Below are 144,179 nucleotides of genomic sequence, written 5' to 3'. Positions count from 1 at the left end.
TGCTTGAGGCTCCCTTTGAATGTCAGACACTGTTTTAAAACATTGTCCCTTCAGTTTCATTTTCAATTTGAGAAACAAAGTGAAATCACGGGAGGCTAAGCCAGCTGAATAGAGAGGATGGGGAATAATAACTGTGTTGCTGCTAGTCACAAACTCTGTGGTTTTCAGGGATGTGTGGGCAGGCACATTGTCATTGCGGAGCCAGTTGTGGTTGTGCCAAATTTCTGGTCTTTTTTTTTTGTTCCACATTTTTGCTCAAGCATCTCAAAATGTCACAGTAAAAGTCAGAGTTGACCATAGTGTTAGGAGGAACAAATTCATGGCGAACAATCCCCTTCATGGGGGGGGGACTGCCGCTTCTTTTTCTGCACTTGGTGATTGTGGGCTCTTCCAGCGCAATGATTGTTGCTTTGTTTCTGGATCATAAAAGTAAATCCAACTTTTGTCACACATTATGATTCTAGATATGAAAGTCTGGTCCTCATTAGCCTTCCCTCATATCTTGAGACACACATTTATGCGCTGCTGCTTTTGATCATCTGTCAAAAGTCAGGGACCAAACTTCGCAGCAATGCAGCATATGTTCAAGTTTTCTGTTAAGATCTCCTGGCAAACACCATAACTGAACCCAGTGGTGTTTGTGAGCTTATGGATTGTATGGTGGTGGTCTTCATGACGAGCTCTCAAATTTTTTCAACATTTTTTGTTAGGTTGCTGGTGCTTGGTTGCCATGAACGTTCGTCTTCAACTGACACTCGAGTGGCCTTGATACGCGAATGCCATTCAAAAACTGCTGTCCAGCCTAAAGATTGTTCTCCAAAAGCCTCACAAAGCATTTCAAGGGTTTCGGTAGTGGATTTACCGAGTTTCACACAAAACTTGATGCAGACACATTGCTCGATTTTGCCAGCCATTGCAGACAAAATAAATCACAAAGTCAAAAAAGCACTCATGTAAAAACAATGCGTTTTCACAGCGCGGTGTCAAGTGGCAGACTGATGAAATAGGCTTTTGGAAGTGTGACCTTGGCCTCCTCTCTCATCTTTCATTGAGGCTGTTACAACGATAACAGTCTGGAAACTTCCCGATATACGTACAAACCTGATTTAAAGTAGGCTAAACTCAATAAGGTTTTTTTCTTAACTACATTTGCATTCTGGAGACCATGGCTGATTGTTGATTATTAAAGCCTGAAAAGGTACTCATAGCATCATTTCTGTTCGAGCATCTCAAAAACTGTAAGACCTAAAGAAAGTGTATTTTGATATAACATATGCTTAATTTTCCCCTCCACTTTTTTACACATTTTTCTCTCTGATAAATATTAGTGAGATATGTGCAGGAAAGTATGCATGTCTTCATGCAAAGTGGTCATTAAAACTATCAGATGTAAATGGAATTTGAAATGGCTTCACAGCTTTTCATAAATTCTCCAATAGAATATTTAAATTAATTTCGTCTAGCAGTTCTCCAGCTATTTTATAGCTACAGAGAGACAGACAGACAGACAAAGAGAAAGACAGCAGACAGAAATATGACGTGAGTGAACTTACTAGGTGTTCCAGAGGCTTTTGAACATTCCTAACAAGAACATATATATAACCAATGCACTGCTCTGTATTACTTTTAAAGTAATCCTCAAATTTACCTTATCAGATGATGCACCAGCATCCCTCCTGGCAACAGGTTGGATTGGTTCTTCAGGCAGCGTTCGGTTTAGACCCTGAGGCCAGACTTTGTGTGTGGCCATGTGCTTCTTCACGTTAGATTTCTGTGAGAAGGCCCGCCCACATACAACACACTGAAAGGGTTTCTCGCCCGTGTGGCTTCGCAAGTGCTGCTGCAAGTCAAAATTCTTGGCAAACTGTTTGCTGCAGTACCTGCACCTCAACTGTGAACAAACCAGTTGACATGAAATTTGAAGGGAGACGCCTGTGGTTCTGTCTTGCTACAACTTACAGTGATGAAGGAGAAAACCTGGATTTCTTTTATTTATTTATGGTTTAGTTAGCAATCTGTTAATAGCTTAGAATATACATCACTGAATGGTGGGATGATTAGTGAATATGCACTGAAAATGACATGGAAGGAAGAGGTCCTAACCTGTGATATTATGACGATATTTGTATGGAGGTACTGAGGTAAACATGGAAAACCGGGGTAAGATTCCCACCAGGTCTCCAGGCTGAGATTTTCACTGGCGATGTTCCAAATATGAATAAAACTATATCAGTAGATACCTTGAGAGTTTTAGTTGTCTGTTGAATGTCAGTACTATCCTCCGCTTTTATTTGCTGTGGTTCCTGTGGCTCCACTATACTGTTGAGCAAAACTTCTCCATCACCAGTTGTAGGCTGGGACTGCTGTGCCACGATATCCTGCGTTGTGAATTCCACAGTACCTGTGGTGGTGTTTAGGAACTCCAGATTAGTTTCTGTATTGCTGGTATACTCCACGATCTTGCTGTTGCCATCACTCAGTTCTGCATCTGACTGCTGTTGCTGCTGGATGCCACCTGGAGCTATAAACGTCCCCTCGGTAAGAATGATTGGCTGGCCTTCAAGAGTTGTCACATTGAAGTTACCACTTGTCCCAACTCCAGACAGAGACTTAAGTGAACTGCTTGATTCTCCAGAGGTTAGAAATGTTCCAGTCTGTATTACATGTGACAGGGAAGGAAGAACCTGTTAAAACACATTTTTAATTGAAAATATAAGTGTCCGAAGGTGCATTACATTGCAGGAGGAAGAGCATGCTGAATATTTTAACAATATTTTTAAATTGGGAAAATGACAGGGAACAAGAACTTAAGGAAACATAATGATCGAGAAGTCAGAAACTTTCTAGTTTTTTACTATATGGAACAGAGGAGGAACATATTTTTAAATTGGGAAGTTAGGAATGCTCCAGCCTGTATTACTTAGGACATAAAAAAGAGTCAGTAAACATATGTTTAAATTCTGAAGTTCAAAATTTATTAGTCAAAAAAAACTAGCTGGTTTAATTTAAAAACTGGATACTTAATGAGATCTGGCAATGGGGAAAGCAATCCCACTTTGCAGACCTCATAATGACCTTACAGTTAGGTCAATTAATTCAACTTCTGACACTGCCAGCAATCATCTTAAAGTATGCAAGTCTGATAACCCTAAAACATCCTGCAAACATTCCTTCAATCTGTAGTATGTTTACAGTTATATAACACCAAGTGAGCAGATCATGTTCTCATCCCATCCTTACCTGAGGTCTGAGCCAGCATGATACTATACTTCCGTGATACAATGATCTGCTGTAGACTGTGCTATTACAGGGTAATTTCCTATTGCTATGAGCAACTGTACATAATATACTCATTATCATCATCTTTTATAGTCTTACCAAATAATTTCACAAACTACATTTTGAGCTATGCCATAAGCAACCCATGACTTTCCCCTCTCCATCTATCCAGAAGTTTTCACTTCTACTGCCTTCACCACACTGAGCAGCTTCTGTTCACTCATGTCTTAGTTCTCAAATCAGCAATAATGCAGATGTGCTGAAATGTCTGGTGAAGGTCAGCTTTCATCCCTCTAATAGGTGAGTGGTGTTTTCTAAAATTGGCTGGTGAGTTTTAAATTTCGTTTTAGGCCTAATCTGCTGCATCCATCTCCAGGCTATTCTTCAGATTGTTTCTGCTGACTGACCAAACAAATCCTCCACCATGGTGCTATCTAATATTTTGCTACATGTTTCATTATTACTCTTGTCAAATGGTATTCTCTTATTGGACCTAGCCTTGTGCTGTCTGCTGGCTATGTAAGCAAAGAAAAACTTCTTCAAAATTGATATACAAAACTGTAACTGTAAGAGCTTCCTGTGTATGCTAAGCGGCCTCCGTAGTCTAGGGGTAACGTTCCCACCTCATGACTCAAGGTACGCGGGTTCAAACCCAGTGGAGGTTGTGGAATTTTTGAGGGCGGAAAAATTCAGGGAACAAGTCCTCCAGGAGGGACTTTAAGCCGTGGGTCCCGTTTCGTTGGTTTTCGGCATGTAAAAGATCCTCATGTCTCTAGGAGACCTCTGAGCAAAATTAGGCAAAGTTTCCCACCCAAGTAGTTTCCAATGCCTCCAGTAGATGGGGGAAGTATCAGGTACCGAGGGCCGACATCGTTGGCTGAACGGGGCTGATAGCAAGCACCAGTACCGGTAGGGTATGGCGACTGGTAGAATATCAAAGGGGGACGTACAATAGACTATTAGTCACGGTGCATGGGGAATCCCACCCCCTCCAATAATAATAATAATAATAATAATAATAATAATAATAATAATAATAATAAATACTGTGTATGCTATGGGCCTTGTTCACTGTATGTACTTCATTTCTTTTAATACACTCCCACTTGGTATCAAGGCAGTTGGGTACACTGATTCATTGGCAATGTTTCTTTCACTGTGATAGTCTTGAATAGCAATTACATGTGCAAGAAAGGTGAGCAGTTAGAGGAGGTGGTGGCCTTCCCCTTTACTTACCACTCCTCCTTTTCTTTCATCTTCCCAATCTTCCCATTTCCCTTACACAAGATGAAACTTTCACCTACAGCTAGGTTCTGAATGTACCATACTTAATCTATTCACAGGTCTTCATTGCATACACATATGAATAATAAAATTCGTAGCAGGCAAGAATTCTATCTGAAAATACCAAAAGTTCTGTACAACAATCCCTTGTTAATGATGAGTTATGTTCATGAAAAAAATTGCAAATGGAAAAACTGCAGTCAGAAACACAAGTTCCTTATGGGAACTTAAAAGAGTTAGGTAATTGAGGCTGCTGTTAACACTCATATTCACTAACAATTTAGGGGTTTTTCACTAAAATTGGTCAAGTTCTCTCTGTGCAACTACATCTAATAAAACAATTCACATTCACTGGAAACCAAGGATCCACAATGCTACATTTGGTACCACTGTATGTTCTACATTTCTGTGCTTTTTCCTACCTCCTTTATTTCCTTCTTAGCAACAGAACATGTAATTGGTGCACACCTTAGCAACCAGTTCTGGGAGTAGACATTATAAGAATACATAACAGAAGACACTAAAAGCTGTACAATAATGCTAATTTGGAAAACTCCTCTTGGATTACAACCCTGCCACCAGCCAATCTAAACCTCTTGGTGTGAAAGCCACTAATTTTTTCAGTATGCACACAATTAAAAACTACAGATACATAAATCAGCTATGGTTAGCAGAACTGGACACAGCTGGAGAGCTGTGGTTACTTGCAATCCGCAGTTGACAAGGGAACGCTGCACTTGACATTATAACATAAATTGTACCTTTACTAAATGATGCGAGAAAATGCATGTATTGGGACATACTTCTACATCTTCCCAAGAATTTAGAGAATTATCTATCAAAAGAATAGTACGAGAATGGACAGACATGGGAATGTCAAACCACTTTTAACAAATATGTCATGCCATCCTGAAGATGTCAAATTGGCAAAAAGTCCTAAAGAAACATACAGGAAAGTAAATGTACTTAAAAGTTTTTTAAAATGTTCTTATCCACAGCCTTTCATCTCTCTGGTTCAGTACTTCTCCTTTCACAATGAAATATTTTGAGAAATGTGAACTTGCATGGGTTCCAGTGCTGATATTGAGGGCACCATGGTCAATGCTGAAACTCAGAATGTCTGAGTCACTCAAAATGACGGGCTGCCCCACTTCAGCCCCATCACGCTCCTGCAGGGTGTGCGCATAGGTGTTCCCACCTCGCTCATCTCCTTCTTGCTGACCTCCATCCAGAGAAAGTCTTAAATTACTTGGCACCAATGGCTTCAGCCGCGAACCTGTAAAATAAGCTCATATAATTATATGACAAGAAAAACATCAACATAAATGTCCTACATATTAAAAATTCATACCCAAATTGTAGTACCAAATATTCTAAGGATGAATACTGTCTTGAGTTACTGGAGATGTCCAGTCATAGTTCCATGAAATCCCAGAATGAACCAGCCATTCCTTCCAGCATAGCATGAGCCTGAATATGTCACTGTGTTAGAAGTCTGCATCAGTATTTCACAACCATGTATGCATGATTTACAAGACTGCCTCATCATTTTCATAATGCATGTACCTTATGTAGCCTAAAGGAGCCATCTGAACTATATAGAGAATGGAGAAGCACTGCTCAGCCAAACTTTTCTGCTCTCTCCAGTGTCAGGTATTCAGTTTGAGGATGTGCACTGATGTGTTGAAGAATGATATATCTTTTATTTGGGCACTTATCATGAAGTGCTTAAATGAAGAAAAACTGCACTCATACTTTCCCATCTGAACAGGAAATCAACCAGTATTCATCCCAGAGAACTTTTCCCATAATTTTTCCAGCTGAGGGTAGGGGTTTGGACTGCCTCTGTGGTCTAGTGGTCAGAGTTCCTGGTTACAGATCCAGAGGTCCCAGGTTCAATTCCCGGCACTACCAGATTTTCTGAGAAGTAGTGGGTCTGGAACGGGGTCCACTCAGCCTCATGAAAGGAAAAGTAATGGCTCTGGTCTAGAACACTGAGATTAATGACCATGGGGATCCACTGCGCTGACCACGTGACACCCTCTATCCACAAAAGTTGACACTAACTTCACTGACAAACTGTGGTTGCTTGGTCGGTAGTTAGCTTGCAGTCTAAAAGGCCATGGAGTGGGTAGGGGTTTCATCATCATTGTTGTTGTTGTTGTTGTTGTTGTCATCGTCATTATCGTCTTCCTCCTCCTCCTTTGAAAAAGCTGCGTGATGGCATCCCTTGCTCCACCATTTTGTTTTGAGGTCAAAACAGTGGAACCAGCTTCAATCACCAGGCATTATGTCAAGCAGGAAGTCATCACCACTGGTAGCATGTCACTGAATCAAATGTGACGACACATCTACGTGTGCCCTTTTGGGCTTGTCCATCAGCAGTCAAGGAAACCAATAACAAACTTTCCGATATCCCATTTCTTTATTATCTCCTTGTGTGCTTGAGGCTAAACTGTGCTATGACTTCCCTAACCAGCACTCTTCAGTCTTCTGTGATGAGCACATCAAACCTTCTGCTTCTTGCATTCCATGGTGATGGTTATTGGTTGATGGGTGTGAAGCAGATCAGTAATGTCTCTGTTGCCATCTCTGAAGTGTTTTACCCAACATCAACACACTGCCGACATTCATTAAGGAATCTCCACAGACATGACAAGGTCAATCAATGATGTTTGCAGCAGAACTGTTCTCCTTCATGACGAATTCAATCACAGCACACCGACGGAGCAATACACTATTTACAGCCATTCTGTTACAGTGGATTACAGATAAGTTACTGGTGTACATGCACTGGACCTGCATTTTATATTGCAGAAAACAGACACATCTATCAGCTGTATAAGCCCTAAGCTTGTTATGTTGAAGAAAGAACATACATAACTGATGCTGCTCATTACTTATCCATAGTACAAAAGAGAATTGTGTGTAAAAAAATGGGAAGAAAGGTTCCTTCAATTTCAGTCAGTGGTAAAAAAATGTACTTGCATATCTTGCTATAATATACCATATTTTCAGTGGGTGATGGCATCCCCCCCCCCATCACCACCACACCACCAATCTTCATTATCTCCTCCTCCTTTAGGTGTCTCCACTTCATGTGCATTGTCTAGCAACTAAGCTTCTCTTTTAATGAAGTAACCCCATCCCCCCCCCATTTCTTTACATGTCTCCACTTAAAGGTGGTCATCTAGCAATTAAGCCCTTCTTCAAACACAGTGCAAACATGATTTAAATATTCCATCCTAACCCATTTTCAAGGCATTTAACTACAGACTACCTGACTATATAATGACCACAATCTAAATCTTCAATGCTGTGAAAATCTCAAATACTGGGAAATACTGTATATGCACACCCCACCAAAAAATCCTGTGACTTACACAAAACGTCTTGGAAATATTCATAAAAGCATGTAGTACCTTTGGAGATTGTGGTACCTTTCAGAACAGCGCCCTTTGTGAAAACAAGAACTGGAGTATTGGACCCATAATCTAGTTCATTTTGTGTGATATCAATATTATATGTAAGCATCCTGTTGCACTCTATACGATAAATGACATAAACTCCGTCCCAAGTGCAAACAATATATTATATGTCCCTGATCTTGCTCTCCTTTACGCTACATGTTTCGGCCTCAAACGGCCATCATCAGGTGTATACACTCACGTTGCTGTTACACTGCACTTAGTTTAAAATTTAACATTTAAAAACACATTGTTCCTTTCCTTGATATCATTTCATTTCAGGGGTTTGGAAAGAAGTTTACTTTGATGATGTCTATAAGTAATACTGGTCTGATTCTTTGCATACTGTTTCAAACAGTTCATCATTATACATTATACCCATAACCTCCTCTCCCTTTTTTGTATGATTTCTTAAAAAGTATCCCTGTAACAGGCCATGGAGGCCCATAGGGCTGTGACATGTTGATACGCCCACATTTTGTCTTGACAATCGGCTCACAGATGGTGGTGGGGTTGTCAGCCTTACGCGCTGGCTGCCCTTTAGCTCCCAGGAATATTCCTGGTACTTATTTCTGTTAAGAGACTGAGTCAACCCCAGGGTCATACTGCAGCTGGAAGGATTAGGTCAACTGAAAAATATCCACCTCACTGGGATTCAATCCTATGACCTTCCAGCTTGTGGTATAGTGCCTCAACCAACTATGCTACCGCGTATTTCTTACCACAGTAAAAACAGGATTGCCTCAAAATAACTCCGAACTTGAAGAAATGCCAATATTTTACCAACTAATCTTGTTGCCATTACACTTGCTAGTGACTGTTGGTACACTAGGAAGACCGAATTTCTGGTACTTTTGAAAAGGACTCTGTTTTTCACAGTCTCTTACCAAACAGCCATTTTGTACATATATACATGCCTCACTTCATATCTACTGCAGTCAATCATACCTGAAAGTTGCTCTCCAGAGACAGCATGTTCTTTTTTATGGCTCATAAACAGACAGAAAGAAGTGAATTGCTTCTTGCACTTGCCACACTGAAATACATCTTCTTCATCCAAAGTTATTGCATCTAAAATATAAACATTGTACTATGAGGTTTTGTTAAAGTATCTATGTACTTGTGATTTATTAAATAACACTGTCAGGAGCTCAGAATATGTAGAGTCAAGTGATTCGTAAATAATAAATTGGGAAGGATGCGAAAGGAAACAGTTGTAACTTAATTTGAGTTACCATTTGATGTGGAAATACCAAATGATTTGGAAAGGATTTTGAAGGAAGCTGTCATGGCCTAATTATGGTACCATCCTAGAATTTGGTTGGAGGGAATGAGGAAAATTACAACAAATTCAGTCAGGATAGCCAGTATCCTGGCTGATATTCAGACTGTACACATCCAGATTACAAGTCATAAGAGTTACTGTCTTAGTCTGCTTACTAAGGCTTAAAGTACCAATTACACAGTGTAACTGATGATGTCAGATGAGTTTAATTTAATTCTTGTCTGTAAGTTTCTATGGCCAGTGCCTAAAACATGTTCAGCTTTTGGGTTTCAGCCATGTTTAGTTAAAATAACTGTTTCTCATCACATTTGTGATTTGTGCATCATGATGATGATGTGGGAACTGCTCACATTCAAGCAAACGTTACAATGACAATGCAAGTATCATTGCTTAGCAATGGCGAGTAAACAGCCATTGCCAAGCAAAGTGAGTAAACAGCTATTCCTAAGCAAAGCCTACAACAATACAGGCAGTGATGTGTTTTCCATGCTGTCCGGTGCAAGATATGGCAATATAGAGTGGTGTGGGTGTTGCAAGCAGTAATCTTGTTGGTACTATCCTATTAGTCTTCAATTCTTCAAGTTCGTTATTGTATACTGTGCAACTATAATAAATGTTATAGAACAGTTCAACAAGTGGTTGTCTCTTCACATAACGACATCCCACAATGTGTTTAGCACTATAATAAGTTATTTTTTTGTAGTTATTCAGCTACTATCTTTAAAGTTATAGAATGGTCACAAACCACAACACAAGCCTGTAACCATCGCCTATCATAAACCAGATAAAACAAACTGACATTATCACAACCAATTTCTGAAAGATACCTGACTATCAAGTTTCCTCTTCAGACCTAATGCTGTGTTTTTACTGGTTTACTGAACGATACCTTATAAAGTGCACAGGATATTTAGCTTTGTGCTTTGGATATACAATCTGAATTATCACAGCATCATGAAGCACATAAGAACCAACATATCTATTAATTTTATACTTCACTCTGTAACTATACATTACACATAATTTTCTGTTAAGTGGTCACATAAGAACATATAATGCTATGTTCTAACTATCAGCAATATTTCACTATGATGAGTTATTTGTGCGTCTTCTAAAACAACTGTACAGAAGTATCACTACAAACTGAGCAAAAATTATTATTATTATGAAAACAATGAATTCACACCTTGATAGTTAAGATGTTTTAATTATGCGTGTCAAACACACATCCCTCGAAACTCTCAATAAACTGAAGTGAAGGTACAACAAAACATCAAATTTTACTGTGTAACCAACAATGTTTGGCAAGGGTTCCAATCTCAGAGTGTGCATACCCTACTGAACTATTATGTCCATGAAAATGCCTACTTCTGGATATTACATGTCATTTATTTATAACAGCACGTACTATAACGGTAGCTTATAGGATTAACTAACCTATAAGAACTTTAGAAATGTCAACTATTCTCCAATGCCATTCTGCGAAACTACGATGTCTACATTCTGCAATCATGTCACATTACACATTCCTTCTCATCAGTAACACATGAATTACTGTTATACGCTCGTAAGTGCTTACTGCATTTTAATACTTACTTGGTGGGCGAGAGACAAGAACTGTCGCTCCTGGTAAATGTTCGCTAGACAAAGTCGGAGGATCTAGTACAGACTGAACTGTCAGAGCCGCTTGGCTGTCTACGGGCGCGCCTGGAACCCAAAGAGACGGGAATAAACTTACAATATACTTCATATATATCGTTCTCATATGCTCCTTCATGTCTGAATATGGTTTCTCACCACCCAATGTCTCAAACAACAGATGAGCCATTCCAGACCTCCATCGGATGCCATTAACTGACCAGAATTCACAGTCTATCGATTCCAGCTTCCGGTCGGACATACGCAACACACTCGAATCACTGAACTCTATCACGGTCTCACGGTCTACTCTCGCTACCTCGCTACCCTCGCTACTCTCGGTGCTCTCGGTCCTCACGATCGCTCACGATCCTCACGGCCCATGGGTCAAGTGCGTCAAGAGGGTCAAGAGCGTCAAGAGCGCCAAGAGACCCACTGTAGAAGTGTTGAATGCTGTTCGGGCAAATAAAAATGGATTTCCGTCACACAAACGTTTTTTATTTATAGGTTCATAATACTGTCACGTGATGGAGTGACTATAGACGAGGTTTGGATTAGTAATCGGGTTTATTGAACACATACAAAACGTAAATACACATAACTGATACAATGTCACCGAGTTACACAGTACACATAGTCTTCTCAGCCTTCCCTAGCCGTTGCTTGGTAGCGGCGGACGCTCCCCTTCCTTTTGGGTTCCCGAACAGTCCCCGGCCTCAGCTACCAGCTTCTAGCAGCAACAGTTCACAACTGAACTGCAACAGTCCTGTAATTTACTTTCAGTCCAGTCCAATAAATAGGAGCCGGGATAGCCTAGTCAGTATAGCGACTGACTATAGGCTGGACGACCGAGGGCCCGGAGTTCAAGTCTGGGTAGGGTCAAGAATTTTCTCCACGTCGTCAGACCGGCTCTGGGGTCCACCCCACCTCTTATCCAATGGGTACCAGGGGGCTCCTTTCCCCGGGGGTAAAAAGGCAGGGGCGTGAAGTTTACCACTCACCTCCAGCTGATGCCGAGGTCAAGAAAATGTGAATCTATACATTCACTCCCCCATACGCCTTCTTGGTGTAGTGTTTAATTAGTTAAGCACAGGGACAACTTTACTTTACCAGCCCAGTAAATTGTTTCTGGCCCTCACCAGCACAGTTGTTCTTGGTTTCGGCCCTCTTCAGGGCACATGGTCTTATTTTTGTTGTTTCCAAACTTTTACGTGTTTTAAAATGGGGATTCCTTTTTGAAGAGAGGAGTCTGGCTACTGTTGGCCATTCCTCCTCTACTGATGAGTGACTCTGCTGGTGTTCACTCTCACTCTCTCGCTCTCTCACTCCTTTTCTACTTTCACTAACTGTCCTGCTTATAATATCTCAGCAAGGATCACACAGAAGGCATTAGTCGCCATGAAGCACAGAGCCATGAACCAGTCAACAAAGTTAAAAATTCTTTGTAGAAGGGGAAAAACCACATCTTCTTAACAGGCAAATTGAAAATTAACTAACTTGGAAAACTGCATACAACCTGTGCCAAAAGGAAGTGCTTCTTGCCGCCTCCTTGCTTGGCTTACTATTTAATCCTGAAGATGGAGGCAGTACATTATTCTGAAACACCTAATTTCTACAAGCTGCATGATGTTATATCCCAGAAGATAGTACTATTTTTATGTGCAGCTTGTGAGTACTGTCTCTACTCAGTGAGCCTTTGTTGGCTGTGATAACATCTGTGGTTAGCAACATAGAAGTATTTCATAGAAACTCTTGAGGTCCATGCATGATCATTGCAGGCCAGTTGTGTTCTAGTCTCCCAGAGGGAGTTGGCTAGGTTTGAATAAGCCTGTACAGCTACCTTCCATTACAGATTAAAGGTTAATCTATTTTAATCTAATTTTGTGTGTTCTTTGTTCAAAATGCATAAAATGAACTCCATTGGATATTCCACATATGTCTGCTCAACCCCATTTTCATTTTTGAAACTCTTTAATGTGTTCTGAATAAATGTGGCATTCTGGTTATATGTTAAAAGTTGTGTGAAATAAATTTAATTTATATATAATGCCACAAAAATGTGACATTATAGATTTTCTGAAACAGGTCATTGTATGGACATTGTTGCATGACATAGGACAGATCTCATTAAGGTACACCGTTTTCACATGAAACAGTTTTCCAGTATTGTGAATAACAATGCACAAGAAAAAATTGTAGGCTGGTTTATTTACATTAGTATTTTTTAATAGTTGGAAGGGTTGTTCTACTTTATTTCCTAAAATATGTCAATATGACCCTTTTTTGTTTTTGGGTCTGGTTTAATTTGTTTCTTTATGTCCAACTAGTGTCATTCCCATCTCACAAGTTTTAACTCCACTGTATTACTGAATGTAGAAAATTAAAAGGTCTGGCAATAGGGTGGGCCTCAGTCACACAACGTTTATAACACATTTCATGAAAACAGTCAGCTGTTTCAAAAGTTGGAGGGAGTTGGGACCTACAGACAGAATAGCAATCTCAAGAGCCTACTTTTCTTACAGAAGAGATACAAGCCAAAAATTGTCTCATTTGAGAAGCAACATAAAACATAGCTGGATTTTAGGTCTGTGGTTATGAAGAGCACTGTCTTCCAGTATGCTCTCTTGTGTTACTGGGTAGACGTTTGTTGACATTTCAGAGGTACATACTGCCTTAATCTTCAGGGTTGAAGAGAAGTGGTACACTTCTACCAGACTACACTGTGTCACATCCCTAAAGATAGTATCCTGTATGAGACACATCCTGCCCTCTACAAATTAAACTACAGATTTCTGAAGAAATATATCATAACTTAAAGTAATTACTCTTTACTTGTAAATACCTGAAAATCCTTTTTTACCCTTTATTATATATTCCCAAAGAAAATGGTATGAACTTCATGAAAAGCATGTGAATCCTTCAAAGTAAGTTGAAATTTACCTGGGACTGTCTGCTATCTCTTGGCAACAGACAGAATGTAACAGGTTACATTTTATATGGGCACAGGAACACAGGGGTAGGAAGCCATGAACTTACCAATTTTTGGGCAAAGCAGCACTCTGAAATGCCATTCCTAGGACCAGACCCTGCCTGTGGCATCTCATGTGGAACTGTCAGGCAGAGTAAGGGAAGAGTCTGGAAGAGTAGAAGACACTGGAATATTGGAAGTCTGTAACTGTACATATCCATATGAAGCTTCTTATTTCTGGATCCACCATACATGAAACTTGGGAGCCATTGCAAAAAGGAATCAGCTGAAATCTGTAATAGGACTATTTGACAGGTCATCTATGGATTGGCATTGATAATCCCACTTAACAGCAGGTGTCAGGCATAACTGAACAGTACAGTGGACCCTCATTTAATTTCCCCACTTTGATGTTCAAATACTCTGCTCACCAAAAGAAACCTTCATTGTCCCTTGAGAGTATTTTATATGCTTCAAACTCTCATTTTGAGCATGTTTTCAGTCGCAGGCACTATTATAAGTTACCAGCCAGGTAAAGTTATCCTTGTAACACGCCGTGAAGGCCCATAGGGTTGTGAGATGTCGAGGCTCCCACATTTTCTCTAGACAGTCGGCTCACAGATGGTGGTAAGGTTGTCAACCCTATGCGCCGGCTGCCCTTTACCCCCCCCCAGGAAGAATCCTGGTACTCATTTTTGTTAGAGGCTGAGTTGACCCCTGGGCCATAGTGCAGATGGATTAGGTAAATTGAAAAAAATCCACCTCATTGGGACTCAAACCCGTGACCTTCTGGCTTGTATCATAGTGCCTCAACCAACTACACTACTGCATGCCCCTTCAGTTGGTAATAGTGATGAATAACAGATGAATGGTCACATTTCTGAGGGGACTCCTATAGTAACTGTAATAAGGTTAATGATTTTATTTTACACATAAGAATCTTACATTTTTCAGTTGACGTAATCTTTCCAGCTGCACTGTGGCCCTGGGGTCGACACAAACTTTAATGAAAATGAGTACCAGTAATCCTTCTAGGAGTAAAGGGCAACTCGTGCTTAAGGCTCATGTCACTGCCGTTTGTGGGCTGATTGTCTAGAAGTGTTTCTCAACCACTGGGCCGTGGCCCGGTACCAGGCCCTCGTCTTATAAAAAAAATTACCAGGCCGCAGTCTCACAATGGTTGAGAACCACTGGTCTAGAAATGTGGGAGCCTTGATGTCCAGCCCTGTGGGCCTCCATGGTCTGTTAAGACAATTTTTTATAAGAATCTTACAATTTTGTTGTTCATCTTGTGCAGATATAAAAATGTGTTGTGGGTATTGCATGGTTCTGGATGAGAGATGCATCTCTAGCTCATCATTACTTGTACAGAATAACATCAATACAATTATGATTCTTTATTAATATTCAATGAAATACATTTCTCATATGCAAAAATATGGAGAAGATGAAAATAGCAGATTTCTGTACTATCACAAAGAATGTACTGATTTAATATATTACCTTACATATGCAAAAATGAGAATCTGGCACACATTATATTAAATATTTTCATGTAGCCTATTAAAGCAGTTGCTTAGGAGTTGGCATGAAAGGTCTAGGCATCAGCAGATTACAATTACAAAGCCACAAAACATATCTCCAACTCTTCCACACTTAGTATCAACAAAGATCATTGTAGCTCTGCAAAGGACTAGTTCAGTGGTTCTCAAGCAAAACCTGCCACACTACAGTCAGGAACAAATTACAATGAGTGTACACATAAAGTAACAAAATTGTTTTATGAGTTCACACTTTATGTCAATGCTCCAAAAAATATGTTTCAATAACTCAGCATGTCATGAATATTTTAACAGCTGATGGAAACATTTCAAAACTGCTGTGGCTACACTAGTTTATTGTGAGTAAAGCAATACAGGCAAGCATTAAATGCATTTCTGTCTTACAGGATATTAAAAGTAGTCCCCATCTTCTCAAATTTCTATGAAATAAGGCAATAAAATGATTATAAATTGGAATTTTGCATGTTAAATATCCAGTAACTCATATTATTTAAACAAACAGAAGGGTTCATTATACATACACCAGTTAAGTTACCCAAGTAACTCCTAAACCATAATAAATGCTGACTGATTAGACTTTGATTAAGTATTTGCTTGGTAAACTTGGTAAACACAACATAACCCCCAGTCATCAACTCTAATTCTCTGTTGAGGACACAACTTCAAATTTTAAGCCATGCTTATCCAACTCCTCAAGGAGGGATGTCTTTGCAAATGCTGCCCCTGGAGGGTACACACCACCCCTGCAAAATAAACAATATATTACTTGTAAGATTTTAGGTTTTTACAGCAGTGACTATGACGAAAGCAGTCTTCTGGGATCAGTGGCACATCTGTCTTGAACATCCAGACAAGTCAGTTGTGGCTGAACACAGCACTGATTTGGGACACCGCATTCAACTTCAGAATACTTCCATCCTCACCACCAAGACCCGATATATGGATTGATGGACTGCATCATTAGGGAGGCCACTGAGATTGAACTCCATCCCGACAATATGAACAGAGAGGTGGGGTTTTGTCTCAGCAAGTCATGGAAGCCTCTCATCTGTTCCCTCAAGAAACCTCCAGGACATGACACCAGATCCACAAGGCCACGCAGGTCCATGCCTAACTCACTTCGCAACCCCAAAGCTTCAGGATTAATGCCTTCCAATTAGCCTTGCCTTCTCTCCCCCCAACACTATACTCTATACCTGCTCTGGCCTGCTACCTGCTGGCCCACCTCCCCAGACCCTTCCCCTCTCCTCTCTACTGATTTCCCATGTAGCCCCTCTCCCTTCTCTTCCTGCTCTTATACAGCTGGGTTCACTCGACTGGACTCACGCTGGTTCGCTCATGGATTTCTTCTTTTCGTCTACCCTGAAGATGGAGGTGATACGTTCCTCCGAACGTCTGTTAACACATTATCTACAAGGCGCCACATCCCAGAAGACTGCTTTCTTCAATATATTACTTTATCACATGATAATATATATTACATTAGAATGCATCATAAACATGCATGATTAACTTCATATTTTGCCTTCAATCTGTATATAAATTGATTTGCTCACATAGTCATACATTTTATGGTACCCTTTCAAATAAAATTACTATCTAAACTTTATANTATCACATGATAATATATATTACATTAGAATGCATCATAAACATGCTAGTCATACACAGGACATGCATGATTAACTTCATATTTTGCCTTCAATCTGTATATAATTTGATTTGCTCACATAGTCATACATTTTGTGGTACCATTTCAAATAAAATTACTATCTAAATTTTATGAACACAATTAACTGCACAAAATAATAATATCCAAATTCAACAGAATCAAGAAAGATCAAAATATTATGTTTCATACTTATGTCATTGCATCAAGTTTACTGCATTACAACCTTACATCTTTTTTTCTACAACCCATGGACCTACCATTATCCAATTAAATCAGGAAATCTGAAGCTCTGTAACTGATAACATTCCACACAGCATTATGTGAAAACAAAATGTCTATTAAGTTGTGTGCTGAAACTGATCAAATTTTGTGGAACACACTGCAGTAGCCAGACTATAAAGATGGTAAGTGTGATGTGCACCAAGTGCACTGACTGAACTGTGAAAACTGAAGTGATACACCATCATATTTCATAACAGTCTATTGATGTCTTCCTTTTTTCTTTTCTTATGCAACTCTTCCACCTTCTGAACTGCTCTGACTTTTTAAAGGCACTTCACAGAATATTCAACCTTTACTGTCTACATACCACATAATTGTGTCAGCAGTGGCAATCCACTTAACTTCTTAATGACAAACAGCAGCATATGTCATAGCTTAGGAGTTCTATCTTCTAAATATCCCCCAATACAAAAATTTAAGCCAATTGATGCCTAGGCTTATTACAGTATGCCACCCCTTTGCAATTCAACATAGATGGAAAGCGAGGCATCTTTGAGGCCAATGGAAATGTTGAAAAGAACACAAAAACATTTAGTGAGTAGCTCTCCCAACTGAAAACATGATACAGAACGATGTACCTCAAATGTAATTAAAAAATAAAGGATTATTGCGAAAACCCAAGTCAAGAGTTTTTTTTAGAAAGAGTGACATGATGTCCACCAAATGACCCTGAGAGTAACTGAAGCTAGTTGCTACATTATCAGGAGAAACCCTGGGGGCGTCCGCGTCTAGGGGTTGTCCGAAGGGAGGCATACTCTCGCCTCTGCTGTGGGGCCCGGTCCTCAACGATCTCCTGTGGGGACTTAATGATGATGGGCATTATACAGTAGGATATGCTCATGACATAGCAATCCTCATAAATGGAAAATTCCTTTCGACCGTATCAGGGCGTCTTCAAACAGCTCTGTACATGGTCCAACGATGGTGTGAAAGAACAAGTCTTTCCATCAATCCCAATAAGACGGTAATTATATCGTTTACTAGAAAGAGAAATATAAACGGCCCTAAGGAACCGACTCTCTTCAATAAGAAAATCCAGCTCTCCAGCGATGTCAAGTACCTTGGTCTAGAATTAGACAAGGGACAGACATGGAAAAAGTAGCTGGACAAGGTCATTAACAAAGCCTATAAGGCTTTTTGGACATGCAGAAGCATTTATATGTAATAATACAAATGCCATCATAAATGCAACAATTTATTTGGTTGTAGCTCTTTGTCTTTTCTTCCTCTACACTACACGTTTCAGGTGTAACTGGCCATCATCAGGTGTATTTTTTGCTACGTAGCTGTCACACGGCACACAATCCAAAATCTAAAACACCAGCCTGTCAGTTTTGTTTAAAATCTCTCACCATATGCCATTAAATTTTAAATTGGAATTCTAAAATCAAATTGATGAGCATATGGTGAGAGAAGCATGTTCGGTAAAACTTGGGGACTGCAGCCGCATCTTGTGCACTGGATATATACTGCGGTTGTAAGACCCATAATTACATATGGCGCCACAGAATGGTAGCCCAGAGTTAAACTCAAGACAAGCAAGGCAGAACTCAGCAAATTGCAAAGGTTGGCTTGCTTGGATATCACAGGAGCAATTCAAACATCTCCAACAGCTGCATAGGAGATACTCCTTGGACTCCCCCCACTGCATCTACAGTTGGAGGCAGAGGCCAGGGCAGGAATCTACCGTCTCCAGTGCAGTGAACAATTGAAACCTAGATCCGATGGTTTCGGCCATGCATACATAACTCAGGACATGAAAAAAGAACCCATATTACAAACTGGGTCTGACAAAATGATACTGAGACATGTATATGAAAAACCCTTCACAGTCAGATTTNTTAGATAGGAACTACAGAAATAGGAACATCTACATTCTATCTGACAGCCAAGCTGCACTTAAAGCGCTTGACAAACACCAGATCAATTCAAAATTTGTCTGGGATTGCCACCAAACCCTCATGGAACTGGTCAAACATAATGGTACAACTGATATGGGTGCTGGGGCATGAGGGTATTGCTGGCAATGAAACAGCACACCAATTAGCTAAGATTGGAGCTGAACATCCATTCACAGGACCTGAACCAGCCTGTGGTATCTCTATAGGAGTTGCCAGACAGGCAATCAGGGACTGAACAAACATGAAACACAAGAAACACTAGGGATTCTTAACTGGACTTAGGCAAGCAAAGGGACTCATACGAGGACCTTCTACTAAAAGAGCAAGAACTGTTGAAGTTAAACAGGAACCAGCTACGATGGGTGGTAGGACTACTTACAGGACACTGTCACCTCTAAGGACACCTGCTCAAACTGGGACTAAGTGATAGTCCCACTTGTGAGAGGTGTCAAGAAGAAAACGAAACAGCCACACATATCCTGTGTGAATGTGAGGCCTTAGCTTATTTAAGATGTCACTTGGGTCAATACTTTATGGAACCAAGTGACTATTTCGATGCCCCCATGTAGAGGGGATAATCAAAAGGGGAAGCACAATAGACCATTGTAGGTTGTGGTGCAAGGTCCAAGAAGGCCTACCCCTCATACATACATTCATTCATTCATTCATTCATTCAACTGAAGCTAGTGAGTGCAGAGCAAGATGGCATCTTCTGTAGCCAACACCAGTCAGGACAGTTACAATAGTGTCACAGCAGGGCAGCATAAATTATGACACAAACAAGATGAACTCTTAAAACCGATAAGAACACATATTTATTTAGTACTAAAATTCATGATATGTAGTTCTGAAATTATTAAAAGAGGTGGGAAAACTCATCTTCCATTTATGAAAATATTGTGACGTATTGCGCTATGGAGGACATCCCCTCCCCCACCAGCAGTGACATAACATCAGGCGCAGTCGCTACTGCAGTAACAGGCCAGTCAACACTCCGCCCGCCCCCCCTCCCCCATGGTGGCGTAGCAGGGTATGCCGCAGTTGCTATGCAGCAGTAAACAACCCCCGACAGTGTTGCCCAGCAACACCTGTAAACACAGTGACTAGGTAACAAGGAAGCGGGCGTCTTCCCGTTGTCTAGCTGAGGGTTTATAAGAGAATCACACTGCCTAAGGAGTTAGTAAAAGTGTAGCAGTCGCCGAAGACAGTTGGAATACAGCAGCAGTCTTGGGAAGAAGCCCCGAACGCGTGGTTGGATGATTTGATGTGATAATTTGTGATAGTGCTGATGGCAGTAATTGTAAGACTGTATAACTGTGAAGTGTATAAGTGTGATTGTAAGAGCGAATGTGCAATAAATTCACTTTATCAAATATGGCATGAAGTCACTTGTCACGTGACATATACCCAACACGTGACAATATGATGCCAATCCCTTCTGACATCAAATCCTGTTGTACAAAGTAAATACAGTTATCACTCACAAAATTCTTGAGGCTCAAAACTGGAAAATGAATGCTCAAATTGAGATCAAGAATCTTTTTTCTCAACTTGATCTTGAAAATTTGAGCCAAAGCTAAAGCATGAAAAATTGGCACACATGAAGGAATTAAAATGTAGAAAACTGAAGCAGTTAGCAAACTTCAGATTTTCATATAAAACATTCTAAAATTGGTAAAATCTTGTTCTGCAGCATTTGTTATATGCTTCTTAGGCAAGACTTTTTTAAACAAAAAAGTTATTAAACAGTGTCATGAGAGCCGAGCGTGGAGTTGGGGTCAATTCACCTGGCCTGTGCACTTCTCATCTGAGTGAAATATCAAGACACCTCTTCATGCCTTCTAGTACATTCTGGAAAACTACTCAGTGGATTTCGAAGTCCAGTTGCAGCACAGTGCAAACATATGTGCAGTAGCAGTCAAGAAGCACCAAGTACTTTGAATCATCAGCGAGTCAGTGCGGTCTGGTAATGAGTCATCAGGTCCAGGGGGGTGTTAAGTCAGTTGGCAGTTCAGTTGAGTACATGAGGTGAGAAGCCAGTCTACCACAGTGTGGAACCATCTGTGGCAGAGGAAGCACAGCACAGGTAATTAAATTCAGTGCACTGCAGAAGAAAGATGAAAGAAGAAGACGGTACAGTGACTGGGCAGTGACATTATGAGTGCACAAGGGCTGACTTCAACAGACAGTAGGACAATATCTGCTGCAAATATCAATAAACATTACAATATATATCCATAATTTGGGGACCAAATTATCTGACTGTTTATGGCAGGAAAACATTTTAAGAGGTTTTCTTCGCCATAATTTGGACGGGGAAAGTTTTTCTGTCTTAGCCCTTTAAATTTTCAGAATTTATTAACAACATGTAAAAATATATGACCGCTGATGTGCAGAATGTTGAGAACATTACTATGTCAGAAGTCCTATCCTAACATTTACACATCTGAAGAAAACCAAACGTTTCCTGTATGAAAGCCTGGGTATCATAAATGCAAATTAAACTTGCTATATGCTGCACTGACATGTTCTTTAATATTATCTACAAATGACTAAATATGAAGGAAATGTTATGTGATCTTATCTGCCAGGCATCTTATCATTCTTGTGATCCTACCTGCCAGGCATCTTATCATTCTCCTTCAAGATGGTGACTGCTGTAAGGAGCAGAATCACACCAGTCAATCCATAACCTGGATCCTTACCAGATACCTGAAAACAAAGCACTTTACGTGGGTGACTTTTATTTTTAGGTCTACACCAATAAAGCAATGTACTTGTATCTGCACTAAGAAAAAGACCCTTCTAAGTTGGTTGAAACATAAATTTAATTTTTCTCTACAACTACTATTCAAAAACTGTTCTCTAACAAATATTTAACACGATATGAGCAGGAAGACATAGGTAGTTATGTAAAGTGTCAACTGTTTTGTCTGATTTTAATAAAAATAGAAAGTGCTGACAAATTTGATTAAAACTCCCTAATATAATATTTCATAGAAATCTGTTCAGGGTTCTCCAATTGCTTCATGCTTACAGAGAAACTGATCGATCAATGGAAAAACTGATTTTAACAGGTGCTCTGCTAGGCTGCATATGTACCTAAAAATTCAAGACCATATCATGTCTACAAAAGGCACTGAAAGTTACAGACTCCTCACTGCATAAAATAGGAACTATATCTCTGCACACTTTGGGTAGTATTATTCTGCAATCTATGGCAAAAATGGACTAATAAACAAAGTCACCACTGTGTTGTAAAAGGGTCAGTTCCACTAGAACATTATATACAAGATTTATGCATTTACATTAGTTCTGAACACTGAAATGTCAACTGAAGCATCTACCTTGACAACAACATGTTTGTTGGGAGGCAAATTATGTTCATCTGTCGGTTCTGATAATCTCTCTTTCCAGCCTTCGCCAAACAGTGTTAGGCTGAAATATGAATTCTTCATGTTCTCTTCAGATGGTCCCTCATGAGATACTGCTCCAGCACTGAACAGCCTTGGATACTAGAAACACATTAACCACAAGGACTGTCTTACTGATTGGTTAATTCATTTTGTAACCCCACTCAACTCTCAATAAATCAAAGCAAGCACAAACTCTGGTTACAAAATCTAGAACTAGGCAGACCTACATTCTGATAATGGCATTTCATCTATACCATGCGCAGTGATTTTCATGAGTTCTGTCATTGTTCCTAAACCTTCTTCCTCTGGGGCTTGTGACTGGAGAAACCATCACAATTATTTGAAAATGAATGAATTACATTCCTCATATATATTTTGCCAATGCCAGGAAAAGAGGACAAGCATAAATATATCTGCCTTGTAAGTATAAGCCTGAGGATTTTTAAAATCTACTCCAGATTCAATCAGTGTTTTTCAAAGTTCAATCAATTAACCATGGAAAAATACAGGTATTAATAAATCTGATATTACTCTATCACTGTGATATAGCACAGCTCAATGTTTTTCCCTTTTTAGCCAGTATGGGTTGATATGCATACCAGCAAACAACTGATGTGCACTGATAACCTTGTCAAAAGTTGCACACCTGCCAGTGCATTGTATATTTTAACCTCAATGCTAAAAGTGATCATGTGACCACCAGCAAACAAGTTTTAGGGGAAAAAAGTGCTCCTTAAGATCACAGCATTACTGGTTTCAAATAATAAAAAAGACAACTGTGTATCTCTGCAGTGGTAATACATGTGACTTTCAAATACAAAGGTTTAAATTCATGCCAAGGACCACCCAAGCTATCTCAGTAAGAATTTTTATGGTTTCCCTCATTGGTGCAAGCAAACAGCATAGACTAGGATCAAATCTGCAGTCCTCTACTTTAAAGCAATCATGTTTAGTACTGAATCACTATGAACAAAATGCAAGTAGCTTTACCTCCAGCAAAAGCCTTCTTCCAAACTGGAATTTGGAAAGGAGTACAAAGATAAGTCCAAGAACACCAACAGCAAACAAAGTAAGAACTGACTGGATGATCATGTATGTTTGGACCTGGGCAGGTCGCAGTTTTTCTTGTTCAAAGAAGTACCTTTGTGAACGCAACATCACGGATCTGTCAGAGCCAGGGAATGGCACACACCATCCATCAATACGCTCATTCTTAAACAGCGTTCTGAAATGTCATCATAAACTGCAAATCAGGTTACTTTTATCTTTAAATCAAGGTTAAAGCTACTTGACACTGATGTGACAACATTTAAGGCTATTTGTTTCAACTTTGTCCATAGTCCTAATTCTTTTTATAAAAACCAATATGTTTTGGAAATGGGTTCTATTTCTGTCATCAAGTCAGTCAGAATATGGTGGAACTGCTACTCTGTTTGGACCCCTATGCAGAGACCAGAGTATGACAGTAACTATACTTCAGGGCCAAAAACAGATGGAACTTCTTCATACCTTTCCCATTCCAGATGGTAATAGAATCTGTTTTCTGAAATACTGTGGCTTTTATACACACAACTAGGATGATAAACAAAGTTAAAATAAATACTTGTTTAAAAATTGTACTGCATTTCTTTTCTAACCCAGTTCAGCAAGCAGGAAAATATTATTTGCATGAAACATGACTGAATTAATATTTACAAAGAAATTATACTTTTGTAAACTTACAGCCAAGGCATAAGGAAATTAATTTGTATTTCAGTCCCTTAAATCCTGCTGATTTGGCATGTGGAATGTTAGAAGCATGTATAGAACAGGTTCACTCAGGGCAGTGGCGGAAGAAATCTTAAAATACATAAGTTAGATTTAGCAGGAGTACAGGTGGTCAGATGGGACGAAGATGGCATCACACCAGCAGGTGAATATACATTTTTCTATGGAAAGGGGAATGAAAATCACGAATTAGGTCCAGGCTTTTCCGTACATAAGAGAATCATATCAACAGTTAAGAGGGCAGAGTTCATTAGTGATAGGATATCATGTATATAATACCAAAAGGTCGCTGGTGTGAAATCATCATTACGAATGTCCACCCCAACAGAAGATAAAATTGATGACATAAAGGACAGGTTCTATGAAGAACCAGACCATGTATTTGATAAATTCCCAAAGTACCCTACGAAAATTTTGTTAGATTTCAATGCCAAGGTAGGGAGGGAAGACATTTTCAAACCAATGACTGGGAATCAGAGTTTGCATGAAATTAGTAATGATAGTGGAGTTATAATACTAAACTTTGCCACATCAAAAAATCTTACTGTCAGAAGTACAATGTTCCTGCATCGTAACATCCATAAATTTACTTGGACATTTCCTGATGGGAAGATACACAATCACATCAACCATATTTTGATAGATAGGAGACAGCATTCAAGTATACTTGATGTCTAATCATGCAGGGCAGCAGACTGTGCTACTGACCACTACCTGGTGTTGGCAAGGGTTATGGAAAGACTGGAAGTGAGCAAACAAACAATGCAAAGAGTTCACGGCCTTGGAAAACTTGGACACTGAGGTGGATATTAATAAAACTTGGGAAACTAATAGAGAGAATATCAAAATTTCTGCCAAGGAGAGTCTAGGTTATTATGAACTGAAGAAGCATAAGCCATGGTTCAATGAAGGATGCTCAAAATTACTAGACCAAAGAAAACAAGCCAAATTGCAATGGTTACAGGATCCAAGCAAAATACATATGGATAATGTGAACAATATAAGATGTGAAACCAGCAGGCATTTCAGGAATAAAAAGAGGGAATATCTGAAAGACGAAACTGATGAGGTTGCAATGAACAGTAAGAACAAGAACATTAGAGAGCTGTATAGAGGAATAAATGACTTTAAGAGGGGTTACCAACTGATAAGTGACTTAGTGAAGGATGAGAATGGTGATCTGCTTGCAGAGGGATCTAGTCTCTAGGAAAATGATAACATTACCATACTAACATGGTGGGCCAATGCAGCAAACAGTAGAAGAAATTTGACGAAGCCTATGCGTGGTCCACTGAAGTAACACAAAACTACTTGCAGCTTATAACATTTTGAAAGATCATTCTTAAATATCAAATTGTGGACTTAGAATCACCTAATTATTAAATTAGGTTTAACCTATTGTTATGTATGACTTTATCACATATGATTTTTATTCTTATTTTATTGTATTTTATTGTTAATCTTAACCAAAGCCTAGTCTAAGTTGTGTCTAGTTTCTGAATTGAATAGAAACTAACTTGTGTGAACCATTTATAAGAATGGGAAAGTTAGCGTTGCAGTTCGGTAACAGTATGTGAGAAACTTGCAGCACCTGAAGATGCTGAAGGCCGAAACATGTAGCGCATGCTATATAAATAAATAATAAAGTATTGTTGTGTTGATGGTAAGAATTATACATATTCATAACTTGACAACCTGAGCTACAAGTATTTAAACAGCCTAGTATAATGCAAGATCAGAATACAGTGTATGAGTTGAGTTTGTTCATTTCACTTGTAGGTGGCTGAATATAATGCATTGTTGTGAACATGGTAAAATTAAATTTCAACAAGTACAGCCTAGGAGAAGACCAGTACAAATGATAACACTGCTGTGCCAAACTCTGACTTCAGTTATGGTATACTATGAATTTGGCATTCTTGATATTTACAGAAACTGAAAATTAACCAAATTAATCAATTAACTAGTCATAGACAAAACTACTTTGAATAGGTTTGTAGCACATTTAATTACTACGTAAAATTTATTTTATTTTTATATTGACATTATCACAGAATGTTTACTTAATAACCCTTATTCCCTGTATATCTTCAACATACTTTAAAACCACCACAGCTCCTTACTCTCTGCACTGGACATATGTTAATGGGACTTTCTTTCACTCAAAATAACTTGATGAATGTACCCACACAGTTACACAGAATCCTCCTTAATCACCCTTTGTGGTTGTTTCTTATAACTGGAGTGAGACTGAATCACTTGACACTGTACCTGCCCCAAAAGACATATGAGAGAATGGGGCATTTGAGGGAGAATGAATGAATGCATTAGGGGCAGGCCATAATAATCCAGCCCTTGCACTGCAACCTTCGATAATCTATTGTGCTTCCTACTTTTTGGTTAAGCCTTTATCAATCCCACATGTTTATCTGTCATTCCAAGTTTGAAAAGATGTCCTAGGTGATAGTAAATTGTTCTATCACCCACCTTAATTGGTCTCTATTTAAATGGAAAACCAAAGTACTTTGAGAAAACCTACCCTGGTGCCATTTTGTCCACCACAAATCCCACACAAAGACAAGACAACATCAGTAATATCACACATCTTCATTTCATATTTAACAATACCCAAATCAAAAGAACAATAAACATAAAAAAAAATTGAAAGTGTCTTCACCTTCGTTTTAACTTTGGGGTAAACTCTGGCAAACGTTCAGGGAACAATTTCTGACGAAGAGGTGACAGTTCACTGTAATGAGCCAAACCATAGACAGCTGACTCCCAGGTACCATAGTGTATGGATGCACCCTAAAAGAATTGTGATCACAGAAATATACATATCTTATAACATGGTACATACAAACATTAAATCTTTACTCAGAGGCCATTCATATTCAACATTTAAAGTTTATGTAGCATATACAACCTCTTTATTTGACCGTCAAAACACAGCAAATATAGAACTTCAAGGACAATGCTCAGTATAGTTCTGCTACATGTTTATGTAGCAATTCACCTGCACTGGTCCAGTAGCTCCAAATGTAAGGTAAGTCTCCACAGAGTTCAGATCTCCTGCAAAACAAAACACTAATTACTGATTTTAGGCACACATGATGGTTCACTGTTCATATTGGTTGTGTTTGGATTTTTGCACTGTGTGGATCTGGGCAGTGCTGCTGACATTTTGGAGGTACATGCTGCCTCCATCTTCAGGGCTGGAGTATGGTGAATGTCACCAACAATGTCCACATCCGTATGGTGCAAAGATTCAAGAGTAACTTACCAGTCCCAATGTATATGAATGTGACTGACTGACTAATATCATGTAGCAGAGCTGTTCTTATGAAGAAAAGTAAAACACAGAAGAGATATGAAATGCGTTCAAAATTTTGTAGTATAGAAAACCTGAAGGGACAAGAACACTTGGGAGACCTAAGTTTAGATGAAAGGAAATATTAAAATGGATCTTCAAGAAACAAAGTGTGATGATGTAAACTGGATTCACCTGACTCAGAATAAGGATTAGTGGCCAGTATTTGTGAATGCAGCAATGAACCTTCAGGTTCCATAAAAAAATCTTCATCAATTGAGAGACTATTAGTTCTAATGAGAGATTCTCTGAAAAATGAAGACCGTGAGTAAAAATGAATATCTAAGGAACAAAAGACAAACTGCTATATGGAGAGACTCAAAATGGTTTTACCACATGAAACAAAGAGAAAGAAACAGAGAATCTTGAATGGCAGTGGAGAAAATGAACACAACAAAGTCAGCATATGTGTTGAACACATGAAGTACAAAATTTGAACTTGTGAGTGGATACACAAGGTTAAAACCCTATTTCAAATTTAACACTCAAAGAGGACATGAGCTAAGAAACAAAGCAAGATGAAGTGAGCAGTTTCAATATACTTAATCTTTTCCTATTCTATTTTATCAAAGTGACTGAAATATGTTGTATCACATGGCCTTACTAAATTCATATATAAATAACATATAATAAAGATATTTTTAACCTTTACATCTGAGCACTGTACTACTGTGATGGTGAATATGAGGTCCTATTGTCGTATTGTTTTCAACATAAATACCACTACCTAAACTTAAAAACTGGCTACTGGTGCCCTAGTAGCAGGGGCTTTAATAATCCACTTCCAAACTATAAAGGTTAAAGACAAACCTTTAAATTTGTTCATCAAATATACTGTCCCAAGATCAGCTGGAATACTGTCAAACCCACAGGAGCTTATGGCATACACTCCTTTCTCTTCAGCGGCCTTGTGATATTCCAGCTGCATCTTCTCCATGTACTGTAACAAGTGCATCAAAATCATGGTATTACGATTACTGTGTCAATGTCCAGCTTTGGCTAGGCATAGAATAGAGATCTTCAGCACTGCATAGTCAGAGCTGACAGATAAATGGATGCCTCAATCAGCATGGTTCTGGCACTGGTAGTAGTCAGGGCCCTTCAAAGGGCCATAACAAGATCACACATTTGACACAACAGAGAAGTGAGTGCTTAGTACAACTGAAAGTTGTCCCCCGAAAGTCAATACTAATACCAATGGAATTAACAATAGTAACATGAGGATGTGCTATAGGATGACTTTTGCAGAAAGATTCATATGGTTTGCATCCAATGCCCAACATTATTCTTTCTTCTTCTTCCTCCTCCTCCTCCTCAGTCTTTTTCTTTCCTACTTAGTTTACTTGACCTGTCTGCCAGACTGTGGAGGGATTTACACCAAAGTCATGATTGAATTAAGCTGACTATACTTCTGTGACTGTAATAAAACTGTATTTAAGTTTTGTAGGCAAGTCCCATAATATCTGCAGGATATTACATTTGTAATTTAGCTTAATGTAATACTCTTGAGAGCACTCAGAACACAGACCCACATAAATACATCAAACACAACATAAATTTAATCTACTGCTTGGTTTCAATCAACTTCACCCCTCTCCCTTGCAATTTTAATTTATTTGTTTTGCATAAAACTTTGCATTTGCTATTATTAAGCATTCTTGGGTTTAACAGTTGATATTCATCTCCTAAAATTCATTACTGAAAAATAATTACACTTTCCAAAAATGTCTGAGATTTAAGATTTTCACGGTAGTGACTATGATGACAGCAATATTCTGGGATGTGACACCACACAGTCTGGCATAAGTTTACCTATAACAGATATTTCAAAAGAATGTAGATTTCAGGCATACATTTGGTCTTTAAGACTGGGGTTTCATCACAGACCTAGCAATTGTTTGGTTACAGACTAGGGAAGTTGGTTTAAGGTATAATCAAATCAGAAAACTTATTCAAAGAGTTTCTAAATCACAGTTACATGCAGTCCATGAGTCACACACAGTTCCCAAAGAGTTAAGGGATAAATAGGCACAAATCTAGGAAGAGATCTTTAAGATCAATAAAAGTTCGTATGCAGACTAATCATGATTTTACTGTACAAATATTAATAATCACTCACTTGAGGCTCACCGCTCACATCCACATGGTGAGTTCCACTTGCTATACAAGCACTCACAACGGCTTCTCCATATAATCTGTATGGTCCAACACAGTTAACAACAACATGGGCTTGAGAAGCCATATTCTGAAGAGATGATGCATCATTCACATCTGCCAGTACAATTCTGACTCCAGCAAGGTCTTCACCTATAAATCCACCCGGTTCCATGTTAATGGGTTTATATTATGTAAAGTTAAATTTATGCCACACTTGTTTAAAACTATTGTTTTGAACATGAATAGGAGAAGAAAGAAAGAAAACCCATTCTCTTAGGTCCCTATGTAGATCTATCAAACCATGGACCATGGAGGATTCTGATCTGGGAGCAGCTCTGCCTACAGACCCAAGAAAGCAGGTTTTCTTGCTTCTTATCCTGTTCATTTGGCAGGGGAAATACTATTTCTAAATATACCAGGGGCTTAAAAGAACCGAAACTATGGGCAAATTCTAAAAGAATTATCTCCAAAACACTGCATTCCAATACTGTCAAATCTTTAAACATAACTTAAGATTTTACCTGTTTTTTCTCCAACCTCCTTTAGTACATCCTCCAACTTATTCCTAGTTCTTCCGGAAATACCCCACTTGACACCCTTCTCCTTGGCTAACTTAACCATTTCATACACGACAACTTTTCCAGTGAACCCTGTTGCACCAAATATTATGATATCCAGCTTATCACCTTGACTCCCCATTGCTGATAATTCTGAAAACATGATTGTTCACAGCTCTTAACTAATGTATACTCTGTTATGTAAGCCTACTGAAATGAAGAGAATAAATGTATAATCAAAACTTATTTAATTTTTATTCACAAACTACAGAAGTACTTTATGGATTGCATCCTATGTTATGGCCATCAACATAAAACAAGCAGGAAACAATACGAAAACCCCCATACCCCTCCAGCACATTGACACACCACTGTGGAGGGTTTTGCACAACATCTAAGCACACCAACTAGCCAACATTCAAATTTATTGTGGAATCTTGACTTGATCCTGCTGTCTCATGTGTAGGAGCAAAGGGCTTTCATAAAGCTTCTCCAAAGACTTCTGTCCATTGCCAACCTCTTCATTTCCCTCCATGTCCTTCCTTCTCTCCATGCCTCTTCCACAACCGACCTCCTCCAGGTCTTCTTTGGTCTTCCACTCTTCCTTGTGCCCTGGGGGTTCCAATCCAACACAACTCTCTCAACTGCATTTTCGTCCTCCCTAATAGTGTGCCCTGTCCACTTCCATTTTTGTTTTTTAATCTGGAGTTCTATTGGTTTTTCTCCTGTTTTCTTCCATAGCATTATATACTAATTACATCTGGCCATCACACATTTAATATTCTTCGGAGACAATAAGTGAATGCAGCTTTTGCATGACTGAATTTGTTACCTTCCACGTTTCACAGCCATACAATAAAACTGATTTCACACCACTGTTAAAAATTTTTAACTTGGTTTTCATTCTTATATTCTTGTTTTTCCAAATCCTATACAGCTATACAAACATCACATTTACCTCCTTAATAGGACTGGTTATATCTTCATCTGCTCCACCACCTCCCATTACAATACTTCCCAGATAACTATATTCATTTACAACTTCTAATTCCTTTCCATTTACTTTTTGCTGGTTTTGATCATTACTTTTGTTTTAGTTTCATTTATTTTTAATCCTATTTTCTTTCCTATCTTTTCTACATCCTTCATCTTCTCTTGCATGACTAAAAGTCTATGTGACAAAAGACATACATCGTTTGTAAATACCAGCTCCTCAAATTGTTCATTCATTCTCCATATTATACCCCTTTTCTTTCCCTGTATACTTTTCCTCAACACTTCTTCTTTAAGCAGCAAAAAGACATTTGGGGAAAGCACACATACTTTTCACACTCCAGATTTAATTTCTATAGGCTCTGTCAATTTCCCTTCGTGTATAATTTGACAAGTATAATTCCTGTATGTTTCCTACTCAAATTTCAATATTTTTTGTGGTAGACCAAATCTTTCCATTATTTTCCATATCTTATCTCTACTCATTGACTCAAATGCCTTTCTGAAATCAATAAACACCAGATATAATGTTTCATTCCACTCATTGCTCTGTTCTATTATTATTCTTCCTAAATCCTGCTTGCTCTTTCATTTCATTTCATTTCATTTTTATTATCATTCAACAATCCATACATACAGGTATTACAACCATTTGGATAGGGAAATTGTCAGATTCTTGTGCGTATCTTTACAGAATACACTGTACCACCCTAATATAGGGGGTTTGTCATCTGAATAATATTATCTAGATCTAATTACCATTAATTTCATTGTCTTTACACAAAATACAACAAATTAATCAGCTACATATTACATTTACACACTTGATGAATCAAAAGACATAAATTCATCTACAGAATAAAAGGAATGTTTCAGCAAAAAAGACTTTAATTCCTTTTTAAATGAGTTAAAATTTTCCCTTTGTTTTATTTGATTGGGGGCCTTATTATACAAACTAATTCACATATTTATCACACTCCTCTTAAAAAGAGCTATATTACAGTGCTGTACATGAAATTTTTTTTTCTTCATGTGTTATAATTATGAATGTCTGAATTTATTGCCATAAAAGCCTTGTACTTTTTGATAAAGCATGTTACCTTTCTTTAATCTTTGATCAATTTCCTCTCTTATTCTATTCAATATAACTGTAGTCATAATTTTACAGGGTACTGACAAAAGCGTGATCATTGTGGAATCTCTACTTCTATATTTTTACATTTTTGTATTTTCATGTTCTTTAAATTTAAATTTTATTAGAATATTAGTATATAGATGCATGCTCACCTTATAAATATATATTCACTTGCAACAACATGCATCTCTTGCATAAATATGGAACCATATAATGGCTATTAATTTCAGTCACTTGAGTTATAGATAAAAATGAGGTGTCTGCTTATAACCTAAATTATAGGTTGAAACATGTAACATGATTTATGCTTACATTAAATGAGTAAGATATATACCAACATCTGTTGTCTTCACTGAAGATATTCCCATTTCATTTGTTGTGTTAACAGCTATAACATAGGATAAAATAAAGGAGTACTATCTACTTGTTATTGGGATAACATGTTCAGGGATTATTAAACACAATGTACTGTCATAAGGGAGGAAGGATCAGTGTCTCTTTCCTTCTAACTTGCCAGCAGCCCCTAACACAGCATACATTTGAAGATTTTCATAAAACAGACAACTGGGAACATAATGAGGAGAGAAAGGTAGAATGAAGCTTGGACCACATCTACCCACCACTCAGGGAGTCAATCATAAAGCTGGTCATACTTTGCACACATACTGAAAATTACACAACTCTAAGCTGCAGAATAATATGCAATTTCATCTCATATGGTATACCTTATGAATATCATCAGTTTTCACTCAGTATATGTCAGTCATGGTTCACACTACAAACACCATTTTCAAGTTTTTTATTTTCTATTTCCTTTCAAATAGAGCCAGACAGCTGTGTCAGTATAGTGATTATTTATTTTGTCTCTATAGATCATTGTTACATGATATAGGATAAGTCAGTTACTGTACATTGGCTGATTACAATAAGAGAATAAAGTTACAATACTTACAATTGTTTACAATAGATTACAATAGTTAAGATTTCCTATAGTGTGACGTGGAATCCATATTAGGTCCCCTCGGCACGTCGGCTTCCATATGTCCTATTGTACCTGTGCTGGTGACAATGCTTATGGAGAATTTGAATGAATTATGTCAAGGGCTGAACAAAAGAACCTATTCTATTCTCTACAACATTCAGATTGGCTCTGTGGACCATGCTGACTTCTATCCAGTGGTACTGGAAGCTTTCTCGCCAGGGGTAAAGCAACTGGGGCATGAAGCTGACCATTCACCTCCATCCAGTGCCAAGGTTATGAATGCACAGAGCTCCTCATATGTCTTCAGGGTGTGGTGCCTAATTAAGCATAGGCACTTTACCTTTATCTTTCTTTGCCTTTAGGGGAAAATAAACATACTTTTCAAAGCTACAAATCTCAACCTTCTGTTCCAACAGAAACCTTGAAAAGCTTGTATGTGACACCTATGGCACTTCTCCAGAGATATTCTCAAAAGTACCTCCAACTGGAGGATGTTTCACAGATATTCATAGGACAAAACAACAGAGGCTGTCAAACAAATCTAGTTTCTGGTTCCATTAAACACACCACAAATAAGTTATAAAGAAAAATGTGAGAGATTTATGAATGTCCAGACAAATATCTGATGTATTTTTAAGCTAGTTTATGGGATGGCAAACCATTCCTGTATGCAAACCCCTAATAACGTTTTAATAAGCTAACTAATTTTTATTAAACTCTGTACAGTGCTCATGGCAACAGATATTTGTATCAAAGTCAATTACTTTTAACTCCTTCACATGCATATTTGAAGTATATTAAATGCCAACAAAAACAATTTCAAAAGGACTCCTTACATAAGTACATAAACATAGCATGTTGCACAATAATGAATACCGCTCAGACAATCACTACCACTGCATTCTGATTTGGGAACAACACAACTTTTTCGACCTTAATGTGCCAAGATGTGAGAATCCTTAGTATCTGCCTTAGAAATGTACATAAGGAATTAATTGGAAGGCTTCAATATTATAAAAAATAATTAAATCTACGGAGCAAGTGGCATAATAGTTCATGCAAGTAACTTGATTTTCTTTGTACATGTACTTATTATTATTATTATTTATTATTTTAATTATATTCCATTAATCCATACAAGGTCAAAGACCTATAGGATATAGAAACTGTCATTATAAATATAAAACAATAAGTATAATAGTAAATCTAATATACATGTCATAAATCTTACAGTAGACATCTGAAACAATTTTACATAGAATTAATACAAATATGGTAATAAAAGTAAATTACAACTACAACATATGAGCATTCTTTTTATATTGTTGATGAGTTTCTTAAGTATAAAACTAGTTAACCACCTAGACAGCATAAATAACGTTATTATATTTTATGGTCATTTATTATCTTTTTCTTGTTCTATGACTGTTAATTATAAACTGGTAGTATTTTATGCTCACATAGTTTAGTGGTTGCTCCTCTATTAATTAGCACACTTTTATAAAATGATTGAACTTTCCATGACTTGAGTGCGGTAACAGATATGCTAATATGGTATTCATTTCATTTTATATAGTGGATAACTTTTTACGTACAAAGTTAGATAATTTGAATTGTTTTATCTGTTTATTAATTCAAAATATTATCTATATTTATAATTTTTTAAATTGTTACCTTGTAATATTTATATTTGCTTATTAATCCTATATTTAATTTTGACAATATCTTTTTATGATTGCATGTTCTTTGACTTCCTCTATATCCAACGGTTGTACCAGCCTGGATTAACAGAAATGAAATAAACGAACGAATGAACTAACCAAATAATGTACAGGTATTCATTGGGAAGTTGTTTTGTAAAATTAATCAGTGCTATAAAATGCATGTTCAGTGAGATAGCTTCTCAATAAAGATTTTAATTGCTTAATGTCTTTAGATAACAATTTAATATTCAAAGGTGATTATAAATCTTGCTTCCAGAGAACAGGACTCCTTTTTGTACTTTTGATAAATTTGTAGAGGGTAAGTATAAATTATAATTATAGCAGGTATTAATATCATGAATATCACTGTTAGATGTAAAGTGCCTTTTATTCTTAATAACGAAAGGAAGCAAGGAAAAAATATATCGGGGCTGGAGTGGCAATATTTGTAATTTTTTTAACAAATCCCGACATGAATCAAATTTGCTCGAACCGGACAAAACTCTTATGATTCATTTTAGAATTTTAAAGATACTCATACTAAGGGGGGCATTACCCCAAAAGATAATGCCATACTTCGGTATCGAATGTACATAACAGAATTCAATTCAATTCAATTTTATTTCATCCATGAATCATTAAACATGATATGGGACAAGTCAAAGATTAATATTAATACTAATACTAAATAGTAATAAGAATATAATAATACAGAAATAGTATGCCAAATTATAATAAATGATAATAATAATAATAATAATATAGTAATACAGAGATAATAATATGACAGTATAATTAGTCTTGAAAACAGTTTCTGTGGTTTCTGTAGTAATCATCTTTACTGAATCTTATGGCGAAGTGTTTAATGTAAACAATTCTAGCCTTGACTGTATGGGCATATTTCATACAAGTCACTTATTTTCTTCATACATGTATTTATAAAGTAGTGGATAATGTCCAATGCAAACAATTTCGGACTCGACTCTAATCACAAACGATTTTTTATTTCCCCTTATAATTGCAATTACACAGAATTTTACATACACTTGCTTGAGACGTTTATACGTGCCAACTGTAAACGCATTCTTACGAAAGCTTACGTTCTATCGGCAAAGTTTATGAAAACATGGATTTACATTTACAATCATCTTCCCTCGAGCTAGAATTTCTTAAGAACAGAGATTCCTCTACCGACAGCTTATAAATACATTGTGAACCTCACCTCAACCAAAAGTTCCACCGTTTATGCTGTCAAGTCCGTCAAGTCCACGAACTAACACATACGCACAAACATCTTAGTCATTCGCAGAGTTCGCACCGTTCGCACGGATCTGACATATCCGGCCCAACCCAATGTTGACGACGTTGGTCAAGACCGTGAAGATCGTCAAGATGAAAAGCTGATCGTGATGAACGATTATTCGACTACTCGTTTATTTTGACGACTTGGCTAATATCCGCTGAAACAAGGATGTTACAAAACTTGATTGTTAGATAATCATACACACACGTATCAGTACAGGTTTACTTCCAGGTTATCTGCTTCTTCAATGCGTATCATAATTTACAACTGTCGGAAATGCCATTCTTGACGTTCTTGACCACCTTACCCCCTGAACGTTAACTAGCGGTGCTGTAAGCATTTTGAGTACACGTATTTCCCATTTTATACGATAGTTGCTTTCCAAGGAAAACGTTGCAGTGGTGAAATTGCATAAATCGAACATCATTTTCCCGTTTCCCCTCCATTCCTCCTACCATCATCCACGACTGGTCAGTAGCAGATGACATCGACCGATGTGTCTAAATTAGCTAATTATTAAAATAATTCTGCAGTTTTCTAACTCGCATATAACGAGCAAGTGTATCCATTCCCATAATCGGATTAGCACTAGTCATTTCTATCTACAAGTAACACACCTATCCAAGGACTTAGGATCACCCACTTTCTTTGTTCGTGGTCATTTGTAGGCATAGATAATACTGTATGTTTTCCAGCAGTACATTTCGGTGTTATAAGCAAACCTTTTCATTTTTAAGCCCCTCCGTCCATGTGCAGAGAACTGCAGGCCGGATTTTCTTGAAATTTGATTGACTGATTGAATTTTAATAAGAAATCTTGACATCTTCCAATTTTCTTAAAATGGAGCACAAATAATGGACACCTTACTTAAGATGTATATGGATGCCTGTGAATATCTCGTAAAATATTTAATTGAACAAAAGTTGCCAGGCAAGTGAATCATTTTTATGTTCAAAACACATTTCCTTCCAGTTCCACCAGGTCTTGAATTAATAATAAATGTGATGCTATGCATAGATTTTCTAACTTGTATGTTCACCACTCGATAGTGGTCTTGAGAACATGGGAAAATTAATGAAGTATCAAAAATTATTTTCTGCACACACCTGAAAATTATAGATGACATAAAAGAATGTTCTTGTCTTTTTCTGCCTTGTACCCAGCCATGTGCTGGTTCAGAGAAGCCCCAATTTACAGGTAAAAATATGATAATATGCTGCTTGGTAGGGGCTAACGTACATGTGATGATATACCGTCTCCTTGGTACTTGAGTGTACTATGTCCATCAACACCAATTTTCAGGAAAGGGTTTGAAGACATTGCAGAGCACAAATTTTCATAATATTTCATCAGAATATTTGTGGAATTAGAAATAAAACAGATGAGATGATATTTTCTTTGCTTCCTAGGCTGCCTCAGGTATTGTGTATATCAGAACATCACCTTAAACAACTAGAACTAGAACAGATTAATCTTGAAGGTTATAAACTTGGTGCTGCATACTGCAGGAAATCTTTACTCAAGGGAGGGGTGTGTATTTTTGTACATAAAGACTACAATTACCTAACGTTGGATGTAAACAAACATTGTAATGAACAAGAGATCGAGGCTTGTGCACTAAAACTAAAACTATCCACAGTTAACATATATATAATCACAGTTTACAGAGCACCATGTGGCAACTTTATTTCATTTCTTAAAGGACTAGATAACATTATTAAGTCAATCTATAAAGCTGAAATGAATTTGGTTATATGTGGGGATATAAACACTGACTATCTCATAGTCAGTGATAGGAGAAGGCAATTAGATGCTCTATTATTATCATATAACCTAAGGGCAACAGTGAATTTCNTGTGCAGAAATGTGATAAATCTATTATATGTGTAGGCTATTCTTATTTTATTGTACCTATTTTATTGTTGACAAAGCTCTGTATAGGAACTGTTTTTTCTTTTATAATTAACTTTGACATGTTCTACATCCTGTGGCATGTTTGTCAATAACGATCTATGGAACAAATAAAAAAAGTGAAAGTGAAAGTGAAATCAAAAAGCATGGGGGCATTTTCATTGTCTTATTACTTCTGCCAGTATGTGGCATACCACTGAACAATGAAAGTAACATTTTAGTTTATCTTTCAAAGTGTCAGCTGGGCTAACATGGTTAAATGAATGCTCTGCCAAGAGTTTTAAGCTTGTCTGAACTGCAGTTTAAATGTGTCACATGCGCAGGTACATAAACTTATGGAAGCGGAGATGGTGAAACAGTAATGATCAGAAAAGTGCATTATCTTATTTTTACCAAAAGTGAGGATAGAACACTCCAATGCTCAGGCAACAAAATGAGTATGAAGAAATGCTAGCTTCTCTTTGCAAAGGCCTGGGTTTTATTCTGGTGACTTAATTTGGGATTTGTGGTGGACAAAGTAGCTATGGAGTAGGCTTTTCTGTGGGTTTCACCTACTAATCACTATATTAGCAGGTGAAAACCACAGAAAAGCCTACTCCATAGCTAATCATTATATTATATTAGCAGGTGGAAACCACAGAAAAGCCTACTCCATAGCTACTTTGTCCACCACAAATCCCAAATGAAGTCACCAGAATAAAACCCAGGCCTTTGCAAAGAGACGCCAGCATTTAACTACAAATGCTAAGACACAGCCATACCTAAATGTCTTATTCTCTGTAATAAATAAATAAAGCTACCTCCCACCTGTGTTTATGGTACATGGTAGCATAGTTTGTTGAGGCACTATGCTACAAGCCAGAATGTTGTGGTTTTGATTTGCAGTGTCATTGGATTTTTTAACTGACCTAATCCTTCCAGCCGCACTATGACCTGCGGTTGACTCAGCCTCTAACAGAGATGAGTACCATGAATCTTCATGAGGGTAATGGGTTCCATTATAACAACAAGCCAAATAGTTTGACTCTGTTTACAAAGGTTCCTCCTGTACTGCTTGTGGAGTACACAAATGTCAAAACAAATGCTAAGACACAGCCATACCTAAATGTCTTATTCTCTGTAATAAATAAATAAAGCTACCTCCCACCTGTGTTTATGGCACATGGTAGCATAGTTTGTTGAGGCACTATGCTACAAGCCAGAATGTTGTGGTTTTGATTTGCAGTGTCATTGGATTTTTTAACTGACCTAATCCTTCCAGCCGCACTATGACCTGCGGTTGACTCAGCCTCTAACAGAGATGAGTACCATGAATCTTCATGAGGGTAATGGGTTCCATTATAACAACAAGCCAAATAGTTTGACTCTGTTTACAAAGGTTCCTCCTGTACTGCTTGTGGAGTACACAAATGTCAAAACAAATGCTAAGACACAGCCATACCTAAATGTCTTATTCTCTGTAATAAATAAATAAAGCTACCTCCCACCTGTGTTTATGGCACATGGTAGCATAGTTTGTTGAGGCACTATGCTACAAGCCAGAATGTTGTGGTTTTGATTTGCAGTGTCATTGGATTTTTTAACTGACCTAATCCTTCCAGCCGCACTATGACCTGCGGTTGACTCAGCCTCTAACAGAGATGAGTACCATGAATCTTCATGAGGGTAATGGGTTCCATTATAACAACAAGCCAAATAGTTTGACTCTGTTTACAAAGGTTCCTCCTGTACTGCTTGTGGAGTACACAAATGTCAAAACCAAGCACGATAATTTGTGTGACTAGACATCCTGGACATATGTAAAATGTCCTTAAATAAGTTCTTGATATGACCACCTATGCAATATAGTAAATTATAACACTATCACAGTATGGTAACTTTATCCACAATACATGACCCACAACTTTTTTTTTTCATATCATAAAATACCCTGGGCCAGACCACTCCAGTCCATACCACCCCATCCGACCTCTCCAAGTTCCATTCTAGTATTAATCGTCATCCTATATCTTGGTCTTCCTAGTGGTCTCTTTCCTTCTGGTTTTCCCAATACCATATATGCATTCCTCTTATCCCCATTAATGCTACATGCCCTGCCCATCTCATCCTCCTTGACTTGTTCATTCTAATTGTAATTGGCAAAGTTCATTATGCAGTTTTCTCCACCCTCCTGTCACATCATCTCTCTTCAGTCCAAATATTCTACTCAGCACCCTGGTCTCAAACACCCTCAGTCTATGTTCCTCCCTTAATGTCGGAGACAAAGTTTCTATCTTGAACGCACAAACACACACACAGAGGAAACATTATAGTTTTGTATATTCTAATTTTTACCTTTTTAGACAGCAGATGAGAAGACAAAAGGTCTTGGACTGAATGGTAGCAAGCAGTAGCTGAATTTAGTCTCCCCTTAATTTCCTTCTGAATCAGATTTTGATTTGTTATAGTCATTCCCAAATATATGAATTATGCCACATTTTCAGAGAATGTGTTAGCTACCTTCATATCATGATTTTGCCCTGCATTCTGGTGATGAGACAGCAGCATATACTTAAGTTTTCTGTGTGTTTACTTCTAGTCAAACCTCTTTACTAGCATCAATTAAGATGTTTGTGTTTTTCTTTATGGTATCTATGTTATCTCCCAGTAGATTAACATCATCAGCATAGACCAGCAGCTGATGGGTCTCATTTAATTTCAGTCCCACCTGGTTTTCCTGGATCTTCCTAATGGCATATTATGTAACAAAGTTGAAACGCAATGGTGATAAGTATCTCCTTGAGACCACTGAGAACAGGAAAATTATCACACAAATATTTACGTATACAGACTCTATTACAGGTTTCATTTATACACATCAGCCCAACTAGTTGTATAGGTAATCCAAACTAATAAAATATTTGTACAATATTTCCCTCCTAACTGAATCATAGGTTTTCTTGAAGTCTATGAATAGCTGAAGTACTCCCATTTTTCTCCAGTACCTGGAAAATGCAGAGAATCCGATCAGTAGTTGATCTGTTGATCCCTAATAATTTCATCTATATATGGACTTAACCTTGAGAGAAGGATTAAATTTTTTTATGAAGTTGATAACAGTAATATCCCATGATAATTACTATAGAGTTTTATTGCCCTTCTTGTAAATTGGTACAACAGCAAACTCCTTCCACTGATCAGGCAATTCTTCCTTATTCCAAATAGAAGTAATGAGTGTATGGATCTCAGACCATGATGTTTCATCTCCTGCTTGAATTTGATCACTGCCTGGAGACTAATGCCTTTCCAGCATATTTCTATCTGTCTAACATCACTGACCCTATGCACATTTAATAACTGAGTGTAATTCTTTACCTATTCAAAATGTTGCAAGAATCTGCAAGCAGATCACCAATTCTCATCTTTCTTACTTCCAGGTTGGTAACATCTCTTAAATTAATTTATTCCTGTATACAGGTTTCTAGTGTTCTTGTTCTGACTGTTCTTTGCAAACTCATTTTGTCTTTCAGATATTCTCTTTTTATTCCTGAAGTGCCTGCTGGCTTCATCTCTTATAATGTTCAGATTGGACTCATTTCGCTTGGATCCTGTAATCCCTGTAACCACTGCAATTTGGTTTGCTTCCTTTGATTAATAATATTGAGCATCCTTAATTGAACCATAGTTTATGCTTCTTCAATTCATAGTAACCCAGACCCTCTTTGGCTAAAATTTTGATATTCTCTCTAATAGTTTCCCAAGCTATATTAATATCCACCTCAGTGTGTAGGTTTTCCAGAGCTGTAAACCTATTTGAGATTTCAGCAACATACTGCTCATTATACTGTACCTTGTTTAATTCCTTGAGAATGAACATCTCCATATGAAATCAGTGTGTTGTTAGTTTACTCACTACCAGTCTTTTCCTAAGTTCTGCCTCCACAAGAGAGTGGTCAGTATCACAATCTGCTACCCTGAGCAATCAAACAAGTACACTTGAATACCATCTCCCATCTATCAAAATATGGTAAATTTGATTGTGAGTCTTTCCAACAGGAGTTGCTCAAGTAAATTTATGAATGATACTATGGGAAAATTGTACGTTTTACAATAAGATTTTTGGACATGACAAAGTTACCTACTCTAACTCCACTGTCATTACTTACTTTGTGTAAACTCTCATTCCCAACTGTTGGTTTGAAAATGTCTTCCCCACCTACTTTGACAGTGAAATCTCCTACCAAAATTTTCAAGATATTTAGGTAATTTATTGAATACATGTTCCAGTTCCTTGTAGAAACTGGCCCTTATAGCAAATTCATCTTGTCAGGGTATGAACATTTGGAACAATATCACACCAGCGAGCTCTTAATATTATGTACAACATCCTATCACAAACTCTATCCTGTCAACGGCCAATGTGATTATCTTATGTACAAAAAGAAACCTGTACCTAATTCAAGATTCTCATTCCTCTTTCCATAGAAAAATGTATATTCTCCTGCTGGTTTGGTGTCATCTTGGCCCATATTACTTATAAATAAAATGCATTGATATTTAATACTTTAACATCTGACAAAATATTGTACATTATCCCACATTGGGCTAGTTTCCTAGATATCTAGGATCTACCTCCAAAACCTGGGAAACAGAATAAAAAACAAAATACTTTATGTCAAGCTCAGGAAGAGATGCCTCGTGGTACAATAAAACACAAGAAGAACTGAACTAATCTAAAATTATTTTTACCATCCATACGAGCTAGAGAAGGCTATCCTGTCCCTCCATCTGCATACAGGATAGTGTAATCATGTATGTGAAACACCATTTCTGTTGTGATAGATGTAATAGTTATGCCACATAATTCATGCAATAGACTACTGTTTATGAAAAAAACAACACTTAAAAGAAATATACTGCACTAGGATAGGCTTTCTAAAACAAACAATAAAGCAACTGGAGAACACCTTTAAATCTTTGGTTTTAAGGGGAAGCAAAGCAGTCCATTTGGATGGCTACCTACTCTAACAAGAGTATCAGAACTGGATAAAAACAGTTTACTTACAGTTTCGACAGATGTTATATTTCTGTACAGAAGTTCTATAATATTTAGATATTAATTTCAAGATATTTTAATAAAATTTGTATAGGTAGAGAGTACACAAACTTAAACAGTATGCTGATGGAGTTAAAGTACACTTACATTTAAAAATCTTATCTTTGTAACTATGTTAACAAGTCTTGCCAAAGGGAGCCACACAATTCACCATGTAGCATAACTTCTGATATACACTGCTGCATTCAGCCCTCAAGTTAATCACATCAGCAAGTGTGCAACTGATATACAAATCAGTACTTCTCACATGACAGCAAGCAAAATATTCACTCTAACACTTTCAATGCTCTATGACCTAATCATGAGGTCAATTACAAATGTTCTGTGGTATACGCTGAAGAATCTCTACAGTATTAGTGGCAGTTACCCTCAGCCCTTCTAGGCTAAAGCCAGACAGTTGCTTGAAATGGGTCATGACAGCCCTCTTTAAAATTTTTATTATTTGTAATCATTTTCAGATCTCTCTCAACATTATATAAGCTCTGCACCTGAAACAGTGTTTTTAAATAGTCTACGAATCATTCTCACCAAAACATATACAAAATTCATCATTTGTTCTTATCCCAAACTGTTCAGTATGGATCAAAATTAAACTCATCAACGAACTCAAATGCTGAATACCACATAAATATGTATTAAGGAAAAATGTGGTTTGCAAGTACAGATGTAAACAGCTACAATAATCAAATTTCCTCAAACTTTGAAATGTAGAGCACAAACGAACAGTTGAACTGTCTGAAATATAGACTATAAACACATCCATAGTTATAATCATTGTTAATAAATTGCAAATGACAAACATTTTCAATATCGCATTTAAGCATCCTGTTGCATTTCTATAACATTCACAGAAAGTATTTATATTAGAGTTCTGTCAACAATGCAACCACTTTATTCCTTAGAATTTTCACTTTTTACAACATGTTTCGGCCCCAACCAGCCATCATCAGGTACTTCAATTCGCCAAAACTGTTATCTGCATTGAATATCGGTCATACATTTCCGTGTAACTGCGTTGATCAGCAACATTAATATGGAACAACGCAGTTACACGTGAAATGTATGACCAATATTCAATGCAGGTAACAGTTTTGGAAAATTGAAGTACCTGATGATGGCCAGTTGGGGCCGAAACATGTTGTAAAAAGTGAAAATTCTAAGGAATAAAGTGGTTGCATTGTTGATGGAACTGTAACAAAAATATTCTATTTATTACAAATATTTTATTTGTTCCCTTTGTTTACTGTAAATTTCCTTCTTCTTGCTTCTGAAGTATACACTTGCAAGTTGGGAAGGTAAGTTTTATGTTATTACAATAAAGGTTTCCATGTGTATATTTAAAAAATAGTTACAGATCAGTCCTTGTTATCAGAAACCTTATCTGCTGCATAATTCAGTGTTATATTTAGGTCGTTCAAAAATGATTTGACACTCCCTCCATAATTCTGGAAAAGTAGCAGTGTCAAATGCAAGCCGGTGCATGTGGGAAGGCATACATACTATACTGCCGCCTATGGCCATGAGATGACGTTGCTACTGTGCACAGGTTAAACAGTGCTGCGTCATTCGTGGCAGTGTGCAGGTGCAGTCATGGACAATGCTCAGATAACATGGAAGCAGACAAACACGGGCAACGGTGGACTGTGTGGTTTCTCTGGAGGGAAGGACTGGCTGCTTCACACATTCACGTGAGGTTAGCAGCCACATGTGGGGAAGCAGCACCAAGTCATGCAGGGTAAGACGTTCACCTTCAATGACGAGCTTCAGGCAGTTTTCCAGCAGTGGTGCCGGGATACCCCCAAAGAATGGTTTGCTGTGCAAATACAGAAACTGCCAGAACGATGGCAAAGGTGCATAGACATTGGCGGGGAATACCTCTAATATAATCTGTATGTATTTTGTTCCAATAAATGGTTACTCTGAAGAAAAAACATTTAGTGTCAATCATTTTTGAACGTCCCTAGTATTTCAGAGATGTGTTTCCATTCTTTATTGACACGTTATTTTACAGTAATCCATACTCATTACATGTCAACTGTGCTACACACACATGAAAATATTCTAATTTTGTCTTATAAAATACAATAATATAAATCTCTCTGGGTTATACATAAGCATTATCAATGTATAGCTTATGATGACAAAGTTTGCTTATCCAGTTCTGTACAAGATTTGTAAAATGACTTGTATATGTTAACCTTCACTGTACAGTAAAAGAAAATTTTAAATCTCCCGTTACTGCAGGATGGTGGCTGGATTTTAACTCAGGAGTTAACAGTATTATGTAGTATAAAAAAAAATGCAATCCTCAACCAGCTGGACTCATGTGCTGTTACAACAGTGCAAGCACAGCCAATAATGGTTAAAAGAACTACTTAATCCAATGTGAGGGTATTACTGCACGTAACTCTGACTTAAGCTGCGGATTCTACGAGTCAATTACACACGATAACCAGCTTCATACAAAATTATGTCCATGACCAAATACAAGATTACAGAATTTCTGTTTAACAGTGCCAAATAGCATCTTCACCTTCTTATTTTACAACACTTATTGTAACAAGGTCACACTGGGTTTCAGCATACCAAAGATCAGATCAGAATCAAGTTGTGAGTACCATCAAATGAGGGTAACAAAGCATACATAACAAAATCCTGTTCTCTGGATGCAATTTATGTGAACTGTTTTTATGATACTTTAATGTGTAACTTATGTGGATACTGTCAGTCTCTTATCAATTTTGGAACATTTCTAAAACAGTAGTAATACACAGATGGAGAACTCCTGTGGCAAGACTAAAAAAAGGTGGGGGGACACATTGCACTTAGGCTTTGATAATGATATAAAAATATAGTAACTTCCTTTCGTGGCCACCTTTTGAAGAATTATCCAGTACTTAAAAAAATTACATAGTAAACACAGACATCCACTAAATGTGAAATGTAAGAAATGGTAGCAACAAAGACAATGTTATTTTTTTATGCTTTAGTCCTTAAAGGGGAAATGGAAGAGGTTCACACAGATTCTTTGATTGTGTCACATGAAAACTGAATACAATATTTTAAGCAGTTACAAAACTGAAGAATGATGTGCCAAACAGTGCTTCTGAAATATGTAACTAGGAAATAACTCAGTCACTTAACTAAAATGCTACTAGATATATTCATGTGGAGCTGATGGCCAGCCACCTCCAATGTGACTCATCTTTTACAAATATCCACACTTTTATTCTTGAATTTTTGCTACGTGCACAATTAAACTATTTCATACTTTTCAGTGAAGAAGTCAGTGTCCACAGAGAATTTCACTGGTGAATCATCATCCACCTGTAGCACTTCCGTTACCTGCGGTATATAACAAAAATACGCATGAAACATGTTTCACCCTATTCATCTAAGTAATGCCATGGGGCAATGGCCTTCCTGACAAGCTAATATTTGTTCAGCTGGTCCAGAAATTCTGTACGTTTTACAAATCGTAAGGCTAATCTAAAGATATACACAAAAGGAAAATGCTTACTATAAACGGAATATTTTTACTGTGTGGACTGGGTCCATGGCTCTGCACTTCACAGTGACCGGTGTGCTCTTTGCTGTGAAGCGCATATGAATTTTGCCGATGAATCAGCATGCCTGATGGCCGATAACATTTGGAATGAAGGAAAGTAATTAACTTGTGGACCTCCTGATGGCATTATGTTACACAGCTAGCAGTGCAGTTCATGTGTGGAAGTTTGTTTATGATTTGTCAGCAGTAGGCAGCAATTATCAGCTTCATTAGCCATTTGTTCTCAGTTTCAGCTAGTGAGCAGTGTGTTATGTCATGGTGTGGTATACTTGTATTTCTGTATGTCACCCATGTGAAATATGGATCTGCTAGAAAGTGCTTGTGAAAACTTCATGATGAAAGAGTTCCCAGTAGACAAACAATTCATAATTTTGTGAATAAACTTTGAACAATTGGGTTCTTAATAGATAAGAAAGAAAAACTTAAGTATCAAGTGCTTACTGAGGAGAAGTTAGTTGTCAAAGGGGCCAGACTTGAACATACACATAGAAAATCACTGAAATGGCTGCAAACTGTTTTATATATTGTCACACGTACGAGTGACTACAGAGAGAATTTGAATTAGATTTATTGACTACTTTTAACACACAACTCATGACTACACTTAAGTATAGCACCATTGCTGATCTCCACACTTTACACATACTTAAAGCACACGTTAAGTCTTTGCAGTCTGCTGTGTTTTTGACTGACTCTGTGGTCTAGTGGTAAGAGTTCCTGCCTACAAATCCAGAGGTCCCAGGTTCAATTCCCGGCACTACCAGATTTTCTGAGAAGTACTGGGTCTGGAATGGGGTCCACTCAGTCTTGCGAGGATAACTGAGGAGCTATTTCAAGGAAATAGCAGCTATGTTCTAGAAAACCAAGATTAACGGCTGTGGCGATCCGTTGCAAAGGTTGGCACTAACTTCACCGACAAGTGGTGGTCTCTCAGTCGGTATAGTTCACTTGTGGACTACAGGCCATGGAGTTTTTTTTTTTTTGTCTTTAGCAATTGTTCTCTGGTAATGGCTTCTAACAAAGGAGATTCTTCAGCTTCTGTTCTCACTTCATTGTTAACTGCACTGGCTAAGTCTTCTTTCTACAGATTCCCATACAACCCTGAACTCTTGCGCCAATTGCCCTCCTTGTATCATCTCGGCACAGACCACATAGAAAACACCATTCATTGTTGTACTCCAGTTGTTTCTGTGGGAACATGTCTGCCAAACCACTACTGGGCAACAGTTGCATATCTTTGCTTATTAAGAATCTGTTGCCTATCAGCGGATGTTGTTTCACTGGTTGTTTTGTAGTTGTTACCCAGTATCAGGTCTACACACTACATTGCTCCCAGCCTACAGGCATACCATCATATCTTCTTTTCTGTGCTTATAATGTCTGTGATCAATCTCATCTTGCTCCCCTGTGGCTCCGTTCTCACAGTGATTACTCTCCAACTGCTCCCTACTTAAGACTTCTTGTCCCAAGTGGCTTCCTGATAAGGTGTCAGTCGGTCCACGTGTATCACCACCATCTTCCTCCAGCTGGTGTGGGTAAAAGCTCCAAGAGTGATCAATGCTCCTATATCTATGGCTCTTCAGCTGTTAGTAGTAGTTCTTTTGTTTTGGAGGGGGATGACCCTTCCATAATGTCCTGATGCCCATTTTCTGCAGTCTAATGGAAAACTCGACTGCTTGCTTCACAATCTCCAGTCCAATTATTTGTCCAAGGGCCTTGCTGAATGCCCTCTGGCTTCCTAGACATAGCTGCCGTCTTGTGCCCCAGTCCTTTATTCCCTCGTTGCATTTTGGATGTGGCTGTCATCTCTCAAGCATCCATCCATTAGGGGCTCCTCTTGCAACACCATCCCTGCCTGGTCCCTGATGATTGTGTCCCTTGCGTGGTGCAGGAGCGGTATGGTGGGTCATCCATCCGCAGGCAGCAGCCAACTTCTTCCAGGGTCCACCATCATCCTGATGCTGGTCCCCCTACTGCTCCTTCAGCAATCCAAAACATTTCACTGCAACCTCTTCATGGGGGACTTCCTGATGCTCTGACTCAGACCCTATTTCTTCTGGATTCACCTCCAAATCCATGGCCTCTTGTCTTTTCTTGACAGGCCTCCACTTCCTCTAGCTGAGAGTCCATCCTGGCCATCACCCTTTCATGATGGGCATCTAACCTGGCCATCATTTTGTGATTGTTCTGGATCATGGCTTCCAGCCTTGCTATTATTTCTTCTTTAATTTCCTTTAGATCCTGTGTATAACAACAGTGTGCCACAAACACCTACAGGATGACACTAAAGAATCCTCTTCTCAAGAACTACAAGGCGGTACATGTTTGGCCCCCTTCATGAGAAGAAATAACAAGGACACAAACCAACTTGGTCTGCAATTTCCAACAAAAATAATTTAACATATTAAGACAGCCACTCTAGTTCTTAAAACATTTAATTTTATATCCATTTTATGTTATCAACATTATATGTATATAGTTTAGCATATTTTAACATTCAAAAACATTAATAGTGGCTTCCAATTGTATGGATGTCCCTCTGTGGATGGTCTGTAAAGGCCAAAACATGTAAGGGATGAAGGATTGAAATAAGAAAAATCTTTACTAGTCACATTGGACAGAACTGTTCAACCTCTTATGATCTGAGGGATTGTTCACATTGATTGGGTGCCTGAAGGTCAGACCATTAACCAGGTCTGCTATAAGGAGGTTTTGACAGTCCTTTGTGAATGGATGAGAAGAGAAAGACCTGAAATGTGGAAGGGCTCATGGATTTTTCACCATGACAACACACTGGCACACAACGCACTGTATGTCAAGATGTTTCTGGTGAAGCACAAGATCCCTGTGTTGGAACATCTGCCCTACTCACCTGATCTAGCCGTGTGACTTCTTTTTTATTTCCAAAGATTAAGTCTGCATTAAAAGAAACCCGCTTCGAGTCCACAGAAGGAAAAGGCGATGGAGGTAATGAAGAAAATGTTCTTCTCAGATTTAATAAAGATATTTAAATTAGATTTCCTTTACTTTTTCAACTACCCTCACACAAAAAGAAGGGGAAGTAACAAGCTCTCTTCAGAAGGTACTGTGAAAAGAAACTATCATCTTACCGTCAGATCGGCATATGATTTCTTTGAAACAAAACTGATCTGAAGAGGAAAGAAGTCACCAGGCAATGCTGTAGCACTGAACTCCAAGGAGCCAGATCTGTTGCTGATGTCAATAATAGGCAGTGTCCAAAGAAGAACGTTCTTTCGAGGATCATGTATGTATTCACCATCACATTCATTCACAACTGGGGAGATGCCAATACTGCAATCACAATAAAACAGTCTGAGAAGAAATATCATGAAAACAATTCGATTATTATATCATTAACCACCATCCTGAAATAGAGGTACAAAGTACTGGCTGGCTATCATATTTTAATTCAGGGGTAACAATTTATAGTCCAGGAATGAGAAATTTTAAATTTCCCATGTTTACAGTTGTGGTGGATGTATTTTAACTAAGGATCACAATATCAGAAATGAAAAAAATGCAATGTTTAGCCAGGTGAACCATGCAATGCAACACAGAGCTAATAAAGGTTATATTTATTAGAAATTATTCCTTTTGACTGCTTGTAAAACAAAATTTTTCAAAACAAGTATTCAGCTGAAAAATAAATAAATACTGCATATCCCTTTCTACTCTGATAATCTGAGATGTTCTCTTAGCAGAATCTTCATACTTCTTTTAGTGTGAAACATGGTATAATCAAAATACCTTTTATCCATTCTGTAAAAATACTTTCATAAAACTGGACTTCAAGCAGAATTATTGTTTTGAACAAAACATTCTACAGTTCATTCCATCCCAATAATTTCAAGTGAATGTCCTTCATACAGTATCTTACTTACGGTAGGGGAATGGTAATGCACACATCATTGAGTTCCAGCTTTTCATGTTCTAGTTCATACTCTATGTTAACATCACAGCCACCTTGACCATTTTCTGAGGGCCAGCAATTTACTAGAAACAGAATTAAAAAAGTAAACATTCAACATAAAAGAAGTAACTTCAAGCAGGAAATATTCTTGATAATATAAGTGTAATAAAGTGAAATCCAATGGGCACACAAGTTTATTAAAACATCACTTTCGTAGTAACGGAACAAATATCAGAAAATGTACTTACATTTAAGTACAGACTGCAGACTTCTGGGACATGGTGTCAGTCTGGTAGATGGTTACCCACATTTCCATGAAACAGCCTCCATGTTCAGGGTAATGTTAACCATTTATCAGATTACACAGTTTCACATGCCACAAGAGTGCAGTATTAATATTCACCACTGTGAGAACTTCAAATTTCAGGTACATGTATAATTTGCTAAAATCCGACATTGTTACCATTCTTGGTATCTCTAAAATTCAACTGCCTCATAAATGAAACTTATACATGGTGTGTTCCATATACAATGCCTCTTATTTTTTTGTGTTAATATGCAACGTCTGAGCTGGATGTTGGTGGTGTTGTAGTAAAGGTTGAACCTTCCCACCAATGTACTGTTAATTTGGTTGTCGTGCGACAGATAATGACAGCAGAGCAGTCTACCAAAATGGCGTCTGACATAGAAGTGCGTACGAAACAGAGATGTGTTATTGAATTTCTCACTGCCGAACAAATTGCAGCCACTAACATCCATCGACACTTGCTAAAGGTATACGGAGACGATACAGTTGATGTCAGCACAGTGAGGCAGTGGGTAGTGCGTTTCAACAGTGGTAAAAGTGAAGTGCACGACAACCCACGCCCTGGGCATCCCTGCTCAGCCGCTACTCCTCACAATGAACAGCGCCTCGATCAGCTCATCCGTTCAGATCAGCGGATAACGACCAGGGAACTGTGTGCACAGCTTAATATCAGCTGTAATGCATTGGAAACAATGTTGGGGAAGCTGGATTATCGCAAAGTTCGTTCCAGGTGGGTCCCGCAGATGCTTACACAGGACCACAAAACTCATCGAATGGAAGTCTGTCAGGACCTGTTGCACCAGTTTGAAGCTGAAGGTGACAAGTTTCTGGACAGCATTGTCACTGGAGATGAGACATGGTGTCACCACTACGAGCCGGAATTCAAAAGACAGTCCATGGAGTGGCAACATCCGGATTCCCCAAGAAAAAAGAAATTCAAGACACAACCATCAATAGGGAAAGTGATGTGATTGGTCTCTTGGGATAGGCGGGGTGTGATTTTTTTTTGGATTTCCTGGAGCCTGGTGAGTGTCAATTTTGAACGCTACAAAACGACGCTGACTAAGCTGAAAGCCCGTATTTCCCGAGTCAGGCCAGAGAAGCAGACAACCTTTCGCTTGCAACACAATAACGCTAGACCCCATACCAGTTTGGCGACCACCACGCACACTGCAAAGTTTGGCTGGACTGTCCAACCACATCCACCTTATAGCCCCGATTTAGCAACTTCAGACTTCCATATCTTTGGGCCTATGAAAGATGAACTACGTGGATAACATTTTCCAGACAACGATGCTGTCATTGCAGCTGTAAGAAAGTGGCTAGCCTCTGCTGGCACAGACTTTTACAGGCGCGGCATACAGGCTCTTGTTCATCGATGGCAAAAGTGCATAACAAATGGTGGTGATTATGTGGAAAAATAACTTAAGTAGCTGAAATCTTGCTCTATTTAACTGCGTTATTATGATTTCTGTATCTGTTGTAGTTTTCTTTAAAAAAGATAGGAGGCATTATATACGGAATGCCCTTAGTACTTCACATGCTCTGAAACTATGCACAATACAATGGTCATTAAACAGTACTGTCTACTGAATGTAGCCTCCTTCTCCATCATTCCCATGCATTTGCAATACTTACTTGACAGAGGAATACAACTCTCATCCTGGGTTTGAAATCTCCATTTTAGCACACCAACATCAGAGCGAAGGGGAAACGGTTTTGCAGAATTCTTCAACCCTACTTGTGATTTGGACTTAAATAATTCCTTGTCCACATTTGGATGTGTCTATTTCAAAAGGCAAACAGAAAAACAGCTGCTACAGCCAATACAGTAACACACTTATTATGTGTCACACCAGACAAATTACAGTCTGATCTATGGTGTGAAATCAAGAATCTTACAAGAAAGCAGTCTTCTGGGATTTGGCACCGTGTATATGTGGTGTTAACCAACGTCTGCTTTACCGTTTCTCACGGTGTTGTCGCTTGCAGAATTCTTATACTTTTTCTTCTACCCTGAAGATGGGGGCGATACGTTCCTCCGAAACGTCGGTTAACACCACATATACACGGTGCCAAATCCCAGAAGACTGCTTTCTTCATAGTCACCGCCGTGAAAGCCTCAAATCTTACAAGAATCTTACACAATTCCAAAACAAATTATGAGAAGTGTGAGATATTTACTCAGGATTACAGAGTTTTTTTTATTTTGTCCATTGTTTGCATTCTTAGGGAAACAATGCTTTGGAAACTGGATCTGCTTCTATCCTCAGGTGGAAGAGTGGGAGGCACCTACTCTGTTAGGTCCATTAGAAAGAGCTAACCTCATTCACTGGACCAGAATACCAGACACTGGATAAAACCCAAAAACTCAGTAATCCCAAGTGTTATACATCATCAGAATCCTCTACAATGGACATAAAGTATCTAGTTTCTCATATTATATATTATTTACCATGCATGACATGAGCAAAGCATGAACACATACTTGACTTACACAGACACAACTGGACAAAAGATTTTACCATAATGTGTATATATTAACCATCTTTTAGTGCATACAATTTCATTTGTCACTTCACACTACATGTTTCGTTGTTTCGTCGTTGTTCAGTAATAAAATTTATATATTCAAACTTGTTAAGATCTATCATCTTACATGTCGTATATCAAACTCGTGTGTAATGCCATTCATCTGCTATGGGAGTCGTTCTTCTTATGTTTTAATTGTGTATATACTGTGTCTTATGATGTGTCTTTCTTACGTGGCTGCGTGCGTTGTATTGCTGGGCATGTAAGATTATAGATCTTAACAAGTTTTAATATATAAATTTTATTACTGAACAATGACAAACACACATTTTATATCATTTTATAAATGGACACTTGATGGCAGGCAGTGCAATGGTTTAATGTGATTAATACACCTGAGGATGGCAGAATGATGCCGAAACATGTAGTGTGAAGTGACAAGTGAAACTGTATGCACTAAAAGACGGTTAATATATACACATTATGGACACAAATCAGTATAACAGGACGCTAAAATACAACATTAAAGATTTTACACTTTCACAGCTGTACAGTGTTCATATGGATCCTGTTTATCAGTTGAGTAGTTCTGATTGTACTGCTGCTATTCTGAAGATCCTTACTTTGAGTATGGAAATAACAACAATGCCTAAAACAATGGCAATATAGCTTACATTTATTTGATACCATAACCAGGCACAGGATCCACATTAGCTCCAGCTTACAATATTCTTCCTTATGACAACAGCAACTGAGTAAGTCAATGTGTAGAACATATGAGACAATGCTGGACAGTATGAGTAAAGATGGTTACCCTGCATTATTTGTAGTGATCTAGCTGGAAAGGTTTTCACTATATTCTTAACCCTCATCTATGCCTCCTACTTGCATTCCTTGGACAACTGTGTCACCCTAGAGCCCGAATTAGGTGAGGATGGCACAGTCAAATATAGCAAATAACTCTGCTGCCTTACAATTGGTGTGGGAACATTAGAGGAGGAGCAACAGAACCCCGAGAACTAGGCTGGTTTAGAAGCTGGCAATCCTGTTAGTAAATTTACTCAACTGGTTTCCTACCATAACAACGTACAACAAATTTACACGATTTAAAAATAATGGAGTCAAAACAGGTCAGATGGTTTGGGGGGGGGTGCTTAATATGTGTAAATCAATGTGTAACACTGAAAACAAGTGTTTTCTTTGCAGGTAAGCTTTATGAAAAATTAGTTACTAAATTCACCAATACTAGAAATGAGAGGGAGAAAAGAAAGACCCCATGACTACTGGCTCATGAAATACTATGTGGTGTTAAAATCATCCAAAATAAAAATAAACTTATTTTCCCATGAAAGATAAAACTAATTCCAAAGTGTAACATGTACCTGATCATCTGATCAAGTTATTATTTTTGCAATTTGAAGGCACATGCAAGTTCTGAAGATCTGGGGCCAAGATAAATATGAAAAATATAATTTCATCCATAGCTGTAGAGAATTACAATTGGACATGTCAAATATCAACAACCTCACATCAAAAATAACATATCATTCACACAGTGATTCATCACTATAACACAGCAAAACATTTCAAAATACATTTTTAACTTAACCCTTTTGCGCGGTCATTTAAATTCCGCTGCCATCTCTCCGGCGGTAATATATTCAGCCGGCCATTTAAATTTTGCTCGAAAATGATTTATTCATCATTGTTCTTAAATTATGAGATAGGAACATGAAACTTTCACTAAAATGATCTTAAAAGGTGGTTTTATAACCTTACCTTATAATGTGAGCGCCCGGTATCTCGGCAATGGAAGCAGTTGGTTTAGAATTTGAGCAGGGTATCGTACGCATTGAAGCATGAAACTTTCACTAAAATGATCTTAAAAGATGGTTTTATAACCTTGCCTTATAATATGAGCGCCCGGTATCTCGGCAATGGAAGCAGGTGGTTCAGAATTTGAGCAGAGTGTGGCACGCATTGAAGCATTCTACTATACACAGCGCTGTCTCACATTCACCACACCAGTACTGCGTATCTCTCATTTGGCTCTTTTTTCCGTAAACCAAACATCTTCTGTGCGGCCTTGCCTTCTTCCCCGTGGGGGGAATACAAGAAGAAATGTCTCTCCGTGAGTCGTATCGCTAGCCAGATTAGCTGCAGTAAATTCAACCTTTATGTTATCATAACAAGTGTTGGTGCTTCTGCGTTTCATTTTCCATCCATTTTGGCGGCATAAGACGTCGTAGGGGTGACCACAGAATTCATGAAGTTATTCTAAGAACTGGCTGGTATGTAGTGAACGAAAGCAGAGCTTAGCTGGCTCAAAAAAATATTTATGGTCATCCCTCGAAACGACCACCAAGGTCAGTACGATAAAATGGAGTCAACTGGAGCGATAATACATGAAGGAATGAGTTCTTTTCCCTCCCCCACACACACCCGTATCGTCACAGGGGGTGACCACAGTGTTCTGCCTTAATTTGTGGCGTTTTTCTAAGAACTGGCTGCCATGTACTGTGCGAAATCAATCGATCTTGCAAGAATAAAATTTGGACATCCCTCTTCTAAGAATTCCAATTGAGTGTGTTAGTGTGGCCTGCTCAGGGCAATATGATATTATAAACACAGCACATATTATGTCTCTGCTGTTTATAACTTCATAGGAAAGAAAACACGCCATCCATAACAGTTTGAATGAGGAAATCTCTTCCAAGAGCAACACGATTTTGCTGCAAGACAGGCATATGTAACGATGACTTAACGCAGCTAAATTCGTGTCCCATTATATATAGAACTTCTGACAACAGGCCAGCGAAAAATCTAACAATCTACAGCAAAACCATCAATTATTATGGGCGTTATAACATAGGTGTGCAGCTGGACGAAACATAGACGTCGAACCCCCGCAGACGATTTAAATACCTGACGAAACATACACGTCAAACCACGCTGAACAGTTAATTTAAGAATAATAAATACTCCAAAAAGACATAAGAATAAATATTTTAAACATACAGACAGATTTATTAACAAGCAGTCCATGTCAACAATTATTAAAAAATTCTTGAAGAGAATAGAAGATATTACATAACAAACAATTAAGTTTCTTCTTAAAAACATTAAAATTTATTACATTCTTTAATTCAGCTGGAAGGCCATTAAATATTCTGGTTCCCATACTAATCACCCTTCTCTTGCTATGCTCAGTATTAAAAAACTGTACATACAAATTGTTTATGAATAGTGTTATAGCCACGAACATCACAATACTGGGTGGTATAAATCTTATTTTTTATTATGAAACATCATCATCATCATCAGTAATCTGTCATGACGACAGGTCCACAGTCTCTTCCAAAACAATTCCTCCACTTAATGCGATCTAGACCCCCTCGTTGGTGTCTCCACCTTATCGTGGTGAGGGGGTTTGAGTATGCCAAGGACCCTGAGAGCTATACCAGCGGTAGCATAGCTACTGGCAGGGCCTCCCTTGCTGGACAGGTCAAAGGGTAGGCATCAGATGAAGAGAGACACCAAAAACTGATGCCGGAAGCAGCGTCATCAGTAGCGACTTGAAGCACAGAGCAAATGATGCTCGAGATGGTTCAAGTTCGTATAGCAGCAGGCGTGACCAGAGTGGTTTGAACAGCTGCTGTACTGCGATGTGGAAAGCAAATGGAAAAACTACCATATTATCACTTTTCCTGGATAGTCTCTTTCCAAAAACAGAGATACCATATATGAAACATAGGATCTCAAAAATATATAAGGAAGTAACAGTTAAAATCTTTAATTCACGAAACAAATTTATACAGGAAACTCTATTTTTAACACCTTTTATCACCCTTAAATTTTTTCTGCAGTTAAGAGTCCTTTTTCACCCCACCCCAAAAAATAATACCGTATTTCAACACAGACTCAAATTCTGCAAGATACACACTTCTTAAAACAGTTTGGCTCACTGAGTCCTGTAGGGATTTTATCAAATAGGTAGTCTTGCTAAGTTTTGATACACGTACTGGGTGTGGGCTGCCCAATTTAATCTTCAGTGCTGCAAATACTGAAACTGATTCAAAATTACTTACCTGTATGAATGAATGAATGAATGAATGTATAAGGGGTGGGCCTTCTCAGCCCTTGCACCGCGACCTACGGTGGTACTTACCTGTAACTGAATGCCTCGTGTATCTTTATTTTCCAGTTGTACTCGGATACGACCTGACTTCTCATCAGCAATACGCAAAGTCACTAATCCATACAGTTCAAAGTTTTGAAGGCCTCCATCACGCCCCACTCTCAACACGAGACGTTCTTCTTGCCGCAGGTGAACACTGCAACCACCAAGCTCAAGATAAGCTTACAGCCAAAATGTCTAAATGGTTGTTCCAACAGAACCATCTTTCCTTTGACTGCCTTCATGATCTTTGAAGAGAAAACATGAAAATGTACTGTGCTTCTCTTCATATTCTCAGACTCATCGCTTGGTTGCTCCTTCCTTCTGCTGCCATTAGTGGGGGTTTTCAAAATTTTTCAGCGAGTCCCAACCAAAATATAGGTAGATTTTTGATGTGACAACACCTTAAACAGGCACTTGCCTAGTACTCTGTGACATGATCGTCCACCTAGGTCAACAGAAGCCCACTGGAAGGGTAAATCTGTGTGACAAGGAGGGGATGATATTGATGAGAAGTTCAGGCATCATGTGGTGCAAATTTCTCAGTGGTAAGCACTTGGTGGGGGGGGGGGTAAGCTGCTTCAGTTAGATTATGGAACGCAAGCTTTCTCCTAGATGAGTGTAGAACTAAAAGGGTGGATCACTGAAAATTTACAGACTGGTAGCCATAAACAGCTTCAGGAAAAAATTCTAAGAAGACTGACACAAGAAGTTATGGAAAAGCACTGGCAGTTATTTTTGAATCACTTGCTATGATGACTGTGCCAAAAAAAAATTATGCAATGGTTTTCCATACATGTAACATTAAGAGACTGACAGTTCTGATGGTTCATGTCACTACAACAAACTTCTCGTAAGTTATGACAGTTTCAATGTATTATGACTTACTCTTCTGTGTTCTCTATAGCAACAGGAACTCTCAGTGTTGAGGCTGCACAGGTCACAACTGGAGCCACTACATTCTCACCCTCTGACTTCAACTGATCAACAAATGATTCCACATCACGTGATTTGCTTCCCAGTTTCATGGCTTTTGTGGCAGCAGCAGGCTTCCTAAAACAGATCACAGAAAACAGAGAAGCATTAAGGAGTTTGCTTTTGCTATGCCAGGAATGTTTCCTACAGTGATAAAACTGGGAGAAATATGGAAGCTGAGCAACTTATGACGATTTGTAAAACCTTGAATTTGAAAGAAATTAAAGAAAACCAGGGCCATATTGCTAATTTTTTCATATTAGGCTACTCAGTCTGGAACACTTGCTATGTAACTACCCGTAACCTTTTACTTTCAAAAACTTCAGCAATATGATTAGGTTAGCAATTTGGCAAAGCAGACTGTTAATCTGAACTGAAAATAATAATAATAATAATAATAAAAGTATTGTTTGGCAGTCAATTTGTAGGAGGGGGAGTCAGTAAATAGGTCACAAAGGAAGCAGAATAGCTGCAATGGATGTAATATGTTTTCTATATGTATCACTAGGTAGCATCACAGTCCATTTTCATGACAGTCTAGGTTGCCGACATGTATGTGCATGTTCAAGGCTGGTTTTAGTAGTCAAAATGGCACCATCCTTGAAGAGTGTTCTGCCAAAAAGCAGTTATGCTGTGAATTTTCATGGGCAAGAGAACATAATGCAAATGATATTCATAAACAAATGTTTCCTGCTTATGGTGGGAAGTGTTTGTCGTGTAAAGCAGTTCACATATGGGCTGAGAAATTTCTCAAGGATGTTAAAAAGTTGCAGACCAGTTCACCCTGTTGAGACTGTGACAGAAGCAACTGCACTAGGGCGTTCCCATGGTTTAGCATAATGCATGATCATATGAGTTTCAGAAAGTGTGCACATGGTGGGTGACCAGAGAACTGAAGGATCGAGAAAAAATGAACCAAATTGGTCTGTCCAAGCAACATCTCTTATGGTATGCAGATGAAGAGAAGATAAGCTTAACAGGATTGTTATTGGGGACTACCAACCTGAATCAAAGTGTACTTCAATGCAATGAAAACATCCAAGTTCACCTTCTTATTCAACTGAAAAATTTAAGGTTATGCCATCAGCTGGGAAGGTTACACTTACAATGTTTTGGGATTCTCTGGGAATATGGTTAGCCCATTTTCAGAAGCATTGTGAAAATGTGAATTCTGCATTACGCTGTGAAGTTTTGAAGTTTCAGGATGCAATTTGCAGAAAGCGTCCAGGCCAACTGGCAAGAAGGGTACTGCTTCATCATGATGCTAGACCCCATACAGTATGAGCAAACCAGAATAGAATTCAAGAACTACAGTGGGAACTTCTTGAACAGCCCAGACTTGGCCCCTGGTGACTTCCATCCTTTTGGTCTACTAAAAAACCACCTCTGTGGCAAACGTTTTGCTGATGAATAAAAGGTTGAATGGAAGTGCAGTGGCTAAGACAAGTGTATCAATGTTGGTGGAGGATATGTCAAGAAATAAATATTTCTTCCAGGTTCAAATATCGCATGTTTTATGTTTTATATCAATCTGTGACCTATTTACTGACTCTCCTTTGCATAATTAAAATGATGTGTTACACTTTTAAGACATCTATGTCATTAAAGGGAAATAATAATTACATTCAATTCAGCATACCAAGAGCATACACAGGCATTGAGCAAAGATCACTAGAAACAGAACAGATCAGAGCAAACTGACGAAAAGTCAAAGAACATGATTTTGTACATGACAATGGTTGTGCTTATATCAGTACTTACTGCATGGCTGCGAAGCTTGGCTTGTTAATATCTGCTGGAATGGAAACTGAGTCTCCCACAACTGGTGCTGCAGAGTAGCCAGTATTGCTACCAAAGCCACCACCACCAAACCCAGGACTCTTGACACCTTTCTTGTTTGCTTCCATCCGTTGCCGATGTAATTCCTTTGCTTTCTCTCGCATCTTGTTTTTAGCTTCCCTCTCTTGAGTCTGAAAAAAGCTGACTGATGACTGATACTGCCTACATTGTGTAGTATCATATGGTAGGATGATTTCTGAATGATGTATTGGATGTGGAAACTGTCATGCACATTTTAAGACATCATCCATTAATTTTCCTGAAGGTCGGGGGAAACCCATGAACTGCCTCACTCAAGATGGCTGGCCTCTAGCATAAGACTGCAACTCTTGATATTGCAGCTTGAATAGGCCTATTGTATCAGCCTTTGATGACAGCTGAGTACAATGGTGGATTGAAAAAATTCAGGGTAAAATTATAAATACTCTGAGAAAAAACTGAGACAGCTCCACTTTTTTGTCATCATAATTCCTACATGCACCACCCTGAGACTTAACCAAGGTCTCCATGGTAAGTAGAAAGTAACCATTTTCCTGAGCTGAGTGGATGGCAAATGATTTTGCATTCAGTAGACAAGAATGGATGCCATCAAAGATGATGGTGCTTCCCTCACTGGACCATCTTGAACTCAACATTCTCGAATAATATTATAATCTATTAAAAATTCTGATACACCATAGTTCAGAAATACTTTGCATGCCAAGCAATAAAAAGTTGTAATAATGTACGTGTTTTGCCAGTGAGCTCTGATTATATATCAATGTCTGCAAAACATATCAACTAGTATTTAACTCCATGGGACACATTCCATCGTGAGAAATTAAGAATAACTCAAATGGTGCATAAATTAGATAACTTCCATGGAATATAATGGTTCATTACACTGATTATATCTCAGCAGATTGAACAGTGAATCAGAAGTACACAAATTACTGTAAAACATTTTATGTCAGTTATTTATTTTGTGTCTGTCCTCTGGCTACAAACATTTTCAAGAGCAGTTAAGTTGTACAATAATATTTTATATTCTGTTCTATATAATTCCACCAGTAAAACCATACAAGAGATATGACAGGAGCAAAGTAAAAATGTCACAGACCCTCCATTAGAACTGTATGGGTACAATACACAACGTTGTAACTGATCATTATCTACCGGCATCATTATTAATATTAACAGCAACATTATAATATTTTTTTCATTAACACGACTTAATACCATTTCTGTATTGAAGGTGACTTATACTCAGTGTTGCTGTAACTATTCTGAGAATTAGTAGCAAGGAATGTTTAGGTGAGGACTACTGCAACTTGAGACAATCCCATGATAGCCAGTGCGGTATGCGTATCAGTTACTCCTCCCACCAGCCAAACTAAACAAACTTCCAGAACATTGCGGAAATTTCTAGAAAGATCTCCATGTGGAAGGTTCTGGAAGTATTATATCATTGAGCGTATTTAACCTTTAATGTCGGAATGGCACATATATATGTCGCAAGCAGCAACCAGAGATGGCCGAATGACACCTATATGTGCCGCAGGACACACATGCTCTCTTTGGGAGTGCAGACAGTTTGACCTTGGGTTTGAAACCAAAACAGTGTCAGTGTGACTATCATATTGAAGTGACTGTGAACTGAAACTGTGAAGTGACGCAGTTCAAATTCGCGTACAGTAATATTATTGTATATAGTGTGATTATATATACAATATCACCAAGGATCAAAGCTGAATGTCACAAGGCAAATATCACGGTCAGTGACGTTTCTCGGGGGAGGCCAAGGTTACCTGGGGCCCAAATGAGTCGACTGGAGGTGAAACATTCACAACACTGGCCAACCAAAGGGAAACAAAGACGTCGTGTGTTTCGCTAAATAAGAAAAGCAGGAGCACGCTCTTCTATTGTAAAAAGTGCAATGTCGCTTTGCATGAGGTGGACCGCGCGTCAGAGTGTATCGTAAACTGTGAAGTGACGCAGTTCAAACTCGTGTACAGTCTGAACAAAATATTATTGTATATAGTGTGATTATATTTACAATATCACCATGATTCAAGGTTGAAGAAAAAACAACGGGTAAGTCCTTTGGAATTTCGTAACATATATAATAAAGATTATATGTTGCAATTCATGACAAAATAATCACAGTTAATTTTCGTTTGTAAAAATTGCTCTTTTGTGTATTTGCAGAAAATTTTATTGTCTTTCAGGTTGTAATGCCGTAGAATTTCGGCAAGGGTTTTGTAACTTTCAAGTATTAAGTTATCTTGGGTTCACAGTTAGAAAGGTTAGACAAAGGGTTAATGTTTGAAGTAGAATGCAGGAAGTAGCAACATAAGTGATAAATCGTCACATTGCTTAGTACTGCTGATTTACGCGGAACAGACCGCTGTACGGAAAAAGACAGAGAGCAGACTCAGTGAGACCGCCTAAGGAGATCCAACCCTCCCTACCGAGATGATCAACCAGGATGGACCTTTGGGGGCGAATTCGCTCTAATTAAGGGGCGGAGCTTACCCCAAAGACAGGAGTCAGCAGAGAAAAAGTTATAAAGAAGCTGACACAATTGGAGGAGGGATCAATCTATACACATCAATCGATCAATCTATATCAATCAATCTATTCATGTATCTGAGTGCACAAATGTTAAGTTAGCCAGCCAGAGGCCAGGAGGGCCAGACCAAGTGAGGGGACACCATCAGCTTCCTACACCAAGTAAGTCGAACTGTTCATATCAGTCATGGATATAAAGTGAGATATTATTAAAGTGCCATGTTACATGGTTAGGGCAGAGAGAGTAGGCCCTGAGTATGAACCACGACGAGAGCTAAGATGGTGAACCCGAGTGTGTGTTTATCTGAACTACAATGTGTACGTAACCGGCCACTGTTGGCCATGAAAATGAAATGTATATAAAGTGAATATATTAGTAGATGAAAGTAGACCAAGTAAGGGGGATACGTGTGTTAATGACTTACCCCACAGTCACACCCTCTATTTCCCCGATCTCCTGTACCTCCCAGGTTAGAGATATCATGAACTCACAGCCAAGAGGTAGCTAACGAGACAAGTCCCAAGCACTTAGCCTTGCAACTGGCCATTCCCAAAGGGCGCAACAGCATGGATGGCGGAAGAGGTGGATAGAATCTTCCACGCCCCCTTCACGCCATAACACAGGTTGTTTTTAGTTTGTATTTCTAGGTTGCATAGAACGGAAAATATGGATTTTTTTTTCTGAAAGTTTGCAGTGTTAATTAATTAGGGCGATTTAAATATCGGCCACAGAGGGCTGCCGGCAATGTAAAAGTCCGTACGTTAAAGGTTAAAGGCTGCTTTCAGATGGCACTGAGTAGTACTAGTATTGTTGTGTACCAGAGTAGTTGTGAAACAGTGTCCTACATCCAGAAGTGTATATCAGTGTTGTAACTAAATATCAGCCTAGAAGGGCTGATTCATGTAATATCATGTAGTGCTACTGATAATAAATTAAGTTCATTGTTTTCACTAGTGTAGTGTGACCCAGTGACTTCTTTGGTGAACCCTTTTTCGTTGGAGAAAGGCCTGCTAAGCCCTGAGTGGAATCCCCCAAGCTCGCACCCTAAACATTATTCCTGTTTCCGTCAACACATCCTTCCGATATTTCTACCGTGGTTTTAAGATCACATGGTGCTCAACTATGGACAAGGAGTGAGTGGGAGGATGAAGACAAAGAGAAGAACGGTTAGAAAGAGTCGCCCCATGGGTGGCTTCATTACGTGTGGCTACGCAAAATGAAAACGGCTAAAAAGTTGCATCCTCAATAAGGGGCAGTGTCAAGAGTGGCTACTAGAGAGAAAATAGAAAAACAGTTAAAACGTTCACCAGGCTACTATGGTAACGAAGTTCAAAGGATACAATTAAAAAAAGGAAAGGAGTTCTGAGCAGAACTCACAAAGCCTAATTTCCTGTCCTACAGATTACCATAACAGAAAACATCTGTGAAAGATCTAAGACCACACATTTCATTACCCTCAATTATGGGTATTAGTGTTTCTTCCTCATCTCAAAATCATGCATCTACAGTGTTGTTACTACAGACTGTAGGTAATTAAAAAGTATGATATAAATTTTCAGGTGTTTATGACAGATTGTGGTCTTCTGGGTTGACACCCTGCAGTTTTGTATACAAATACCAACATTAACAGAGGGTCATGCTGCCTCCGTCATTAAGGCTGAAGTGAGAAGAGAATGAATGAAGTCAGATAATATGGGCAGGTTGTAAGGGGGTGGTTACTCAGATATGTGGGAGGAGATGGAACCTGGCCCAAGCTAACAAGAACACTGATCAGGAAAATATGATACTAGGGTAGCTCCAACAGCATAAGATACATGCCAAGAAGAGTATTATCTTCTGGGATATGTAATTGATATGTAGTTGACAGCCAGCAGATGTTTCAGAAGAACATAGCACCTACAACTTCCTGGTCAAGGTTTGCCACCTGCTTTCATGCCCGTATATGGCTTGTCTTAATTAACCCTTAAGATATAGGCGATATGTTCTTCCAAAATGTTGGTTAACTTTCAATGGACCACACAGAAGATAGAAGAACACCTCAAATCCTACATCAGTATCAAGTTCCATGAAACTCAGGCAAATGGCTAAAAACTGAAATGGGGAACACAGATAGCAAGATGGTCTCATAAGTCTACTTTCTATCCATAAGACTAAAAAGGCATATTACGAACACAAAAGAAGAAACTACATTAAGCTCTCATTAATCCAAACTGAAATATGAAAAATGCTGTTCACAGCTGAGTAAAAGTAAAATAAACCTATCCCTGTAACAGGCCGTGAAGGCCCATAGGGTTGACATTGAGGGTCCCACATTATCTACGCAATCGGCTCATAGATGGCAGTAAGGTTGTCAGTCTTATATGCTGGCCACACTTTACTCCCCAGGAAAATTTAATTAATTTCTGGTACTCATTTCTGTTAGAGGCTGAGTCGACTCCAGGACCATAGTGTGGCCAGAAGGATTAGGTTAATTGAAAAAATCCAATGATTTCATAGGGACTTGAACCCGCGACCTTCCGGCTTGTAGCATTGTGCCTCAATCAACTTTGCTACCACGTGCCTCCTGTTCACAGATGAGTACATACTTTAAAGACACAAGGCACTGAGGAGGGCAGATGAGTCACTTGTCTGTTCAGATAAAACTTGACAGTTTCTTCAAACCTATATTATTGCATTTAAAAGAACTACAACTTTGGAGCCTTCTGTCAGTGAATAAATGTATTGTCTTTTTACAGTTTTTAAATAAAAGCTCTACATTGATATTTTTTCATTTCCATCGGCACCATTTATATCATCAAATTTTCCATTTGTTTCCGTTCTAAGTTTCTTTTTTGTCTTTTGCGGCTACCTTTTGCTCACTAATCCAGATTATTGTTTAATCTGGATGACCTCCCACAAATTAACCAGGATTAGCAAAGGGTCACTGTATTGCAAGAGCATCAAGAAACGTAATGATAAAAACACACATGCACCCTGATCAAATGCCAGAAGGTCCTCTGTCAGATTGCAATACTAAATGGATTAATAACATGCTAGATTTTATTTCCCTTAAGATTTATTACTATTGACAACAGTGGTAGCTTACCTGTCTAACTGCTTGATAAACTTTCTCTTCATGTGAATCCATTTCAACAAATGTCCTGATCTGTGCCAGATTAACACTTTCTCGGTATCCCAATGCTACAATCTCATCAAATGCAAAGATCAAGTTGAAAGCATTATCTGATATTTCAGACTCCTCCATGCTTCGACAATATTCTGGAATCTAAAAAAGGATTACCTTACTGTACAGTATGACAGAATTTTAAAGCAGATTATAATTATGTAATATACAAAAATTTAGCTGGTCTGTTTCTATATACAGAGTTTGTCCAGAAAGTAATGCAATTTGTTTTTCCTGCTGCTCCTCCTGGTCGCAGTGTGTTCGGACCGGTTGGGAAAGGGGGGGGGGGGGACTCTTAGCTTCACAACACTTCCAAGTTCAGTCTGCCCTGAGCTCTGGGAGCGTCAGGATTGCTGTTTCCGTGAACCTCCTGTTAGTGCCTGTGTCGCGACATGCAATGGAGAAAGCTATCGAACAACGTTACACGAACAAGTTCTGTGCTAAACTGAACAAAAGCCTCACCGACACCCACCAAATGATTCAGGAAGCCTACAGGGACTCTGTTCTCTCCTATTCTCAAGTCTCAAAGTGGTTGAAGTTGTTTAAAAATGGCTGGGAAGAGGTGGAGGATGACCCCCGCTCTGGACGGCCGTCAACCAGCAAAAGTTACAAAAATGTGTCTCGTGCTTGTGATCTTTTAAGTACCGATTGTCAAATCAGTGTTCGGATGATAGCAGAGACCCTCAGTATTCCGAATACCACTGTGCATGACATCGTTATCGACAATTTGCACATGCGGAAAGCGTGTGCCAAGTTGGTCCCCAAATTGTTGACTGACGACCACAAGAACCGAGTGACGATCACAAGTGAACTTTTGGAACACATGCAAAACAAACCCGATTTTTTTGGACAATGTCATTACCAGCGACAAAACATGGGCCTTCGAGTACGACCCAGAGACAAAGCGCCAAAGTTCTGAATGGCACACCTGGGAGTCCCCTCATCCCAAAAAGGCAAGAATGAGCAAATTGAAAGTGAAAACCATGCTCATTGTCTTCTTCAATGCCGAGGGTGTGGTCCACAAAGAATTCATACCCCAAGGGCAGACAGTCAACGCTACCTACTACATGGAAGTGCTTGACAGATTAAGAAACAGGATCGTCCACACTCGAAAGGAGATCGCTGCTACCTGGCAGCTGCACCACGACAACGCTCCCAGCCACACCGCTCTGCACGTCCGGGAGTTTCTGGCCAAGCACAGCTTGGCAACTTTTTTTTTTTTTTTTTGCGAACTTAATTGCATTACTTTCTGGACAAAACCTGGATTTACAGTTTATTTAACAATTCTGAGAGTATGACAGACTATGTGGTATGGAATGATAAGATGACCAATGAGTAATGAATTGAAAAGGATACAGAATAAAGTCTTCATGGCCTCTTTGAAAGTACTATCTTGGCATTTGTTTGGAAGGACTGAGGAAAGCCACAAGAAATCTCAGACTGGTCCTAGCTAAGAACTGAACTAAGTACCTCCTAAATACAAGTCAAAAGCATTATTGCCTTACCCAGCTTGCTGATTCCCGTTTCTTACCATGGCTCTAACAGAGAATACTCTTGCCAGTATGCACAGTAACCACATCAATTCAGTGATGTGCAAGTAACGCAACAGAGTTTCTGAATGTGATCTGAATACTCAGTTCCAATATATAATTTTTAATTACATGAGCAAACATCAATATCTTAATTTGGGTGTTACTTCTTTAAAGTTTTAGTTACTCTATGTTGTGATGATGAAGAGAAATGTAACAATATTCCCACCAAAGAAACAGGTACTTATGCCTGTATACTTATACACTATTAAAACCATTTCTCAACGAAATTGAAAATAATTTACTGTATTACTTAATTTAAAATTAAATCACATCATTTTATAATATGAAAGTCCAGTTTCAGAATTAATGGCAGATATACTTTGAAACTGTTAATGAATGGCGAAGGTGGGTATGATAAATAATCATTCACTCTTAAAATAAATAAATATTTACATAAACTGAAGGGATCTGAAAGAAGTTCTGAGATGATTGGACCTAAATGTGTTACAAAAAATTCAGGAACCTGAAGGCAACTAGCACAGCTGAAATACATACTCGTACTAATGGAAATAGCATGACCTAGACCGAAAATATTTTCCTGTTACCACACAATAACAGCTATTAACTAACCACTCGGGAGAAGAGTCTTAATGTCTCCAAGTCCTCTAAAATGTTACTGGCCTTCGTTGTTATGAGCAACATATACAGCTTCTCAAGGGGCTGATAAACATATCGCACCGACTCTGTTTCCACAAATGTATGCTGCTTTCCTGTTGACATCAGTTTTGGGAATGCAGACAACAGCCCCTCTATCCGAGCCTTTGTCATCTCCACAAACTGGCGAGAAACAATTGCTGGAAAGCAATTTGAAAGATTATTATATACAAGTAATCTTCAGTGGCACAACAATGGCAAAGTCCATTCTGATGAAAAAGGTTAGAATGTAGACATAATTTTATACCTTGTTATGTATGGGTATCAAACTTTGTCTTGATGTCTGAAGATATAATACAGATTGGGAATATATGAGGACAGGGTACTGAGGAGAATATTCAGATCTAACAAAAAGAGAAAGATGGATGCATAAGAACCTTTATAATTTGTATTCTACCTCTCATATTTTAGCGCCATTAAATAACAATACAATAAGTGGGGCTCATGGAGGAAACGTCTGGGCCACATATTGAACCATCCAGCCATCATCCTACAGTATCCTCAAAGGTCTTCCCTGGTTCCTTGATCGATGTGGTTTGTTATTTTTTGTTTTTTAGGTCTCTTTCTTTGCATTCTGAAAATATACTGAATCCAACAGTTTCTGCATTTTCCAAATTCTGCCCAACTAGTTATGTTTTAACATTTTTGTATGCCTATATTTCTTTTATGTTCCACTCAGGTGTACCTCACAATTTCATATCAGCAGCTATAAATCTGGCAATGTCTTTTGCTTTCGCTATCCAGCATTCACTCCCACACAGAAGTGTGAATAAATTACACATTAAGAAGTCTGCTGAAAGGAAATGAGAAGGAGATCTAATAACTAGAAATGAAATTATGACAGAAGAAGGAATTCAATAGTTACTAGAGCTGGAAGATAAATGTTTATAATGATCTGGCCATGTAAAAAGAATGGATCGAACAAGGACACCAAGAAGGGCATTACAGTTTTGAGAAAAAAATCTACCTGGTGACCCAGAACAAGCTGGTCTGGTAAGGTACTGGAAGGCACCAAGAAGAAATGAAACAGCTAGCAAGAAATCAAACTGGAAAGACTGTGAGAAGAAAGAAAAGATGGGACACTTTCCACTCATCAACCCATGTAAAATGGAAACAATAACAAAAGATGAGAGTAATCATAATTTCAACAAAACTGAGGTTAGCTTCTTTTAAGATTCTCTAATGTCAACCAATGACAAGCAAATCAATCCAACCCCTCCTGTGGTCAAGATACATGCATGCTTCTTATTAATGCTATGTTGTATTCTGTAAACTAATGTGAAGAATTCTGTCACAAGTTGTGAACAAATTAAAACTATTATCCTGGTACCACATACCTTCACACAAAAAGAAAATAATGAATCACAGATATAACATATTTATATTGAAAAAAATCTCTACCTAAATAATTATTCAAAACTGAAGTCCAAACATGTATGCACCAACTGACTGACTGACTGACTGACTGACTGACTGACTGACTGACTGACAAACTGACTGACTGACTGACTGACTGATGCTGAGCTGAGCCCTTCTTCAGAAGGTGCAAGTCACTCAGTAACTCAAGAATTTCCCAACATTTTATAGAGCCTGAAAGTTCATTACTGTGTTCACAAGAGCCCTCAACTGGTCCCTATTCTAAGCCAGATCAATTCAGTCCATACCACTCCAACCTGTCTCTCTAAGATCCATTTCCAATATTTATGCACACAAATTCCAAAACAATAAATGAACTGAGATAAGCCCTACATGGAAAATGAAACAACATTTTCATTATGTGCAGGATTTATTGCAACAGAAATAATAAATGCTTTCAGTCTCAAATTGCTTGAAGTACTCACTTTTCCCAGTTTTTGTACAAACTGCAGCTGCGATAAGAACCTAGAATAGAAACAGTATAAGACATTTATTTAATCAAGGATTTGTAAGGGAATTTAACAATATTTACAATCTCTTTATTTGACCATCACAACACAGCAAATGTAGAACTTCAAGGACAATGCTCAGTATAGTTCTGCTATATGTTTCGGCCACAAGTGGCCATCATCAGGCAAACACACTTCAACAAACATACACCACTGAACTGCAGTATGTAAAATCTGATACAATGTTATAAATCATTTAAGTTAATTTGCACAAGAATACAATAAGTAGGTTATTTAAAACAATAACAAGTCATATATAAAATTAAAATTTTATTGATGTTCAATAACATCGAAACGGTCGTTGGTTTTACTTTTCATACATTTCTGTCGATGAATAGTAAATTCGAGTTTCTTATAAAATTGTGTACAAGGTTCAATAATGTTGTGAATTAATTAATCTGAAAATAATATAAAAGAAATAGTATTAAGTTTGTTAAAAATGATATAGTTTGATACTTAAAATGTAGTATATAGTACGTACTATTACTTACGGAATAGTTGGGGCTTCATCATAAGGAGAATTGTACGTATTGTATGGAAAGTAATCAACGACTGATTTGGTGGTGTAGGGTATAGTCAAGGTAAGGGAGGGAGGGGGAGAAGGTAGGAATGCGGAAGTGATGTATGGTGGGTGGGGGGCAGGGAGAGGGTATAGCTGTATATTATATTTTGTGTATTTCAATTACTAAGTCGTAAATGGGGTTAAATATTTCTGTAAAATTATCATTAAGTTGTAAACATTGCTTGCTAATTTCATAAATGTAAACTCTTTCATATGTGTCTAAAGTTCGGCCTTTCTTGCCAATATATAAAACTTCTAATGTATTGTCAATCGTACTGTACTCATGCATGGTGTCTAATATGTGTTGGACAAATTAATTAATTAATGATAACAAAAAAGATTTATATAATCTTAGTGGGGTGTACAAACTACAATGTTCCGACTGTCCTCTAAAATATATAGGACAAACTGGACGAACCTTTAATGTCAGATTTAAGGAACACATACGTGACATAAAAAATAACGGACAAAGTTCCAAATTTGCCCAACACATATTAGACACCATGCATGAGTACAGTACGATTGACAATACATTAGAAGTTTTATATATTGGCAAGAAAGGCCGAAATTTAGACACATATGAAAGAGTTTACATTTATGAAATTAGCAAGCAATGTTTACAACTTAATGATAATTTTACAGAAATATTTAACCCCATTTACGACTTAGTAATTGAAATACACAAAATATAATATACAGCTATACCCTCTCCCTGCCCCCACCCACCATACATCACTTCCGCATTCCTACCTTCTCCCCCTCCCTCCCTTACCTTGACTATACCCTACACCACCAAATCAGTCGTTGATTACTTTCCATACAATACGTACAATTCTCCTTATGATGAAGCCCCAACTATTCCGTAAGTAATAGTACGTACTATATACTACATTTTAAGTATCAAACTATATCATTTTTAACAAACTTAATACTATTTCTTTTATATTATTTTCAGATTAATTAATTCACAACATTATTGAACCTTCTACACAATTTTATAAGAAACTCAAATTTACTATTCATCGACAGAAATGTATGAAAAGTAAAACCAACGACCGATTCGATGTTATTAAACATCAATACAATTTTAATTTTATATATGACTTGTTATTGTTTTAAATAACCTACTTACTGTATTCTTGTGCAAATTAACTTAAATGGTTTATAACATTGTATCAAATTTTACGTACTGCAGTTCAATGGTGTACGTTTGTTGAAGTGTGTTTGCCTGATGATGGCCACTTGTGGCCAAAATATGTAGCAGAACTATACTGAGCATTGTCCTTGAAGTTCTATATTTGCTGTGTTGTGACGGTCAAATAAAGAGGTTGTATATACTGTAACATGGCAGGATGCATGAAATTAAAATTATAAGGAATTTAACAACCATCACCATATACAAACCAAATGAGATATACTGCAAGCTCATTCACTTCTATAGAAAATTCATCCCATCAGGATGCACTATATTTGTAGTATGGTGAGGATTCCAAGTCCTAATTATTAATTTTAATTACATAGACTTTATAATGACATGAAAATAAATTCCTTATTTATAATGTTGTATTTTAGCGTCCTGTTGCACTGATTTTTGTCCATAATATGTATGCAGTGTCCATCTTTTAGTGCACTCAATTTCACTTGTTATTTCACAACATGTTTCGGCACTATAGTGCCATCATCAGGTGCTCCATTTACGTTAATCTATTTCATTGCTTGCCATTATGTCATTGTAAAATTTAAAAAGTATTTAAAAATGTTCGTCAATTATAATAAATATTTATATACTAAAAACGTGTTAAGATTATTTATCTTATCTGTCCCAATTCTAACACCGCGCATAGTTCCACCACTATGGGAGTCGTTCCTCTTACTCTCAGTGTATATCGTGTCTCGTGCTGTGTTTTCCCTGTTTGGTTGCGGGTGTTATTTATAATTACTGAAGCCTCACACAAAACTTATCCTATAAGCAAACTACCTACCTACAGTTTATGCTATAACATATAAATCCACAATATTGTATTGCAGCACCCTGTTGCACTGTGTATTCCAATTTTAGCACTCTCTCCCTGCAACCTAGGCTCTTCCTATTAATTTAACACTACATGTTTTAGCCTAACCAGCAATCATTGGTTGTATAAGACTGTAGATGAAAACTACTGCTCTGTTGTTATGCTGTAATTTTTTGCATTTTATGAGTAATGTAAAATGCTTAAGGGTAACAGACCAGGAGTTTTCATCTACAATCTTATACACCTCATGATGGCCAGTTAGGAAATAAAATGTAGTGTTAAATAAATAAGAAACAAAGAGCCTCCGAAATCTGAATTTTAATACATGGACAAGGCTGCAGAGAGATAGTGAACTGTGCGTGTTAAAATTTGAATAAAAATCCACAATACTTTGCAAGTACTATCATAGTAAGGACGTATGTGCATATTTAATATGAGAAAGCTTTGACGGAAATACACTACAACCTTGCCTTCATTACCATAAATAGTGACATAAATACTGATTTTAATTCTTGGGCTAGACTTAATCGAACTCATTTTAACAGTTACAGAACTCTGAGGAGAAATATTTTCGGTGATGTAATTACGTGTAATCCGGCATAAGTTAACCGACGTTTCGGAGAAATGTACTGTTTCCGTCTTCGGGCTCAAAGAGTAAGTCACGCTGTTAACCAGCAGGAAGGTGTTTCCTCGACCATGCATATGGAGAAACAATGTTCCCCTGAAATGTCAGTAAACCTCTGTCCAACTACACGTCGGTACAACCCAGCAGAGATCTGGGATGTGACTGAGACCATTAAAGAAAGACTGTTAGCAGCTTTTAGAAACTGTTCGCAATAATATTCAGAACTCGGTCATAATTGTAACAATACTCACCATAGTGGCTCATTTATTGTCACAAACTTACATATACTAACAATACGCCTACACCATTCACTCCTCACACTCTTTACACTTACACCACCTGCAAATTAGTGCTGGTGACGTGGGATCGTAGGATTAAACACAGGCTAAACGTAGAGATACGCACCTCGAAGTTAAAGTCTGACAACGTAACCGACGCGAAGCCACGGTTGCATTAGCCTGCCATCTAATTTGTAGTCATCAGGCTATTGCTGCCATGTGCCACAGCCACTGCCGAGAGCTCAGTCGGTAACAAAGATAGACAACTAGCCATTATGCAAGTCTATGTGTGCTAGGTCTCCCGAATCCTAAATACACAGAACGACAATGAATAATTTTGCAATAACGATGTGTTATATTGCAGCGGTTCTTACACCGTTTTTAGAAATATGTGTACCATCTTACTTACTTACTTACGTAATAGAGCTAAGCTCTTCTTGAGGCGGCGCCAATTCTGCAGCTACTCAAGAATTTCCTAGCATTTTATGGAACCCGAAAGTTCATTACTGCGTTCACAAGAGCCTTCCACTGGTCTATATCCTGAGTCAGATCAATCCAATCCATCCCATCTATCTCTCTAAGGTCCATTTTAATATTGTCCACCTACCTATGCCTCGGTCTTCCCAGTTGTCTCTTTCCTTCTGGCTTTCCCACCAATATCCTATATGCATTCCTCCTCTCCCCCATTCGTGCTACATGCCCTGCTCACCTCATCCTCCTTGACTTCATCATTCTAATTATACTTGGAGAAGAGTACAAGTTATGAAGCTCCTGATTATGCAGTTTTCCCTCACCTCCTGTCGCTTCATATCTCTTGGGTCCAAATATTCTCCTCAACACCCTGTTCTCAAACACCCTCAGTCTATGTTCCTCCCTTAGGCCGGCTCACACCAAGGAAACTGGCAACCGCAACGCAATCGCGATTTCCGAAAAGTGTTATCAGCCAGAGTTGAACACATGTTAGTAAATGGCGCAGCGCAAATTGAGGAAACGGCAACGCAACTCTAGGAGAGACTGAGAAACTCTTTGTCCAGGCAACGGAGCATGCCAGTCTTCACACGATCGAGTTCGATTGAGTTGCCGCGGGGATTCCTAGGAATCAGTTGTTCTGTAACGCGCTGCTGTGATTCGTTTGTCTGTCAAGATGGCACGAAAAGTTGACGAAGCTTCAAATTTTGTTCTTGTGCAGTTAATTGAGCAAGAGCCTGGCGTATATGACAAACGCCATCCAGACTATGCCAGGCGGGACAAAGTAGATTTGGTGTGGGAAATAAAATTTCTCATGAGATGAAGGACTTGTGACTTGGCTGGGGGTTTGTATTACTTTTTTTTCCTTGGCACTACAGCCACAGTGGGCCTAGCCCTACCTCCATGAACTCCGTTCACTTCGGTTTTTCTAGATCTTACACATACGGTAGGACTCCTTGGGCGAGTGATCAGCTCGTCGCAAGGCCTTTACCTGTAGACAAACACAGAAAAACGCACACAAACATCCATGGCCTTAGTAGGATTCGAATCCACGATCCCGGTTTCCAAGCGAGCGAAGACAGTGCATGCCTTAGACCGCTCGGCTACCGTGACCGGCTGGAGTTTTGTATTACTTTCCTTTAATAAAATATTGCGTAATAAAATCGGTTCATTCTTTTTTAATAATCCTGTATTTTATAACCAAAACTTATAATAGGATGAAAATACAGAATATGTCTGTGAAAACAATATAAACAAATACTACAACATGACCCATGCTTTGTGATAAAAATCAGCAGTTGGGTTAGTCCTCATCCTTTACATTTATCAGCTGAATTCAATTATGTAACTCCACCGAGACGGAATTGCTCCTGCTGGTTTAAGAAGTAATCAGCCAGTTGATTTCGCAGGCGCTGTGCCCTCGACAATCTTTGCCTTCCATCATCATAATTTAAAACATGTTGACTTGATTGATTGAATAATTTTCAGCTCCTTCGGAAAATAGCCCTTCCCGAATTCTGATGAAATTGTGGGGGATAACTGATGCTTTGATGACTGAATTCACAGTTTCTTCTTTGCAGCACATTGGCCCCTCAAATATATTGAACTTGGCTGTTAGAATACCAAATGCACATTCTTCAATTTTTCGTGCGCGAGAGAGTCTGTAATTAAATATACGTCTTTTATTAGTCAGCATTCTTCTAGGGTAAGGTCTCATTAAATTTATTTTCAATTGAAATGCTTCATCTGCTACGAAGTAGTAGGGAAAATTTCGCCGCTCTCTTCCAACGGTAGGGAAGTTGGAAATGGGATATGAAGTTCTTCCTTCTCCAGCATCTCTCCGAGAGTATAGGCCATAAATACAGACCCATCGCTGTTCTTGCCGAAATCTCCGATATGACAGTATTAAATAGGACATCGGAGTTTGGACATGCCAGTAGTATTACCGAAAAATAGCCCTTGTAGTTGTAGTATAGTGATCCCGTTTTAGGAAAGCATTTTATGCGGACATGTTTCCCATCTATTGAACCTATGCAATTTGACAAGTTCCAAAGATCAAGGTATCTTTGACAATGTTTTTCCATTTCAATTCGCTCGTTGGTGGCATAGACAGGGGTTGTAATATCGTCCATATTGCAGATGTAATGTCTGCTATTATGGCAGAAATTATTCTGTCCCCTCATAAACTGAAAACGTAATGCTGCGAAACTGTTGCCCGTAACCAAGTACCTGAAAACAAAAACAACTAATCAGGACCACAGTTGCATTAGTGAAATAGTTGGTGCTTTATTTGTAGTTTGCTTTAAACCGTCTGAATTGTTTCACACTGGATGTTTGTCAGATCCGTTTATTTCTTTTCAGTCGCAGCCTGTAAAGAGAGGTGGAAACATATAAGAAGAGTATTCGTCCGCCGTTTGCATGATAAGACACCTTCTGGGTCGCCTGCTACTAAAAAAGTCCATATTATCTTCATGATGCAATGCAGTTCATGATTCCTTACATAAAGAAAAATAGACGCCAGGAAGGCAATTTGGTAGCTCCGCACATCGAAGAAGATACATCATTCTATGGAGAAAAAGAAGAAGACACTCAGATGAACGAAGCATCGAATGAAAACGTGCCGGAAAATATCACACCATCGGAGAGCCCTACCGTGATACAAGCGTACTGTCAGAGAAACCAAAATGATTCTAGGCAGACGTTATTTGGTAAACGATGTCAGCTAACCGCCTTGGATCCGATTAATAAGAGTTTCATGAACTACATGAAGCAATAAATACAGTCGAAAACTCCAGACCCAGATGCAGAACATTTACACAGCCTACACCCAGACGTGAAATCGATTACTGCTAAGCAGAAACGCACGTTTAACATCAGAGCTCTGAATTTAATGGATTAGCTGTTAGAAGGCGCAGTGACCAGCAGTCTTTCACAGGATTGAGCGAGACATCCATTTCTTATCCTACGACACCTCTTCAAGAAGAACAGAAGCTCCAGTCAGTGTGTGGGATTATCGATGTTCTAAAAGACTACCACGTAAATCTGTAACAATTGTATATATTAAATTGTATAAACTGAATGTACAGAATAGATGCGAAGCTATGTGCAATGTCAAAAGTTGGCTGGCCCTGAAAAGGGCAGTTTGTTCCACCGTGAATGCGCTGGTAGAATTTTCTCCTTTGTAGTAGACAAGTCTTTACGGCCAATCAGCTAGTTTTTCCGGCCGGTAACTTGGTGCTGCGTGCGTCTGTAGGAACAGCGGCCTACGGCGCGTTTGCTGGAGAGTTGCGGCAACTACGTTAGCTGCCTGGTCGCAGAGCGAGGTTGCTGGAGAGTTGCAGCAGCTGTATTTGTCTCAGGAAAGAGCTGATAACTCTGATGGCTGAATGTGATCACTGAAGACCGCGAGCTTTGGGCTCCGATTTTATACCATGCTTGCTGGGCGGCGATTAAACTTGCAGTTGCGATTGTGAGCGCTGATCGGCTAGCGCATGTGATGATACACAGGTGGGCTAGACATCGAGTGCTGTATAAATACGAGTGTTGATAGCAACGTGCGGCAGGTCCGCGAATTGCACATGGCATTCAAAATTCCATACGTATATGATTACACAACAAACTTATGCAGACAACAAGCAGAAGTAATACAAAATCATGATAATGAGAATGTTCGCAACATCGGACAAGGCGAAGCCCGCAACAGAAAGTATCAGAGGCTTAAACTTGGCGGCGGTCAGGCATACGACCATTCAAGTGACTAGACTGCCGTGGTAGCAAATAATACTAGAAATGGGGCATAATCTGCTGTACAATGCCTGGATTGACAAAGGCCTTGTAATTATTGTACATAGAAATAGTAATTAAGACTAGAATTAAATTGTAAATATATGTCAATACTGACAATGGACTGACTAAGACTGACAAATGACAGACCCGACCTCTTGTCGGAGAGGGCGCCCCTAATGGACAGGACAGCAACTTTCACAAAGACTAAAACCTCTGGTCATGAGCTGCAGCTGGGGCTCGACACCAAGACAGACAGGCTGACTGACAGTCAGTTGCAACATTACTTTGACTTTGACTAACGTGCTGCAATGTGATATATGACTAGGAGTGAGTGCTGTCTGTTAGACCGGCGAAACCGCGTGTTAGTTAGTTGGATGTTCCCACAAGTGTTAACTTACTGGGAAAAGGAATAGCGGGAATGAGGAAACGTCGACCCTCATTTAAATGGCACAGATGACAAAACTTGACTGTAACAAATAATATAAAGGACAAATTTCTAGCAGTGGTATTGTATTTGTTTAGAGGTCTGTAGAATTTGTATATCGGTAAAAATTTTAACTTTCCTTACCTTAGAGTAATCAGTAGTCTTCCTCCTGCATACACAGCTGTACGAAAATTTGTATCTCGTCTTCGAATTTGAGATCTTACAAGATCCACTAATAAAGAATAACTTTCAGTGCTCGTTTTGTAAAATGATTTGAACAGGTTTGTACAATACTTCCATCCTAACCGAATCATAGGCTTTCTTAAAGTCTATGAATAACTGATGTACTCTTATTCTATTCCCATTTTCACCAGTTATCTGACGAATGCAAAAGAACTGATCAGTAGTTGATCTGTTATGTCAAAACCCACACTGATGATCCCCAATAGTTTCATCTATGTATGGACTTAACATTTAGACAAGAATTGTTATGCCGCAACTTCGAGACTGAAAATCAAAATCATTGCCTAAATATTACGGAGCGTTTCACAGTAATTAGAGCAGTGATGGCCACACATAGGCTGTGGAACGCGCTCAACAAACACCTTAGTCAGCGGAGACGCGTAATCGCTCCACTTTGTAAGTGGCATTTGTAAGCCACTGGAGTACCACGAAATTACAAAATGCAAAGAGGGAGGCGCCGCGATTACCCGCGAGGAGTCGAATTTAGCCAATGGGAATTCACCACTCTAGAGATTTAGGACATAGGGAGGAGTAACTTCCCTCCTTTGTCAGTTGCAGTGTCAGCAAGTCGATAGTATAAATCACTGAATCACTGAGACCCGAAAAATCAATCTAAAAACGTAATATTCAGCAATCAGCCGGAAGCTCTGTTCGACATGGGTACTTTAACCGTCCTCCCTTGAGGCTTCTTGCCCACAAGTTGGTTGCCACCCTTTCTTACCGTCCGTCTTGTTCGCCTTACGTTCGGCGTCACTTTGACTGCCCTACCTGGTGCTGCCTCTGTTGAAGTTGTTGGGGCGTGGCTGGTTCCAGCTTGACCAGGCTCCACCGCTTCTTCCGGCTCCACCGCTTCCTCCTTCCTTTGCTGATTACGGGGGTTGGAATTTCAGGATAGGACCTGATGTTATGGGCGCCAGCAAACAGCTAGGTGCGGTTTGCGATTCATTATAAAGGAGGGAAGGCGTGAGTGGGTGGAAGCTGGCGATGGGTTTGACTAGCTCCTGGCGATGAGTCTCTCCTCAGGTCGGCTACGGGTCAGGCTCGGACAAGTGAGGGTTGAAGCACTTCTAACCAACACGATGCACTGTACCACTAGAACACTTTATTGTTTTCTTACAGTCACTCGGCGGTATACATCCACACAATCAGACTTAGTTTCGGCTTCCAAGCAGCCGGTGTTGCACTTGCTCAAATTACCCAATCAGGTCGACTTACCACCGTCCGCTTATGGATTAAGCTAGATCTCTTTTATGTTATGGTCAAATTTTGCACTTCTAAGAATCATTTAACTTAACCAGCAAGTATAATCTTGGAGTTTGCCTCCGCCGAGTTCGAAAGTTTGTAGCAGACTCTAAATCTTAAACTGGACTCTCTGCCGAGCCAGAGGTCCTAACTACGTTGTATCCGCCTATTCTCCTCTCCTGCTAATTTCCCTGATAGTCTGTTTCAAATGAGGGGAGTTGGCTAAATTTTTGGTTCCGGCCAATGACCGATTGTTTTAGAGGGGGTTTTGGCCTAGAATGCCAAACGGCGAAATTGACAGCGATGCAACTTATGAGGTGTCGCTAATGATCTCCCGGCACTCCCACTTTTGACTTACGGCTGGTAGGAACTGTCACTTCTCTAATTCTCAAAGTGACTTGCCGCTGTAAGTCAAATTCTCAATTTCTAAAGAAACTCAGTGGGGTTCCTTGAAGTATCATTTCTGCCCTTCTGGAAAACAACACCAGATGCTTGGACGCAGGGACTAGCAGATGTCCTTGTCCGCGCAAGTTCGGTCTATCTGCTCATCGCCTACTGCTTGTTCTGACTGTGTGTCTTAAACCTATGTTTCTTCGTAATTCTTATTGTCTATGTAATGCCGCTAAGGTTACGTACATGTAGATATAGTTTTTGGGTAAAATTGGAATAATAGTAGCTAGACCGTAAGATTAAGAAACAGCCANTAAGTGAAACCAACTTCATATAGCCATGAACATTAAGTGTAACAGTGATAATTGTAAAGTGTAAAACCACAGGGAAAGATAGGCTAACTAGATTGACTAGGTTCATTCAAGATACCGAGGCGTAGAATACCCGCCAGTAGGGTGACAGGAGGTAGAACCAATGATGACTGCAGGTCCATTATCCAGTGTAGTACAACCGACGAACGTCGGTAAGAGTGCATATAGATGTATATAGTGACATAGAGAAATAGAATAGGATAGACATGCGTGTGAGTTTACTTTAACCTAGCAATTCCTTAAGTGTTACCCTCTTCCTTGACGACTCCAGGACCTCCCAACGCCCCGGCGAATTACGAGTTAAGCCAGGACAGTGACGCAAGCTATGATAAGTTTACTAGATTTCTTGAAAATAACAAGATGGTGGCAGCATACTAAACAGGGTGACAGAGCGGGATATTTCCACGCCCTCTGTCGCCACGGCATAAGAGAGGTGTAGCAGCGGCTTAAGAGAGGTACAGTGGCGGAAGCGGTGGAGGTACCTCCACCCCCCTTCACGCCATAACAGTCTACTTTATAAGCAACTGAAATAAAAAGAAGGGGGGGAGGGAAAGGATTTCAATGGTGCGGTTACAGTACTACAAGATGGTGGATGGCGACACTTATCTGCGTCTCTATTTCAAGTAAGTCTCTTTGCTCATATTAGCCATGTTACTTAAAATTCAGTGTTGTTGTGAACTTGAAGTCCAGTCTCCAGTGTGCCCTACGAGCGCCAGGGTAGAATAGGGTAGAAATTGTGTAGCGAGTGACAGGCAATGGAGGGAAGCAACAGTCTCACGTCATCACCCCCGAGAGGGAAATTAGAATAGGAGTAACGGAACGGTGTTATGTAAACTGGCCGAAGTCGGCCTCACTTTATTGTAAATAACAATGTAAATTGATCAGTGTAATTAGGGTAGGGTGTACACAGGGAGTTTTGATTCACCCCGCCACAACCACCCGTCCCAGACCGATCCAGAGCGATCCTGGCCCAAGCGAAGTCAGAACTGACCCAGGCAGTCAACGGCAGCCGGAAGCAGCGAACATCTTAACTGAAAGAGTGGCGACTGAGTAGATTAGTTTTATTTTATCAGCCCCCCCCCCTTGGCATAACAAGAATATTGGATACAATTTTGTAGATGTTGATAGCAGTGATATTTCCCGATAATTTCTACAGTCTGTTTTACCACCCTTCTTGAGAATTGGTACAATAATAGACACATTTTTTCTTATGCCGGATGGAATTAATTAGCTTGTGGATCTTAGAACATAATATTTAGCCTCCTGCTTGAATAAATTCTGCGGAATTTGATCACTACCTGGCGATTTATATCTTTTCAATTTTGCCATAGTAATTTCAACCTCAAAAGGGCTAGGACAAGGTACTAACGGCTCAGCTGTATGTATTTCTGTCCGCCTAACATCATTGATCTTATGTACATTCAATGTATCCATACGTACATGGATATGAAGTAAATAAATATATAACACAGTAGTTCTTCCACCTATTCAAAATGTTGTGGGAATCTGCAAGGAGATCATCATTCTCATCCTTCACTAAGTTACTTCTAGTTTGTTAAACTCTCTCAAAGTCATTTATTCCTCTATACAGGTCTCTTAATATTCTTGTTCTTACTGTTCATTGCAAGCTCAACAATTGTGTCTTTCAGATATTCCATATTTTTCTTCCTGAAATGCCTACTGGTTTCACGTCATATTTTTCAGAGTATCCCCATTTATTTTGCTTGGATCCTGTAACCACTGCAATTTCGCTTGTTTTGTTTGGTCTAATAATCTTGAGCATCCTTCATCGAATCATGGCTTACGCTTCTTCAGTTCATAATAACCTAGACTCTCCTTGGCAGAAAGTCTCGTTCCCAACGTTTTTTTTAATGTCTTCCCTTCCTACTTTGGCATCGAAATCTCCTAACAAAATTTTCACATGGTACTTCAGGTATTTATCAAATACATGTTCTAGTTCTCCATGGAACCTATGCTTCATATCAATTTTATGCTGCTGGTTTTCAGGGGCTTGTGAAGCGATGGGATAAGTGCCTCAGCGCACAGGGAAATTATATTGAGAAACAAAAGCATTTTTCAAACCATCCATTTGTAATTTACTTACTGATTTACCCTTATATATACACACAACAAGCCATCATAAAATAAACGTTCTCAGTTATGTACTCGTATACAATGTCTGTAATTAAAATAAATCTACAAGAACATAAAACCATATACTGAATTATATAATAAAACAATATACCAATTACAAATCTCAATCTATGGTTTAAAACAATCTATTTGTACTTGTTGCTACTAAAAACTCTCTTATTCTTACTTCAGTCAACAACTTCGCAACAAGTATATCGTTTTCATAAGTTTCACACTCCTTCTCGATCACAATTATCCAATCATATTCCTAATTATTTACTTTGTAAACATTTGCACATACGATGTAAACAACATTCCTCTTATGGAGCAGGAGCAACAAAAAGGGCAAAAATCTAAATCTATATTTCCAACAATAATATTCCTCTACGGTGAGGAGCTCTTGCCCAATTAACTCCACACAAAACCTTTGGCATGTTCATCAATTTTTCGTGCCATCTTAAAAAACAAACGAATCACTGCTGTGCGTTACAGAACAGTTGATTTCTAAGAGTTCACGCGGCATCTCAATCGAACTTAATCGTGTGAAGACTGGCATGCTCCGTTGCCTGGAAATTGAGTTTCGCAGTTTCGCCGCAAGTTGCATTTCCGTTTCCTCAATTTGCGCTGCCCCGTGTGTTCAACTCCGGCTGCTAACACTTCTCGGAAATCGCGGTTGTGTTTCAGTTGCCAGTTTCCTTGGTGTGCGCCCGGCCTAACAGCCCTGGAATACTCTCAACAGTCCTATTGTGCTGAGTGGCATTGTAACCATGGATCGTTGCAAGTTTTACCAAAATTCAACAATCAAATGAAATCTTTTTGACGTCATCGACTAAACGGTTTAGAAGCGCTGCTGTTTGGTAACTGCAGGAGCTCAATCGATATCAGCTACCTAAAATTCGTATTGAACGTAGCCTAGTCCGAGAGCAAAAGTACAGGGGTGTATGTTTAATATGACAATAGAATTGGTTACGTTTAATATTAGATTGTGGAAATATAGTGAAGCTCTAATTTGGTGACTTCAACAATACACAATTGTTTCGCAAACTAATGAGATTTCTGTGACAGTAGTAACGTGGGAGTGAATTTTATTCCGTTCTCCTATTTCATATTTTTATGTTGTCTTCGTATTATCGTCGGCAGCCGTAAGTCGAATATTTTTTAAAATAACGCGTATGCATTACATTTTGATATTTTGTAATATGCTTTTTATTTTATTAAATTTTATTTCTATTATTACTCCAAGTGCATCTTGTAGGTGACATCTAAATGAGTTTGACAGTCCAGCCTGTGTAGAAGTAGATAAGATACTGAGGTGCTTCAATTTAAATGCAGATATATAGTTTAATTGTGCAATGTCTATGTTGCCGTAGCAGTAGCAAACATCTGAAGCATAAAAGACTAACTTTCAGAAGGAATATGATGTTTAATGATATTCATGAGTAAGAAAAATTTGCTGTCAGTGCATCAAGGAAGAAGAGTACATTTCAGCTGTTGTAATTGTTTGTAGAGCTAGGCCTGCACGTAATGCCTCGCCGAACTACGGAACCTGCTACTGGAGCAGAAATAGAACAACCTAAGAAGAGGGTAGCTTCAAATGGCAATAGACTGCCAGATCCAATTCGTGAGGGAGAGATATTGGTTGATATTGCCAAGAACCAATGGAAACTTGGCAGCTCAGTTGGTGTTGGAGGCTTTGGTGAAATTTATCTCGGTAAGGTGACACAATTTTCGGATGAAGTTGCCATAATATTGTGGCCCTTTTTTTTTTCCTTCTCCAAATATACTTTTGTAAATGAAGGTATGAAGTGTTGTGTTTGAGGTGCGTAATGAACTAGATTTTTTTATAACTATGAAGCTTAGTTGGACAGTATGTTAAGCCCCTGGGAAGTGTATATGATGTAGGTAATATGTTGTAGTTGTGTAAGAAGAGAATCAAACACTGCATATGGAGGACCATTGTGGTTGAATTACTATAACAAATGGTTTGGATAGGAACTGATGCATGTAAATGGTTAATGTAGTTTCATGACAGTGTCACATATTTTGAGTTTCATTTTTTCTGTGTGCTGTATTTCCCACCTTATTTACATAGTGTATGCTTAGTCCCCTACTGCATGAAGTATAGAGATATTACTGTTATGTGGCTTTCAATTTGTCCTCATTATATGCTCTTCATTTTTCTCTGTTTCTTTTCAATATCCTCTGTCCACTTTTGTCTGGGTCTCTATGCTTTCTTGTCTTTCTTATGATATCATAAATATTCCATCCTGCATGCATATATCTGAGCCTTCTGGATTATGATTCTGGCTTTTGGTTTAGAAAGTTGACAGCATTCAACTTGACTCATCTCTGTTATCTGGTTAACTTCGTTCCATGCCAGACACAATAGAAATTATCATATGCCTAACAACTCTCAGTTTTGAAAAAAAAACACTGGCGAGCTTGTAGGCCTTACAGAACCAAATGTTGTATAGTGCAACTTATGAAAGAGTGGGCTGTGGTTGCAGTATGCTGAAGACACTGATGATGCAGCATCTTGTGACCTCTTCTCAGATCTAATTTTTTGGTCCTGATGTGTCATCTGGACGTAAATAGAAATAACTCTGAAAAATCAAGTAAAATAACTGCCTCAGTGCCTACCAGAATTGTTTTTTTCAACATCTTCAAATATGAAGCTAGTGATTTTACACTATAATGATGGCTTGTTGCCTGATCTGCTGTTCAGCGGATATTGTGGGTGAATTCTTCAGCAGTTCTTGTCATGGGTACAATTTTTGTATGATGATTATGGGCCTGTTGCTCATAAACTTTAAACTTTTCCATGTCATTAGTCAGAAATAATACTGCAATAACACTTTGGGGTTGACTATGTTGTGGGCAGTTTGAACATCTGTGAAGCAGACCACATTTTCAAAAAAAGATTTATAGTCTTTCTCTTCTGGCCATGCAGCAGCCAGTTACTTAAAATTCTGATGCATCTCCCCCCCCCAATGTATTTCCACTGTTACTGGCTATAGGAAACAAAATTTCAGAGTCCAGTTTTTAAAAGTAATTTGTGTGCTTTAAATTCCAAATATAAATATATGAGATCAACAAGCAGTGGTATTTTTCTGTGTATGAATTCATTTTGAGCCTGTAGTTTTGACTGATAAATATTCTTCCTTTCCTTTGTTTTGTTATGCCTTTGTGGATTACAAACGGTTTTATTTATATAGTAGATGATATTTTTACGTCAGTACTTTTTCATGGTGGAAGCAGATAGTTACGCTTTCGTGTTTCTCTTTTTAGTCCATGTCTTAAGAACAACAGTTTTTTTTTTTTTGTAAGCTGTCATAACTGTGAACATCATCTTTTCTTGTGTGTGTTTTCAAATGATGCTTTGTATTTAGTGTTAATCTAAGAGTGCAAATCTCATTGAGGTAGGCCTAGAGAATTCTTTAATTTTCCAAACAACAGCTGTAAAATACAAGAAGAAGAAGAAGAAGAAGAAGGCAGTGTTGCCAGATTTCTTCATATCTACCAGTGTTTCCAAGACTCCAAAAGAACAATGGTGTGATGCTGATTCAAAATTTCAAATATGATTTTTTTGTCATTGGAGCAAAAGTCCATGCTACTTTTTCTTTTCGCAGTAGATTGAACATTTGTTTATACCAGGCAAAAGTGTTAGCTTTTTAAATGCTATGACATGAAGATTTAAACAGTTTTTAAATGGCTTGTATGAAGATCATAATTCCCAAAATTTTCAACACTAGTTTTCTTGAGAAAAACCACTGCCAGACAAAAAATTGTATGTAAGTTTTGAGGTTTTCACGGCGATGACAATGAAGAAAGTCGTCTTCTGGGTTTAGGCCGAAACGAAGAATACACGGTGCCTAAACCCAGAAGACGACTTTCTTCAAAAATTGTATGTTTGTGACTTTTTAAAGAACAGATATTTACATATTTGTGAAAAATGCTTGTCTTACAATAGAAGTACCTGACTTCTTTAATTAATATGTACAGATTTAAATGCGATAAAAGGTCAAAACTTTGGGAAAATGAACTTCATGGATATCTACTTATAGAATAAAAGTCATAGAAATTGGTCATGACATGGTTGACAGCATTATTTGATTTAAAATGGAATGACTTTGGTGGGATGTGATGCTGTGTACTTTGGTAAGTAGGTTTCAATGTTTCAGGGAAACAGTCTGCCTCATATCTTAAAGGTAAATGGAAGGAGCAGGTTCCTCCTGAAACGTTGGTATCTGTCTGCCACATTACATGGTGTCAAAATTCCAAAAATCTTCAGTCATTCACCACCGCAAGAATCTCAGTTTCATGAAACATTTATTTAAGGTCCTTTTGTATATACAGGAAGAAGTACTCCATAGAAGCGTTAGATGAGCATGTTTTACATTTTTTAATTGTTGTCAAAATGTAATCTTTGTTACATTATGTTATATTGGTCTGTTAGAAGTGGTTTCTAATTTTTGTTGTAGCATCCAGCAATACTTACAAACCTGTGGGTTCAGATGCACAGCATGTAGTGAAAGTAGAACCACATAAAAATGGACCTCTGTTTGTGGAAATGAACTGTTACCTTAGAGTAGCGAAATCAGATATGAGTAAGTATTATTTATATTTCTTAATTTTCTTCACTTGTGCTTTTATTAGTCTGGACCTGAAACATTCCCCTCCTCAGGAAGTCTGTTGTTTCAGCATAACCACTTCATATTTAAAATTTTGAGAAGCTTGATTATATTTTAAAGAATATGTAGAGATTTACTACGTTCATTATCACACTAGGTCACTCTATTAGCACATTCACTGTTATCATGGTCACCAGTGCCCATTGCAATCCCTTTACCTTTTGCCATGGCAGTCACTGGCATCTGCTGACCCTGTACGTCACACCATGACAGTTATCAGTCAAGAGTCAGAGTTACTTTATGACTGGTGATTTGCCGCCAATCAGTTCATCTTTGTGCCAAGCCCCTTGAAATCCACAACCAGTATTTTTTTTTTCAACTGAATACTTGAGGCTATAGTGCTTATGTAACATCCTCTCTGATGAGAGGATGGGTCTGTCTTTTACAGTTGCTGCTGGTCCTCACCAGCACAATGATTCTCAGGTCTGAGTCCCATAGGACTTATGACCATATTTTACTGTCTCAGATTTGAGACTCCCCCAACCTGGAGAGCCAGATTCCTGTGTTTATATCCCCCAGGAACAGGGTGGCCCAGTTATACTTCCAGGCACTGGGTTCCCTTTTTGTGGCCTCCTACAACTCACAGGACTAAGGTGAAGGTATTTGACCCCACATCCACACAGAGTGGCAGTCATCAAGGTTCACTGAAGACTCTTTATGTTACATGATGGTGGTCACGACTCTCAGCTGCAGACCCTTTCCCATATGCCGTAGCTGTTATATATGTCCACTGCAGACCCTTCACCTTGTGCTGTGGCAGTTACCAGTGTCCACTGCAGACCCTTCACCTTGTGCTGTGGCAGTTACCAGTGTCCACTGCAGACCCTTCACCTTGTGCTGTGGCAGTTAGCAGTGTCTACTGTAGGTGTCTACTGTAGACCCTTCACCTTGTGCTGTGGCAGTTACCAGTGTCCACTGCAGACCCTTCACCTTTATCCTTTACATCATGACATGTGGTCACTGGTGTCTGCTGCAAACCCTTATTATCGCACCATGGCAAGCACCAGAGTGTGACCCACTTTTGCTCTCATGCCTTTTTAGTCACTATTCTGTAACATATGTTTTTATGTTAATTCAGTTCTTGTGTGGTGAGTGTTGCCAGTGTTTTGGAGGTACATGCTGCCACCGTGTTCAGGTTCAGTGTGTGTAGGATGAGTGCGTTTCTGTTTCTGTGTGTACATAGATTTATGTTTAAAAAATGAAAAATGAAGGTGGGGGTTAGTACCCCATCTGGGCCAGCAGGGACGTTGGGCTATGGAATGAAATGGCTCTTCTAAGACCCACAGAGTGCAGCAAAAAACCACTGACAACTGATGATCCAAGCAATCACCCATCCAAGTACTCGTCAGGCATAACATTGCTTACATAACTTGTGCTGTGGGTCAAGTGGTATGAAAAGTGTTTTGAGATTACTTGGATGGGTGAAACTTGGGAACACCAATTGCACATGCATGCCCCCCCCCTCCCTTCTTCTCCCCCCATTCCATGGCCTTTAAAAGAGGCTGTTTCTGTACATTCATAACTTTCCTGGCCTGTTCTGTTGGCATGAATGGGGTGTCAACTTGTACCCCCCTCCACCAAACGTAAAACTATATGTACAAAGAAAATCACCCACCATACATATTTCAACCCAGAATATGGCTGCAGCATGTACCTCAGAAACACCAGTAACACTGCCCACGTCCACATGGTGTAACTACCCAAGAACCCATTAGCATCAACAGTGAACCACTATGAAAACCCAAAGTCAGCCATGTTTTAGTTCAGCACCATGTGTCCACTGGTTGAAGGCAGCCTCTGTTAAGTCTACAGAACTACTGCAGTGAGTTTCTGTGTGAAACATTTCTAAAATGTAACATCTTAAAGTGTCATGCATTTTGGTAGAAATTCTGTGTCTATAGATGTACTCAGCATGACAGTTTATAGATGCGGAAAACAGAATGCAAGGTTAAAAAATGCAATGCCTTAACAGAGTAAAGCCTAGATGACATATCAAGGCTCATTGAAGGGTTTGCTGTCAAAATTTGTAAGAATCAACTACTTGCTGAACTTAACTGATTCTGTGGGGTCTGTGATAATTCTCTGGCTCTGACAGTTGCCCCTATAACGGTCTTATACTGAAGCCTGATTCCTCGTAAGCAGTCGTATATAGACACAGTAATGGGTGCTGTGCTTTGAAAACTCAAAATTTTATTTGTTCTATGACTGCGTGTGGCAAATGTGACCAGGCCTGTCTTTGTGCCAGAAACTTAAATTCCAACTAATTCTTGCTGACGCAAAGTGAATATGCCAGTTCCTGGTAAAATAACATGAGATCCTACAAGACAATTTTTATTAATGCTTTATGTTCCATTTTTGATGACAATTTGGATTCCTGGAAGTTGTCTATGCCCCTTTCATGTTTTTGAATGTCAAGGGTAGATTTGAAATAGTGCATATATAAAGGAAAGTGTTAAAAAACATAGTTAAAATATAATATTTTGATTCCCATAATATTTATTGCATGAAGTGTTATAAAGCATAATTGGTTAACCTAAATTTTGAGCGTGTGTTTCAAGTCATAAATTCTAGGAAAAAGATGTGGAATTTCTTGATTAGCTTATTGTCTTTTAGCATCTCAAGAAGGACTCTGTCCCATGGAGTTAGTTTTAGCTGTCATTTCATATGTAATTTTCATAGCACAAATCATCAATCAGTGACAGATATCAATGCAGTATGTGCCTATTTAATTAAATGGAATTGTGTATTAAATAGTCTGATTTTCCTGATACTGCATTGATAGGGCAGACTGATTTATAATTGAGGGCCTCATTACTTGTTTAACCAAGTATAAGCATCTAATTTATGCAAACTAATTATGCAAGTAAGAACATGGGATAATGAGACTTGTGACTCATTTTTATTTGTTGTCAAATATGAAAAAAAGCACTAATTGAAGAATCTCTGTGGGACTCCATTCATATTGGTCAGATGCATAGAGGCTCTGAGCAATGAAAGGAATGCATAACATGAGTGCACTGAGTTTTGGTATGTTTTTTTTTTTTTCAGTTGATGAATGGAAGAAGAGTAGGAGGTTGAAACATGTAGGTTTATCCCACTACATAGGATCTGGCTCGCATGTCTACAGAGGGGAAAAATATCGCTTTCTAGTATTAGAGAGATTTGGTCAGGATCTCGGCAAATTGTTCCTACAGAGTGGGAGAAGGTTCCCAGTTAAGACTGTATTTTACCTTGGCATACAAATTGTAAGTAAATGTACGTAATGTAAGTTATTTAGTCATGGTTTATAGCTATAATCTGTGAAGTTGTAATTGAGAGTACAAAATAGCAGTCAATCTTCACACTTATTTTATTATGTACATTGTACTTATTATCATTATGTATATTCATATTGTGGCCTTTGGGTTATGACATTGTGTAGTCTGATAGGTTGAGTCCAGTGTTTTTAGAGTAGCCTGTTGCCCCTACCTGTGGTGTTTAAATGAAGCAGTACCTTCCTCTGAAATATTGGTAACCGTGTACCAGACTACACAGTGTCATAACTCAAAAGACCACAATACAAATCTTCACCAGTTTGAAAACCTCAAATACAGCACAGTTGCATGTGTAGTCCTGTGTTCAAAGTACCCAACTTTATTCTTTTAGTTGGAAGCAAAAAAAAAAAAACTGTATATATAAATAAAACTCGGTACTTTCTTCAGAATTGAATGCTTCTGATGAAACAAAGAAATCATTGGTAACATTAATTTTGTATGCTATTTTTATTACTTTTTGCCCTGATTCTGTGAAGACATTGTATTGAGGTGGAAGTTTTCCTCCTCTTTAGTTTTGCATTGGAGGTATTCAGAGGTGGGAAAATGAGAAAATTTTGAGTCTGTGACTGCATTATTATCTGAATAAAATGAAGTTAATGAGCCTTGGTAACTGATTTGTGTATGACACCTAGATTAGGGTCTCATGGGATGTGACACCATGCAGTTTGGTAGACAAGTACCAGTGTTTCAGAGGAAGCTGCTTCCTTAGTATTCATCTGTCCTGAAGATGACATATTGGTACCTCTCTCCCAGACTACATTTCATATTGCAAAATGCACTAATCTTAATAATCACTATTGTGAGAACTGTGTATCTCATGTATGATTCATAATATGTCTGAGTTGGTCATATACTGTGAGAAGAATCCTGCATAATACAGAATTGTATATTTATGAATAGTATCCTGTTTTACATAAATTCATATGTTCTTTGTTCTTACTATTTAGAGTTATGCCTATTTGTGTTGCTTCCCATGCATGTGAACCCATAATAGCAACACTCAGATTAAAGAGGTGTGTGTGATTGACAGTTACTCCACTCAGCTACCCTTAGTTACAATTCAAGAATCCAGTTGGGCTTAATAGTTATTTCCCCAGAGGTGAAACTTGAAGATTGGCTGTTAGGAGTATTTGCCCCTCCTCTGATTGAGCGGAGTGGGCAGTAAATGTGCAAACATCCAAAGAGCAACCATGATGTATTCCATCTAACATTTACTATTAATGATTAAAGTTATGGGAATTGTACTCTCATATAAATATAGTTCTTGCACTGGGGGTCGTCAGAATGGTCAGAAGAATGCATGAACTGGACGAGAATATGGGGATATTCAAATCTGGCTTGAAATGCTTATATTAAATTGAATGTTTGAAGCAAGCTTTTACATTATTGCTCCCCCCCATGATGCCTTGGTCTTGTGCCATGTCATTGTATTAGAGTATTTTACTCAGAATTTCAAAGTAGGTGAAATGTTCCTCATAGCAAATTGGAAACAAGATTTTAAAGAATGTACAAGATAAAGTAGTACACAGTATTCCCATTTATATTTTCTACGGTTCACTAAACTTACTTGCAACTTCGTAAGATTTGAGGTTTTCACAGTGGTGACTATGAAGAATGCCATCTTCAGGGTAGAAAAATCCTCGAGTGAGGAACCAGCATGTGCATGTCTGCAGCAACCTGCACACGCTGGTTCCTCCGAAATGTCAGTTTACACTAGATCTACACAGAGCCACTTCCCAGAAGATGGCATTCTTTACTTGCAGCTTGTGTACATAAACTGCTTAAATAATTAATAAAATGTTGTATATTGGTTAAAATGGGTTCCTTGTATACTTTCTGACCAGATTTTATGTTGTAATCACTTGCAGTTTTAGGAGTACATGGAAAAGTCCATTTATAGCCTTGTATGAAGTAGAATTTTTAATTGGTTAATATGGGTAAAAATTAAAATGGCTGGCTAGTGTTATGCAGAGATCTCATATACTGATCTTCAGCAAAATTTAATTGTGGGTGATTACGGTTGAACATTGGGGTTTGCCTGTCATAGTTTAGTAGTAATCTCTCATATCACATGTTAAGAAAACCATCCACTAGAGTAGATGCTGATACCACATCACAGATAGATGGGCAGATAATTAATTGCACAGGCTTGCTGTGCACATAAGACATTCTGTCTTTCTTTCTTTGTAAAGTATGCGTAATAGTAATTCCTTTTGCTGTTTCCATCTAGGGAATATGATGCTTCTGCACTAAATATTAGAGATTAGTGTGCAGCTAATTAGAGTGTGTCCTGTAACACATGATATAATTAACTTTGATTGCCATAGATTTAAAGGGCTCAAAGGTATATTGTGTGGCAGATGCTAACAAAATGCCTTCAGCATGTTACCTTTTTTTTAAATGATGCATTGCTGTAAGAATGCTAGTTCAGTATATTGTTCAGCATGCTGTTGAAGAAATTTTTTGTATAGAGAAATGTCAGCATGGAGTGTAATTTTTAAATATTTTGGTATATGATGAATAGTTTACATATGTATTAAATAATTTACTTCAGATCCCTGGAATTCAAACTTATAGTAAGTCATTTAAAGGGCCGCACAATAACTCAAGTGGTTAGTCGGAGACTTCCCACCGTGGTGGTCCGGGTTTGATCCCGGGTCTGGTCAAGTGGGATTTGTAGTGGACAGAGTGGCGCTGGGGCAGGTTTTCTCCGAGTACTTCAGTTTCCCCTGCCAATCTTTATTCCACCAATTCGGGCTGGTGCAATAGGGCAGAAGTGGTCACAGTACAAAGGACTTAGTCCCACCCCACTAGCATTAAAAAAATAGTAATTTAAAGCAGATTTTCTCTGGGTAAAATATTTAATACAATGAATTTAAACGTTAATATGTATGAATGCACCATTATCATGAGCTTTAGTGTACTGTACAGAGTACACTTGTACTGGTATGAATGTACCATTATGATGAGCTTTAGTGTACTGTACAGAGTACGCTTGTGCTGGTATGAATGGCATTATCTTAGTTTATAGCTTTAAGAGGCAGGTGTGTTGAGTTCTTATGTATAGTGGATGGTGCTGTCATTTGTAAGAGTTAGATTAAGTAGGAAATTCTGTTGTATTGTAGCATGTAGAGACCCATTGCTGGGCAATGACCATGAAACAAGCAGTCAAATAATGCAGTAGACTTCGGACAAGCAACAATTGAACTACAATAGAGGAACAGCATTTTGTACATGGTCCGTGCTGAGATGTTATAAACAGGACAGTTGGAGCAGAGAGTCAGTCAGGACATTGTCAGGATCTATTACCAGGAAATGACTAGTGAAGACATAGAAGACTTTGTGTGTGCTGCAGTTGCAGTGATCTTTAATGTGTGTAAATCATTGAGGCTGTTACAGTTACTTGTACTTGTGAGTTGTGCGTATAAGTGGTCAGTAAAGTGAGTCACCAATCCAAACCCTGTCTATAGTCACTCGTACAAATGACAGTATGAATGCCCATGGAAGTTTAATTTTCTTCATTTGGAGTAGTATATGCAGTATATAGTGCTAATACATTAACATGGCTAGTAGGAGATTAAAATTGTATGCAAAGAAAAAAGTGACAAATTCAATTTAAAAAGTAAACAAATAATTCTTATAATTGTATTAATTTTATAGTCTGTATTATATTTTAGAGTAGGAAATAATGAAAGAAACTCTGTGTAACATTGTCTGGTACATAAGAACTTGCTCTTCAAAAAATTAAATGATGCAGTAATATTTTATACATATTTGTGGAGACAAAATTTTTTTTTTATTAAACATGTTGTCTTTGTTCCCTGCAGCTGGACACATTAGAGTACATCCATAGTCATGGATACATCCACGCAGACATAAAAGGCTCAAATTTGCTGCTGGGGTATCGTAAGGGCACAGAGAATTGTGTTTACCTACTAGATTTTGGTCTAGCCTGCCGCTATTTGGATCAAAATGGTGTTCATAAGGAGTATCGCTGTGACCAACGCAAAGCACATGATGGAACATTAGAATATACCAGCAGAGACGCACATATAGGTGGTGAGTGCAGTATTATATTACTGACTTTGAACTGTATTCTGATATATGTAACAATCTGGTATACATTATATAGAAGTTGGATTTAACTATTACATTCAAGAATGTGATAGGATATAAATTACATTGAAGTATTTCACTTGCGAGTGTGAGTGTATCATATCTTATATACATGGACAAGCCTGGCCATCAGGCACTACTGCTATTTATGTTTCCTGTCTAGTCATTGATTTGTGAAGAAAATAGGTGGTCATGTACTCTGAGCACCCTCCTCTTATGCATTGTGGACACCTGCTATTGGAGAAAAATGTCACAAGAGGGGGCATCAGCCAAGTTCTCAGCAGAAGACACTGGTCTGAGCTGGAGTACATGTCCTCTATGTACTATATTCACAAACCAGTGATGATACAGCAAATATGAATGAGTTAGATTGATCTGTTTAGAGTCATGAATGTGAGTAGTGATGGTGATGAGCGATGGTTCTGGCTACAGGAAACTTCATGAGCAACTGAAGAACTATTGACTTTTCAGGTAAGACCTTGTATCATGAGTTGGTTTATTAATTATGCAAGGTTATTGATTTCCGCTGCTCTAATTTTAATATGATCAATATGAAAAAGTTGAACTCTCTTGTATTCCTTTCCAAGTTTTGTTTAATATGGATGAAGAGGAGCCATTTTGCTTGTGCCCTAAGAACCTGAGAATGTTTATTCTGGGAAAACTGCAGAATAGAAAGGAAATGTAGAACTTTGTGGAACTGTATTTGGAAAATAATTTGAGATTCAGTCAGTTTCAGTAGCCTGAGATAATTTTATGTATTTTTATATTAAAATTTATATTATCTGAGTAAGATGACCATAGTCTTTGGCATTCCTAACTATAAAATTCTGTATGTTTCTTTCAAAATACAGAGTCATTTTCAGAAGATCAAATCATCCTTGGCCTGTTAGACAGAACTTAGCTGTCTTCTGTTGCAAAAAAGGATTCTAGCATAATGGCTAATATGCCACATGTTATTAGCACAGACTTTCATTTTTTGATGTAAATAAATTATTTGATAGAGACCACCATCACAGTAGAAGCTCATAATGTCTCCCTTCTACTGTTAAACTTTTTGAAAGGGCTATTTGACACTAGTTTGAATTCACTAATCTCGAGGTACGAGGGCTGTCAGAAAGGGACCTCTGTTTATTTTAGGCAACTAATGTAGGCTTGGGGGAGAGCTCGCACATGCGAGGTAGCATCACATGACTCATTGCCTTGTAAACTACCACATAACTGGTCACGTAGTGTTTGTTGTTGTGTCTGCAGAGTGAGTTGTGATGTGTCCTGCGATTGATAATCTGGCCATCTGTCAAATTTGCGCTGTTATCCACTTTCTTCATACTAAAAACATGAGTGCTGTGGAAATCCATTGTTATTTATGCGTGGTTTATGGTATAAATGTATTGAGTGAAGGGTCTGTAAGACAATGATGTATGTTCAAAGATGGGTGGTCAAACGTTCACGATGAAGAGCGAAGTGGTCAGCCATCTGTAGCAAATGATGATCTTGTTCAAAGTTGTGACCAAATAATTTGTCGAAGATGGCACTTCACAATTTCAGAACTTTTGTGTGAATTTCCACAAATTTCACACATTTTTCTCTATTGAGATTATCACAGTTAGGCTAGGCTATCAAAAGTTTTGCACAAGATGGGTTCTGAAAATGCTCGTGAGTGCACTCAAAACACAGAGAGTGACTTTTGGATTTGACTTTTTTTGGATCAGTACCTCAAAGATGGCGTTGAATTACTCAATCACATCATTTGAGTAACAGGTGATGAAACCTTGGGGTTCATTTGTGAATGTTGAAACCAAAGAGCAATCACAGCAGTTGATGCACGTGCATTCACCAAACAAGCCGAAGTTTGCCATAAAGCTGATGGCAACTGTTTTCTGGGACAGGAAAGTTGTGCTGATGGTGGAATTTGTGCAACAAGGGACCACAGTAACATCAGAAGTTTATTGAAATACACTAAAGAAAATTGGTGGGGCCATTGTGAGCAAAAGGCATGGAATGCTTACATCCAGTATAGTGCCCCTTCATGACAGTGTGCATCCCTATGCAGCTGCTTGCGCTTGAGCGCTGCTGGAACATTGCACCCTCCCTACAGCCCTCTCTTCGAGCATCTACCGCCTCTTTACCTACCTGAAGAACTGGTTGGGATCACAGTGCTTCAGCAGTAATGTGGAGATCATTGAAGGTGTTAAAATATGGCTGAGCTTCTTTGACAGACATACAAAAGCTTATCCCCTATAGGACAAGTGCCTCAGTTCTGTTGATGACTACATTGAGAATTAGCTTAAGTATGTATGTACTTTTTGTATATAATTTTTTTTCTCATTGCTTGTTTTGTTAACAGCTCACTGGAGGTCACTTTCTGAATAGCCCTCATAATTGTGTCACAGATGTACTTGAGTTCATATGCTGTGTTGGAATCGTTTGAGTACACCTTGTTTTTTAGGTTTCCCCAGAGATAAAAATGACAGAGATTTTAGTCTGGAGACCTTGCAGGCCACATAATGTGACATATTAGTCTGTCTTCAAACACTTTGTTTAAAACATTAACCGAATAATTATCAGTGTATGCTTTAGCACCATTTTGCATAAAATAACCGTTTCTTGTCTTCTTTCATAGTTCTGTCAAGAAAGGGCCAAAGAATGTCATTGACATGTCATTCTGAATTAATAGTCTGTGAAGTAGTATGGGTCGTACTCTTCATGTAGCAGTAATGGCACAGTGTGCACCAGTCTTCTTATCATAAAGGGGTACCTTAAAAGTCTGTGTTGGATTAATACTGCTCTGATACCTATGGTTTTGGGCACTGATATACATACCAAGATGGCACCAAGCTTCATCAGTAAAAAATTGTTAGTTTTGTGTCAAGAACACCAGCATGTTCTGCCTGCAAAAACCAGTTATGAAAAGGAATTCTTTTCAGTTCAGTTACTTGGACCTGTCTAATTTTAAATGGCCGTGAAATTTGTGTGAGTGTTCTGATCTGGCTCCCTTTCCATCAGACTTCTCTTTGATTAGCATGACATTGTGTCTAGTGAATTTGTTGTCTGCAAGAGACCCGATTGAATGCACTTTATTCGCCAATTCAGAAATTGTTGATGAAGCTGGGACTCAAATACCAAGGTACTCTTTGTTTTCCATTCTCATAGGACTGAAAGTCATGAGCCACCAAATACACCACCTCAATCTACAGACCTTTCTTTATTTTTCCACATAATCGCCACTTCTTTGTACACATGTCTCCCAGCATTCTGGGAGTTTGAAAATTCCCCTTTTGGAAAATTCTGTTCCAGCCATCCAAAGACACTGACGCACTGCTTTCTGGATTGCCTCCCTTGTCTCAAAATGTTGTCCACGCAGCTGATCCTTCACAAATCCGAAAAGATAGTAGTCAGAGGGTGCCAGATCAGGGCTATAGAAGGGGTGTGGAAGAACTTCCCATCCCATCTTTGCAATTGCTTCCAATGTGAGGCGAGTGGCATGGGGGCGAGTGTTGTCATGCAGGATGATGATGTTTATCACACAATGCATGACGGAGCTTGTGCAGCATCTGGACATAACGAGCAGCATTGATGGTTTGCCCAGGTTCCAGGAATTTGGCCAGAATAAACCCTTCTGCATCCCAGAAGACTGTGCCCATCACCTTTGTAGCTGATGGCTCTGTCTTTGCCTTCTTTTATGATGGAGAATGCAAATGGTGCCATTCCATACACTGCCGTTTCATTTCAGGCTTGAAATGGTGAAACCAGCTTTCGTCACCTGTCACAATACAGAGCAAAAAATCATCGCCTTCATGTCATCATCTCTGCAGTTCTGAGGTGATGGCTTTTCACTGACCTTTGTGGTCTTCAGTCAATAACTGCGGGACCCAATGAGCACAAACTTTCATATAGCCCAAGCTTTCAATCATCTCCTGTACTGCACTGTGCCCTATTCCAAGTTTTCAGGCTATTGTGTCCACAGTCACACGCCTGTCATCTTGAATGATCTCATCCACTCTTTCCTTGTTGCATTCAGTTGAGTTTGTTCGAGGACGACCACTCTGAGGCTCATCTTCGATGCTGGTGTTCCCATCTTTAAAATGTTTCAACCATCTTTGAACACTGCTCACACCCATGCACACACTTCCATAAGCATGCTGAAGTCTGGTGAATTTCTGCAGCAGGGATTTCCTCATTCACAAGAAATTTGATGACAGCACGCTGGCGAAACAACATATCGTCAGCCATTTTGTTAGGAGTGATACTGGTCACATGATGCAAGCTATTGACGTCACAAGACACTCAAGGTTAACACAACAGCTGGTTCCACCTACCACCATACTCTCTTTCATCTGCTGTTCCCAGGTTGCATGCAAAAAAAAAGTTGCTCATGACTTTCGGTATGACCTACGTATTACAGTAAATCATATGCAGATCCCTTGATAGCCATATAAAATAAACAATAACATAGATATTGTGCAGTAACACAGAGGATGTTCTCTCTGCTTATCTGTGTATCATGTAAAGCACATTCAGCTCATAATTTTTATAGGGTCAGGTGTACTCATTTTGGCCTGTTGAGGATGGCTATATAGTATCATATACTCACCTTTCTATTCAGGGGCGTGGTTAGAGGATTATAAAGCAGAACAAGGTGAGTTGTATTTGCATGAGAAAGGTGTGCTTTATCGTGCTTTGAGCTTTACCAGATGGGATTATGGTGCAGATGAATGTATTAGAGGATCTTGTTTTATAGACATTCAAGTACTGTGCCACATCTTATGATGTGTGTGTGTTGCAGCCCACTCTCGACGTGGAGACCTGGAAATCCTTGGCTATAACATCCTTCAGTGGCTGTGTGGTAAGTTGCCATGGGAAGACAATGTAGCCGATCCAGAGTACATCCATACTCAAAAGAAGAGCTTCATGTCCAACATTCCTCTCCTCATGCGCCGGTGCTTTCCTAATTCAGAACCACCAGGTGAGACTGAATAGATCATTATGGGTTTACTGTTCATACATAAGGGATTACTGTATAGATTATTGTTGCAAGTGTAATTAAACTTACAGGTGCTCACCTTGTGATTATCCTTTCCATTTTCTTGAACTTTATCATCCTGCCTGACCATATTCTGTTCTGTAAGTTGTATCTGAATACAGCCTGGCAGCCAATAAGCTAATTTCCTTGGTATTACCCTGGATTGTCATGCAGGAAACATACAAATTGAATTTTTTGTTGGTGAGTTATATCTGACAACACAAAGTGAGGATGAGGAAGTTGTTCAGAATTGTCAAGACAAGCAAATGGAAAAAAAAAAAAAGTTTCTTTGTCCAACTTAACGCTTTGTGGACCGGCAATTTAAATATTTAAATTACCCTGGGGACCAGCATTTTTAAACCTACTACCCTAACTTGTGCACTGTTCACTTTAAAAATTAATATAAAATCTCCTAATTCATTTTATGAACTAAAATTTTTGGAGAACACTTACAAATGCTTCTAGAAGTGCTTGAGAGTGTGATATTTCTGGAAAGTTTCCCCTTTGTGAAGTGGCATTACACAGAACTTGCAATATGGACAGTCATACTCCTTTTCTTGTGAACTGTGCAAACATGGCACTGCCTAGAAGGATGCTTCCCTTTGGAATGTTCACTCTTCACAATTTTCACGAGGCTATGTTCCTGCATATTACCCGAGAGTTGCCCAGGGGTGTCCACATGAGGCCTGCATGGGGTGGGGGTTGATGGGCCCAGTCACACTGTCTGTGCCTGACTCTGGTTCTGCCGCCACCATCTGGTCTGTAGCCCAGGCCTTTGCCGCATTCATCAGAAATACTTTTTATTTCAGTTTCGAATCTGGGTTTAGATTTTTGTAAACCAAAAATGAATTGAAAATGGCACAATTTATAAGCCACAAGGCAACTTTCTTTGTCCAATTTATTATTTTCCTAGGAAGAGAATAATAGGCCAAGAATTGATTGGCTCTATCAACTCCCTTCATGAACATATTATACTCAGAAATACAAATAGGTTTCTTTACTTGTCCATGTCTCCTTTGAACATCAACCATGTTCAGATTGTGAATTGTGGAAATCATATTCACAACAAGAGTATCCCTATCTCCAAAAACAGTTCTACTACTTCAGACACTTGTGTTGGGTCCAATGGAATTTGTTTCACCCCTGGATTTCCAGTAAACTGTCCCAAAGTAGGCATTTTGTCTACTTTTCCCCATGTGGGTGTCCCCGCAATTTTACTACCTGCACTTTCGTCGGAGCTACTTTCACTTTTATTGTCTGTGGCCACAATTGTTTGTTGTCCCCTGTCACTGCCACTGAGTCACTTTCACTACTCCTCTCAGAAGGAACGTCAGATAGCTCATCAGAGAACAAGTCAGATATTTCTTGTTCTCCTGTAGATCGCTTGATCTTGAACCGCTTCTGTCCTTGATTCATATTGCACTAACTTCCTGCCTGGTACATAAGAGCTTGAAAGGTCAAAGATCATTTTCCTTTGGAGGGGGAACCAAAACAGCGAGGTCAAGTTACTGGCTACTAAGCAAACATTCCAGAGTAATATTACGCAGTAGTCATTCATTTGGATGGCGCCAGAGAAAGGTATAGCGTGTTACAACCTAACGTGTCCTAAAATCATGATATCATGCAATTGGTCCACCACGTTTAAAAGCCAAAAGCATGATATCATGCAACTGGTCCTCAGTGTGCTAATATTTTTAATTCTCTTGAATATCTGTTTACCATTGTGTCCCCTTTGTCAGCATACCTTCTGTGTTGGTTGTAGTCCTATATGATTCTTGGATGTATAACATTTTCATGCTTATAACAGAAATTACCATTTTTGGATCATGCATATGTCAGTATGTATATACAATGCATCATGTTTATCTGACTTTGTGTTTTGCTTTTATGCCATCTGTGTGCAACATTAGTTACTAGTCACTCGTCATTTTTCTTTATTGACACTAACATATCTTCAGGTGTATGGGTGGTTGTGATTAAGGAATCTGCTGCTCATGGTGATGCTGCTTTGTTTCTCTTATGTAGAGGCTTTTGATTACACCTGATTATGTGGGTTAACCAAAATAAAACAGATGGTTAACTGCATAACCAGAAGTAATCTGAGGCCTCTACATAAGAGAAACAAAACTGCATTACAGTGAGCAACAGATTCCTTCATCACAACTGACACATTGCTTCAACAGTCATGGCTACCATGCCCATTTGCAAGAATATGGATTAAATTTCCATAATAACTGTGGCAGTTCTCTGTTAGGTCCACAGTAGGACATGAGAAATGGAAGGACCACGTATATCTGATCAGTTCCTGAACACACATTCATATTTTGAGAAATAAATATGTTTTAATTAGGTAAAAGTTGTCCCTGTGCTTAATTCTAATTGAGCACTAAGGCATGAAGGCATATGGGAGAGTGGATGGTCACTGGTTGGAGGTGAGTGGTCAGCTTCATGCCCCGGTTGGTTTAACCCCAGGGAAAGAGCCCCCAGTACTCATTTGATAGGAGGCCGGATGCATGCCAAAGCTGGTCTGGACGACATGGAGAAGAGAAAATTTTTTACCCTATCAGGATTCGAACTCCAACCCCTCGGTCATCCAGCTTGTAGCCAGTCGCTATAGCGGCTGCACTATCCTAGCTCACATATTATAATTAAGACTGTTATAGTTGAAATGAGAGAAGGTCTGTGGAGGTATACAAAGATCTTCTAGCACCATTTCCATATGATGGTAAGACTACAAAAGCCATGGAGCTTATATACAGACTTCAGCAGTTCAGCAAATAGGAAGAATCCTGGAAATAAAATCTCTGTGGAATTCTTAACTCTGAATCTTTTGTTTCAGCTGTGTTGAGCCAGTACCTCAAGTATGTAGCTAGTCTTGGCTTTGAAACAAAGCCAGACTACACTTATTGTAAGAACCTGCTGAGGCAAGGTGTTGAAGATTCTGGCTATGTGGATGATGGAAAGCTTGTGTTTGGAGCTAGTCCAGTTGCAAGAATCATTAAGAACAAAAAGGTGAAATATTGACTTCATATTTTTCTACCAAAAAAACTGAAAAAAATCATTGTATCCTCTTTGTCTGGGTGCATCTCTCCAACACTAAAGATACAGGCAGTGAGATTATCCATTACTAGAATTTCTGCACAAAAATTTTTCACCGAAATTTTTTAAACTGTTGTTGTTGTTGCTTACATACAATATCTATCAAATTTAATGGGGAGAAGGGGGATCTCCCTTCCCCCCCTTTTTCTTTTATATATCCCTTTCATATTCTTATCTCGTTCCCTTTCTCCAGTATTTCTATTCCATCTGTGTGCATCCTATCATCATTTACCCTCCCCCAGTTTTTTACATTAAAACACCATCTTGCCTCAGTTCTTCCATACCTTTAACGATTTGTACCTTCATCCCCTTCCATCCTTTCTTCCATATTCCTTTCCAGTCCAATTTATGGATTCATCTTATTTCCATTCCCCTCTTTTATCAGGCAACAGGAGGATATTGTTAAGGGTTTCCCTCATATCACATTTGTGGCAGAAGATAATTTGGATTTTCTCCTGTATTCTGCTGACAGCAGAAGGTCTCTTGGGTTTTACCCTGTAACCCTTCAATGGCAGAAGGTAGTGTGGGTTTTCCTTCTTATCCTACTAGCAATTCCATTGTCACGATCCCAGGGCCTTTCTTATTGAGGAAGTAATGGGGAAATAATCCAGCTTGCACTTGAAGCCATGATTTTATCAGCAAATATAACAATTTCCTATGGTTGTCTATCCAAGAGGAGCATTGTTTCTTTTACCGTTTTTTTTTCTGTAATATGCCATTTTGGAGAATAGGGTGGGACGCATAGATGAATGTTCAGTGTATATAAATATACATATATCTTATCCAGTATTTATAAAAATTATATCTCAGCAATTAATGTTTAGGCATTTTAAATTCATTAAAATGCCTTCAGGGAATTTTCTTATATGTAAAAAGTTGACAGTTAACTTTGCTTCAAAGCAAACAGTACATTTGTAGACGAGTTTAAAATTGTTCACACAGCCCTAATCTTTATCCCATGGATCATGAATATGCGTAATACGTTTCTTCAGAGTTTGAAAGTTCTCATTTACCTGATTCATTTGTTGTCTTTTAGCGAGGAGATAAACGAAGAGCAACGGAGGAACCTGAAAATATAGCAGAATTGAAGCCTATGAAAATAATTCGCAGTACTCTGCGGCAACCTTGTGTGGCTCACAATTTTAATAGGTAAATGAAGCAGTGAAACATAACTTACTAGAGTTGAATTTTAAGTGTGATTTAGCAGTAGTTTCTTTTCATAGTGCTGAGGAATGGGATTGAGTTCCATATGAGGTGCTATTTCATTTTTATACTTGTAACCATTTGTGCCCCAAGTCAAAACTTGAGATGTAACTCATGATATTTAAAGTATTTGAAGTATTAGCTTGTTGAAAGGTAGTGTTATATTGTTGCAATAAATCCACACTATTTAAAGGTAATGAAGATAAAAGAGGTATATATCCTAGTTCCTTGTTGCATCATCCTTGCCTGTGTGCTGTTTTATGACTATGAAGAGGGGTACGTCACCAATAAAACGTGACATCCAACCATAAACAGGGGAGCTGTAAAAGACATGTTAACTAAACACACATCAGAAATGCACATAAGATTTTAGCATAAGAAGAGTAGTTTTGCATATTGATACAGCTATGTATGAACACAGGTTACTGTGAGATTGTTAACTTGAACTATTTATGTGCAGGAGTCCAATATAAGAAGTGTATATTTAAATTAATTTTAAATATCACTGTAAATTTACAATATTGCATGATTTATGAATTGTCTGTGGATGGGTTTTGGGTTAATGATTGGATTTATTGGGCTCTTTGATAGAGCATGTGACTACACTTTACAGCTCGCTGTTACACACACACTAGTGTCCACAGTCACGTCATCACCGGTCATTGCTCAGTAGTGGCTTCCAGCTGCAGATGTTCTACTTCCTCTGAGTTCCTGAATTATTCCTGACCTCAGCTACCAGCTTCTCACAGCAGCAACTCACAAAGGACTGAACCCCAGACCTTTATGAGCTGCTAGCCATAAGTAACTTCAGAAGCAAAATTATAAATATAGTCTGTGCAAAGTGTTACAGCTAGTTAGGAATCACATGTTACGACATATGTGCCAGAAAAATGCACTAATGCACTTTTTTTATCCAGTGGTTTTGCATATATACAACATCAAGAAACTGATGGTTCTGATGGTTTTGGTCACCATAATGAAGCCATCATTATAAGCCATACTTACTCTGCCATGGTTTCACTGTAAATAGGAAGTTACATATTCTGAGTGGTGTTTCATCATAAACCCTATCCTGATTTCTAGTTATGTTACATCTTATGAAGGGCAAGGTCATTCCGTCAAATTATGATGGAGGTTATCATTAACCCTTTAAAGCCCAGTGGTTACTGTAGATACCAACTCTTTAACACACTAAATTCTAGATTCAGCCCACAGAATGTATTTGTGTGTTTTTCATATGGTTCTCACAATAAACAGTCTTTGTTTCCCTAAACAGCATTAACCAGTTGGTCTTTTAGCGAGGAAGTAATCTGTTTCCTGTGAGGTATGAACTGCATTTTTACATATTAGAAGAAGTATGTTAGCAAATAATTATAAATAGAAGTGTAACATGGCAGCAGTGAACAGTATGCCTGAATAGGTATTAGTGTATCTACCTATACTGAAAAATTTTCCTCTTAGATAGCAATACATAATGTACTTTATTATTATTCTCACAAATTTAGTATCTTAGTATAATTGTAGTTATCTTTCCAGAAATTTTCAAGTTATTGAATGAAGTATGTGTAATGGAGTTCTTTTTCTTTTTTTAACTATGTCCCATTGAAGGTTCAATGGTATTTGTGCTGGCATATTAACAGAGCTTTATAACTTTGAATGTAAAGTAATTTCAGAATGAAATGCAGATTTTTTTTTGTGTTGTCTTGCTTACTCCAGTAAAATATTAGACACTATTGTACATGTATGTTCTATTGCAGGATGACTCGAAACTCGCCAGCTTCTCCAGTACTCCGATCACACCTGCAGTTTAGTTGGGAAAAAATCATATCTGGCAATCCTGAAAGACAGATGAAGAAACATGCAACATTGAACCGTAAACTGTCCGCTCCTATCCCAGCCAAGTCTGAACCAGTGCTGCTCATACAGCGTCAGTCAAATCGGGTGAAACAGAAATTGACAGCTTCGTTGCCAGAAATGCCAGAACCAACAAACCCTGGGAAGCAAACAGCTGACACATCATCATTCAGCAACCCTACACCAGCCATGTTGGAGATAATATCAAAAATGAGACAGAAGGCATCAACACCAGCCATCACAGGGGGAAAGAAGGTCAAGAGTGAGAGGTGAGGACAGTCCAAAGAAACCTGTCATCTTGTGTTTATTGGTGTAAGGAGCCATATTTCCTGAGTGGATTGTTTGACTTCTGTTAATCACTTCAAGTGCAGAAGTACTCCCTTAAAGAGGGCTATTGCTACATTTACAGTCATAAAACATTTGCACTGTCCATCATGACCACCTTATCTGCAGATATTGTTAGCATTCTTGTAGTACAAATGTGATGATGAAATTTATAAAAATGATGAGATTGTGAACTTGTAGGTAAGATTCATACTTTTTTTTGGTTACCCCTGTGCGCTTTGAAACGTAATCAAGCATATATTATATTTTTGGATATGATTATGTGCTTTTTATATTTGTTTTTAGAATATGGTCGGAGTTTGAGTCCCAGTAGGGTCAAGAATTTGCTCTTCTCCATGTCGTCCAGACCGGCTCTGGATTCCACCCAATCTCCTATGCAATGGTTACAGGGGGCTCTTTCCCTGGGGGTAAAGCGGCCGGGGCCTGAAGCTGTCCACTCACCTCCAACTAATTCTGAGGTCAAGAAAATGTGGATTTCTACATCCACTCCCCCATATGCCTTCATGGTGTAGTGCTTAATTAGTTAAGCACAGGGACAACTGTACCTTTTAACTTTTAGAATATGGTATTGACTCCTAAGATGCAACAGTAAATCATCAACTATGTAACTCCAGCTTTCAGGGTTATGTTGCAGAGCCATTCATTTTCAACTGAACATATGCTGTGCACTTACTTAATTAGATATTTGTAGAATTTACATTACATGAACCTTAGCACATTCTTCAACCTCTAACTGCTACATAGCTGGTCTGTTGGATTTACCAGACATGTGTTGTATATTTCGACAGCCGTTGCAGTAGTCCTGTTGAGTCACCATACTCTTATCCAATCACCCCTGCTATGGAACTGGTGATTAGACGGAGAGAAGAACTTCGGCAGCAAGAGTCTTGCTCTGTTAGTACAGATTCAGACAGCTTCAGTGATGAGAGCAGCTCATCTTCTGATGAGGAAGACTTTGTGAGGGCAACAAGATCTAGGGCCAGGAACCGACAACAACATAAAGTCTCTTCAAAATCAATTAGAACAAAAGCAAAGCTTACACCTCTGATGCTTAAGATGACCAGCGTGGGAACAGGTGAGTGGTCCATGTGATCATGATCATGTTCCTTGCAGAAACATGTTAAGGATCTGTGTATTTTTGTGACTTGTTTGTTTATGTCTTTGGCACATGTTGATATGTTTGAAGTAGCACATGTTATGGTAATAGGAATAGGGACTGAACAGTATACATAGTTGCTGTTTCTTGATTAACAAGTGAATAGAGATTTGGATGTTCTATATATAGTTTTCCTGTACCCCGCTATCAGATTACTTTTCTGGGTACTATATATTGGGCTACATACCTGTCATCTAGTTTCACTTCAAAGCTTGTATTGGCATATCTGATTCTTTCCAACAGAAATAAAAGTTATGATCCAATCATGTTGCAAAGTAAGGTCAGTAGAATACATGCAGTGTACAAAATAAAGGAGGTATGAGGACAGTTTCAGTGTAAATGCAGTACTTTGCCATGAGACTTCTTCAATAGAAACAGATTTATTTCTCCAATACTGATTATTCCTTTAACCACTTCTTTGACAGGGAGAATTTTGGAGGAAGTCATCGAGTTATATTTTCTGTAGCCCCGATTAAAACCTAAACAGGGTTTTTCTTCTGAAGTTCATTAGTTGGAAATAGAAATTGCAGTGTTTCAAACATGTAGCCAGATAGGTGACTGTAAAGGTTTAAGATTAAACCCTTTCCTCTATAAACAGCTTTTACTGATTTCTTCTCATGAAGACTTCAGATGGTGTACTGGTTACGTGTATTGAAAAAGTGCCAGTCCTTGATTTGTTACTACTGTATTATCTTCCACTATAAATTTTATAAGGTTTGGTTAAATTTTGGATAAATGAGGTAGTGAGATGTAATCGGCAACTATGGAACTGATCATAAATTTCTTGCTGTATGTATTATATGCTACTAATAGTAGAAGGTATTTGTTATAGGCATTTTTAGTCCTTTAGTTCCTGATAAATCCTTGTGGAAATAATAATGTTATGCTGTTTATTTGAACTTTAGTTCTACGAGTTTGGCATCAAAACAAACGTATGTTTGTATGTGAGGTAATGTATTACATTTCATTATTATTTTGATGCAGGTAAAGTTAATTATTTTGTGTGTTTCTCTCCTCAGCACTAATGACGTGAGTATGCTATTTACCATCTGCATGTTGCTTGTAGTGATAAACTAACTTCATTACAACCTTTTTTTTCTCACATGGCTGGCATATGTGTGCCTGTGAATTGTCAATAATATTGTTGAGTGATTGAATCCAGGTTGAAGGGGTTCCCTGTGCTGTGAATGCTCAGTGCAGCAACTTGAGAACAAGCATGTGCAACGTTTCGTGACTGTGTTAAAACTGTTGACTTTATAGAAGTTGCTCAGTTTTGATGTTTTTGTTATAAGATTTCTTGAAACAACAACATTTTTTTTTTAATTGCCAGTTACAATTATTAGTGAAACTGGAATGTCAGTGAAGAGTGTTAACGACATGTGCTTGAATGTTGGAGTGCAAAGACAAGACTTGAAGAGAACTGCCAAATCTGCTGTGAAATAGCGCAACTGCTGTGCTGATGTATGGCTGATATTTTTTTTTTTTTCTAATAAAAGTGTTTTATATTAGTGCTTCTCTTGTGATGCCAATTTCCCTTGCTGCTTTCTTGCCTTCCTCAGCATCCATTTTCTAAATTTATTTTCACATACATAGGAGAGGGTTCTTTCATTTCATGGTGGGAGTCAGAAAACAGTTGAATAGCTCATTTCCAGTGGTGTCCATCATCCGACTGTACAAGTTGTAGGTGTAACAGTGTCCTGGAACGTTCAGTTTGCAGCGTTCTGGGACAGATGAGCTCACAATTAAAACTTATATTCTATGCAGCAGGTATGCGGAGAAAACTGGCTGCTGCTGCTGTGGTGCAAAAGAAGACAGGAGTGAATCGTGGGGTATTGCCAAGCCTCTGCCCACGAACTCTGAGGAACTACACACTGCGTGGATGAAGTTGCAGTCATGCAGACTGTGCAAGTTGAATACCAGCATAAAGTGTGAACAGCTGAAACAACACTCCATGAAGATCATCCCTCTTGATGTTGTCCATGAATAACAGTGTTCATGGAAATTGTCAGCTTAACTGCATACTCATTTCATGTGCTAGACTACCCTCATCTTTATTTATTAAGAAAAATTGTCAGTACATAGCAGCTCATTAAAATATCATAGTGGAAATGGAAACGGTTTCATAATATGCCTTAATTAATTTCATGTATATGGACAGTAGTTAAGAACCACCATTGGACCAAGAAGAAGTGTTGACCAGGTATATGCATGACCAATAGGGACCTCCTCTTAATTTGACTAGTGTACTTCTCCACCACGGTGATTCACTTTGGTGGTGTGCTAGTACCAGCTGAGGTATTTTGCTTTTCCAGTCTGCAAGTTCATTTGTATCCTATTGAAAGGGGATCAAGAAAGTTTATCCTGAATACATTCATACTTACTAGTTGGCTGTAGGCTTATTTGATGTTCATAGTGAATGTGTATATGTTGTATGTTTTGTGTACATGTGTTGTATGAGTCTGGTGAGTCTTTTACAAAGTGAACTATATTTTTACTAATGTTGTTGCTTTCATTAGATTTTTGTCTTATTTACTTTGAGTAAAAATATTAACAAATAGTCTTGTTGGATTGATTAAATTAACTAGAGTCATGGTCTGTTCCTGCAAGATTTGTTGCGAGCATTAGCCATTTTTTTTACTTATCCATATGTATGGATCAGAGTGTTTGAGGATTTTTGTGCCTTTTGTTAAAAGTGAAGCAGATTAGAAATATCTTGTCCAGACTCCTGCCAGTAGACCGTGATGTACCTTTGCTTGCTCTGCATCTCTCGTGAATGTGACCATGGACATGATTGTATGCTGATGTGGAGTGGAAGAGGACCATGTTGCATCCTTCCATTACTTTTGAATCTCATTATGACTGGAAAGGTGAGTTATTGGTAGCCTGAGGCAAAATGTTGGATGCAACAGTCTCAGATTTCTTTTGTAGATATCTGCATTTCAGTATATTTTGTTATATAACTATGTCAGTTTTGTTCTAAACTGGCCATACTAAACTCTTTGATTTCAAATTGCTGTTTATAGCCAACATATTTGAGTATATATGAAAGACAAGCAATATTCCTTGCAAAGCTGGTAGCTGAAGGCACAGAATGGATTAGAGAGCTGGAGACTGTTGGGATCATTATGTTATTTTCCATTTGAAGGATGCAAAGTTGTGTTTATATCATTGCATTAAATGTTTCAGTGTTGTCTGTGTTTTCAGAAAGTTTTCATCAAAGTGAAAGGTCCCATTGTTTAATAGTACATGTAAATAAAGAGAAGCTTATGTTACAAATCTGCCTTAATGTGTGTCAGGTTTGGAATTCTCGTAAAGGTGTGTGTGTGTGAACGTTCATTATATGAATGAAAATTTGAACTTTTAAGTTTTTGGACATGGAAATGCAATTTGTGTAAGACAGTAATAAAATGTTATAAATGGAAGGGCTGAGTAAATTCCTCTTAGTGGGTAGTTAATGCACACTTCAACATATATACATTTATCTTGTGGTGTGCGCATGCTTCTCATGTGGGAGGAGCACATTTATGATATGTCTGTTATGAAAGAGTGGAGTACTGTAAATGGATGTAAAGTGGTCTTACAGAGAAAAATAACTCTTCTTTTTGATCTTTACATGATTGACATGCCACATGAATTGTCGTCAGTCTGCTGTGAACATCGTGGTATACCAGTCTGTATTACGTGCAAACTAAAAAAAAAAAAAGAATGCATTGTTTACCTAATCTGACGAGGCTCAAAGTACTTCAGTTTTGGACATAACAGTGAGACAGATCATGTCTCTCTAGAAAACAAAGAGTTCTGGTAGGAAGAAGTGATATTTCTCTTAAAATTCTGTTAAACAAAATAAATTTAGGAATATTTTATCCTCTTTCCCAGCAAGATATGAAGATACAAATTACTGTGATTTTACTGCTAGTTTTTATGAATTCAACATTGACTTTGTCTTCACACCTGAGGAATAAGCCTTGCCAGTGTCTGAAAACCAGTGCTAAGAAGTGCTGGATCCACTTGTAGAGCTCATTTATTCAGGGATGACGGCTGGAGCCTCACATCCATACCATAAACTGAATATCACTGTTTCTTCATATGTGTGTTTATGGATTTGAATCTTGGCGTGGAGACCTGTTATGCTGGCTGAGATTTTTTTTTGTGTGTTTTTACTTAGTCTGTTTCCAGACAAACTCTGGAACAGTACCTTAAAATCTGCCGTGGCTAATTCCTTTTCAGTTTGCTTCCATGACTACATATTTTCAGTTTATCATTTGCAACCATCCTGTCATTCAGTGCTACATGATGTATGTGGCTGAAAATCTACCTGTAAGTAGTCCAATATCAATCAGTCCATGTGCCATATATATATGGCCCTTCAAAGATATTAGGTGAACCGATATAATTATCATATTTTTCCTTTCACTGTAGCATTAGTGTGGGTTTTTGATGTAACAGATCAACTACTACTCAGATCTTTTGCATTCTTCAGATATTGGAGAAAAAATGGGACTACAGTGAGACAGTACATCAGCTATTCATAGACTTCAAGAAAGCCTATGATTCAGTTAGGAGGGAAGTATTGTACAATATTCTGATAGAGTTTGGGATACCCATGAAACTAGTTAGGTTGATTAAAATGTGTTTAAACAAAACGTATAGTAAAGTCCATGTAGGTAGACATTTGTCTGATAAATTTCCTATCCAGAATGGTCTAAAACAAGGAGATGCTTTATCACCACTCCTGTTCAACTTTGCTTTAGAATATGCCAGTAGGAAGGTCCAAGAAAACCAGGTGGGACTGAAAGTAAGTGTGACACATCAGCTGTTGGTCTATGCTGATGATTTGAATCTACTGGGTGATAATAAAGATACCATAAAGAGAAAAACGCAAACTTTAATTGATGCTAGTAAGGAGGTTGGTCTAGAAGTAAACACAGAGAAAACTAAGCGTATGTTGCTATCTTGTTATCAGAATTAGGGCATGAAGATAGATAACAGCTTCTGTATTTCAGCATCCTGTTGCAAATCTTTAACCAAACGTCTGTGTATTCACAGTCCGTCAATAATGCAACAATTGTTTATTCACCATTTAACACTCAACGCAACATGTTTAGGCCATAGACAGCCATCTTCAGGTGTTTTAATGTGTCCAACTGTTACACTGTTCTGAAGTGCGCTAACTGTTCTGAAGTGCGCTAAAATCACACGTTGCAGTCCACATAAAATAACAGGAATAATTAAAGTCCATTAAAATTTTCTGTTAAAATTATTCATAAAATCCTATTCCACCTCATAAGGGGTGTCATCCACTTGTATAGAGTTATGTGTTTATTTCAGAAAGTTTGTTTCAGCAGCTTGTTTTCCTGTTCATTAGCCCGTTTTTTGCTACATCTGCAATATGGCCCTTTGGTTGTGTGTTGTTCCCTCTAGCAGTGTGGTGCTGTCTTCACTAGTCACTCTAAACAAGTGGACAACACACCTTATGAGGTGGAACAGAATTTTACGAATAATTTTAATAGAAAATGTTAATGTATTTTAAGTAATTATTTATGTTATTTTAAGTGGACTGCAACACACTATTTTAATGCACTTCAGAACAGTGTAAAAATTGGATGTACACCTGAAGATGGCCATCTGTGGCTGAAACATGTTGTGTTAAGTGTTAAATGGTGAATAAACAATTGTTGCATTATCGACAGGCTGTGAATTCATAGACGATAGGTAACAGATGTTTTGAAAATGTGGCACAGTTCAGATATTTGGGAATGACTAAACAAAACAAAATTTGATTCAGGAGGAAGTTAAGAGGAGATTGCACTTAAGTCATGCTTGCTACCATTCAGTCAAGAAGTTTTTGTCTTCTCGTCTGCTGTCTAAAAACATGAAGATTAGAACATACAAAACTATAATTTTGCCTGTGGTTCTGTGTGGCTGTGAAACTTGGTCTCTGACTTTAAGGGAGAACATAGACTGAGGGTATTTGAGGACAGGGTGCTGAAGAGAATATTTGGACCAAAAAGAGATGACGTCACGGTAGATTGGAGAAAACTGCATAATGAGCTTCATAACTCGTACTCTTCTCCAAGTATAATTAGAATGATCAAGTCAAGGAGGATGAGGTGGGCAGGTCATGTAGCAGAAATGGGGACAAAGAGGACTGCGTATAGGATATTGGTGGGAAAGCTGGAAGGAAAGCAAACATTGGGAAGACCAAGGTGTAAGTGGGTGGGCAGTATTAAAATGAATCTTAAAGAGACAGGATGGGATGGTATGGATTGGGTTGATCTGGCTCAGGATAGGACCAGTGGAGGGCTCTTGTGAACATGGTAATGAACCTTGGCAGCTTCTCAAGAAGGGCTCAGCTCCATGAGTGAGTGAGCGAGTAACATCAGAGGCAAGAAAATGGCTGACCTGTACCAAACACATTTTGTACCTAAGGAAGATAGTGCTATGGCTGATACCCTCTTATATGTTTGAAAGTATATGAAGAAGTGTCTGCAGCTCTAGGTTAATTTTCGTTTAAGCAGGTATCATTTAATTTGCTTAATTGTTGTTTGTTGGAGGTATTTCGTTTCATATTCATATTTTGCTGTCTATTAGAAATGTTTGAGATCCTAGAATATTAATCAGAATTGCTTATTATATGGCCAGCATTTTGCCTCATCAGCCATCATCTTACTCTTTTCAGGTCATTTATGTAATAGATATGATAAAACTTTTTTTTTTTAGTCAGAGGGCATTTGGTTGTTATGCAGAAGAAAAATATATAATATAGATAAAAACGAAAAATTATGTTGGCTCTAATTTTGATTAGAAAAAAGAACATTTTGGAAAAAGTAGGTTTATAGGAAAATCATATGCTCGAGGCTGAACATGTTAACAAAATAAACGTAAAAATAATTGTGTTTATACAATTGTAAATCTTCTGCATATGAAACTAAGGAATGTGGTCTTTAAATTGAATTAGTTTTCTTACATTTGATTGTGATGGGCACAGAGAAAGAGATTCCACGAATGAAAATGAATGTCCCAAAACTAGCTTCTAAACATTTGCTAATGTTGTGGATATTTTATGTTGTTTCCACATTTCAGGTTTATTATGTTGTTACAAACGTGATTACACATTTAGAAACTTTTGATGTTCCCTGAAGCATGTGATATGGCATCCTTCCATCCATTTTATGTTTTACTGTGGTCAGATGCAAGCTTCAGTCCTATGCCACTTGCATTCTGTATGAAACGTAAAGGGAATGTTGAGTATGTTAAGTAGCATCATAAACATATTAATTCCATGCAAAAGCACACTGTATCATAGAGGCAACAATATGTGAAAACAATGTACCATAAATGTAATGATAGCAGCATGGGCTATTACCCAAGGAAGTCCTAATATATACAATATGGCATTATACAGGGGCCAGGATAGTTCAGTATAATGACTGGGTTGGGCTGGATGACTGAAGTTTTATTCCAGGCAGGGGCAAGAAATTTTGCTTATAACAATGTCCAGACTGCTCTCAGGGCCCACCCACAGTGTGCTGGAAGTAAAGTGGTTGGAGTGTAAAGCTGACTACTCACCTCCGTCTAGTGCCAAGGTAAAGAATCCGTGGAACTGTAATTCTCCTCCTGTCTTAATGCTCTGGTGCTTAATTAAGCACAGAAACAGGTTACTTTTTGGAGGGGGCCAATATAATCAGTACTTAAATTTGAAAATGTTGTGGCTAATACCTCCAGTTGTTTACTTTCCTGACCTCTGCATCAGCTGTGGTGATGGAGCTTATTACTGATGTGTGGGAATCTGTAATGTAGAATTCATTATCCCTAATGATAGGATGATGAAGGGAATCTGCAGCTGAAAACAGTTTAAACCACATTTAGGGCCTGGTATTCACAAAGTTGTACCTTACTGTGAGGTATGGAAAGGCATGTAGAAATATACCCACTGAATCTGTCTAGTCTCACACTGGAGATCTTCGGCATGTAAGACCAGCATTTTACAGTTATACCACAAGGTCACTAAAAGTTTGGACATGTTTAACAATATCAGTTAGCTCAGTCAATGTAGGTTGTTGGGATGAACAACTGGAATTCAGTTTCCAGTTGGCCCTGGAATATTTTTCCAAACCATTATATCCTGATCAACTCTGAGGCTCATTCAACCTCATATCCAGAGGATAGCAAGGGCTCCCTTCCCAGGGGTAAAGTGACTGGAGCAGAAAGCTAATCACTTACCTGCATGTAGTGGCAATGTGAAGAACACTCAGAGTTACACCTTTGCCCTCTGCCCAGTATGTTTTCATGGTATGCTCCCTAATTTTCAGATCAACTATACCATTATGTTTACTGATATAAATTAACTGCTTTTGATTGCATTAAATCAAAGCACAATAGATCACTGATAGTCACAGTGTAAGGGCAGGATTATTATGGCCCACCCCACGGGCATTCATTCATTCATTCATTCATTCATTCATTCATTCATTCATTGCATTAAATCATGTAAAAGGTTGTACAGCTTTAAAAATAGTTTGTTCTCTCAGATAAGTATGCCATCACTTTTTTTTAATTCGCTTAGTGGGGGGTTGGAGTCCAACTGGGTCGATTCGGCACGGCGGCCATTGAATGGCCTATTGTAACCTGCCCCGGGTTATTATGATGACGGACAATTTGGTGGAATGAAGATTGGCAGGGGAAACCGAAATACTCTGAGAAAACCCGCCCCAGCGCCTCTTTGTCCACCACAGATCGCACTTGACCAGACCCGGCCACCGCAGTGGGAAACCAGCGACTAACCACTTGAACTGTGACATGGCCATACCATCACTTAATCGCCCTTAAAATCAATGTACATTTTCCTGATCATCTGCATTCATAACTATTGTGCCAGTACTCTGATGTGACTTGAAACTTGCAAGTACAGTAATTATAATTTATGTGGTAGTACATATGGAATTCTTGCTGAGGCTATTATTTAAAACACAATAATTTAATATAATGCATGTTGGTATATTAACTTTTGGGATAGTGAATTTACAGATCATCACTCTTACCCTTACAGAGCTATTTCCACATGGGAGATCTGTAAAAGTCAGCTGAGCCTTTGATTAAGTTTGAATTTAGTCTGAAATATGATTCAGCCATTCATAAATGTTCCTTATGTTTGTGTTCCAGTATAATGAGATACAGAGCTGAACTTCAAAAGATGGTAAATAAGAGATTTTACATGTTACATATGTTTGCATAATGACTCTAATTCCCACCTTGTCAGAAAAGAGGGTGTGTTCGTGAAGCAAATTATGTATGAAGATTAGCAGTGTTGCTGACTCCATATTATACCTGACATCTAGAGATTAAGCTCTTGCTATAAAGCTAGAATAAGGATAAGAATTACTTGCAGAGAAGGTTGAAATTGTGTATGAAAAATTTCACAGTTCCTGATTATGGTCTCTGCAATTTATTACAATTCCAGGATTAACATAATGAGGAGGTGAAGAAAGATGACCATTGAGAGAACTGCTGCATTCATCCTTAAGCTCTTTATTTCACTTGTTTCAAATTAAATATTCCAACAGTCTCCTCCAAAAATGAAGAAACACTATATTTGAGGTTCTCATAACAGTGAATATTAAGATTTTCTGGAAAGTGATGCTGTGTAGCTAAGTAGATATATACCAGTATTTTTTAGGAACCTGCTGCCTTCATCTTAAGGATCAGCCTTGAAAGTGGAGGCAGAACATTGCTCTGATATGCTGGTACCAAATATTGTGTACTGAGCTACATGGCATCATAGCCCAGAAGGCTGTAATCTTAGAAAAGTTTACCAGTTGCAGACTCTGTACTTGTACATATATTTTGACAGTATTATAATCTTTAGACCCAGTCACTCTTATGTTAATCATTATATTATATGACTGAAACAGTTATTTTGAGAACCCTCCTGTTACCTAAAATGTTTTCAATGATGAAGCCAATTTTCTTCTTTAGAAGAGCTTAGTTATCATTTGTTTTTATCACCTTCCATCCTCTCAGATAATCTCCAGCCTCTTCAGTCTGAAGGAAATTGGTTAAGACAGTGGAAAACTGTGATGCATTACTTTACTGACTTTACAGTGAGGGCATCTGATTTCTTCTGTCAGCTGAGGGTTTATTTCGTCTCACATTTTGGGCTGTTTCATTTGTCTTGCACACATGTTCTTATCTGCATATATTGCTCAAAGCAGGAGTGGTTTAACTGTGTTGTATTGTTGTTATGATTATAACCTTATTAAAGGCCATGAAGAATCTTGAAGAAATATGCACTTTTTAATAACTGAAAAATAGCCATTTTATGACTAATAATTTGGTTCTTTATACATCACATTTAGCAATATAGGAACTGCAGCTTCCTGCAGACTTACAAACTGTGACGTTCATGAACACATATTTACTAAAACTTTGTTCATTCCATTTAATCTGTCTGTTACTATAACAGGTGTTTCAAGAATGAAGACTGCTCATTTGCTTGATTTTATGGTGGGTGGTGATCATGCCTATCAAGTCTGGAACTAATGAATTGTGATTTTAATTTTTTGTTTTGTGCTGATAGAATTAGTTCTGTATTTGGTAGCTGCTCACTTTTTATATGTATTTAATGGGATAATGAACTCTGTGCCAGTTCCATAATAAAATCTTCCATTGTCTTGCAGAACAGTACATTCATATTTCTTCCATATCTAATCCTCTTTATATTTATTTTTTTCAACTTGTTACCTCATATTTAAGGCATTCAGTTTGTTCATGCCACACACTGTTACATCTTGTTTTCAGTTGGATGTTTTCCTCCCGAAAGGATGTTACACAATTAAGTCTTGGCAGGCTTTGTCAAGTGGAGTTTGTGTCCAACTTTTCAAAGACTTTCTCGGTCTCCATTGTCAGGGCTTGAAGTGATGAATGGTGTGTTCAGTATCTGTACACACAGCTGTCTATCTGTCTTTCTCAGCCCCAACTGCATGGGGAACATACATGGAGTCAGATGGTGATGTACTATCCCAGTGTGGATCACATGGGGAACAGATGGCTGTAAAAATTCATAGTGCTTGTTATTGGATTTTCCTTACAATGCTTTTAAACGGTGTCATCTGTTTTATTATATTAATGGGTTATAGGGAATCCTTTATTTCTGTTGAAGTTATCAGGGTGAAGCCAGATCTGAGTGAACTGAGCAGTGAAGAAGGCCACTGGGATTCAGCTGTTCATAAACTTTCTTTCTTTCTTTCTTTCTTTCTTTCTTTTTTTTTTTAACTGGATACCCTCAAAGCTGTTCACGATACCTGGTCATGAATGTAACAAAACAAATGACAGCATTTAAAAGCATTGTAAGGAAGCACCAGGTACAAGTGGTATGAATTTTTATGATGGACCAACTACTCGTATTTCTCACGAGTTCATTGCTGGGACAGAACGCCACAGACTGTCTCATTCCACACACCAATTCCCCATGCTATCCATGATAAAGATAGGCAGGCTATGAAACAATGGACAGCATCTCCACATAGACATGGCCAACTGCCTGAGTGCCATGAAAGCTTCAAATCATATAGAGATATCACAGCAAAATTTAATTTAAAGAACATATTTCATTCATTTATTAGTTTGTTATTAAATATAATAGGGAAAGTGTTTGAAGTAATTAAGGTGAATGGGAACAGAAGATGTTAAAACAAGATTATTAAGTAAGNGTGAGAACGGTAAAAGTGCAGATTTCTTATACTTTTTCTTCTACCCTGAAGATGGAGGCGATACGTTCCTCCGAAACGTCGGTTAACACCACTTATACACGGTGCCAAATCCCAGAAGACTGCTTTCAAGATTATTAAGGGTTCGTATTCTATTATCACAAGGTAATATCTTTATCATGACAGAAACTTGAGACAGAAATTCATCAATTGAAAGAAAAATACTTCGTACACTGCTTGTCAACCACTAGGTTTAAGCACTGTGAATTGTGGTGATGCAGAATGATGAATGAATAGCAGGTGAAATAGAAAATGCGAGAAAACATTCTCCACTTTGATTTGTAAAATTTATGAAAGGTCAGTTCATGAACATCTTCAACATAAATAACGTGGTGAAATCAAAGCTTCAAATCTTGATATGAAAAGGTTCCAAAAATACTTTTCAGTATTATAACCTGCCTCAATAAACTCAGTCATGTTCTAGTCATTACTGCTGTTTTTAGTCAGTTTCTTCATTTAAGGAAGACAGACAGTCTTACATATCATATCCGTGAAACTTAGCACACACATCATTTTAAGCCAAATTTTATAATTTTTGTATACCATCACTACTACTACTAAGGCAGTTCCACCCTCGAGAGGTGGGAACAAGACTACTGCCACATAATGTAGGATGCTGAAACTTTGTCTGGTAATAGACCTTCAAAATGTACCCATCTGTAGTCAAGGTAATTTCTTTTTAAGTTATAAACATGACCACGCGGATTCTACAGTTGGCTTTTGGTTTGATGGCTTTAACTGAAACCACTGGAGCTAGGCTGAAATTTGCCTTGGAAATAATTCTTAGTACTTACAGAGTATGTATGAAATATTTTCTATGTGTCATCTTTAAGGTTTATCTGACAAATATAATGTAAACAGTGTAACAAAGGATAGCAGATATAAACAGATGTATGTGTTGCAGGCACTTCGTGTTGGAACATATATATTATTCATAAATATTTGTTTGTCACCTGTACTTGAATCTGTACAGAATAATGTTTTTCCAATTATGTAAGAAATAATATGATGGTATGCAGCAAATGTAAATGCAGTATATATACAGGGTGTCCCAGGAGGAATGGACCAAACTTCGGGAGGGTGTTCCTTATGTTAAAGTATGCCGATATAACCCAAAACACCTATGTCCAAAGTTGAACGGTTACGGAGATAATGGCCAGAGAAGTGTGAAACTTTGACCGGCGTTGCACACTTGTTGATTACAAAATACATATTAAAACTGGCAGGAATATGTGGATTCTGTAATGTTAATAATGTACGTAACATAAAACTAACTTGTGAGTGTCATGAAGCCATAAAATTGAAGTACAAAATACTCGCTCGCCATNATACTTTAACATAAGGAACACCCTCCCGAAGTTTGGTCCATTCCTCCTGGGACACTCTGTATATATATATATATATATATATATATAGAGTTGCCACCTCTCTGAGGTTGATCCAGCACCTTCAGGTTACAGACAGTTACGACTGGGCTCTGGGTTTTCTCATTCTTTCTATTATATTTCTGTTGTTCTGCTTGAAACTTGCAGAAAATGAAAAAGATAATTTTCAGTAAATTACTCAAGTATTTTTATTTTATATGTGTATTTTATGTATTGACAGCACTGTGTTCTTGTTCAAATGGTTACTCATTGGAGTAGCACCAACTGTTGGGAAATAGGTAGAGTGCATTATTCAGTTTTTCTGTTACAGCTGTATTTCTGAACTGTGAACTTACATACAAATGAAACCAAGATTGGAAATTGTGGACCTACACCTCTACTCCCTCTCCCTCGGAGAGCCTTAGAAGAGGCAGAAGTTCTTAAAATTGTCTTCACGGATCGTCGGAATGTGATTCATGTGCATAGCTTAGGCAGTCAGTGCAACCGTAAACCGAATTTCGAAAGCCAATGTACGGTTGATGATAAGGGCACTTTCCAGTGATTATTGTGAAACTTCACGGACTCTACTGGTTTCCTTATCTATTGGCGAAGCAATAAATAAGCGCAAAAATTCTTTTATTTTATTTTAGAGGGAGACGGCCGAATTGTGGTGTAGCTCGTAGTTAATAAGAAATGAGAGTGAGTGGCTGCCGTAATTGCACATAATTACTTTGGTTTGACATTTTATTTTTTTCTTTTTTTGGAAGAAATGGTGGATGTATCACAGTGGTGGCATATAAAGTAACTGAACATAACACAGTATTAGGCTCGTTTGAAGTAAATTCTGAATGGGATCAATATTGATGGGCTTATCATAATTCTGATATATATTCCTTTTTAACTAACTCCATGGCGCATATCCCTTCTGTCGCTGAACTAATTAAGAAATATCCCGCCATTACCCTGTTCACAAGAGCCCGCCATTGGAACCACAAGGTTCAGTATCGTGTCTATAAGGGTCCTTTAATTAGCCCATAACGTGTTATACTCGCAGATGTATCCACATACACACTCCCGTCCTATTTAAGATTCATTTTAATCTCCAGTCTAAGCCTAGGTTTTCGAAGTAGCCTTTTGCTTTCAGGTTTTTCAGCCAAACTTTGGATGAGTTTCTCATCTCTTCCATGCTCGCTACTTAGTCTCCAGTCACAACCTTCTTACTAGGATTTATATTATTTGTTATTATTGAGGACTTTAAAACGTACAAAACAAGAGTAATTGAAGGGAAGAAATTTGTATATATTTTAATATTGCCATAAGTGCGATGTTTCCCACTTACGGGTCACATAATTTTAGGTTTAGAATTTGAATAATTTTGTTATAGTAGGCCATAATATTTTCGTTCTGCTTATAAGTAAAAGATTATTTTATTTTTCCCCTGTTTTATTTCTTTTTGGATTGGACCTAAGAAGGCAGAATTAAGTGAACAGTTTTGAATTTACATAATGAGGGACTACGTGATCTATACAGATCACCAAGTTACAATAGCACAGTGAAATCCAGCAGGTTACAGTCGGATAAACAAGTAGACAGGATGGGAAACATGAAGAGTGAATATAACATTTTTCGTGGGGAAATCTCTTGTAGTACCTATACTTTGAAGAAGGGGCATGAGATAAGGGAATAACGGTAAGAGTGATCTTAGAAAGAGAAGTCGCTAGGATGAAAGGTGGATGGAGCTGGCTCACGTTAGTCTCCAGTTTTTGGGCTTTGGAATAGTGGTGTTGAGTCTTTGGAGTCTGCTACCACAGTGCTATTTACTTTGGTTAGATGTTATAGAATGGCGAAGATGACAGGTATTCAGAAATCAGTTTTATTCATTCTGTGTAAAATCTTGAAGTTTGCATTCCAACGGTAGTTATTTTCATTATTTGAATTATTACTACTATTGCGGTTCAGAATATTAATTTCTTCTAGGAAAATTTGAGCATCTTGTAGCTAATGACCCCGACTGTTGGAGAAATAAATTCTTTTGTTCCCGTCTTTCTTTCCGATTTACTTTTTGTAAGATTCTACTCCTCCAGGTACGAATTCGTATACAATTCTCAAAACTTTATATTTATCCTGGCCCAGGGGTCGACTGAGCCTGTAACAGAAATGAGTACCACGAATCTTACTGGGAGTTAGGTGCGGTCGGCGCTTAAGTCTGACAACTTCACCGCCATGTATGAGCCGCATGTCTAGAGAAAACGTGTGAGTCCTGACGTCTTACAATGCTATGGGCTTCCACGGTCTGTTACAGAAGTATAAACAACGTGATATTTACATTATTTTTACATAATCTTATCAGGCTTATACCTTCTGTGTACTGCATAAAATATGAATATTGATGGTCGTTGTAAAGCGAACAATGTATATAATGTATCAACAAATGCTACACCTTTTTTGATAATGATTTGTAGACAAATATCTATGCTGGCATGTAAAGAATATTCATATTTTCCTTTATAGACATGTTCATGTCCCTTTTTCTACGTCTTTACCCATGAAGCAAATGTAAAAGGTTATCAACTCCGTCCAGTGTGATTGATAAATGTTTTTTCCTGTCCTTTTTAATCTTTCATCCCTGACATGTTTCGGTCTCAGAGATCATCTTCAGAAGGACATATCAATACAGACGGAAACTACTATTACAATGTGATTGGTCAATAACAATACATACATACAATATCATTACACTGCCATGAATATACACGTAAACTCTGAGTCTTGAACAAGTACAGCGATGTGTATAAATATATTCAGTTATTTATAAATTATTATAATTAGCTTCTTTGCAAGTGTGGTTTAAAAAACTTTGTTAAATATAGAACCAATTTGATTCGTGCCCTCTATACTGCCTCTCTTTAAAGGAAGCTGAGTGTCTACCTCCTCGTGGTTCCGTCGTTTGGTGTATAGGACTCTTTAGTGTCGTTCTGTTGTTCGGGCCGCGCTCTGCTGTTCTACATTTTAACAAAGTTTTTAACCACACTTGCAAATAAACTATTTATAATAATTTATAAATATTTTAATGTAGTCATACACGTCGCTGTAGTTGCTAAAGGCTCAGAGCTTATATTCGTGATACTGTATGTATGTATTGATATTGACCAGTCACACTGTAATAGTAGTTTCCGTCTGTATTGACATGTCCTTCTGAAGATGGCCTCTCAGACCGAAACATGTCAAGTAGAAAACTGATATATTTATCAATCACACTGGACGGAGTTGTTATCCAAACGAAAACTGATTTCTTCCCTGTTGAACTATATTTTTAATAATATATTGATTTATATTTCTTAAGTTTTCGAATCTCACGGCGGTTAGTACTTAATAATTCACAGGCCTCTGTGTGAATCATATTCATTGTGCTGGGGCATGAATATTGTGTGACATCTTTTTCGAAGTTACACACAGCCATTATCAGAAAGCATGTTAGTATTAAGAGTCTTTACTTTCATAAGTCCTTGAAATTGGCCTTGACGGCTAACTGATGAGAATTTAAGTTGAAATATCTACAATACCGAAGAAAACCTACTTTATCCGTCTTGCGAAGGAATGAAAGAAGGAAGGAAGAAAGAAAGAAAATTTCAGACAGTGGAAAACATCATTGTGATACCACAAGAATCCTTCGAGCAGTGCTTCTAAATTGGAAAAGGAGGTGGGGATGGTGTATGGGTGAGCAAGGGGACGGATTTTTGAAGGAGATAATATTCAATAGGCTCTAAATAGAGAAAGATATTGTTTATATACAAATATCGGGAACTTTTTGAACACACCTCGTATAAAGACTGCGAACAATGCAGTATGCACTGTATTCAAATGAAAGACGTTGGAAATTCAAACGGAATTTTTTGGGAGTTAGCAACATCATACTTGTTAACTCCGTGCTTATTACACTGAGCTTCACTTCAGGACATCACAGGCCTTGACGGACACTTCGAAATCACAATTTCATTGAATATAGTATACATTCGGTATTTGACAAATGCTGCATATTCTATCATGGTCAACTTGATAGAATAAGAAAACGCTCTAAATGTTGTTGCTGTCTAGCTCAAAGGTGGACACACTTTTCCTTTGGAGATGTGAATGAGAAGATGCATTTGTTTTGCTGTTCCGGAAATACGTCACATTATTCCCATGTTGCTGTAAGAACTTTTAAGTACTCAACAGATTTATGTGACACATAATGCTCCTTGTAGTTTCTGACAAAAATTCCAGTATTTGATGTAAATGTTAACGTTCCAATGCGCAAAAATGCAGCCGAGCACGGCATTCATCTACCCGTACTCCTGAATCTGAATTGCCCAACATCATTAAGGAAAATTTTCCCCTTTTCATACTAATATTTCAATGGAATGACTGATAACATCCTCTTTTCACAGTCTTCGAAATGTTCGTGTCTGGCATAACACTAGAATTCAAAAACATTGACACACTTCACAGAGTTTAACCTCTTTTTTAGCCTATTATCACTTTGTAACCAGTTCTACCTGAAGGTTATCTGGAGCTATTTAAACATCAAAGTATAAAAGATTTTTTTTCCTACTTCCTTTAAAGGTTCAAATCGTCCGATAATTTTGCATATAGCTTGTGTTGATGTTGTTTCGAAGGTACATTCTGTCTCCGAAACATCGGAAATCCTTCCCATATGCACAATGTGCAGGGACCAACGTGCCGAATTAACATTTCCTTATATTGGTTTGCGTATGAAACAGTTTTTTTAATAATTACCAAGTATATCTTTGTGTAGGAGCCGGGATAGCGTAGTCGGTATAGCGACTTGCTACAGACTGGACGACCGAGGAGTCGGAGTTCAAGTCCCGGTAAGGTCAAGAATTTTACTCTTCTTCACGTCGTCCAGACCGGCACTGGAGCCCATCCAGCTTCCTATCCAATGGATACAGGGGGCTCTTTCCTCGGGGGTAAAGCGGCAGGGGCGTGAAGCTGACCACTCACCTCCAACTAGTGCCGAGGTCAAGACAATATGGATCTACACTCCACTACATCCACTCCCCCATACGGCTTCATGGCGTAGTGCTCAATTAGTTGAGCACAGGGACAACTTTACTTACCAATATGTACAAATTATGTNACGGTAAAAGTGCAGATTTCTTATACTTTTTCTTCTACCCTGAAGATGGAGGCGATACGTTCCTCCGAAACGTCGGTTAACACCACATATACACGGTGCCAAATCCCAGAAGACTGCTTTCTTCATGTATAAGAATGTTTCTCTAAAAATTATATTAAGTTGTTAGAAATGTCCAAAATATTAGTTAGGAATGCCAGATCAGTTTTAAAATCTTAAGTTTTCAGTTGCGGGTACATTACCTCCCCATCCCTTAAGTACATGAACATTAGCATTTCTTCTACGTCCCGTACTCTCTTGAGTCTTCTGCTCTTGCCCAGCCGCGTACGCGCATCAGACCACAATACAAGCCAATACATATTTATTCATGTTAGTTGTTAACAAATACACATTATTACAATGCAAATTTTATAATTCTTTTCTACAGCCTATGTATAATTATTGCAAACAACAGTTCTGACCTGTAGCTCTGTTAAAACAAATTTGTTCTTGAGCTAAGCAGACGGCATCTCTAGCTCATCCCGGCCCTGGTACAATAATTTACAATTCAGCATGTCTTGGAAATTAACCTTTACGCCAATTTTTAAAATTATGATGGAAATCTTTGGATTTGGTTATCGGTATATTCAGTTGCTCTAATTGACCAATCAATATATTGGGCTTATGAAAACATATATAGGTTTATCACTTCTCAAGAATTTAATTTTAAACTTGAATGATTTAAAATAGAAATTACCATTCTTACACAATCAAACAAAATGTATACAGAAATGTAACCCTCACATTTCACATCACGATGGATTCCATACTACTCACTTTACACGTATACACTGATACAATATAGATATGGTCGTACGGAATAACAACAAAAGGCCCCTGGGGGGCTGTGGGCCTTGGCACGGCCTCCCGGTGTGACAGAGCATGAAGGTGTTCCGTTGCAGACTACAAGTTTAATAATGAAGAAAATATACGTATATTTTTCACTTCCACGTGAACTCCGCCAAATTAGGTTCCCATAACAAGCAGGCCTAATATATTCGCGTATTCTCAACGAAAAGTCGCAAAAGCACGCCTATAATTTTGTTATGTTCGAAAGTAATGACTACAGGACCAGTTGATTCTAAAGTCCATGGTTTATGCTAACCGTCTTAGAGTGTATACACTTTTTCACTTTATTCTTCACTTCCACACTACATGTTTCAGCACTAATGTGCCATCCTCAGGTGTCTTTATGCACATTAAATTATTGTACTGCATGCCATGATGTCTTCATTCTAAAATGACTAAAATCTGTATTCGTCATATATGTCGATGAATTCTAAATAATAAAACTTTTCAGGATTCATCCTACGTCGCACTCAAACACGCGAATTACGCCAATCCTCTTTTATGTGAGCATTCTTCCTACATGCATTTGTGTATCGTGTTCTGTGTTGTGTTTTGCTCCTGTTACTGCATGCGTTGTACTGCTGGATCTGTGTGTGTGACTCTAAAGGGTTCTGACGTTGGTGCATAACACCCAGAATTACTGGGGTTTGGACTTTGTCCATCGTCCGGTATTCTAACAACTAGAAAACACAAATATCTGGAATCTGGATCTGTTTCCGTCCTCAGGTGAGGGGGGAAGACACTTACTCAGTTGGGTCGCTTAGAAAGAGTGATTGAGGTTAGCTCTTTCTAAGGGACCCAACTGAGTAAGTGTCTTCCCCCCACACCTGAGGACGGAAACATATCTAGATTCCAAATCTTTGTGTTTTCTAGTTTCTAGAATACCGGACGATGGACAAAGTCCAAAAATCCAGCAGTTCTAACTGTAGGACCGCTTAACCGATTTTCGTTAAACTTGATACTGAAAGAGTATTAGAGTCAATTTTACCGACCACACAATATATTTTTATTATTATTATTACACTACATGTTTCGACCTCAAGAGGTCATCCTCAGGTGTACGAACATAGCTGTATAATTACACGCAATCACATTCGTGAATAATTCGTGGAATAATAAAAATATGTTGTGTGGTCGGTAAAATTGACTCTAATATTGATTAAATACACAACAGGATGCAAGAAACAATTAAAGTTGATACTGAAAGGTTTTACTAAATCTAATCTGCAGGTTCTAATTTGGATTAAAATTGATAACTAACATACATACAACCTTTTCTAGTGCATATAGAGTGTAGCGCTGTTAAAAAGTTAGAGGAGAGAAAAGCATGTTTCAAATTAAAGCTGTACAGAAGACTGAAACATATTTTATACCCAATGTGCTTTTTCCTTAAGTTCTGCTGTCCTAGAAATACTTAAAGCAACGGAAGAGAACACTCCATAACTGTTACACTATGCGTAGGCTCCTCTTCTTTCATCCGAGTAGTGTAACACTATCTTCATAATGCGCAGAATGTACACGTATATTTCGAGGCACTGTAAAAGAAGTGAAATTTTCCTGTGCTAACTACTCTATGAAGAGGCAGGGGAAGCATCTCCAAGTCGTGGTTCGTGAAATATTTTGGAGTATGAGAAAAGCTCCAGTGTTAATGGGGCTACTGTAATTGTCTTTATTAGAAAACAGCTTTTTAGTACGTACCATTTCCATGGTTTTAATGCTGTGATTATCGAATAGTGGTGTTTACTTTCAGAGAAGAAATTATTTGAGTGCAGTTAAATTGGTAAAATAATGGTATGGACATCGTATTGTTAAATAATAACAAATGTGTTTTGTGTAACGCAGGAAGAATGTTATTAACCATGTAAACTTGTAAGCGCTTCAGGACACTTCCTTTCAATATTATATTTAAGCATCCTGTTGCACTCCATACGATAAATGATATAAACTCCGTCTCAAGTGCAAACAATATATTTTGTGTCTTTGATCTTGCTCCCTACACTACATGTTTCGGCCTCAGACGGCCATCATCAGGTGTATAACACTCACGTCGCTCCACTAGCGCTGCACACTAGCCGCTGCAGCACTTCAAACACAGGGCGAATAACCCTAACAATTTTAAAATTTTAAAATTTGGACAAGAATTTAAAGGTTTAAAATTAGAACTAAAGATTTTATTATGGTGCTATTACAATAAACTCAAAATTAACGTGTGTGAAGTAATCTACGGGTGGACAGCTATCAACGAAGTAGAAGTTGATAATGACAGGGAGAGTGTTGTAGATGTTAAATTTTGAACTGGGTGCAGTGTGACAGCGACGTGAGTGTTATACACCTGATGATGGCCGTCTGAAGCCGAAACATGTAGTGTAGGGAGCAAGATCAAAGACACAAAATATATTGTTTGCACTTGAGACGGAGTTTATATCATTTATACACTTCCTTTCTTTGGAAGAGGAGGAAATGGAAAAGATAGAATCTGGGACAAAGCAATTTTAGGTCGGGGTTCGCTTTGCTGATACTCGTATTTCAGGGAAGGAATTTATGGGGTAAAGATGTTTGTGACAAATTAAGCAGTACTCTGCTCTATTTCATTTGTTCTCTACTGTCTCCTTTTCTTGTTTTATTCTGTAGATAGTAAACTTGATAAAGCGTATATTTCCTAAAAGTGAACATCGAAGTTTGAAAATGCTTTCAGATTACAATCTTAGCACACACATCTCCAGAAAGGATTTCGCAATTATGATTATCTAAATTCCCAGATTTTTTCATCATGCAGGTGCAGTGACATCTAACAGATCATTGGCTTGCTTAAATGTCCCAATTTAAAGTGATGCAGATAAGCATATTGCCCACATGGAACAAACAGTTTATGGGTAGGAACTTCGCGGAAATATGCAATCCATATTCTATCCAGAGATGACGCTAGTCTAATACAAGAAGTTCTATGACGAACTAGCCGCCTACTTTTCTTTCACCGTAGTTTTAGTATTTGGTACTCCTGTAGAGAAACTTTGGTATAAATGAGTATTGAAGACAAAAAGGAAATAAAAATTTTGAGGCTGCAGTGTTGCTATTACAGTGTTGTCTAATTTATGAGGTACACCGGTGAGATGGTCTCACACGGCATGATATACTTACCAAGTTTCATGAAGACTAGTTCGAGTATTCAGGTAATACGTGAACTAAGGCAATTTGATAAGTTTCAGTATTTGTAGTACTAATGAGAGACATTTCTTAAGTACGCCGTTGAGATGTTCCCAGGTGGCATGATATACAAGTACGTACCAAGCCTCATGACGATCGGTTCAGACTTTCGTATAATATTAAGGATATTACCTCAATAATTTGAGAGGCTATAATTTTCATATTCCTGATGAGAGGAATTTATGATGCAGGCCATTGAAATGGGCTCAGGAGACATGATGTATATATACCAAGTTTCTTGAAGATTGATACAGACGTTCAAGTAACATTAAGGTTCCACCTCAGCAATTTAAATGGCTGTAATATTAGTGTTGCTGAAGGAAAGGAATTATGAAGTGAATTTTGAGGTGGGCTCAGATGGCATAATGTACATACCAAATTTCATGGAGTTTGGTAAAGTTGTTGAAGGAATATTAAGGTTTTGGATAAGCAGTTTTAAATGCTGTAATGCTGGTTTTACCGAAGAAAGGGATTTTTAACTGCGCCATTGAAATTGACTCAGGTGGAATGAGTTCCGTGACGATGGGTTCAGTAATTTAAGTAACATGACTGTTATTCCCACAACAATTTGAGAGACTGTAATGTTGCTACTATATCTAGGGGTCTTACGGAGTATGCCGTTGAGGTGGCTTTATTGACTGTATTTGTCGTGATACACATACCTCTTGAAGTCAAGTTTTCAAGCGAGATTAGGGTTATGTCTCAGAAATCTGAGAGGCTGTATTGTTGGTATTACTGGTGAGAGGGATTTTGAAATATGTCGTTGAGATGGAGTCAAGTGCCATGATATATATATACCAAGCTTCATAAAGATTGGTCCAGGCATTAAAAATTTAGTTAAAACAGTAAAAAGTAAAAAGTAAAGATATCCCTATAACAGGCCGTGGAGGCCCATAGGGTAGTGAGATGTTGAGGTTCCAGCATTTTCTAGACAATCGGCTCATAGATGGCAGCAAGGTTGTCAGCCTTACGCGCCGGCCGCCCTTTACCCCCAAGAATATTCCTGGTACTCATTTCTGTTAGAGGCTGAGTCGACCCCTGATGATGACCATTTGGATGGTCGAAACATGTAGTGATTTTTAATAAACAATGAGTATACATTTTTAGAGTTGCGTTGGCGATACAAGGCAATTAGATTAAAAAGTTATTAAGGGAGATGCACAGACATGCAGACACACAGGTACAGACAGACAGCAAGGTGGCCAAATAAGCTCACTTTTATTTTTTCAGTATAAGGAAAGTAGGCTAACTAGTAAGATACGTAATTGCTATATTCGTTCTTGAAATTAATTAAAACTAATTAATCCGGATATATCGATGAACAAAATCATGAGTTCATTACAAGAAACTGAAAAACAAGTCGCCACAGACAGCTTTATTTCTGTTTCCGTTTTCCTTATTTTGTTATTTTCCTTACTGACATTACAAAGTACTCTAGAAATCCTTTCCACAAAAGTTCAGAACCTTTGGTCTTATCAGTGTACTAATGATTTCTCACATCCAATGAAAAATACAGGCTTCTCTTCTCTTCTCTTCTCTTCTCTTCTCTTCTCTTCTCTTCTCCTCTCCTCTCCTCTCCTCTTCTCTNACGGACGTTTCCCGCCCAACAGCAGTCTCTAATACCTCTGGTAGATGGGGGAAGCATTATAGATACCTCTCAGCTAGTAGAGCCGGTCTCGCTGGCTGGGCGGGACTGATGGTAAGCACCAGTACCGGTAGGATATAGAGACTGGTAGAAATCATAGAAGGGAGCACAATGGACCAATACAGGTCTAAGTGCATGGGGAAACCCACCCTCTCCAATAACTAACTAACAGTGCGACGTAAGGCCACAAAAACTGTTAATGTTTTGCTTGGAATAAAATGTATGCACTATGTAATAATTCATAGCTTGGTACAGTGGAGAGCAGGTGTTCTAGTAGATTCACTTCTCGACTAGAGACCAAAAAAATTCTTTCGCATGTAGCTTGCTAATAGACTTTAAAGGATTCCGACGATGGTGTATGCTCTATAGAACTATAAGATTTATTTTGGACTCTATCCATCGTCTGGTATATATAAGACAAAAACCACTGGATCTGTCTCCGTCCTCAGGTGGATAAGGCAATATAGATCTACTCAGCTGGGCCCGTAAGAAAGAGCTAGTCTCAATCACTGGAGAAACCGCGGTCAGTAGAAAATGGCTTATAAACACTTGACAACAGGTTTCATCATTTGGAGATAAGAATAAAATCACAGTAAAAGACATGATAGAACATTTGTGACAAGCATGCACGTGTCAACAATGTGATAAAACAGTGGTATGGATTAAGTTCCAGGAATTAAGTTAAGAACGAGGGTAAAAAATATAGAGGATGTATAGCTAATTATGCAGATAAAGAATCATGCCACCAGGGCGACTTCTCGAAATAAGACTAAACTCCAGAGTAAAACTACCACATGTAGCGGAAGACACTGATTTTCATATAAACTTTCATTTTGACTTGTTGACCTCTTCATTGATAAGGGGGATCCATAAGGGAGATATATCCAAACTGGGCTGGCTGATCGGATTAGTTAAACATGCCATGTGAGCTGATTCCTTATAGTTTCTGTACCTCCTGTTACTTTCAATTTCCAAGACCCTAGCTTCGTCCCATCCTACCTTATGGCCCTCTTCATATGCATGCTGAGCCAACTTGAAATTCTCCAGAGGACCCTGCTTGAGATTATGCCTGTGTTCGCGGATTCGCACGACCAGCGTTCTGCCTGTTTCACCAATGTAGCCTCTGCCACATTCACAGGGAATGCTATAGACGCACTGTGCCGTCTGTTGAGGATCCCTTTTTGGTCTAGCTCTCACGAGTGAAGATCGTAAAGTGTATTTAGTTTTGAAGACGTTCCTAATGACATACGGGATATAAACCGTGCCAAGAGGCTTTTCCTCTTTTCTCTGATTATTACTACCCTTGGACCTGATAACCGGGTCAGTAAAGCCTTGAGAATAACCACTGAGTTGCAGGTCACGTTTCAGGTTATCAACCTCCATTAACCGGTCTTGCCGGTCTTGGCATATAGTGGTAGCTCTATCATGAAGACTATGAACAATTCCTCTTTTGACATCCTTTGAAGTCTATTTGTGTAATCGGTATGGACCCGGTATATACCCTTCTTTTAGGAAACTAGAACATCTAAAAATCCGGTTGGCAAAAACCCTGAATCATATAACCTTTCTGATGAGGTACAAATCTCAAGGCATTGTTCCCAAAGGCCTCTCGGTTAAGATGCCATATAGTGGTCGACTTTCTTCGAAGAGTGCTCAACGGGCCAGTATGGCACTCCTTAAAGATATGATTCATGCTCACTGGAATTACAAGTCTTCGCAACTCCAGAAGATCCAACAACTAGAGAATTTTCTCACGTCATCAATAAGTAACTCAGCCCAACAGTGTGTCTTTACTGTTGTGGAAAGTTCATTTCGAAACATCCTTAACAAGCAAAACAGAATCCATATACGCTAGTTCTCCATGCTCAAGAATCGTCGTGACAAGGTCGGGTCCGACCCAGCTACTGTCTCTAAAATAGTTGTCCTTAATCTCTCAGAGTGCGTTCTCAGAGACTATGAGGAGTCAGTCCTTATGAAGGGCTTGAATTTCGCCATTGTGAATCCACACTGTAACTTAGACATGGCATGTGCTGTTGAATCGGTTGTTTCAAAACTTCCACATATTTTGAGAATGGAATTCAGATGGAAGGTCAGGTCAATGTTGCAGAAGTCCAAGTCACCCACCTCCAACATAAGCAAGAAGGAGTTGAAAGCTGTGAAGTCCCTGAGGCTCAACAAAGATATCAGGATCCTGCCAGCAGACAAAGGCAACTGCACTGTAGTGGTAGACGAAACAAAATACAGGGACAAGATTAACACCCTGCTGAAGTCTGTAGTTTATGAACCCCTGGCAAAAGATCCGACAACCAGGGTTGAGAGAAGAGTTCAGTAAATCCTTGCCCAATATAAAACTGTCCTTCTGGCCGAGGTAAAGCGAAAGCTTACCCCATACCACAGCAAGCCTCCACACCTATATGGACTTCCTAAGATTCACAAACCAGACATTCCACTGAGACCCATAGTGAGTTCAATGGGTTCCCCTTGTTATACATTGGCTGGCTTCCTTCAAGATATACTGAGCCCTCTGGCCGGCAGATCTGATTCCTTCGTTAAGAATTCCGGCCACTTCATAGAACTGCTAAAATCTGCTAATCTTCGTGGACAGGATACCTTCGCCAGATTCGACGTGGATTGTCTCTTCACCAACGTTCCAGTGGACGAAGCCGTTCAGGTCATCAGAAGTAGGCTTGAAAACGACAACACATTGGCAGAACGGTCTGTCCTGAAGGTGGAAGCCAACATGTAACTTCTGGATGTCTGCCTGAGGACCACCTACTTTCAAGGGGACGACGGATTCTACCAGCAGAAGGATGGCGTGGCAATGGTAGTTCCCTTTCTCCCATTGTTAGCAACATCTACATGGAACATTTTGAATAACTGGCTGTCGACTCGGCACAGGACAAACTGTCATTGTGGCTCCGATATGTGGATGACACATTTGTGATCTGGCCTCATGGTGCAGAGGGGATACAGAACTTTCTTACACACCTCAACAGCCTGAGACCGGCTATCCAGTTCACCATGGAAATAGAATCGGAGGGAACGATCCCCTTCCTGGACGTTCTGGTCATGAAAAAAGGAACGGCTCTGACCACGAAAGTTTACAGGAAACCCACCCACACTGGCCGATATCTTAATTTCAATTCCAATCACCCCCCGCATGTCAAAAGAGGAATTGTTCATAGTCTTCATGATAGAGCTACCACTATATGCCAAGACCGGTTAATGGAGGTTGACAACCTGAAACGTGACCTGCAACTGAGTGGTTATTCTCAAGGCTTTATTGACTCGGTTATCAGGTATGAATACAGGCATAATCTCAAGTAGGGACTTCTAGAGAAATGTTGTCTCAGCATGCATATGAAGAAGGTCACAGGGTAAGCTGGGACGAAGCTAGGATCTTGGAGGTTGAAAGTAACAGCAGATACAGAAAGTACAAGTAGTAGTAGTAGTAGTAGTAGTATAAGGAATCAGCTCACATGGCATGTGTGGTTTTTTGTCTTATATACAAGACGACGGGTAGAGTCCAAAATATACCTTATACACGTAGTTCTGTATATACATTGCTGTTCAAAACATAAGAGAGAATACGTTTGCTTGTGCTTGAGCTCAATGCTGTTGCATTTCTGCTTTATCTGACTTCTGGGCCAGAATTTGCTACTGGTATGTAGCAGAAGTTCGGTCACGGTAACCGAGCGGTCTAAGACATGCACCGTGTTCGTTCGCTCGGAAGCCGGGATCGTGGATTCGAATCCCACTCAGGGCACGGATATTCGATGTTTGTGGATGTGTGTGTGTGTGTGTACAGATAGAGGCCTTGCGACGAGTTGATCACCCGCCCAAAGGGTCCTACCGAATGTCTAAGATCTAGTAAAGCGAAGTGAAACGGAGAATTTCATGGAGGTAGGCCAAGGTCCAAATTAGGGCTGTAGCTCCAAAGAAAAAATGTAGCAAAAAGAAAAATGTGACAGCGCCAACAAACTTATCTTCTAGCTGTTTCATATAATTGGACTGACTTAGTGTGGAAGCCGATTTCTGCTTCGTGAACATTAATTGACGCCAAGGAGGACATAGATAGAGATCTGAAGTCCATAAGATTTGTTCTAAATCTGTCAGGTCTTATCAGCACCGACTTGAAAAAAAGCATCCTCATAGCTTGTTATGTGCGGTAACACCACACCACTCCTCGCGACAACTAATTTTTACTGTCATCAGACCAGATGTTTTAGAATATCGGGGAAATTATCGAATTTACAAGACTATTTGACATATTATTATATTTTCCAAAATGTAATCCCAATGCCTGCACAGTAATTATCTGATGCCTGAACATAATCTAAGTAATATTTGAAAATTCAGTTGCTACCTCATAGGAAACACCCCATTTATTCATCATAAAAACCTATCGGTTACTAACGTTTTGGGATATAATCGCTCCTTTTTTTCTGAGAATTGTATGAAACACGCGATTACACTCTGTGTACAGAATGCACAGTTTTGTGAAGTAGGAACCACCGGTTCTCACGGTCTCTTCGCTTGCAGATTTCTTATATTTTTTCTTCTACCCTGAAGATGGAGGCGATACGTTCCTCCGAAACGTCCGGTAACACCACATATACACGGTGCCAAATCCCAGAAGACTGCTTTCTTCATAGTCACCGCCGTGAAAGCCTCAAATCTTACATAGGAACTGAATGTTTTAACATCACATGAATGTCAGACTTCGGAGAATTAAACTGCTTCAGTGGTGTCAGTACTGGTCTATCATTCGCCAGAATTAGCACATATGGCATCTGGTTCAGATACAACTTCCGCTCAAGTGGTTTGGAATCCCGCAGTCGAAGAGTTTATTGGAGATAACAGCACATACCTACTTCATAAATCATCTATGACGTCACGTGATCACAGATCAACTAAGGGCCCAGAGCAATAATCTTATTACATTCCATTTTTATCATTTGAACACTGGACTTTCTTGGCACGTAAATGGTCCATTTGAGAATCCGATAAAACATGTCATGATACATATCAGACGTTCAAATTGTAGCGGATCTTAAATAATGTCTCATACAACGGGATCATGCTGGGATAGCGCAGTTGGTATAGAGACGGGTTACGTTCTCGACGGCTGTGGTTCGATTCCCGGCAAGGGTAAGAAATTTTTCTCTAATCCACAGCGTCCAGGAGCCCACCCAGCCTCCTATCCAATGGATACCGTAAGCTGTTTCCACGGTCGTTGACTACCCATCTCTATGTAATGCCGAGGTCAAGAATCGTGGAATTATATCTCCACTCCACCACATGACGACCTAGGTACATGCACATCTCGTAATTCGCGACAAACTTCCAAAACAAACTTTGCAGACGAAACTAAAATATGCATGTTATGCGCAATGGGTTTGCACCTAAGCGTGTATTCTTCCTCTGTGTTGATACAGTATAACTTGTTTTGGTGTCGCATAAGACTTCATTCATGTCAGAGATCTTGACACATCCACATACGCGCACAAGCACAGACATATAGAGAGACACCTCCAGCGGGGCATTCTCTTGAGGTCTGCAGTCAAGAAATGTTGCATAACACGAGTTCAAGACTTCCTCGTCCGCGATTCGTGTTCGTCATCCATGGTTAAGATCAGAGCAGTGATAATGAATGTTAATATACAGCTTTCTGTGAGCGTTCCTAGGATATGGCCTATTAGTAATGTACTAAGATTAAATTAGTAAAGGAGCAAATGAAGATAGAAACACAAACAGAGAATTAAAGGAAGATGGAAGAAAGGGATAGATGCAGGAAAATTGAAATAAAGATAGAAAGAAAGAGGGAAAGACAGAAAGAAAGAAAGAAGAAATGAAAATTAATGAAGGAAAGAGGAAAATTAATGAAGAAATTAAAAGAAGGTATAGGAAAATAAGGCGAAATTAGTGCCAACTCTTGCGGATAGAGGATGTCACGTGGTCAGCGCAACGGATCCCCACGGCCGTTAATCTCAGTTTTCTAGACCGGAACCGCTATTTCCATGAGATAGCTCCTCAATTATCCTCACGAGGCTGAGTGAACCCCGTTCCACATTCACTACTTCTCAGAAAATCTTGTAGTGCCGGGAATCGAACCCGGAACCTCTGGATCTGTAGCCAGGAACTCCGACCACTAGATCACAGAGGCGTTCAACGAATGAATGATATATGAATCATAATTTGTAAAGGATCTGGATGGAAGTGGTTGTGACTTCATCGAGGTACTACACCGGAATGCGCGTGGAGGAACTGAGTAAAAGCATGATAGACGAGATTAAGGAGAGCCGATGTCCCGACCAAGATTCGAACCGAGCATCTCTCTGATACGAGTCAAGAACGTTACCGCTATTCCATCTCGTTCAATTTGTTAACTTCAAAATCATCTCTTTTTCCCCATGACGTCACGTCGAGCAGTGGCTGGGAATCCCCTCCATTCGCTTATTTGTGCCTCGCTTACCATGAAACCTACCACGAACTTCCTTATTGAAATTAGCAGAGGTCGAATTGTGACTTACCGGTACGTCATTCTCACATGTCACTCCTGCTTATATTTCAGTCTCCGGCAAAACATGGACTCCAAGACCAGATAACTTGAGATTATTTTGTGATTTATGTCAGTTTATCGAAGAAGCCGATGGGTCAGCATTTTAAAGAAGACCCCAATTTATTTCTTCCCCATATCTCTAAAGCGACCCGCTAATTTCGCTATATAACGCCTACAGAAGGTGCAACGCCGTTAAATAAGAGAAGAAACTACGGAGAGAGCAAAGGGAGTATGTATCATCTCCCTCTTTGAAAATGTTTCATGTACTTCTCATTGTAATTACGGAATTAAAGATAGAAATACCCCTTTAGATCCTGGATTTTATCTAAATGATGGTTATAAATTCAGTCCCAACCTCATAGAAAACACACCGCATTTCCGTTACAAAGACTAATCGGTTAATGTTGGTTAGGGAAATAATTGCTTTTATTTCCCAGAATCGTATGAGACAAAGTCTGTGAGAAAAATGAGGAGTTCTTAACGTTAAAGTAGATGATACACATAGTTACCACTATGCTTTAAAGGGTGAATTAACTAGTTAACTCCATACAACCAGGCCATTGAGAAGCTAACAGGTACCCAGGGATCCAAAATTTCCACGCAATTTACGAGACCCAGATGTTCATAACCTTGAATTCAGTGTTATGTCAACCTCAAATGTTTTCTGCTTCATTTCAGTCCATTGTAAATTGTGTTTGCTTCTCTGTCGGATAAGAAACTTCCACCTTAAAAGCTTGAAAAAGAAAAACAGTGTTATTTTTTAATGTACGTACTTGAAATGAATGCGCAACGGGAAGAGTCTCACCGTTAGTGATAGTTAGTTAGGACCTTCTGAACTGATTTAGATTGAAGTTGTTATGGACAAATATGATTTGGTTCGTATTTGTCCAATGCAGTTCCTTTGCACGAAGCTGAAATCCGGACGTTGTTCTTATAATTTTCTCAAAAAACGGCACACAACTCGTAGATATATAACGTGAAAGTAGATGTTAACATTCGAAATTTTATTTAAAATATAGGCCTCTTTTGAAATTGTGTATATTTATCGAAGCAGAAGAAAATTAAATCTCTGCGTAGTTAAGTGTCTACTAATATACTCTCATGTTAACTACCGAAAAGCAACAGAAAATAATCAGAGATATTATGGAATTTGCTATGTACATTTGCCAATATGTATTGTGGCCACGGTTACTTCAGTGATATGCAAGAAATACAATAAAGATTTTGGATGAAATTCGAAACTCCGTTCTCAATGCTTTTAATTACATGCGTACAATTTAATTTAGTTTGAACTCCATACTTTTTTTACACAAAACGTTTTTAATTTGATGAGATTTAGTCACTATTATCTTAAAAATGGGACTGCCTCATAGATGGCATATGCTTGCTTGAAATTTACTCCACACTTTGTCAATCAGAGCATTAATGATTAACAATTTTATTACTAAACCATCTTTAAAATTTTAGCTTCTATACATATATTCTAATACTAATAAGGAAAGCAATCACTACTTTTCGGCCGAAGAATGGACAATTCTGTCTGAAATAATAAATATGAAGGCCACTGAAATATTATAAAGTCGCAAAGAGAGTCTTTCAAACAGGCATTTTTCATGTTCCAGGACAGATTTTCATTTTTATTTTATTTATAAAGGAGAGTTCACTAATGTTTATATCCACTGATGCAATGAGAGAGTTTACTTTGACTCTCCCATTTACGCTATACACATATACGTCACCCAGAATCAGGGAGGAAAGACACCAGAGGAACTTGCTACATTGCAGCAACAGTTTCTTGCACAAAAGCCGTTAAACACGTAGTTTCCTCTCTGTATTCTCATGATCAGTTTCAAAATTGCAATTAACACCTAAGGCACAAAGGAACATATCTACGTGTCTTGCACACCGATTGGGAAAGTGTCTCATGTGTTCATGACTTGCAAATTGTCTTTGTATTCTTAACAGCTTTCCGGATACATCGATCACATCGTGGATTTCAGTAAGAATACGAACTTAGTAGATAACTTTCAATTGGCTAACATCTGGAGCTTGAGAAGCTCTTACTGTTTTAGCTGGTCAAGAAATTTCCTGTCTTTTACGGAACCCACAGTTTATTACTCTGTTCACAAGAACCTACTAGGATGAAAGATTCCAAATCGAATATATTATCATAGGAGCAACATTATAAACTTATATTCGGGAGAAACCGTATTAAAAATCCGACTGCATCATCGGCTATCTTTAATGAGGTTGTAGCACTTTTACCAATTACCAGATAGGATACTGAAATAGGCTACATCTGCCTCCATGCCTTTAGCTACTTCCTCAAATTCTTGATACCCTTTCCATCTCATTCAATGTTATATGATTTATACAACTGAACTCCATAATAATAATAATAATAATAATAATAATAATAATAATAATAATAATAATAATCTTCTATTCCCGTCGCTCCCACTTGGAGCATATGTCATCCGCGAAACGCTTCGTTTCACTTGAGTTTCTTAATCTGCTCGTACAGACAGGCGGTAGGACTCCTTGGACTTGAGATCAGCCTGTCGCAAGACCGCTACCTAACAAACACAGAATAAACACAAGCAGACATCCATGCTTTAAGTGGGATTCGAACCCATGTTCGAGTGGGAGAAGACAGTTCATGCCTTAGGCCGCACAGCCACTGTGATCGGTCATACAGTTGAACAAGGATCATTGAATGGTGATATAACCACCGACACACGCCAGGGTTTATTAAATGGACTACAATGTTCATCCCCACATAGATTTTATATACATATATATTTATTTATTAGCAATCAGAATTAAATATATTCTTTAAGCTAATTTGCTAATGACATAGATTTTTAAGTAAGAATTTTTATTGCTTTGCTCTCTGGTTCTTACCTGTTTCCTGAGCCTGTAAATGAAGGCATTATATTCCTCCGAAAAGTCCCTGAACTTCTACTGGGCTACTTGGTGTCATATTACAGGAGATCATGTTCTTCGATGTTTATTCCTGAGAGATTCGAGGTTTTCGCAGTGGTGAAATTTCATATTTCACTTTTCTGGATTGTTGCACTGTGTTCAGTTTTGGCAGGTGGGTATTGACGTTTAAAAGAACTATACTGCGTCCATATTTGGTTAAATATTAAAGGTGGAAGCAATATGTTCGTTCGAAACATTGGCACTTACCTACAAGATTTAAACACGATGACATAGCCCGTAAGTCTACAGAATAAATATTTGTTCTTGATATGAGGATGCATCCAGAATTTATATCATTACAATTAATATACGAGCATAATGAATTGAAAAAGACATAGAAAGAAAAGGCAGTCGCCTGATTTATGGTATCATCTCAGCATTGCCCTGAATGGATCTCAGGATGCCGGTCACTCGGGCGAAAATTTGACCTTCGGACCTCCAGAATATGAAGCAGTATTCCAGCATCTAGAGCTCGGCAATCCGTATAATCCGAACAATAATTAGGTGAAATATCATTGCCTTATTTGTGGTAAAATATTAATTAAGGGCACTCAAAATTCGATAGGAGTAGTGAGTGAATTTTCGATTTTGATAAAATAAAGTGTGAAATTTAATATTTAAAATTCATTACTCAGAAACAAATATTGAGATACTGGCTTATCATGGAATTAGTTCCTGTGTTATTGAACCTAATATTAGGTATTTTCAGGGAGGCAAATAGAATGAAAATAATATATTATAAAACCATTGATAAACTAATCACAGTGTAATTACACATACAACATTCTTCCGCGTAATCAGCCTGATTTTGGAGCGTTTCTTTCAACAGTCCACAAGTTTTCTGATTCTATTTCTTAACTTTTTCTTCCATTATTGGATCCTGGGCTAAGCATCATTTAATTTCTTCAAATGTGAAGTTACTTTCCTCACGATTTATGAGAACATAAACGAACTGTATAGAGGGCGTAACCCAGAATATTTCTCGGCATAAAAATAACGAGATAGGCGAGGATATAATGACGAATAATCGCAAAATCTTAATGAAAGGATTAAAGTTATAGGAGATAAAAAGGAATTGCTACCAATATCACGAAGTGAGATTGAGTGCGGAGAGCATGGTACCTCTATAGCGATTTCCTGCTACATAAGATTGTTGAGTGACTTTTTTAAAATGCTTAGTTTCCATGACAAAAATAAAATTAATATTTTTTGCTCTCCTGTGTTGATAGTCAATTGTTCTTAAACAGTGACATTCGTTGAAGATTCCTCGAAAAACTTAAATCCATTTTAATTTTTGACATCGCGAAAATAATTATTCCTATTTTAGACTGTGGTCTTCTTGGGCTATGGAACTGTCTACCAACACTTTTGAGGAACCTGATCATTCATTTTCATTCTTTTATATTCTAAATTAATTAGTTTCGAATATTTTAGTTAGAATAATATATTCAAGACACCAGATGCTGGGACACACGGGTGGGCGTAGTCTTAGACTTCTAGTAGTAGTAGTAATAGTTTAAGTCAGATGAGAACTGCTCGTTCGTGTCGAACTAGTTGCATTGCTAGAAAGCAAAAGAAAAAGAAGAGAATAATATACAACATTTATTTATCACTGATTGACTGTCTCATATAACTACTTGCTACATGTTTGGGTGATGTGTGCACTATCTTCACGTCTAAAGTATCAAAGTATTTAGAAACAAGAAGTTTTGGAAAGAACCAGTCGCCTACTTTCCTTTCACTTTAAATTGAGTGTCTTATATGACAGGTAAAAAGAGAACTTTAATGTGAATGCGTCATGAATTCAGTAAACCAGCACAATTTGTGAGGCTGCCATGTTGGTATTACTGATGGGAGTGATTTATGAAGTACACTGTTGAGATGGCGTACCATGTTGCATGACGATTGGTTGGCGCGATGAAGTAATATTAAAGTTGTCACATCGACAGACTGAGAGGATGCAGTATTGGTATGCTGACGAGAAAGATTTAAGATTATGGCGTTGAGATGAGCTCAGATGGCATGACATACATGGTAAGTTTCATATTTTCGGTTCAGTAATTCAAATTATATTAAGGGTATTACCTGAAATATTTGAGAGACTGTAGTTCTGGCACTACTGATGACAGGTATTTCTTAAGCACGCCGTTGAGATGACCTCTTGTCGGGAGATATATATACCAAGCCTCATGATGTTCGGTTAAGACAGTGGTTCTCAAACTGTGGGGCGCGACCCCAAGGGGGGGGGCGAAGGGCTTGAAAGGGGGGCGCAGCATACTTTCCTACAGACAAAAATTAAAACTGCCCTAAATCAATTAGAAAAGTAACAAAAAATAAAAATACATATAGAAAAACTTTT

General features: G+C 38.4%; 4 protein-coding genes across 10 annotated transcripts in view; 1 reads left to right on the top strand and 3 right to left on the bottom strand.

The window, feature by feature from the left end:
* LOC111861659 (zinc finger protein 341) overlaps positions 1-11,226 on the bottom strand; it is a 33,430-nt gene extending 22,204 nt beyond the window's left edge. For all 4 annotated transcript variants that reach the window (XR_002842287.2, XR_004512708.1, XM_023846405.2 and 1 more), the window contains exons 1-6: positions 11,113-11,226; positions 10,912-11,022; positions 8,979-9,101; positions 5,628-5,839; positions 2,241-2,684; positions 1,649-1,891 (exon numbers count right to left, since the gene is read on the bottom strand). Coding sequence is in view for 2 of the 4 variants with exons in the window: in XM_023846405.2 (XP_023702173.2) it covers positions 1,649-1,891; positions 2,241-2,684; positions 5,628-5,839; positions 8,979-9,101; positions 10,912-11,022; positions 11,113-11,215 (1,236 nt within the window). In the remaining 2 variants the exon portion in view is untranslated. The remainder of the gene's footprint in view (positions 1-1,648; positions 1,892-2,240; positions 2,685-5,627; positions 5,840-8,978; positions 9,102-10,911; positions 11,023-11,112) is intronic.
* Positions 11,227-15,305: 4,079 nt separating this feature from the next.
* Positions 15,306-36,831, bottom strand: LOC111861643 (saccharopine dehydrogenase-like oxidoreductase). The gene is made up of 10 exons (XM_023846373.2): positions 36,641-36,831; positions 30,570-30,758; positions 30,011-30,198; positions 28,702-28,831; positions 27,538-27,593; positions 27,199-27,329; positions 23,745-23,979; positions 22,686-22,853; positions 21,956-22,050; positions 15,306-16,226 (listed from the first exon to the last, which is right to left on the bottom strand). The coding sequence occupies exons 2-10, from the start codon at positions 30,745-30,747 to the stop codon at positions 16,121-16,123; spliced, it is 1,287 nt and encodes a 428-aa protein (XP_023702141.1). The 5' UTR covers positions 30,748-30,758; positions 36,641-36,831; the 3' UTR covers positions 15,306-16,120.
* A 6,509-nt stretch (positions 36,832-43,340) lies between these two features.
* LOC111861637 (coatomer subunit delta) lies at positions 43,341-74,533 on the bottom strand. The gene is made up of 11 exons (XM_023846366.2): positions 74,392-74,533; positions 70,858-70,897; positions 68,933-69,156; positions 66,693-66,872; positions 60,979-61,187; positions 59,131-59,295; positions 58,234-58,399; positions 53,172-53,319; positions 51,198-51,309; positions 50,406-50,607; positions 43,341-47,072 (listed from the first exon to the last, which is right to left on the bottom strand). Exons 1-11 carry the CDS (start codon positions 74,392-74,394, stop codon positions 46,983-46,985), a joined length of 1,539 nt encoding a protein of 512 aa, XP_023702134.1. The 5' UTR covers positions 74,395-74,533; the 3' UTR covers positions 43,341-46,982.
* A 9,681-nt stretch (positions 74,534-84,214) lies between these two features.
* On the top strand, positions 84,215-111,695 carry LOC111861647 (serine/threonine-protein kinase VRK1). 4 transcript variants are annotated; one of them, XM_023846383.2, is made up of 11 exons: positions 84,215-84,617; positions 84,983-85,186; positions 87,957-88,082; positions 91,215-91,411; positions 95,308-95,539; positions 100,380-100,559; positions 103,456-103,628; positions 104,752-104,864; positions 106,676-107,041; positions 107,906-108,192; positions 110,041-111,695. In XM_023846383.2, the coding sequence occupies exons 2-11, from the start codon at positions 85,000-85,002 to the stop codon at positions 110,154-110,156; spliced, it is 1,977 nt and encodes a 658-aa protein (XP_023702151.1). In that variant the 5' UTR covers positions 84,215-84,617; positions 84,983-84,999; the 3' UTR covers positions 110,157-111,695. The 4 variants fall into 4 exon arrangements, with proteins under 4 accessions (XP_023702151.1, XP_023702154.1, XP_023702152.1 ...); XM_023846386.2 differs by having other exon boundaries at positions 109,436-110,122; XM_023846384.2 differs by having other exon boundaries at positions 109,293-110,122.
* Positions 111,696-144,179: the final 32,484 nt, after the last annotated feature.

This window comes from Cryptotermes secundus, unplaced genomic scaffold (assembly GCF_002891405.2).
Source record: "Cryptotermes secundus unplaced genomic scaffold, Csec_1.0 scaffold43, whole genome shotgun sequence".
NCBI classification, from domain to species: domain Eukaryota; kingdom Metazoa; phylum Arthropoda; class Insecta; order Blattodea; family Kalotermitidae; genus Cryptotermes; species Cryptotermes secundus.
The sequence above is the reverse complement of the archived record's forward strand: the minus strand, read 5'-3'. Positions and strand labels throughout refer to the sequence as shown.

Coding starts and splice junctions, on each gene's coding strand:
- LOC111861643 (XM_023846373.2), bottom strand. CDS start 30,747: ATGGGGAGTCAAGGTGATAAGCTGGATATCATAATATTTGGTGCAACA. Junction 28,832..30,010: donor ATGTGAGCGGTGAGCCTCAA/GTGAGTGATTAT, acceptor CACTTGTTACAG/TACATGGAGAAGATGCAGCT. Junction 22,051..22,685: donor ACAAACATGTTGTTGTCAAG/GTAGATGCTTCA, acceptor CTTTGTTTTCAG/GTATCTGGTAAGGATCCAGG.
- LOC111861637 (XM_023846366.2), bottom strand. Junction 50,608..51,197: donor TGCATTACCATTCCCCTACC/GTAAGTAAGATA, acceptor TTGTGATTGCAG/TATTGGCATCTCCCCAGTTG. Junction 47,073..50,405: donor AATCATATGCCGATCTGACG/GTAAGATGATAG, acceptor TATATACCGCAG/GTAACGGAAGTGCTACAGGT.
- LOC111861647 (XM_023846382.2), top strand. CDS start 85,000: ATGCCTCGCCGAACTACGGAACCTGCTACTGGAGCAGAAATAGAACAA. Junction 95,540..100,379: donor CAGAGACGCACATATAGGTG/GTGAGTGCAGTA, acceptor TGTGTGTTGCAG/CCCACTCTCGACGTGGAGAC. Junction 104,865..106,675: donor GTGGCTCACAATTTTAATAG/GTAAATGAAGCA, acceptor GTTCTATTGCAG/GATGACTCGAAACTCGCCAG.